The sequence below is a fragment of the Zingiber officinale genome, chromosome 1B, assembly GCF_018446385.1.
Source record: "Zingiber officinale cultivar Zhangliang chromosome 1B, Zo_v1.1, whole genome shotgun sequence".
Classification (NCBI taxonomy): Eukaryota; Viridiplantae; Streptophyta; class Magnoliopsida; order Zingiberales; family Zingiberaceae; genus Zingiber; species Zingiber officinale.
In genome coordinates this window covers 115413371-115557549 of record NC_055986.1, presented here as the reverse complement: position 1 = coordinate 115557549, position 144179 = coordinate 115413371, and the positions used below count along the sequence as shown (strand labels likewise).

Below are 144179 nucleotides of genomic sequence, written 5' to 3'. Positions count from 1 at the left end.
TGCGGATCACTAGCTTAAACTTCCATTTTGGATGACTATAGGAAGTTAATTAAGAGCGTGTGATCTTCCCCATCGGAAGGGACACAATCTTATTAATGGACTTAGTGTCAAGTAATGATATACACTTAGGCACGTCTAATAGTATCCTCCCCATCGGAGTCACTGCTATTATTTGTGTGACCGAAGAAAACCAACTATTGATTTGTCAAATAAATAAGTTGACAAGATAATAAAATTAAAAACCCTTCTTACAAATGTTTGATTTTGTATACGTCCACACTATCGTGGCATACAAAATTCACGGTGTTTGAGGTAATTTTATTTGTTATAAAGATTTATTGACAAGATAATTAATGGGTAAAACCCTCCTCTTACAAATGTTTAAATTTTGTATACGTCTACACTATCGTGGCATGCAAAATTCACGGTGTTTGAGGTGTTGGTGAATTTAAATAATATTGTTTGAGGAATCAATGTTATTTTAAATTCAAAAGTTTTGACCAAATATTTTATCAAAGAAAGATCAACTATTAATTTTATTCGTCATAAAATAAAGTTGACGAGATAATAAAATTAATGGATAAAATCTCTTCTTTGATTTTGTATACGTCCACACTATCGTGGCATACAAAATTCATGGGGATTTTAAGGAATTGATCTTGACCAAATATTTTTGTGATTCTTAGGATTTAAAATGTTTGTCAATTCCCTAGTTGTTATACTATAGAAAAGACTTAGTAGTCCCGATTGTAATAATTGGAAATAGGACTTGGACATTAAGGTAGTCTGACCTTTTAGAACTAAAGAACAATATAGGTGTATTTAATTCATTAGTTGAAACATGTTTAGTGGTGTTATCTACCAGAACCTGGAGTGTAGATACAGATGTCATTAATCATGATCGCAATTCATTACAGGGTTCCAGGAAACCCGACAACTAAATGAAAATAAAAGCACCGTCCACATGGGCACTGCTGTAAAAGTGGCAGCTGTTGCAGTGGGAGATGTTTATCCTTTAATAGGAATAAAATATAGATTATTAGAAATTGTCTTTACGTACTAAGTTTAGAAAGAACCTGATTTCAGTTTCTAAACTATTATAGAATAGATATTGTGTCTATTTTGATAACAAAGCTGTTATCAAGAAAAATAGAGAAGTTATCTATTCTGGTATGTTGGTTGACAATTTATAATCCAATAACTCTCACGATGCAATAAATGGAAATTATAACACATCTTCTAACTTTAAGAGGAAGCAACCTTCAGAAATGAACCAATTATATCTTTGGCATCTAAGGCTAGGTTATATTAACTTGAGTAGGATTCATTGGTAGCTGATGAACTTTTGGGTTCATTGGTAGTGGAAATCTTTCCAACCTGCGAGTCTTACTTGGAAGGAAAAATAACCAAGAAGCTTTTAAGACTAAGGGGTATGGAGCCAAAGATATGTTGGAATTGTTTCATTCTGATTTGTGTGATCCTATGACTATCCAGACAAGAGGTAGTATCGAATATTTCATAGACAACTATTCAAGATACAAATACATTTACTTAATGTGCCGCAAGACTAAGTGCTTTGATTAGTTCAAAGAGTACAAGGCTGATGCGGAGAAACGTCAAAGTAAAAGTATTAAGACACTATGGTGAGATCGTAGTGGCAAGTACCTCTTGGGAGAATTTAGGAGTCACTTATCAAAAGTAGGGATTCAATCCCAACTAACTGCACCTGGTACATCCCTACAGAATGGTGTAGAAAAAGGAAGGTATAGGACTCTTATGGAAATAAGTAGATTGATGATGAGTTATTACCAAATTCATTTTAAGGATATACTCTGGAAATGGAAGTGAATATAGTACCTTCCAAAGTCAGAACTCTCTACTCATATAGAATTGTTGAATAAGCGTAAGCCTATTTTGAAGCATATTCGGATTCGGGTAGTCCAGCACATATGCTGAAGAGAGATAATGATAAGTTGGATAGGAATTCACTTGTTTATGGGTTATCCTAGAGAAATGAAAGTAGGATTATAGTCTTAAAAATCAAAAGGTCATTGTTAGTATCAATGACCGATTTTTAGAAAAGGACTATGTAATAAATCACGTGCCCATAAGTAAATTTGTTCTTAAGGAAATAATAAAGGACATGTCTAACCTAGTACCAACTGTACAAGATGAAATATCACAAGAAACTGCAACACGTATCACAAATGATACACAATTGCAGAAAGTGCCTCATCGTAGTGGGAGTGTTGTTAGGCAACCTAAAAAGATTCATGTTTTGGGAGAGTTTTTGGACTCGATCCTTGGAGGACATGAACCTGATCTCCGGACATATAACGAAGCACTCCAAGATAAAGATGCAGCATCTTGGCAAAGAGTAATGAATAACAGAATTAGAATATATGTATTCTAATAAAATCTGGAAGCTTGTAGAACCACCAAATGGTGTAAAAGCCTTTGGGTATAAAAAGGTCTATAATAGGAAAAGAGGGATAGACAGGAAGGTAGAAACTTTCAAAGCAAGGCTTGATGAAAAAGGAAACTTTTTCATTGGTAGCCATGCTTAAATCTATCTGGATTCTTTTATCTATTTGGCAAGTGGATGTCAAGACAACATTCCTTAATGGAAGTCTTGAAGAAAGCATCCATATAAAGCAACCAGAAGGGTTCATTGCAAAGGGCTAAGAGCATCTTGTGTGCAAGCTCAATCAGTCTATGGACTGAGACAAAGCTTCAAAGGTCTTGGAACATCCGGTTTATCAAAGTTATCCAGACCTATGGATTTATTTAGTAACCGGATAAGTCTTGTGTATACAAAAGGTGTGATGGAAACGTGGTGGTATTTCTTGTACTATACGTAGATTACATTTTTGATAGTTGGAAACAATATCAAGGTGTTATCGGAAGTAAGGGTATGGTTGTCCAAGCAATTCGTTATAAAGGACTTAGGAAAATAAGCACATATTCTTGGGAACAAGGTTCGCAAGAAAAGAATGTTGTGCTTATCTCAAGCTTTATATAACAAGCTCGTTTTAGCATGCAAAACTCCAAGAAAGGTTTTCTACCTTTTTAACATGGAGTAACTTTATCTAAAGAAATGTCTCCTGTAGACATCAAAGGAGATAAAGGACATGAAGGCAGTTCCTTATGCTTCGGCTGTGGGAAGCCTAATGTATGCAATATTGTGTACGAGACTGGATATCTATTTTGCCGTGGGCATAGTTAGTAGATATCAAAGCAACTCTGAACAAGGACATTAATCTGCGGTAAAGCATATATTGAAGTACCTTAGAGGCACTAGAAATTATATGCTAGCTTATAAGACAGATAATTTGTTCCCTGTGGGTTGCATGGATTTTAACATCCAATCGGAAAGGGACAATAGTAAGTCAACCTCGGAGTTTTGTGTTTACTTTAGGAGGTAAAGTCATAACTATGGAAGAGTGATAAGCATAGGTGTTTTTCTGGACTCTACCATAGAAGTTTAGTATATAGCAAGCCTCTGAGGTAGCCATAAAAACTAAATGACTCAATAACCTCAAGATAGACTTAGATATGATTTCTGGTTTGTCTAAAGATTATTACAATTTATTGTAATGATATTGGTGCAGTAACAAACTCGAAGAAACCATAAGTCTATAAGGCAGGTAAACACAATAGAGCGCAAGTATCACCCAATATGAGAAATCGTATAAACGAGGAGAAGTTGTTGCTGCCTAGATTGCATCAGGTGATGACCTATAGATCCTTTCACTAAGGTCCTTAAGGCAAGAGCTTTTGATGGGCATGTTGAAGGGTTAGGAATCAAATGTATGGTAGCAGATATGGCAGCTTAGTCTTTTAGTATAAGTGGGAGATTGTTAGGATGTATACTAAAAGCCTAGCTTTTGGTATAAACATTTATCTAGAAATAAGAATCACATTGGTCAAATGTCTACATTTACGATAAATGTAGTTGTTTAATTAATTTATATTGTAGATAACATGGTGTGTGGTGTCACACACAGAGAATCATGTTATCAGTACCTTATAAATTATAAACAGTAGCTCACGACCAAAATGGAAAGGAACAAATCATTGGAAGGTCGTAGTGTAATTAGGTATTAGTTTATCTTAACTATATAATTACACTAGTACACTTAGAGTGTATTGAGTAGAACCATTAGAGGTCATTTCTTTTATACTGACTTTATAAAGGAACAAAGACCTTAGTTATTATGGAAGTGTGTGCTCTTAATCCTAATATAATAACAAGCACATATATTTGATATTTATTTCTTTAATTTATCAATGGGTGAGATTTAGTTCGATAAATCAATAAGCCCGATAAGTTGGGAAATGAAATCACTTATAGAGTGTGTTGTTGATTATAGAAGGAAATTGTGTCCTAGTAATCTAGGTTGAGTATGTCCCCAAGAGGAGCTCATAAGGATTGTCATGTTAAACCCTGCAGGTGGACTTAGTCCGACATGACGATAAGGTTGAGTGGTACTACTCTTGGAGCTAGATATTAATTAAGTGAGTTGTCAGTAACTTACTTAATTAGTGGACATTCGACATCTTAAACACAGGGAGACTAACACACTCATAATAAGAAGGAGCCCAAAATGTAATTTGGGATTGGTGCGGTAGTTCAATAATAGTTCTCTAGTGGAATGAATTATTATTGATAAAATTAAGTTGTGTGTTCGGGGCGAACACGGGATGCTTAATTTTATCGGGAGACCAAAACCAATTTCTCCTCTCGGTCCCTATCGTAGCCTCTTAATGATAGAGTACTATACCCACCTATACTCACCTTCTTACCCATCCCATAGGGGCCGGCCAAGCTAGCTTGGAGACCAAGCTAGGGCCGGCCAAAGTTTGGTGGCCGGCCCTAGCTTGGGTTCAAGCTTGGTGTGGCCGGCCCAAATTTAAATAAAAGGATTTTTATTTTTTAAATTTTTCTTATGTGGATAACATGATTTAAAAGAGAGTTTAAAAATTTAAATCTTTCCTTTTATAAGATTCTACAAAAGATTAAGAGAACAGCTAAATCTCTTTCCTTATTTGTAGATTAAAAGGTTGATTTTAATTTTGGTAAAAACTTTCCTATTAATCATGTTTATTATTTAAAAGAAAGTTTAAAAATTAAAAAATTCTCTTTTATTAGTTTCTACAAAAGATTAAGAAAAGATTTAATATCTTTCCTTATTTGTAGATTAAAAGAGATTTTAATTTTTAGAGATAACTTTCTTTTTATCCACATGTTAAAAGAAAGATTTTAATTTATAAAATTTCCTTTTTATTAACCAATCATGAAGGGAAAAATTATTGGAGAAATTTTTTATAAATTTCCGGAAGCAAATAAGGAAGTTTTAATTTGTATTTAAAATTTTATTTGCTTGGAAATTTTATGGTGTGGCTGGCCATTGTAAATTGAAAAGAAAAATTATTTTTAATTAAATAAATTTTCCTTTTCAATGGCAAAAGAATTAAGGAAGTTTTTATTAAATTTTCCTTATTTGCCAAGACCAAGGATTATAAAAGAGGAGGTAGAGAAGGCTTCATGGCGAAGATCTCTATTCTATTTTTCCTCTCTTTTCTCTTTGGGTTTGGCCGGCCCCTTCTTTCCTCTCCTCTCCTTTGTGTGGCCGAAACCTTCTCATGGTGGAGATAGCTTTGGTGGCCGGATCTAAGAAGGAGAAGAAGGAGAGAAAAGAAGCCACTTTTCTAGTATCCCTTGGAGCATTGGTGGTGGTTGAATCTCTTCGTCCTTGGAGGTGCTCTTGTTGTGGCCAAACCTTGCAAGGAGGAGAAGAAGGTGCTTTGGTGGTTTCTCATCTCGGAAGATCGTTGCCCACACAACGTCCGAGGTTAGAAGAGGAATACGGTAGAAGACCTAGAGGTTTTTGCTTGCAAAAGAAAAGGTATACTAGTATTTAATTTCCGCATCATACTAGTTTTATTTCTTTGTAAAAATACCAAATACAAGAGGCATGCGATTCTAGTATTTCGAATTTGTTTTCAATATTGTGTTCTTTGTTTTATTTTTTTTCCTTGTGATTTGATTGTTCTTTTCGGTTGACCTAAAGTTATTTAAGGAAATTAAATATTAACTTTCCTTAAAAGGCTTTGTCTAGTCGGTGGTGGTTGTTCCCATATCCAAGAAGGTCATGTGCCTCGCCACGTCAGTACTGGGAGCCAATTTTGGAAACTAATATTTAATGAAATTAATAACCTAGGTGATTTGGATCGAACGTGTTAAGTTCCGCAGGAGATCCGAGTCTAAACCTAAAAGAACAAATAAATTAAACTTAGGATCAAACGTGTTAAGTTCCGCAGGCGATCCGAGTTTAATTTAAAAGAACACATGGTAGCTAGGAAAAGGTTCAGACCTTTGTACAAAATTTTTGTACAGTGGAACCATTAGGTTTTCCGAGTAGCAACCATCACGGGTTACAGTTCCTTCGGCTGGAGGGCATGGCCGGGCGATCAGCATAGGGTGCCCGCTCGGCGAGCCCACGAGGTTGACCCCCCTTGACTCCTGACCCCTACGTGTCGTTGACCCTTTGCCCATGAGGACCCCCCGGCCTTATCACCGGATCACTTGCCTTCCCCTCAAGTCTAGTCGAAGGAGGCGCTAAGTCCGACTGACTGGACTTCCGGTCTGACTGAGTAACGGCGCTCGGACGACCCATGGAATGCTCGTTCGTTCGGCTTACATTCTTCACCATGCCCGTTCGGCGCTGTTAACGGATGGACGGTCAACGCTGATGCCTCCATTGATACCCTCGGATGCGTGCCAAATCCTTCCCATTAAAGCCGAGCACGCGTGCTGTGCGCGGTAATGGTGCTCATTAAATGCGCCCCAGGCGGTAGCGCCACGTGGCGTCTCTGATGTCGTCAGCGTACGACGGCGGCGTTACCTCCGATGGGACAGCCTATGTTTGGAATGGACGGTTAGATGCGGGCATTGATTCGCGTGACCTGCATCTAACGGCTTAGGCCGCTCGGGCCTATCCCTATAAAGTCCCTCCTTCTCCCCCTGCCGCATTTCTACCTTCGCGTGTTTCACAGCTCTCCTTCCTCCGACGACCTTATTTCTCTGCCTCCCGACGATCTCCAGCGCCCTCGCAGCCCACTTTTCCGATCGTCATCGCCCCTGTAAGCTCTGCTCTCCTGTTATTCCGTCATTCCTCCGTGTCTTTCCTTAGTTGTTCCTCCTTCTGCTTTATTTCAAGTATTCGCCGTCTGTTTCCTCGCTTCTTTCCGTCTTTTATTTCTCTTACTCTTCCGACCATGGCGAGCACTTCGCAACCGCCTACCTCCGCCCCTGGTCTTTGGTATATGGCCACGGAGAGCCGGTTTGATGAGGAAGATGCCCTACGCCTCGTTCGTACTTATGAGTTCCCCACTGACCTTGAAATAATATTAACCACTCCTTCCGACCGGCCTAATAACCGGCCGTCCGGCACTGTTTGCTTTCTTTGGGATCAATTTTTGGCTGGCCTGCGGTTTCCTCTACATCGCTTCATCTTGCAAATATGTAATTACTTCCGCTTCCCGCTCGGCCAACTTGTTCTGAACTCCATTAGGCTGCTGTGCGGGGTGGTGATTCTTTTCAAGCTGAACGACATCCCTCTGGACCCCAAAATCTTCCATTACTTCTACTATCCAAAACAATCCGAGTGGGGCACCTTCATTTTCCAAACTAGGATTGGTTTTGTTCTTTTTAGCAATATGCCGAGCTCCAACAAGCACTGGAAGGAATACTTTTTCTATATGCGTTTCCCCGAGCCGCCACCTTTCCGAACCAAGTGGCAGACCACGGTGCCGACCCAACCAGAGCTCGGCAAATACAAGAGCGATCCGGCCTACCTCCATGCAGCTAACCGCCTGGTCGGCCAACGATACAACATTGATAAGCTACTCCTTAAGGGAGTGATATACTTGTTCGGCTTATCTCCCGTTCAGGCTGGCATTCCCTGCAGCATGGGTAAGGATTACTCTTTACCTTTCTCCTTTGCTCTAACTGATTTATTTTTCTTTTCTGCAGCTGAGATCATGTAGCGTGCTAAAGCTACCGAGCGCCTGAAGTTGAGAGCCGCTGAGATTGAGGCGGCTACTGAAAAGGAGGCCGCTGCGCGGGGGCTTGTCCCAACCAGCTCGGGGGCTGAAGGGACACAGTCCGCCCCTGAAGTATCAGCCACTCGGGCCCCCGTACACGAAGCCGTGGGTGACGCTACTTCATCTGCCCCGGTCAGGGTGGAGATTCTTCCTATTGATGACGCTCCACTAAGGACACGGAAGAAGCGTCGGACGGACCCACCGCCGCCATCGGTCCCTTCTGGTGAACAGTTTTCTGAGCGGAGTGGTATTCCTCCCAAGCGGGAAGAAGGGGCTCCGGCATCCGTTGAGGCGCTCTCTTCGGATCGAACACCCTCCCAGTTTGGCTTGCCCGCGGTGCTCCCCGAAGTGGAACCTACTGATTCTCTCCCCCACACCCGCCGTCGCCATAGGCGCTTGGGTGGCCTTTCTACTATTAGGGGGCCTTCCGGCCAGGCCGCTGAGACCCAGGATGATCCGAGCGGCCTTCGGGTGATCAAGACCGTTCTGCGCTTTCCCTGAGAGGAACACCTTTTGACGGTCGATCGGCCCGCGAGCCCCGAGCAACAAATTACCCTAACAGGGCCTCTTGCCAAAGTTTGGGAGGATGCCCGGCTTCGCGTCGCGCTCATGACTCCCAGTCAGTTGGGAGACAGCAATCTACAGCAGGCCACCGGGGTATGTTCTTTCTCCCCTGGTGTTCCTTTTTAATCAATCTTTGACATCCCTTCTTCTGCGCAGACCTGGGTAGAACAGATTGCAATTAGCAATCGCCTGGCTGAGCTGGAAAACGAGCTGAAAAAGCTAAAACTCTCGGGGGAAAGTCAGGGGCAGTCATCCGCCGAGCTAGAGAAAACTAAAAAGCTTTTGGAATTCGAGCGGCAAAAGTCCTCCGAGCTGACGACGGAGGTGACTCGGCTTGAAGCTGTGGTCAAGAAGCGCGACCACGATATAAAGCTTGTGACTAACCGGAAGCTTCAGGCCATCTCAGACCTGGATATTATGAAAGTGGAGAATCGGGGATTAGATCAACGCGTCAAAGACTTAGACGCCCTCTTGTCCACCGAACGGGATGGCCGCTCGGCTGAGCGCACCAAATTTGAGGGGGATCTAAAAGGTCTCCAAGACTCCGTAGAAGCCTCCCGCACTACCTTGAAAGAATATAAGGATGGAGAATCGAGTCGTTTGGCCGCGGCGCGGCAAGCCTTCGTCCGCTCGGATGAGTTCGGCGATAAGTTCGGCAACAAGTTGGCCCTAACGTTCAAGGAAGCCATGAAGGTTGTTGTTGCTCATTTGAAGACGAAGGGCCATATTCCCGCCGAGCTGTCCATTCCCCCTGAAGAACTGGCTGTCTTGATGGGTGCAATCCCGGATGCCCTTTTCAATTTCGAGGATAGTGAGTGAGGAGTCTTTGAAATCTCCTTTAAGTGTCTTTTGCTACTTTTTGTTTGGCCGCCGTTCAGCGTAAACTCTTTATGTAATGAACTTTGTTTTTGTTTACCATTTGTTGATCGACCAATACTCATCCCCTTACCTTCGTTTCAGCCAGAATTTTTTCTCGCAAGCACTTTTTATAGCTCGACCGTTCAGCCTAACACCTCCATATTTCTAAGTTGAGCTTGAGCCGATTGTCCGTAAAATGCCTCTTAATTCGACCGTGTGGCCGTTCGGAACGCGAATAGCGCTCGTTCACGCGTTCTCACCTTTTATTCTCGTTGATCATCTTCCGGCCAGAGGGTTTATAGTCGCCGGTCCGACTCTCGATATTTAACGTCGGAGCTCGATGGTCTTCCGTCCGGGGGGTTTATAGTCGCCGGTCCGACTCTCGATATTTAACGTCGGAGCTCGAAGGTCTTCCGTCCGAGGGGTTTATAGTCACCGGCGCGACTCTCGATATTTAACGTTGGAGCTCGACGGTCTTCCGGCCGGAGGGTTTATAGTCGCCGGCACGACTCTCGATTTTTAACGTCGGAGCTCGACGGTCTTCCGGCCGGAGGGTTTATAGTCGCCGGCACGACTCTCGATTTTTAACGTCGGAGCTCGACGGTCTTCCAGCCGGAGGGTTTATAGTCGCCGGCGCGACTCTCGATATTTAACGTCGGAGCTCGACGGTCTTCCGGCCGGAGGGTTTATAGTCGCCGGCGCGACTCTCGATATTTAACGTCGGAGCTCGACGGTCTTCCGCTCGGAGGGTTTATAGTCGCCGGCGCGACTCTCGATTTTTAACGTCGGAGCTCGACGGTCTTCCGGCGAAGGTTTATAGTCATTGGCGCGACTCGATTTTCTTACGTCGGAGCTCGGCGGTCTTCCGGCCGGAGGTTTATAGTCGCCGGCGACTCTCGATTTTAACGCCGGAGCTCGGCGGTCTTCCGGCGGAGGGTTTATAGTCGCCTGCGACTCTCGATTTTTAACGTCGAGCTCGGCGGTCTTCCGCCGGAGGGTTTATAGTCACCGGCGTGACTCGATATTTAACGTCGGAGCTCGATGGTCTTCCGCCGCGGGTTTATAGTCGCCGTAGCGACTCTCGATATTTAACGCCGGAGCTCGACGGTCTCCGGCCGGAGGGTTTATAGTCGCCGGCGAGACTCTATTTTTAACGTCGGAGCTCGGCGGTCTTCCGTCCGGGATTTATAGTCGCCGATCGACTCTCGATATTTAACGTTGGAGCTCGGCGGTCTTCGTCAAAGGATTTATAGTCGCCGCTCGATATTAACGTTGAGCTCGACGGTCTTCGGTCGGAGGGTTTATAGTCGCCGTAGCGACTCGATTTTAACGTCGGAGCTCGGCGGTCTTCCGCCGGAGGGTTTATAGTCGCCCGACTCTCGATTTTAACGTCGGAGCTCGGCGGTCTTCCCGGAGGGTTTATAGTCGCCGGATCGACTCTCGATTTTTAACGTCGGAGCTCGACGGTCTTCTGGCCGGAAGGTTTATAGTCGCCGGCGCGACTCTCGATTTTTAACGTCGGAGCTCGACGATCTTCCGGCCGGAGGGTTTATAGTCGCCGGCGCGACTCTCGATATTTAACGTCGGAGCTCGACGGTCTTCCGGCCGGCGGGTTTATAGTTGCCGGCGCGACTCTCGATATTTAACGTCGGAGCTCGACGGTCTTCCGGCCGACGGGTTTATAGTTGCCGGCGCGACTCTCGATATTTAACGTCGGAGCTCGACGGTCTTCCGGCCGGAGGGTTTATAGTCGTCGGCGCGACTCTCGATATTTAACGTCGAAGCTCGACGGTCTTCCGGTTCGGCTGATGATGCCCCATACTTGCGCTAATTTTCTGATTTTTTACTCCTGCATTTCAAATATACAGCCGAACGGAAAAGATACAATATACATTACATTGGCGCACCTTTCACCCCGTCCGGTAAGGCTGGAGGTGGTTCGCGCTCCATGGTCGATCCAGTTGTCATCCATCTTCATCCTCCAGATAATAGGCACCCGAGCGGAGCTTTTCGATGACTTTGAAGGGACCTGCCCAAGGAGCCTCCAGCTTGCCAACGTCCCCGACCGGCTTTACTTTTTTCCACACTAGGTCGCCGACCTGGAATGCTCTGGGGATCAAGCGCCGGTTGTAGTTCTGCTTCATTCTCTACCGGTACGCCATCAGCCGGACGGACGCCTTGGCTCGCTCTTCGTCGATCAAGTCCAATTCCAGCTGCCTCTGCTCGGCGTTGTCATCATCATAGTTCTGGATCTGGACGGACTCTATACCGACTTCAACTGGGATAACTACTTCGCCGCCGTACACCAAATGGAATGGCGTGACGCCCGTTCCCTCCTTTGGGGCCGTGCGGATAGCCCATAGGATGCCCGGCAGCTCGTCCACCCAGCTTCCTCCCATATGGTCGAGCCGAGCCCGAAGAATGCAAAGAATCTCTCGGTTGGCTACTTCATCTTGACCATTGCTCTGGGGGTACGCCACGGAAGTAAAATGTTGTTCGATGCCATAACTTTTGCACCATTCTTCGAGCTGCTTCCCGGTGAACTGTCGCCCATTATCGGATATGAGCCGGCGAGGAATGTCGAACCGACAAATTATATGCTGCCAGATAAACCTTTTGACCATCTGCTCGGTGATCTTGGCCAGTGGCTCGGCTTCCACCCATTTGGAAAAGTAGTCGACCGCCACTAGAAGAAACTTCCGCTGACCGGTCGCCATAGGGAACGGACCCACGATATCCATTCCCCACTGATCAAACGGACAGGAGACAGTAGATGCCTTCATCTCCTCCGCCGGTCGGTGGGAGACGTTGTGGTACTTCTGGCTGGAGAGGCACTATGCGACGGTCCGAGCGGCGTCTGCTTGCAGTGTTGGCCAGAAATATCCGGCCAGCAGGATCTTCCTGGCCAGCGATCATCCGCCCGGATGTCCTCCGCACGATCCTTGGTGCACTTCTTGGAGGATGTACTCCGCGTCTTCCGAGCTCACACACTTCAAAAGTGGGCGGGAGAATGCCTTCTTGTAGAGTTGATCTCCAACGAGTGTGAACCGGCCGGCTCTCCCCCTCAATAGATGGGCTTTCTCCCGATTAGAAGGTGTAGCACCCGAGCGGAGAAACTCCATGATGGCTGTCCTCCAATCATTCAGAAATGTGAGGCCTTCCATCCGGTCGATGTGCGCCACCAAGGATACTTGCTCAATTGGCTGCTGGATGATGACCGGTGATATTGAACTTGCGAGCTTGGATAACTCATCTGCCGCCTGGTTCTCCGCTCGGGATATCTTTTGGATAATAACTTCTCTGAAGTGGGTCTTGAGCTTTTTGAAGGCCTCAGCGTAGATCTTAAGCCGAGCGTTGTTAATCTCAAAAGTGCCCGAGAGCTGCTGAGCGGCCAGCTGAGAGTCTGAATGGATTGTTACCCGACTGGCTCCCACATGCCGGGTTGCCTGTAAGCTGGCTATGAGGGCCTCATACTCCGCTTCATTATTGGTGGCTTTGTAGTCTAGCCGAACGGATAGGTGCATCCGTTCTTCTTGGGGAGAAAGTAATAGCACACCAATCCCGCTCCCGAGCCGAGTAGACGATCCATCCACAAATATTTTCAACATAGCTTCGGGCTCGGGATTTTGCACTTCGGTAACAAAATCTGCTAAGGACTGCGCCTTTATCGTCGATCGGGGTTGATACTGAATGTCAAATTCGCTTAATTCCGTTGTCCATTTGATGAGTCATCCGGACGCTTCTGGGTTCAGCAGCACTCTTCCCAATGGGTTATTTGTCCGGACGATGATTGTATGTGCTAGGAAATAAGGACGAAGTCTCCGAGCGGCGAGGACCAAAGCAAAAGCCAGCTTCTCGAGTCCAGTGTAGCGAGATTCAGCGTCTTTTAGAATATGGCTCAAGAAGTACACGGGTTGTTCTTCACCGCTCGTCCTCACTAATGTCGAGCCCACTGCCCGCTCGGTTGAAGATAAATAAATACAGAGCGGCTCGCCTGCAGCTGGCTTAGCTAGCACGGGCAAGGAATTCAGGTAGGTGTTCAGCTCCTCAAACGTCCGGTCGCATTCCTCGTCCCAATGAAACTTAGTAGCTTTGCGCAGGATCTTGAAAAAAGGGAGGCTTTGGTCGGCAGTCTTGGAGATGAATCTTGACAACGCAGTTATCCGATCGGTCAGGCGTTGTACTTCCCTCAGATTTCTCGGAGGCGACATATGTTGCAATGCTTTTACCTTGCTGGGATTTGCCTCTATGCCCCGCTCGGTCACTATATAGCCCAAGAAACGCCCACCTTTTGCTCCGAACAGACATTTCTGAGGATTCAGCTTGACTCCATACTTCCTCAGCGTTCGGAAGGTCTCCTCCATGTCTGCAAAAAGATCAGCCGCTCGGACGGACTTGATGAGAATATCATCCACGTACACTTCTAAATTGTGTCTGATCTGCTCTTTGAATACTTTGTTCATCAAGAGCTGGTAAGTTGCTCCTGCGTTCTTCAATCCGAACGGCATTACATTGTAGCAGTAAGTGCCATCGGCTGTGACGAAACTAACCTTTTCTTGATCTTCTCGGGCGAGCGGCACCTGATGGTAGCCCTGATAGGCGTCTAGCATGCATATTAACTCGCACCCGGCTGTGGAGTCCACCAGTTGATCAATCCGGGGTAGAGGGTAGAAATCCTTTGGGCATGCTTTGTTGAGATCCTTGAAATCAATGCAAACCCTCCACTTGTTGCCCGACTTGGAGACTAGCACTACATTTGCGAGCCAGCTCGGGAACTGAACCTCCCTTATATGGCCGGCCTCCAAGAGCTTCTCAACCTCCGCTCGGATTATGGCGTTCTGTTCGGCGCTGAAGTCCCTCTTCCTTTGCTTCACCGGTAGAGCGTCCGGTCGGACGTGAAGCTCATGCTGTGCTATACTCGGCGAAATTCCCGGCATCTCATGCGTCGACCAAACGAAGACGTCGCAGTTTCTCTGGAGACATTTGATCACCTCCTTTTTCTGGCTTGCCTCCAGATCGGCTGCAACGAACGCGGTAGCCTCCGATCGGGTCGGGTGGATCTGCACCTCCTCTTTTTCTTCATAGACCAAAGAGGGTGGTTTTTCGGTTATGGCGTTCACCTCGATCTGTGGCGTCTTCCGCGCGGAATTAGCTTCCGCTCGGACCATTTCGACGTAGCATCGCCGAGCCGCCAGCTGGTCACCTCGCACTTCTCCAACTTTATCTTCAACCGGAAACTTGATTTTCTGGTAGAAGGTGGAGACGGCCGCTCGGAACTCACTGAGCACCGGTCGCCCCAGGATAACATTGTATGTTGAGGGAGAGTCGACCACGACGAAGTTGGCGGTCTGCATCCTTCTGAGCGGCTCTTCTCCCATTGAAATAGCCAGTCGGACTTGCCCGACCGGTAGAACTTCATTGCCCGTAAACCCGTAGAGGGGGGTTGTCATGGGCAACAACTCGGCTCGATCGATTTGCAGTTGGTAGAAAGCCTTTTTGAATATGATGTTGACCGAACTGCCTGTATCAATGAAAATGTGGTGAATAGTATAATTAGCTATTATCGCTTTGATAATGAGGGCGTCGTCATGTGGCACTTCGACTCCCTCAAGGTCCCTGGGCCCGAAGTTGATTTCGGGCCCACTCGCCCGTTCTTGACTGCAGCCGATCGCATGGATCTGGAGTTGCCTTACACTCGCCTTCCTTGCTCTGTTGGAGTCACCTCCAGTCGGTCCGCCAGCGATGATATTGATTTCGCCTCGGGACGTGTTGCTCCTATTTTCTTCCTCCCGTGCGGACGGCCTAGGCCGCTCCTTAGACATCCGGGGATTGTCCTCGTGCCTCTGAGGATGATGCCGCTCGGGAGACTGTCGTTGTCTCCTGTTGTCGATCGGCTTCAGAGTGTCGCTGTCTCCTGTCGGATGATGGTGATCGACGATGGCTACTCCGAGGAGCGGGGTGGGCGATCAGGGGAAGGCTTCGGCAATCTCGTGTGTTATGCGTGTCGGTTCGGTGGAACGAACAAAACATAGAGGTCCATACCTTCTTCTTTGGTTTGAGCCGCTAGGCAGCTACCTCTTGGACGGCATGGGACCTCGCGTGGTGAGAGCGAATTGCCTCGGCACGCGGTCCTTTGGGCGGTTCCTGGCGAGTGGCAGGCTTCTGCTCGGCAGGGGCTAGCCGCTCAGAAGAAACTTCTTTTCTTCGGGTTGCCTGGGCTTCCTCCACATTAATGTACTCATTGGGCCGGTGCAACATATGATCATAGTCTCGGGGCGGCTTTCGAATAAGTGAACGGAAGAAATCACCATCCACGAGGCCTTGTGTGAATGCATTCATCATTGTTTCTGAGGTGGCTGTTGGAATATCCATGGCCACCTGGTTGAATCGCTGGATATAAGCTCGGAGCGACTCCCTGGGCTCTTGTTTGATGGCGAATAGACTGACACTAGTCTTCTGGTAACGCCGACTGCTTGCGAAATGGTGGAGAAAGGTCGTGCGGAACTCCTTGAAGCTGGTAATGGATCCGTCCGGCAGCCTCCGAAACCACCGTTGTGCCGATCCCGAGAGGGTGGTAAGGAACACCCGGCACTTTACTCCATCTATGTATTGATGTAGGGTAGCTGTGTTGTCTAACTTACCCAGATGGTCGTCCAGGTCAGTGGTTCCGTTGTATTCCCCAATCGCCGGGGGCACATAATGCTTTGGCAGAGGGTCCCGCAGGATGGCCTCTGAAAACTGCCGGTTGATCCGCTCGGGGGAGGCGTCCGTTCGAGGAGCCTTGCCTTTTCTGTTGTCTCGCATGGGCGCCTCATCGGATGAAAATCCTCGATCACGGTTAACTGTTGTAACTTCAAGAGGCTTACGGAATAGGGCCCGATGAAATGGAACCGTGGCAGGCGGTGCTTCCGCTCGGCCACCTGACGCTGACGTCGCTTGTTGCTGTTGGAGTGTATACTGAAAGCCTAAGCTTTGAAAACATTCATTATGAATAAAGAATCACATTTGGTCTAATTATCTACATTTGTTTGTAGTTGTTCATTTAATTTATATTGTAGATAACATAGTATATGGTGTCACATACAGAAGATGATGTTATCAGTACCTTATAAATTATAAACAGTAGCTCACGACCAGAATGGAAAGGAACAAACCATTAGAAGGTCGTAGTGTAATTAGGTATTAGTTTATCTTGACTATATAATTACACTAGTACACTCAGAGTGTATTGAGTAGGACCATTTGAGGTCGTTCCTTTTATACTGACTTTATAAAGGAACAAAGACCTCAGTTATTATGGAAGTGTGTGCTCTTAATCCTAATATAATAACAAGCACATATGTTTGATATTTATTTCTTTAATTTATCAATGGGTGAGATTTAGTTCGATGAATCAATAAACCAGATAAATTGGGAAATGGTATCACTCATAGTGTGTGTTGTTGATTATAGAAGGAAACTGTGCCCTAGTGATACTAGGTTGATAATGTCCTCAAGAGGAGCTCATAAAGATTGTCATGTTAAACCCTGCAGGTGGACTTAGTCCGACATGATAATAAGGTTGAGTGGTACTACTCTTGGACTTAGATATTAATTAAATGAGTTGTCAGTAACTCACTTAATTAGTGGACATTCGATATCTTAAACACAGGGAGACTAACACACTCATAATAAGAAGGAGCCCAAAAATGTAATTTGGGATTGGTGCGGTAGTTCAATGATAGTTCTCTAGTGGAATGAATTATCATTGATAAAGTTAAGTTGTGTGTTCGGGGCGAACATGGGATACTTAATTTTATCGGGAGACCAAAACTAATTCCTCCTCTCGGTCCCTATCGTAGCCTCTTATTTATAGAGTACTATACCCACATATACCCACCTTCTATACCCACCTAAAGGGGGCCGGCCAAGCTAGCTTGGGAACCAAGCTTGGGTTTAAGGTGGCCGGCCCTAGCTTGAACCCAAGCTAGTAGGGCCGGCCATAATTAATTAAAAAGAAAATTTAATTTTAATGTTTATTATTATGTGGAAGATTTAATTTAAAAGAGAATTAAAATTAAAATATCTCTCTTGTAAAAGATTTACAAAAGATTAAAGAAAGAGATTAGATCTCTTTCCTTATTTGTAGATTGGAGAGATGTTTTATTTTCTCTTTAAAATTATTCACATGTTAATAAAATTAAAATTATAGATATTTTCTTTTATTAACCATGAAGAGATTTTAAAGAGAAATTTTATTTTTTAAAATTTCCGGAAACAAATAAGGAAAGTTTTAATTGTTGATTGAAACTTGTCCAATTTGCTTCCTATTGATTTGGGCCATCATTGTTTAATTGGGGAAATATTATTTTATTTTTCTCAATTAAATCATGTCAAGGAAATTAAGGAAAATTTATTGTAATTAAATTTCCTAATTTACCTAGGCCAAGGAATATAAAAGAAGGGGTGAGGGTGCCTTCACAAGATACAACATCTATTATTCCTCTCCCTCTTTTGTTCCTTGGTGTGGCCGGCCATCATCTCCTTCTCTTCCTCTTGTGGTGGCCGAACCTCTCCCTCTCCCTTGGAGTTCTTGTGGTGGCCGGATACTACTCGGAGAAGAAGAAGAAGGAGAGAAAGCTAGCATCTCTTGGAGCTTGGTTAGTATTTTGGTTTTTCTCCTTGGTGAAGCTTTTCTTTTGTGGCCGAACCTTGCTTGGAGGAGAAGAAGGTGGTTGGTGGTTTCTCATCTTGGAAGATCGTTACCCACACACGTCCGAGGTTAGAAGAGGAATACGGTAGAAGATCAAGAGGTTTTTTTCTACAAGGTATAACTAGTAATTTCTATTTCCGCATCATGCTAGTTATTTATGGAAATAATACCAAATACAAGAGGCTTACGTTCTAGAATTTCGAATATGTTTTTCGAAGTTGTGTTCTTTTGTTTCTTTCTTTTCCTTGTGATTTGATTGTTCTCTTTGGTTAACCTAAAGTTATTTTAGGAAATTAAATATTAGCTTTCTATTAAAGGTTTTGTCTAGTCGGTGGTGGTTGCTCCCATATCCAAGAAGGCCATGTGCCTCGCCACGTCAGTACTGGGAACCTTTTATGGAAATTAATATTTAATGGAATTAATAACTTAAGGAGACTTGGGTCGAACGTGTTAAGTTCCGCAGGAGATCCAAGTCAAAACCTAAAAGAACAAATAGATTAAGTTTTGGATCAAACGTGTTAAGTTCCGCAGGCGATCCAAAATTTAATTTAAAAGAACACATGGTAGCTAGGAAAAGGTTCAGACCTTTGTACAAAATTTTTGTACAGTGGAACCTATAGGTTTTCCGAGTAGCAACCAACAGTTGCTCCATCCGCTCGGCTTGCGCCTTCTATTTCTGTTGCTCCACGAGCTTAGCTGCTCTTTCCTCAATGAGAGCGTCGAGCTCCTCCTGGGAGAGCATCACGGTGTGCGGTCGTCCAGCTTCATCCATCTCTTCCGCTCAGATGCAGGTGCGTTCCCACAAACGGCGCCAATTTGATCCTGTCCGAGCACTGAATCAACGGACGTTGGGGATGTGGCGCTCCCTGCTGTCTCCTCGTACGCTCCGGTGATCTTGCAACAAAATCGAGCCGGGTGGGGTTTCCCGACGACATCCCTCCGACGATCAAGTCAGGCAAAGGGGAAACAAGGAGGTGGCTCCGAAGATCCAAGATTGCATACCTCCGGCGAAGTCTGAGGGCTCTTATATAGAGCTATGGTGAGTTTGGCGCACACACATCGAGGCGTACACATGTCCTGCACCATACTTCAGTATGAGCTTGTCAGAAGAGCGTGCCTGACGCCATGCTGCTACAGTCCGAGCACCTCCTTGATGGGACAGAAGAACCTTCCATCGTACGATTCTGCGTATGGCCTGGTCATCGAACATGCCTGTTGTCAGCGATAGAGGTTACTAGGATGACGTCCCTACTGTCCCGTGTCTTTTGGTTTCATCCTCTCGAGCCAAGCGTCCAGCTGCTCGGCAGCTTCTTATCTTCGACCTGTTGTAGATGTTGGTCCGTCCGGGGGAGATTCATGGTCCCCTGCTCGGACGAACACTCTTGTCTTGTTGCCTGACTCCTTGGCCGAGCGGACAGACCGCTCGGCCTTGTACCCTTGCGTTGGGCTCATGGCCGGGTTACAGTTCCTTCGGCTGGAGAGCATGGCCGGGCGATCAGCATAGGGTGCCCGCTCGGCGAGCCCACGGGGTTGACCCCCCTTGACTCCTGACCCCTACATGTCGTTGACCCTTTGCACATGAGGACCCCCCGGCCTTATCACCGGATCAATATATATCGATGTTGTTGTCCATTTAATTTATATTATAGATAACATGGTGTGTGGTGCCACACAGAAGATCATGTTATCGGTTCCTTATAAATTATAAATAGTAGCTCACAACCAAGATGGATAGGGACAAGTCATTGGAACAGTTGTAGTATAATTTGATATTAGTTTGTCTTGACTATAAAAATTACACTAGTATACTATGTGTGTATTATGTAGGACCATTTGGGGTTGTTCGATTTATACTGACTGCATAAAAGAATAGAACCTCTATTATTATGGATGTCTGTACTCTTAATCCCGATATAATAACAAACACATATACTTAGTATTTATTTCTTTAACTTATCAATGAGTGAGATTTATTCGTTAAATCAATAGGCCCGATAAGTTAGAAGATAGTTCTATTTATATGGTGTGTTGTTGATTATAAAAGGAAATTGTGTCCTATTTATTTAGGTTGATGATGTTCCCTTGAGGAGCTCATAAGGATTATCATGTAAACTCTGCAGGTGGACTTAGTCCGACATGATAATAAAGTTGAGTGGTATTACTCTTGGAGTCAGATGTTAATTACGTGAGTTGTCAGTAACTCATTTAATTAATGGGCATACGATATCTTAAACACAGGGAGATTAACGCACTCATGATAAGTAGGAGCCCATATTGTAATATGGGATTGGTGTGGTAGTCCAATAATGACCCTTTAGTGGTATAGGTTATTATTGATGAACTTGAGTTGGGTGTTCGGGTCAAACACAGGAAACTCAAGTCCATCAGGAGGCCAAAACTAATTCCTCCTCTCGGTCCCTGTTGTAGCCTCTATAAAGCCTCGCATTCATCCGTTTTCATTTTTCTTCCTACCCAAGAAAGGGGTCGGCCACATCCTTGCTTGGTGCCCAAGCAAGGGGTCGGCCAAGCCTTGCTTGGTGCCCAAGCAAGGGGTCGACCAAGCCTTGCTTGGTACCCAAGCAAGGGGTCGGCCATAATAAAAGAAAAAAAAAGGAGTTATGAAAGGGAGATTTTTTCTCTCGATAGAATTCTAAAAAAAATCTGTTAATTTTTCTCCTTTTTTATCTAACGTCAAGGATTATAAAAGGAGAGGAGGTTGTGCCACAAAAAAAAAAAAGAAGTGATAAGTTTTTCTCGACAATCAAAACTCTCTCCTTTTCTTTCCTCTAGGGCCGGCGCCCCATCTCCCCTTGGTGGTCGAGGCTTGGAGGAGAAGAAAAAGAAGAGAAGAAGCACCTAGGTGGCTGGCGGTTTGGATGAAAAGAAGAAGGAGGCACCCCTTTTGCTTTGCATTCTTTGGTGGTAGGCGGCTTGGAAAGGAAGAAGAGGTTCGAGTGTTTTGTCTTGGTAGATCGTTGCCCACACGACGTCCAAGAAGAGGAAAGGAATACGGTAAAAGATCAAGAGGTCTTTAGCTATGAAGAAAGGTACAACTAGTTCTTTAATTTTGCTGCGTAATTGGTGTTGTTTTCTTCATGTCGATTTTGGATATCGATTTGAATACCAACACAAGAGGCCAGTGATCTTATGCTTCGATCAAGGTGCGCTTTGATCAATCAAGATCTTGCTTGATTGATCAAACGCATGTCTGATCGAGCATGTGGGTTGCTGGGAAAGGTTCTGTGCTCGTACAAAATTTTTGTACAGGGGATTTACACATAACGGAATTTCCAGCGCCAACACCATACACACTCACACTCATCCTCTCTAGAGTCGTCCTTGAAGCCCTCTTCCTTTGGCCTTCGTCCCTCATATGCACCCGAGCCCGTGGCTCCTCTCCGTGCCATCCTTTATGTTGCCTTGAAGTTTGCTTCCCTCGGCTCCACTCCGTTGCTCCTCGTCCGACGGTCCCTCGGATGTCTTCCACATCATCCTTCACCGACTCAAGGATCCGAGCCCTAGGATGAGCTTCCCAAGCTTAGCTGCACCAAGCTCCTCATGTGTGTTTCACCAAGTCCTGCATGACTCAAACACATATCAAAACAATATGAAAGCCTAACTTAAACTCTTTGACACACACATCAAAACCATGATCATACCGATCAAACTTGGGTCGATTGCACCAATGGTACTATCACAATAATTATAATCTCAAAAATGAACAACTAATAAAAAGAAGAGAAAACAGATTTGACTTGGTTACAACCTAGGTGGTTGTTAATCCAAGGCGGTTGCAAAGCTCTACTAAAAAAATCTCCTTCTCTGTAGGCGGAGAAGCCTCTTACACTCTTTGAAAAGCTTAGAAAAGACTAGGAAATGATTACAGTAGTTGTTCTCAAGTTGTTGTTGATTTCCTAAATCCAGGGGACTTTTTATAGTTCCTGAGAAATCTCATCTAAAGCTTTAAGGTGCCTCTAAAGGGCTTGGAAGGCACCTCCAGCATGGAAAGTGGATAAAGCTTTATCCACTTGCAAACGGCTAGTTTGACTGGCCGAAAGTGCCTTCTATAGCCCTGAAAGGCGTCTTCACACTGTTCATCAAATGCGCCTTCTATAGAAGGCGCGGAGGCGCCTTCAACAGCCTTTGAAGGCACCTCCAGCAGCACTTGCAGCTCCATTTCGTTCCTTTGCTACTGTGATCTGCTAGGTGATTTCGGCCGGAGGCGCCTTCAATAGCCTTTGAAGACACCTCCATCAGCACTTGCAGCTCCATTTCGTTCCTTTGCTACTGTGATCTCCTAGGTGATTTCGGCCACTAGAATAGGGCTCACCCGAACCTAATTTCCGGTCTTTTCCTAGCAAGCTTCCGCTCCGGCTTCTCATCCCTCAAACGTCGCATACGTTCTTCTCGTCCACTAGTGCACTCTTTCGTAGCCCTTTCGTCCCTCGGATGCACCAAGCCCGTCGACTCCCTTTCCGTGTCATCCTTCTCGCTAGATGCGTCTTCCGCTCAACTTCCTGTGCTCGTAAGCTCCTGCACACTTAGACACAGGGATTAAAATAAAATAAAACCCAACCTAACTTGGTTGATTACATCAAAACAACCACGAGATCCAACATCTTTCGAAATTAATTCTACAACAATTTTATCTACAATCACACGGTCTATCAACTTTTTGACTGTGTCAACATGATAGTTAGGCCAACTCCACTATAGAATTCTGGGAAATTGTTCAGGATGGTCTGGATCAATGATGTTGATGTGCTCACACACTCATACCTACAATATGATTATAAAAATAAATAATATTCATAACAAATATCATGAGATAATTATAATCTAACGTACAACTAAAATATTTGGAAATCCCTTGAGCAAGGGGGCCTTGGGCGTTGAATCAGCAACAAGTGGTTTTGGTCTCAATGTAAGCTCTAAGTCAATGGCTTCTAATTGAGGAGCTATGAAACTGCATACCACATTGCACCAGTTAAACTTAGCTAAGTTATCAAAATCATCTACACAGTCAATTAGGAATAACACAGGTATTCTAAGAATACTGCTACTACCACAAAATAGAACAGTTGCAAAAAAAAAATATATAGGATATACAGCTGACAAAACAGCTTGTCATTTGATCTTGACTTCCATATAAGTTTCTTCAAATGTTTGGCAGAACAATCAAACTCTTGGAAAAACTCCATGTACAATTGGCTAAAGGTCTCATTTAAATCAAGACGAACTATCTCTCCATTGTTGGGTAGGCCTAGAATTAATGCAACATCTACCTTGGTAAAATTCAATTTTTTCCATGGAAGATGAAGTTGTGTTCCTCCTGATCCCAATTATCAAACATATTCTGTACCTGAGATTTTACAAAGGAACTAATAAGGAGGTCGAGGATCCACGAAAAGGGTGTCCCTCAAATCATCTATTCTTGTTCTATAGATAGTTGAACAGAAGAAATAAATTTCCTGAAATGGCAAATGGTATTTTTCTAGTTCATTCTTTTAGCTCTTCCTCTGTTGACATAATTTGGATAACTGGGTCGAGTAACACTTCCACTTGTTGACGCTCCTTTTGTAGCTATTCCGAACTTAGCAACCATAAATCAACAATCACACACAAAAAAAACTCTTAGATTTCGTAATAACAGTTGTGCTCTTATTCTAACAATACTCTTAACAATAACACAAACCCTAGGTGAAACCATTATAGATATTACCACTGAATATGCAATGGATCTACGTATAAAACCAATGGTCGGATGCCGGTGATGCTAGAGGCACGTCTCGAATGGAGCTACATACGTTGCCTTCGAGAAGATGACTGTGAACGAGGCAAGAGAGTGGAAGAGTGTGTTGTGATTCAAACGTTAGCCTGATATCCCCTAATACCAGGCCCAACGTCGGAAATTCATTTATTTTAATTGGTTAACTTTTTAGTTATTTATTTTCTATTTAATCTCTATCATTTATTATATATATTAATCTTTTTTATATTATTTTACATTTTATTTATTTATACTATATATTACTTTATATATATATATATATTATTAAAATGTATTATATATTTTATGGATATATTTAATTTTATTATATGATTTATTTTAATCTATATACTATACTTTATTTTCTTTAAATTTATTTTTAATATTAATATATATATTAGTAATTTATTTTACCTATTAGCCCAACGTGGGTCTGATATTCTAGCATATCAGGCTCAACGTGGGCCTGAGATGTTACATTATGTTCGATTACCTCTAGGGATCATTAAATCAGTAATGTATAGTACCGTTGGAGTCCTTGGAATACTAGAAACTCACAAGACTTGAAATGACTACAATCAGAGATGTGTAGGTCCATCAGTGGATTTTGATCAAAACTCACTGATGGTCTTATGATACTTGGATTTCTCTAAAATCACATTCCTTATGAAGGTTTGATCTTGTAGAAGTTATATATGGTGTCAAAACTTAGTTTTAACAAATACAAATGAAGCTCTTGCTCCGTGCCAGTTGGCACGGAACATGTGCACCTATTGGATTTCTTTAAATGAATATCATTAAATTTACAACAACACCAAGCACCACCATTTTTTTTTTGAGTGGCAACTTAGTTAGAGGTTAATGTTATATTACACTATTATTAGCAATTTTCAATCACACGTCGTAGCCTTAAAACTCACTGTTGGACCTAGCCTACTAGAATTTCTATACTTTTTCGCATTCCGTAGTGAGTTTATAGTTTATAGAAGGAAGAGATGGTGTCAAATTTTAGATTTGCGGAGCAAAAACTTGAAAGTGATCGGCTGAACAAAGCGGCCACAGTCCCAACCTATCAGGCCCAACGTGGGCCTGAGATGTTTCGGTGCATTCGATCACCTCTAAAGATCTTTAAATAAGTAATGTATAGCACTGTTAGAGTCCTTAGAATACTAGAAACTCACAAGATTTGAAATGACCACAATCAGAGATGTGTAGGCCCATTAGTGGATTTTGGTCAAAACCCACTGATGGCCCTACGGTACTTGAATTTCTCTAAAATCACCTTCCCTATGAAGGTTTGATCTTGTAGAAGCTATATATGGTGTCAAAACTTAATTTTAACCAATACAAATGAAGTTCTTGCTCTGTGCCAGTTGGCACGGAACATCTGCACCTATTGGATTTCTTTAAATGAACATCATTAAATTTACAACAACACCAAGCACCACCATTTTATTTTCGAGCGACAACTTAGTTAGAGGTTAAATCTATATTACACTACTATTAGCAATTTTCAATCACACGTCGTAGCCTTAAAAACCACTATTGAACCTACCCTACTGGAATTTCTATGCTTTTTCGCAATTCGTAGTGAGTTTATAGTTTATAGAAGGAAGAGATGGTGTCAAGTTTTAGATTTACGGAGCAAAAACTTAGAAGTGATCGGCTAAACAAAGCGGCCAAGGTCCCAACCTATCATCCCAATGTTGAGCTTGATATTCTAGCATATCATGCCCAACGTGGGCCTAATATATTAGCATATCGGTCCACAATGGCTGAGAAGTTTCGTAACGTTCGATCACCTCTAGGTACCTTTAAATCAGTAATGAATAGCACCATTGAAATCCTTAGAATACTAGAAACTCACAAGACTTGAAATGACCGCAATCAGAGATGTGTAAGTCCATCAGTTGGTTTTGGTCAAAACCCACTAATGACCCTACGGTACTTGAATTTCTCTAAAATCACCTTCCCTATGAAGGTTTGAGCTTGTAAAAGCTATATATGGTGTCAAAACTTAGTTTTAACTAATACAAATGAAGCTCTTGCTCCGTGCCAGTTGGCATGAAACATGTGCACCTGAATTGTATTCTATGAATAGCAATCGCTGTCCTATTATATTTTTCAAGCACAACAACACTCATTTTGTATAAGTCATAACTTAGTTAGAGTTGAAAACAAATTTATAAGACTTTAAAATTACCAACCCCAACCTATTGAGTTTAAATGCACAGTTAGACTGTGTTGGATCGAGAAGCGCTAGAGGGGGGGTGAATAGCGCTCGTGGCTATTTTGTTCGATTCGTAAAACTATCGGAGTTAAAACACGCAGCGGAATAAAGAAAAACAAATAGAAAGAACACGAGGATTTACTTCATTCAGAGCCTAGATCGACTCCTAATCGAAGGCCCGCGATCCTTGATCGCTTTCCGTGGGCAACAACTATAAGCTCAATAAGGTTTACAAGTATAACAATTTACAACTTAATTTAAACCAGAAATCTTATACCAACAACAATGGATGAAAAAGCGAAGCTCTGGGTCGTTGGTGTCAAGTTGCAACACTTCCGGGTCGTCGATTTAGCAGCACGCAACAAGAGGATCACTTGGAATGAGTTGATTAGAGTTGCTGGTCGAGACCCCTTTATAAAGGGTGTTCAAGGCGCCTCTAAGTCCTCTGAAGGCGCCTCCATCCCTTCCGAATCGCTCGTGCATATCAGCGCTGAACAGTCGTCGCTTATCGCCTTTAAGGCGCTTTCATCCATCTTCAAGGCGCCTCCAATGGGGCATCCAAGGCGCCTTCGCGCACCACGAAGGCGCCTCCAGTGGGTCTGCGCAGCCACGTCACTTTAGCACCCGAGGCGCCTCCAAGCTCCATGGAGGCGCCTCGGACACTATTCATCTGAGGCTAAATTGTGCTCCTTTGGTCCTGCAAAAAGTGTTAGTCCCAAACACATATCCTGCAAAACAAAGTTAGCACAAAACAATAATATGGATATGATAGAATATGATGACAGTCTCCGGACTGTCCGGGTCTGACTTTGGATTTCCAACCGAAAATCCTAGGTCGACCTGACGCCTACTGTTCTCTTTACGGGGAACGCGTCCTCACCTACTCCACTCAGGAGATTTACCTGTTGCCAGTGCGATCCTCCAAATCGACTGGACTTTTGCTCGGTGCTCGATGCTTCCGAACTTTCTGCTGGACTTTCGCTTCCCGACTGGTCCAGTCTTTCACCTGGTTCGCGACACCAGGACTTTCCACCTAGGGTTACCCCCCCCCCCTCCATAGGACTTTTGCCTGAAGCACTCGACCCACCAAGACTTTCCGCATAGGGTTACCACCCCCTATGACCTAGGGTTACCACCCCCTAGGGTTTTTACCTTACTTAACCACAGTTAGGGCTTTTGCCTAAGTACACTTAGGACTTTCCTGCAATCTCATTCAAATCGTTAGATCACCACACATCTTAACTTTGAATCTTTTGTCATTATCAAAACTTAGGTTCGATCGTCGGATGCTTCCCGCACCAACAATCTTCCCCTTTTTTATTATGGCAACCGAAATTCAAAGTTAAGTAAAACTAATGCATAAGATATATTAAAAGGTTTTAAGTGAGCAAGCTTAAGTATATAAATTCAAATAAAAGCATAACTTAAGCTAACACTTAAACTTTTGTGAAGCTCCCCCTTAATACAGGGCTTCCTTTTTGAATTTTTACTTTTGAATTTCCTACTCTCCCCCTTAATAAAAGAAACACTTTTTTACTTTTGAATTTCCTACTCTCCCCCTTTGCCATATATCAAAAAATAAACAATTGAAAGCAAGTTTTAAGTTTTTAGAAAAAATAGATTTAGTCTTTGAAAGAAGAAATGCTTGTGTAACACTTAGCTTATAATAAAATTTTACTGAAAAATTGTTAGTTAAGGGAGAAAGAGGACTTAAAAAGGAATATTTTTCTCCTAAGTTAAAAAGGCTAATATATGGATGACTTTGAAGGATGACTTTAGCCTCTTTTTAAACTTAGTTGTTTTTTTAAAAAAAAAAAGATACCTTAATTAAATTTAAAAAAACTTAGCTAGATTATAAAGAATTTTTGAAGCCAAATTATGTTTAAAGAAATTTGAAGTCTCATTTTACTTAGCAAAAATCTTTTGAAAGCCATGAGTTAAATTTTGCAAGTAAAGAAATATGCTTTTAATACTTTTAGCTAAGTATAGAATGAATCTAAGAGGTAACTTAGAAAAGTATTTTAGCACTTAGAGTTAAAATTTATAAAGGTGGCTAAGTTTGAGATAGTTTGAAAGTTTTTTTGCAAATATTGAAAATGTAGTTTCAGTTTTAGAAAGGTACTTAGTTTGAAAAAACTTAATTTTGACAATTAGGAGTAAGAATTTATTAAATTTTAGGACGAAGAGGGAGTAACTAAAAATTTAATTTAGGTTATTTTTCCAGTTGGTCCTTAAGTCCAAGCATGAGTCAACTTATCTAACTTGTCTTGATCCGGTATTAGAGGCCTAAATTACAAGCATGCTTAATCTTAATATTTCTATTTCCTTCACCAACTGTCTAACCTTTAGCTACTTGTTGATTGCCTAGAGGGCAGCAGCTTTCACTTGGTTAGTCAAGTTAAGTCATTTAGTCCAGTTAGATTTGACCAAGGCTGGAAGACTTGACTTGATTACTGTTAATAAAGTATTTAACGCCCAGACTCATATTGATGCACAGAAATAAGTATTCTTGAGTCCAAGCTGTACCCTATGCATCTCACACCGTTCTATGTATTTCAAACACAAGCAAGGTATACCTAGGTGTTTGTGAGATGCTCTGGCTTAAATCTAGGGGAGCAGGATTTCTAGGGTGGAGCCTAAACTAAGTCCAATTTTGAAAATTCTAAGAAAAGGGGATTTTGAAATCATTATTTTTCCTAGAATTTTTGAAAAGAACAGAATGATTAAGTGGTTTTGAAATTATACTCACAATTTTGAAAAAGTGACAAATAAGTACTGAATTAACATATAAGTCAGCGAAACATAAGATAACCACTCCAAGATACAACCAAAAGGTGAGTAAGATATCCAGATCCAAAAAAGTGAGTGACATATCCAGATAATCTAAAAAGATGGAGTCAAGCAGGCGGATCATCAGCTGGAGGATCTACTAGAAGCTGCTCGGGTGCCGGCTGAGGCTGTCCCTGTTGGTGTGGGAAGCATCCGACGATCGAACTCGTGTTTTGATAATGGCAAAGAATTCAAAGTTAAGATGTTTGGTAGTCTAACAAGTCTACTTGAGGATGTCAGGAAAGTCCTAGCTGCGGTTAGGCAAAAGGAAAACCCTAGGGGGCGGTGACCCTAGGTCATAGGGGGTGGTAACCCTATGCGGAAAGTCTTGGTAGGTCGATGTCTTCAGGCAAAAGTCCTAGGGGGTGGTAACCCTAGGTGGAAAGTCCTGGTGTCGCGAACCAGGTGAAAGACTGGATTGGCCGGGAAGCGGATGTCCAGCAGAAAGTCCGGAAGCAAAGTCCAATCGATCCGGAGGATCGCACTAGCAACAGAAATCTCCCGAGTGGAGTAGGTGAGGACGCGTTCCCGAGAAGGGAACTAAGACCTAGGGTTTCCGGTCGGAAACCCGGTTAGGCTTGGATAGTCCGGAGACTATCACTCTATTATGCTTTATGTGCTAACTTTGTCTTGCAAGGTATATTTGGGATTAATGTATCTTGCAGGACCAAAGTGCAAAGATTAAACTCGGATGAGCAGTTGGCGCCTCCATGGAGCTTGAGGCGCCTCGGGTGATGGCCACGAAGCAGGGCTGAAGGTGCCTCGGTTGGCTACGGAGGCGCCTTGGAAGGCACCTTGAAGACCCATGAAGGCGCCTTCAAGGTGATAAGGCGCAGAATGGTCAGCGCTCATCTGCACGGTGGACTCGGAGCTATGGAGGCGCCTTGAGAGGCCTTCAAGGCGCCTTGGATGCCCTTTATAAGGGGACTTCGAGCAGCATTGAAGAACAACAACTTCCAAGCGATCCTTGTGCTGCGTGCTGCTCAATCAACGACCCTGAAGTGCTGTTACGAGTCCACGACTACCAGGAGCTTCGAGATTACGATTCTGTCGTCGGTATACTTGTTTTTAATTACTGTACTAATTGTAAATCTTGTACTCCTTTTCGTACTTATAAGTGTTGCCCACCGAAAGCGATCAAGGATCGCGGGCCTTCGAGTAGGAGTCGACCTAGGCTCCGAACGAAGTAAAACTTCTTGTGTCCCTCTGTGATTGCATTCGTTATTTCCGCTGCGTACATTTACTTTGATAGTTTTACGATTCCGATACGATCAAAATAGCCGCGAGCGCTATTCCCCCCCCCCCCCCTCTAGCGCGTCTCGATCCAACAATTGGTATCAGAGCGGGGTCGTCTTGAATCAGTGCAACCACTATTCGAGACAATTTTTTTCGTGGTTTTGTTCGGAGTCGATTAGAATTTAGCCTCATAGCTATATTCTAATTTATTTTTACGAATCGATTTTCTGCTCAAAGCTGGTCAATACCACTTGAGTCTGTTAATTTTTTTCCTTCCTCCCGCACTACTAATCCAAGACTTAGTCTTGGAATAGATCTTGTTGTTTCTGTTCGTTTTATAGATCTAAATGGCCCAACAAGAAGGATTTAGCACCGTTCGTCCCCCATTGTTTTCCGGAGAAGACTTCGGATATTGGAAGGGGCGAATGGAGATTTATCTAAAGATCCAGTTCGACACCTGGATGATCGTCAAAACAGGACTGCAACTACCAACTGATACAGACGGTAAGCCTACATCCTGTGAGAACTGGGAGCCAGCATTTATCAAAAAGGTGGAAGCCAAAGCCACCTGCACCATTCAGTGCGGTCTTACCAAAGAAGAGCTCAACAGAGTCGGTCCATTCTCCTCCGCAAAAGAGCTATGGGAGAAACTGATCGAACTTCACGAAGGCACCTCGGAAACCAAGGTAAGTAAGCGTGATTTGTTACTAAATAAACTATACAATTTGAAAATGCAGGAAGGCGAGACGGCAAGCTCTTTGCACGCCCGAATTCAAGATATCCTGAATTCTCTACATGGAATCGGGCAGAAGGTAGAAAACAGAGATATAATAAGGTATGCCCTTAACTCATTCCCTATGAGTACATTATGGGCATCAATGGTCGATGCCTATAAAGTCTCTAAGGATTTGTCCTCCTTAAAATTAGACGAATTATTTAGTGAATTCGAACTCCATGAGCAAACTAATGCACAGCCATCCGAGAAAGGGATTGTTTTGGTTGCAGGAACGAGTCGAACACGGGAATCAAGAGGACGGCGAAAAGTTGAATCGGAATCAGAAGACGAACCCGATTCAGAAGATTCAGAAGATGAACTGGCCAGCGAATTTGTGAATCTTGTAAAGAAACTCTACAAGAAGAAGAAGGGCTTCAACAAGAAAGATCTGAAGAAGGCAGTTCAATCCAAGGAGGCTCAACAGAACTCAAAGACAAAGTTCGAAGTCACTTGCTACGGGTGCTACCAAAAGGGTCATATAAAAGCCAACTGCCCCAATCAAAAGGAAACCAAGAAGCAAAGAAGAAGGAAAGTCCTAAAGGCAACCTGGGACGAATCCTCTTCGGAGGACGAAGACGACGAACTCGACCAAACGAGTTTACTCGCATTGATGGCCCGGGACCAGATCAGCGAATCCGAGAGCGAGTCAGAAGCCGACTCCAAGCAAAGCCACGGATCCGCATCCGTTTCTGAAGGGCCAGACTCCGCTGTAAGTATTCCTAGGCTTAATAATTTAGTCAATTGTTTACTTCGCAAATTAGCCAAGTCAAATTTAAAAATTAAGTCACTTTTAAAAGAAGTAACCATTCTTAAAGGAGTAACTAACTCAAAATCTTTAACTGAAGATTCAACTCAAGTACAATAACTTGAGAAAGAAAATTCAAATCTGAAAAATCAGTTAAAAGATTTAAAAATCACTTTAGAAAAGTTCTCTCTGGGCTCCAAGAATTTGGATCTAATTCTTGGGACACAAAGAGCCGTCTACAATAGAACTGGGATATGATATAAAAGTAAAAAAGAAATACAAATCTTATTTATTCTTAATAAACAAACAAAGTAGTAAATCAGTCCAAGCATGGGTCCCCAAGTCCAAATTGATAAATCAAATTGGACTTGGCCAATACTGGGTTCCGAAGGATCAAATATACTATCTCGACAGACCATATCGAGGCCGTGATCCAGGGAAAGCTAAAATTAAAATTTTAAAATTAAAAATCAAATTCAAAATTTAAAATTCGAAATTAAATTAAAAATTAAAAATTAAAAATCAAATTCAAAATTTGAAATTAAATTAAAAATTAAAAATTAAAAATCAAATTCGAAATTAAATTAAAAATTTAAAATTAAAAATCAAATTCAAAATTTAAAATTCGAAATTAAATTAAAATTTTAAAATCAAATTCAAAATTCGAAATTAAATTAAAAATCTAAAATTAAAAATCAAATTCAAAATTTAAAATTCGAAATTAAATTCAAAATTAAATTATAAATTCAAAATTCAACAAGTCGAAATTATGAAAATGAAAAGTAGATGGAGGATCCAAACTAGCTGGCACCTCCAACTGAACTACCCGATAGGGTAACTGAACCTAATTTACCCGGAATGGGTAAAACAATAATAGATTACCCGGCAGGGTAATTAAGGTTAGATTAAAACGGGATAAGTTTAACTTGAACCACAGTACTGGTGAAGTTTTTGGATGATAGTACGTTAGGGAAGCTTGGGCATCGCATGTCTAGGAAGATATGGCTTCGACCTGGTGCATTTGGCCAAGTGGAACTGACCGAAGCTACCCTTAAATGGATCCTAACTAGTTAGACCAAGTTTTAGTATTAAGTTCAATGGGTAGGACTATTTGGAAAACCTCGAAGGCATGGTTACTTTAATGAGCTCCTTGTGACTCACCATAGCCTAGAAGTTTATCCAAAGAATGCTTACTTGTTGAACCCAAAGCTAAACTTGAATTTAACACAAAGTTAAACCAGACCCTTGAATTCAACAATAAATCATCTCACATCAATTATAAAATTCCCTGATTGACAACTTAGATCAGGTGAGATGACTAAGAAATAAAATTATTTAAAAAACTTTTCAAAATTAATTTCAAAATTATTTAAAAAATCTTTTCAAAATTAATTTCAAAATTATTTAAAAAATCTTTTCAAAATTAATTTCAAAATTATTTTAAAATATTTTCAAAATTAATTTCAAAATTATTAAAAAATCTTTTCAAAATTAATTTCACAATTATTTAAAAAAAATCTTTTCAAAATCAATTTCAAAATTATTTAAAAAATCTTTTCAAAATTAATTTCACAATTATTTAAAAAAATATTTTCAAAATTATTTAAAAAACTTTTCAAAATCAATTTCAAAATTATTTAAAAAATCTTTTCAAAATCAATTTCAAAATTATTTAAAAAATCCTTTCAAAATTAATTTCAAAATTATTTAAAAAACTTTTCAAAATCAATTTCAAAATTATTTAAAAAACTTTTCAAAATCAATTTCAAAATTATTTTTCAAAATTATTTTTCAAAATTATCTTTTCAAAATCAATTTCAAAATTATTTGAAAAACTTAAAATTCAAAATTATTTGAAAAACTTAAATTTCAAAATTATTTGAAAAACTTAAATTTCAAAATTATTTTAACTTAAATTTCAAAATTATTTTAACTTAAATTTCAAAATGATTTTAAAACTTAATTTAAATTTCTAAAACCATATTGTTTTTATCAAAACTAAACCTTAAAAAATGTGTCGATTAAAAAAAAAAAAAATTGGGACACGTAGCATCCGAAGGCGCCTCCATCTAAGAGGAGGCGCCCTCAAGCAGCGGCGGGAAATTTCCCGCCACTCACTTAAGGCACCTTAAGAAGCCCTTAAGGCGCCTCCAAAGGCGCCCTAAAGGGATCTTAAGGCGCCTTAAAACCTCTCTTTTGTCACGAACAGAAGCATTTTTGCTTCTGTTCGTGTCTCGCCGCAAGCCACCGATCTCTTCGATTTCTTCCCAACCAAGGCGCCGTCTACCTATTTCCTTCCCTTTAAATCCAAGCTATGCCTCCTAGGTACAATCTAAACCCTTCTTTAAGTGCTTAAATCCTATATTTTTTGCTAGTTTTGCAATTTTTCTTGCATAATAGGAAGCGTCGTATTGTGGATACCACACCAGCACTGGCCCCTTCCACAGATCCGAGATTCCCCTCGGAACAGCATAGGATAGATTTCTCTAGGTTTACCTTTGAGTCAATCAAACCTAGATATATTGGTAGGGAGTTTTTGTCACAAAATTGTCAACCCACTATCCAAATGATAACCCATTATCATTTAGATAAACTAGTTGATTGCACCACAACTGTCAATCAAGACCTATGTGCCCAGTTCTATCACAACCTTGAAAAGGTTGATGATAGAACTTACATCACCAGGGTAGGAGGTACAGACATTCAGTTCACTCCATCACTACTTCGCACCAGCCTAGAGATTAGGGAGTCTGAGTGTACATTTTTATGTTATCCGAGTAGGCCCCTACCTTTTGGTGCCCCCTATTCCCACGTTACATTAGACGACATTTACATGCATTTCTATGGGGAGGAGAGACCCTTAGGCCTGACTGAGTTCAGATCCACTCTTCTTCGAGTTCAGGATTATGCTATGTACAGAGTCCTGACAGCCTGTATTCTACCCTTATCAACTTGGGATGTCTCGACGATGCGACCGTCCCACTCGTTTTTCTTGTACGCCCTCACCCAAAGAGTATATAGACATAGCCCTCCATATGTTTCATAATATTATCCTTGCATCTAACACAGTCACATCTGGAGTAATTCATATGCCTTATTGTCATATCCTGACCCAGATATTCTCCAGCTCTAGGATAGACATTACTAGAGGGGTTCTCATCCCACTTACCCTCTATGATGAGGTCGGTCAGCGTAGCCTTAGATTAGCAGGGGCAGAGATCACTGCCGAGGGGATTCTGGCCTGGAAGGGCCGACCACCACCAGCTGCTGCCCATGGTGCTCCAGAGGCCGAGGGCGCACCTGATGCAGATGAGGAGTGGCCAGATTTCCTGGCAGAGGGCTTCTTCGCAGATCCTTCCACCTCTGCCGGACCTTCCTCTTCAGCTGGACCGTCATCTTCAGCACCACTCTCTGTCGAGGATAGACTCACTCGACTTGAGATCCAGTCCACACAGACGCATTGTTTTCTTCGGACTATGCGATCTGAGATAGCTGCTGGATTCGCATCTCTTCGAGGCGAGCTTCGGCGTCAGGGACAGCCTCAGCCACCACCTGAGCAGCACCTAGCCAATCCTCCGGCCGACGATCCACCTGCTTGATTCTATCTATTCACCTGCCTTGACATATTATTGACATCTGGGATCTTTCTCTTACTCAGCTTTTGATGTATATCTTGGATGCTTTAAATTGATTAGACATGTTATTACTCAGTTTTATGTGTTATGAGCATAGGTTTTATTATTTTTTTTTTAATTCTAGGAAAAACAGTTTTCAAAACTCCAATTTTACTAGACTTTCAAAAGTTGGGTTTAGTCTAGGATTTCCCCCTAGATATCATGTTCTCCTAGAATTAAGCCAGAGCATCTCACAAAACACCTAGGTTTACCTTGATTGTGATTGAAAAACATAGAATGGCGTGAGATGCATAGGGTATAGCCTGGACTCAAGAATACTTATATCTGTGCATCAATATGAGTTTGGGCGTTAAATATGTAATAAACATTAATCAAGTTAAGTTCTCCAGCTCTAGTCATGTCTATCTGGACCAAAATAACTTAACTTGACTAACCTAGTGAAAGCTATTGTCCTGTAGATTATCAGCAAGTAACTAAAGGTTAGACAGTTGGTAAGGGATACTCAATTTTCTTCTTAAGGAATGTTTTTGCTCTTTATGGCTCTGATACCTAATAAATCAATCTACTGAACATGTCTTGTGCTTGGACTCAAGGACCAACTGAACTTAAATGAATAACCTTGTCTTAAAACTTTATTGAAACTAAGTTCCAATTGACATTAACTTTCAAACCCTGTTGAACTTAGCTAACCTGTTAACCTTAGTAAAATCATGTACAACCCAATCAAACATTTATTATTACCCATTTTTGATATATGGCAAAGGGGGAGAGTAGCAAAAATGTAAACAAAAAGTTAAGGGGGAGCAAGAGTTAAGGGGGAGCAAAAGTTAAGGGAGAGCATATAAGGCAAATTTGCTTTAGTTATTTTGGACATCTATACTTAGCAGATTTGCCTGTGTTAAAAATGTCTATTCGTTTGTTTACTTAACTTTGAATTTGAGTTGCCATAATCAAAAAGGGGGAGATTGTTGGTGCGGGAAGCATCCGACGATCGAACTCGTGTTTTGATAATGGCAAAGAATTCAAAGTTAAGATGTTTGGTAGTCTAACAAGTCTACTTGAGGATGTCAGGAAAGTCCTAGCTACGGTTAGGCAAAAGGAAAACCCTAGGGGGCGGTGACCCTAGGTCATAGGGGGTGGTAACCCTATGCGGAAAGTCTTGGTAGGTCGATGTCTTCAGGCAAAAGTCCTAGGGGGTGGTAACCCTAGGTGGAAAGTCCTGGTGTCGCGAACCAGGTGAAAGACTGGATTGGCCGGGAAGCGGATGTCCAGCAGAAAGTCCGAAAGCGTCGAGTGCTGAGCAAAAGTCCAGTCGATCTGGAGGATCGCACTAGCAACAGGTAAATCTCCTGAGTGGAGTAGGTGAGGACGCGTTCCCCGTAGAGGGAACAGTAGGCGTCAGGTCGACCTAGGGTTTCCGATCGGAAACCCGAAGTCAGGCTCGGATAGTCCGGAGACTATCACTTCTATTATGCTTTATGTGCTAACTTTGTGCTGCATGATATATTTGGGATTAATGTATCTTGCATGGACCAAAGTGCAAATATTAAACTCGGATGAACAGTGTCCGAGGCGCCTCCATGGAGCCTGGAGGCGCCTCAGGTGCAAAAGCTGACCTGGCCGCGAAGCAGGGCTGAAGGCGCCTCGGTTGGCTACGGAGGCGCCTTGGAAGGCGCCTTGAAGACCCATGAAGGCGCCTTCAAGGTGATAAGGCGCAGAATGGTCAGCGCTCATCTGCACGGTGGACTCGGAGCTATGGAGGCGCCTTGAGAGGCCTTCAAGGCGCCTTGGATGCCCTTTATAAGGGGACTTCGAGCAGCATTGAAGAACAACAACTTCCAAGCGATCCTTGTGCTGCGTGCTGCTCAATCAACGACCCTGAAGTGCTGTTACGAGTCCACGACGACCAGGAGCTTCGAGATTACGATTCTGTCGTCGGTATACTTGTTTTTAATTACTGTACTAATTGTAAATCTTGTACTCCTTTTCGTACTTATAAGTGTTGCCCACCGAAAGCGATCAAGGATCGCGGGCCTTCGAGTAGGAGTCGACCTAGGCTCCAAACGAAGTAAAACTTCTTGTGTCCCTCTGTGATTGCATTCGTTATTTCCGCTGCGTACATTTACTTTGATAGTTTTACGATTCCGATACGATCAAAATAGCCGCGAGCGCTATTCCCCCCCCCCCCTCTAGTGCGTCTCGATCCAACAGTCCCTGACACCGTATCTCGCCTCGGAGAGAGGCGAACCCAGCAGCTATCTCGGATCGCATAGATCGAAGGAAGCGATGGCTATCTAGCACAGCTCGTCGCGTCTGAGAGGACTGGATCTCGAGCCGAGTGAGTCTGTCTTCAACAGAAAGTGGTGCCGAAGATGAAGGTCCGGCTGATGTGGATGGCCCGACAGAGGAAGAAGGATCTGCGAAAAAGTCCTCTGCCAGGAAGTCGGGTCACTCCTCACCCTCACCTAGTACGTCCTCGGCCTCTGGAGCACCAGGAGCAGCACCTAGTGGTGGTCGGCCCTTCCAGGCCAGAATCCCCTCGGCAGTGACCTCTGCACCCGCTAATCTAAGGCTACGTTGACCTAACTCATCATAAATGGTAAGTGGGATGAGTGCCCCTCTAGTAATGTCTATCCTAGAGCCGGAGAATATCTGGGTCAGGATATGGCAGTAGGGCATCTGAATCACTCCAGATGTAACTGTACTAGATGCAAGAATGATGTTATGAAACATATGTAGAGCTATGTCTATATCTAGGCGCTGGCTGAGGGCGTACAAAAAGAACGAGTGGGATGATCGCATCTTCGAGACGTCTCGAGATGAGATGCATGCTGTCAAGACTCTGTACATAACATAGTCCTGAACGCGAAGAAGAGTGGACCTGAACTCGGTCAGGCCAAAGGGTCTCTCCTCCCCAAAAAAATGCATGTAGATGTCATATAAGGTAATGTGGGAATAGGGATCACCGAAAGGTAGCTCCCTACTTAGGTAACACAAAAATGTACACTGGGACTCCCTAAGGTCTAAGCTGGTGCGAAGTAGGGAGGGAGTAAACTGAAGGTCAGTATCACCAACTCTGGTGGAATAGGTGCTATCATCAACCTTTTCAAGGTTGTGATAGAACTGGGAACACAGGTCTTGATTGACTATAGTGGTACAGTCAACCAGTTTATCTAGATGATAGTAGTCTATCATCTGGATTGCGGGTTGACAGAATTGGGATAAAAATTCCCTACCAATATATCTAGATTTAATAGACTCAAAGGTGAACCTAGCGAAATCTATCCTATGTTGTTCCGAGGGGAATCTAGGGTCCGTGGAAGGGGCCCTAGCCGGTGTGGGATCCACAATACGACGCTTCCTATTTTTGACATTATATAAGAAAAATAGCAAAACTAGCATGAAATTTATGTAATAGATGATTGAGAAGAGTTTAGATTATACCTAGGAGGCATTGCTAGGACTAAAGGCGGAAGAGATGGGTTGAAGGCGCCTTGGTTAGGAAAAATCGCACTTGGGTTGTGTTTCGGCAGAAAACGAATAGAAGGAGGAGCTTTTGTTCGTGGCAAAAATGCTGAGTGAAGGCGCCTTAAAGGCTCCTTAAGGCGCCTTTGGAGGTGCCTTAGAGGCTCCTTAAGGCGCCTTAAACAAGTCGGCGGGAAATTTCCCGCCGTTGTTGAGGGCGCCTCCCTTGTGTGGGAGGCGTCTTCGTTCAGGCGCCCCGTATGCCTTTTTTTATTTATTTATTTATTTATTTATTTATAATTGAATTAGGTAAGTTAATTTATTTAGGTTAATTAAATTTTGAATATTTATTTTAAGTTAATTAATTATTTGAAAAATAATTTTAAGTTAATAAATTTGAAAAATAATTTTAAAAGACTTTTTCAGATTAAGTTTTAAAAGATTTTTCAAATAATTTTGAAATTAAGTTTTAAAATATTTTTTTAAATAATTTTGAAATTGATTTTGAAAATAATTTTGAAAAGATTTTTAAATAACTTTGAAATTAAATTTTAAAAGATTTTGAAATTAATTTTGAAAAGATTTTTAAATAATTTTGAAATTAATTTCATTTAAAATTATATTAATTTGAATTAATTATAGTTACGAATTTAATTTGAATTTGAATTTTAAATTCCTTAGTCATCTCACCCGATCTAAATTTTCAATCAGGTACTCCTATAATTGTTGTGAGATGAATTGAGGTTCAATTTAGGAGTTTGGTTTAACTTTGTGTTAAATTCAGGTTTAGCTTTGGGTTCAACAAGTGAGTGTTCTTTGGATAAACTTCTGGGCTATGGTGAGTCACAAGGACATCATTAAAGTAATCATGTCTTCGAGGTTTTCCAAATAGTCCTACCTATTGGACTTAGTACAAAACCTTGGTCTAACTGGTTAGGATCCATAAAGGGTAGCTTCGGTCAGTTCTACTTAGCCAAATGCACCAGGTCGAAGCCATATTTTCCTAGACATGCGATGACTAAGCTTCCCCAACGTACTATCATCCAATACTTCACCAGTACCGTGGGTCAAGTTAAACCTAGCTTCTTTTAGTCTAACCTTAATTACCCTGCCGGGTAGTCTACTCTTGTTTACCCATTTCGGGTAGATTAAGTTCGGTTACCCACTCGGGTAGTTTAGTTGGGGGTGCCAGCTATTCTGGATCCTCCTTCTATTTTTAATTTAATTTTTAATTTAATTTCAAATTTTTAATTTAATTTTTAATTTTAATATAATTTTTAATTTAATTTTTAATTTTTAATTTAATTTAATTTTAATTTAATTTTTAATTTAATTTCGAATTTTTAATTTAATTATGAATTTTAATTTAATTAAGTTTGAAATTATGTTCATTTTATTAATATCGTTTTTCTTTTTGCTCCCCCTAGATCATAGCCTCGATATGGTCTGTCGAGGTAGTGTATTTGATCCTTCGGGACCCAATATTGACCAAGTCCAACTTGATTAATCAATTTAGACTTGGGGACCCATGCTTGGACTGTTTTTCTATTTGCTTTTTGTACAATAGATAAATAAGATTTGTATTTCCTTTTTGGTTTAAATCCTAGACCAGTTCTATTGTAAACGACTCTTTGTGTCCCAAGAATTAGGTCAAGATTCTTGGAACCTAAAGAAAACTGTTCTAGTGTTTTCTCCAGATCCTTGACTTGAGTTTTCAGGCTGGAATTCTCTTCCTCAAGTTTTTGGACTTGAGTTGAGTTTCCAATCTGAACTGGTTCAGTCAGAGATTTGGAGTTAGTCACTTCTTTAAGGACTTCTACTTCCTTTAGAAGTGACTTAACTCTAAGGTTCGACTTAGCTAATTTTCGCAATAAATAATTAATTAAGTTGTTGAGGCGAGGGATACTTACAGGGGGATTAGGCCCTTCGGAAACGGATACGGATCCGTGGCTTCGCTCGGACTCGGCCTCCGACTCGATCTCGCTCTCGGATTCGTCGATCTGGTCCCGGGCCATCAGCGCAAGTAAACTCGTCTGATCTAGTTCGTCGTCGTCGTCTTCTGAGGAAGATTCGTCCCATGTCGCCTTTAAGGCCTTCTTCCTTCTTTGCTTCTTTGCATCCTTTTGATTAGGGCAGTTGGCCTTGATGTGCCCCTTCTGGTTGCACCCGTAGCAGATTACTTCGAACTTTACCTTAGAACTTGGTTGGGCCTCCTTGGATTGGACTGCCTTCTTTAGGTCCTTCTTGTTGAAGCCTTTCTTCTTCTTGTAGAGTCTCTTCACAAGGTTCATGAGCTCGGTTGTTAGTTCTTCATCTTCATCATCTGAGTCGGGTTCTTCTTCTGACTCTGGTTCAATTCTTCGTCGTGATCTCGGTTCGCGCATTCGACTGGTACCTGCAACCAAAGCAACCCCCTTCTCGGTTGGCAGTGCATTAGTCTACTCATGTAATTCAAACTCACAGAATAATTCATCTAATTTTATTGAAGATAAATCCTTGGAAACTTTGTAGGCATCTACCATTGATGCCCACAATGTGCTCCTCGGAAACGAGTTTAGTGCGTATCTTATAACGTCCCGATTCTCTACCTTTTGCCCGATTCCGTGGAGAGAATTGAGGATGTCTTGAATTCTTGCGTGCAGTGAACTTGCCGTCTCACCTTCCTGCATTTTCATATTATATAATTTATTAAGTAAAAGATCTCTTTTACTTACCTTGGTGTCGGAGGTGCCCTCGTGGAGTTCTATCAGTTTCTCCCACAGCTCCTTTGCGGTTGAAAATGGACCGACTCTGTTGAGCTCCTCCTTGGTAAGACCACACCGGAGGGTGCAGGTAGCTTTGGCGTCGGCTTCCACCTTCTTGATTGTGGTCGGTTCCCATTTTTCGCAGGGTGTCGGTTTGTCGTCTTCGTCGGATGGGAGTTGTAGTCCGATCTTGATTATCATCCACGTATCGAATTGCGTCTTCAGGAAGGTTTCCATTCGCCCCTTCCAATATCCGAAGTCTTCTCCGGAGAAAAGTGGGGGGTGAACGGTACTGAAACCTTCTTGTTGGGCCATTTGTAATATGCAACAACAAAAAGTAAAGAATGTTCCAAGACTAGGTCTTGGATTAGCAGTGCGGGAGAAAAAAGGGAAAATGAGCTCGAGTGGTATTGTACCAATCTCGAGCAAAACCGATTCGATAAAACAATTAGAATGTAGCTAGCAAGCTAATTCTAATTTGACTCCGAAAATCCTGAAAATACCACGAAAATTTATTTTGAAATGTGGTTGCACTGATTCAAAACGACCCCGCTCTGATACCAATTATTGGATCGAGAAGCGCTAGAGGGGGGGTGAATAGCGCTCGTGGCTATTTCGTTCGATTCGTAAAACTATCGGAGTTAAAACACGCAGCGGAATAAAGAAAAACAAACAGAAAGAACACGAGGATTTACTTCGTTCGGAGCCTAGATCGACTCCTACTCGAAGACCCACGATCCTTGATCGCTTTCCGTGGGCAACAACTATAAGCTCGATAAGGTTTACAAGTATAACAATTTACAGCTTAATTTAAACCAGAAATCTTATACCAACAACAATGGATGAAAAAGCGAAGCTCCGGGTCGTCGGTGTCAAGTTGCAGCACTTCCGGGTCGTCGATTTAGCAGCACGCAACAAGAGGATCACTTGGAATGAGTTGATTAGAGTTGCTGGTCGAGACCCCTTTATAAAGGGTGTTCAAGGTGCCTCTAAGTCCTCTGAAGGCGCCTCCATCCCTTCCGAATCACTCGTGCAGATCAGGGCTGAATAGTCGTCGCTTATCGCCTTGAAGGCGCCTTCATCCATCTTCAAGGCGCCTCCAATGGGGCATCCAAGGTGCCTTCGCGCACCACGAAGGCGCCTCCAACGGGTCTGGCAACCACGTCACTTTAGCACCCGAGGCGCCTCCAAGCTCCATGGAGGCGCCTCGGACACTGTTCATCCAAGGCTAAATTGTGCTCCTTTGGTCCTGCAAAAGTGTTAGTCCCAAACACATATCCTGCAAAACAAAGTTAGTACAAAACAATAATATGGATATGATAGAATATGATGACAGTCTCCGGACTGTCCGGGTCTGACTTCGGATTTCCAATTGGAAACCCTAGGTCGATCCGACGCCTACTATTCCCTCTACAGGGAACGCGTCCTCACCTACTCCACTCAGGAGATTTACCTGTTGCCAGTGTGATCCTCCAGATCGACTGGACTTTTGCTCGGTGCTCAATGCTTCCGGACTTTCTGTTGGACATCCGCTTCCCGGCTGGTCCAGTCTTTCACCTGGTTCGCGACACCAGGACTTTCCACCTAGGGTTACCCCCTAGGACTTTTTCCTGAAACACTCGACCCACCAAGACTTTCCGCATAGGGTTACCACCCCCTATGACCTAGGGTTACCACCCCCTAGGGTTTTTACCTTGCCTAACCACAGTTAGGGTTTTGCCTAAGTACACTTAGGACTTTCCTGCAATCTCATTCAGATCGTTAGATCACCACACATCTTAACTTTGAATCCTTTGTCATTATCAAAACTTAGGTTCGATCGTCGGATGCTTCCCGCACCAACAGACTGAACCTAGTATATTTCTGAATATTCATAACTGCTAGCGAGTTTTTATTTTACAAAATGGAGATATGGTGTGAAGTATTAATTTTGCCTTCCTAAGATTGGTTTACACTTCTCATATCATAGATATTACTGTATTAAAATATGAATACTACAAACAATGATATAACAGTAACATTTTTTGCACAACTATTTTTCTTATAGCACTATGGATGCACTACATACAAAATATAAGGATCACTCTTCCTACTTACAAAATATTTAAATCAAGCATAATATTCCTGTATACACATATAGGTAAGTCAAGAACCAAGGGCTAGCGACATTCTACAAGTTCTTCGATTATGACCCAATTGTTTGCACCAACTACATTTGATTTTTACCTTCCCATTATATTTTGAATCGATCCATGTCTTCTTTCGCCTACCCAACTGCATAAGACTACGGGGGCATAGAACTATAATGTTGTTTATGCCCCTAAGCCAAAATTCCTTACTTCAACATGGGTAAATACGATCCATGTATGTTGCATTCCAATTCTGTGAATGAAAAAAAATGCTCACAATATGGGAGTGTATCCATGTTCCAGTGAATGATAATAGCAATAGCATGTGAGCAAGGCAGTCTTAAAATTTGAAACTCCTTGCAGTTACAATATTTTCTTTCCAAATCAACAATGAATGAAGCACCCCTTGTCTCTACTTCCATTTCAGGTTGAGAGTAGGGGTGGACTTTATATCGTCTAGCTTTCTCACTCGAATCGATTTCTTTGGTAGCATGAGGTGTCAAAGCAACATACCATTTAGGGACTTCCTTCCTATAGTTAAAAAACCATTGAGTTACCTTTCTTCTGGTATTATCAATTAACTTGTTTATGGGAAGTTCACGTGTATGCTTGAATAAAGTATTTAAACTCTCTGCACAATTGGTGGTTAGCATTGTGTACCTTCTCCCACTAAAGTGTGTATTAGCCCATCTTTTAGAGCCAATGTTCTAAAGCCACTTATGGGCATCTGGATGTTTTTCAAGCATGGACTCTATTATGAGATCATATTGGAGTGTTGTGTTTGCATGTGCTGCTACCCAAAGCAAGCCTAACGCTGACTTGCTGCCAGTATCTGTTACTATATTACATGACATGTGATGGCAACAAAAAATATGATGGGTGGTTGGGTAGACTTTCCTAACTACTGATATAATGCATCAATATCTATCTGATACTATGCTCATTAACTGTGCATCAACAGCAAAGAATCTCTTCGTACGATCCAAAAATCACTCCCAGGCAGACCCACATTCAACTTCAGCGATTCCAAAGGCTACTTGGAGGACATTGTCATTAGCATCAATCGTTGTAGCCATCAACAACACATCCAGATACTTCCCTCTTAGATGTGTGACATCAATTCCGATCAATTTATGAAGATAAGACTTGAATACTCTTCAACAAGCTTCAAACCCCCAAAAACAGTGCTGAAACTTATTATCATCATTCCTTTGTAGTGCCACATAGGTTTCCGAGTCCCTGACTCTTAACTCACGTAGATATAGTAGAAGATTTCTATAAGCTTGGTCATAATCTCTAATGACCTTTTTCATCGCTTTCTCCCGAGCTATGTATGTTTTTCTATATGATATGGTTACTCCAAACCTTGCTTTTATATATGATATAATCATACTTGGTTTATACTGTTCATTTACAATAAATTGCTCTTCAAAAAAACACGCTACAAAGGAGGAAGAGCATGTTTGATGATCAGCACTTTCCTTGATGATGTCACATTAGTGTTCATTTACATATTTCATAACAGTGAACTCTACATCCCCGGGTAACTACTCTCCATGTACATGGTTTATTGAAGCAAACGACTTTTACTTTATTTTTTCGGGTGTCAACTGGATTATATCTCATATGTTTAACCATAGCATATTTCACAAGTGCATTCTTGAACTCTTGTCGAGACGGAAAAATTTGTCCAACACAAAATTCATGCTCATCTGTTGCCTCTTCAATTGGCCTTTGGGGCAATCGAGGATTTAGAATATATGGATCATCAGCTATTGGGAACTCCTCCTCTAAGTCACTGTACTACTCTGGAGGAGTTTCATATTGTTCAATCTGTATTTCATCAGTTAAGAATTCTTGTACATTTGTATTACATTATAATTCCTCTCCAATTCGGGTATAATGTCCTTCCTCCTCACTCCAAGTAGGCTCAACACCATGGCGACGGATACCTCCTTCCAGATACACCCATCGACAGATGGCCTGGATATAGAGACCCCCTCTAGCAGCTAGCTAGAGGGATACACTGACGGCAACTGGAGCAGGACGCTAAGGGGATGCTAGACACTTGTAGGAGTGCACAGATGCCATGGATGGAGATTACAGATGGTACCATAGTCTATGTGTGAGATGAGGAGAGCAGCATGGTGACACCATAGCAGATGGAGTCATGCAATAGAGCGTGAGAACTGCATGTGGATTACCTTATGAGATGAGGGTGATGTACGTGAGGAGAGACCACAGCGGGTGAAGTCATGTAGTAGAGCATGAGAACTGTATGCGAGAGAGTATGTACGGGATGAGAGTGATGTACAGGTGCATAGACCCACCTTAGAAAGGTCTATCTAGTTCGCAGCAAACGGCTAGCGGTAAAAACATACCAAATCCATTTATAGCTGAGGCTTTGCCAAAAAGTCCAAGAGGTCTATCTAGTCCGCAGCAAACGGCTCGCGGTAAGGACAGTATCAAATCCGTTTATGGTTGAGGTTTTGCCAAAAGCCCAAGAAGGTGCATAGGTCCACCATAAAAACCTATCAAGCCCGCAGCAAACGGCTCGCGATAAAGGCGTGCCAAATCCGTTGATAGCTGGTCACTTGCTAAAAGTGATTTCATGGGGCCTTGACCCATGATGCAGGAGGAGATGGATTGAGATGGATTGGAGTCACTGGAGACTCGCAGACACATGGGAGACTTGAGAGACATGGACACATGCTTCTAGTGGACACAGGACATTAACGATGTGGACACACGAGCAGCTGGACAGAGATAGCAGGCAGTGTTGGATGATACCTCAACTTCAGTATCTGGTACTAAGGTCGAGCTTGTAGCTAGCATGTGTAGAGGAGACAGGGATAGATGGTACACGAGTGAGCACATGTACATGACCATGGTTCCCCTTACAGATCTAATACTTCGTCAGATATGACATAAGGGGTTCTAGGATCACCTTTGTATGTTTGTGCATTTTGATGATATTTATTTATCTTTTCATAAAAAAAAATAGGCTCAAAGTAATCACCAAGTGTTGTACAAGGATTCAGAACCTCATCTTCTGGAATACTTGCTTCTTCATTTAGATCAAATGTCAAATTACTGATTATATTTCTATTTGTGTTCTGCACACCACTATACTTAGAAGATGATGGAATATTTGTTCTGGATAATTCGCCTATATTAAGTATTAGAGTATATTATATTATAGATTTTATTGAATATTTATTCCCCAAACATCGAATGAAACCATAAACATGATTTTTGTCATCACCCTTTGCTACCAAACTACAATTTTTTTTTACATGACAACCCTATTTTACAGTAGAAAATTTATACACACATCGCTAAATCTTTAACTGTCTTCTTTTACTAATTTTCCTCTTACTACAAATTTATTCTTCAACGATGCAATTCTTAACCACTGTTGTCATATGAACCCTTCTCTTGAAACTCTTGTGATAATATCCCTAAACCCTAAATAGTCTTTTGCAATGTCGCTAAACAACACGAGAAGATATAACAAGCAGAAGAGGTTCTGATCGTTTCGTGTTTATAAGATCAAGAAGAGGGATGGAGGGAGAGAGGGGGTGAGAAGACGTGCATTCAAATAATAAAATAATTTTCAATTAAAAATGTGACTTCGATATTTGAAAAATGATGATTGACCAGAGGAGATTGACGGAAGAGGTAAAAAAGAAGTTTATTTTTTATTTTACGTCATTCGATATAAATAAAATTGTCATACGCCTATGTCATTTGATAAATTGTCAAAAATAATTTTAAAAAAATACATCGTATCGTATGTAGTTTTTATTTATTTATTTATTTATATCTTTTGGTTGAATGTATAAAGATAAATTTTATTGTATAAAAAATTAAATTAAAATGCAGTTTGCCTGCTGCAACCACGTCTCCTCCCTAATCGCCAGCGCCCCAATCCAATCCCCCACCGCCGGTGCCACTCCAAGTAGCAGTTCCTCCTGGAGGCTCCTCTCGCCTCCTTTATCGGTGTTTTGCCCATGCTGCCGGCCAGTGACCAAGAGGCGTCTCCTCTTGGGAGCTTCGACCGTGGCACTTCCCCTTCTTCCTACCTCCCCCGCCGGCGCCAGATGCCCTTCCGATCCAGACGTGAGTGGTCAAATCTTTAATACCACCGTCCACAGATTTTTGTAATCGGTGCCCTCTTTTGTTTCAGGTCGCTTTAAAGAGGGTTCATCCACCGAGGCCGGATTGGTACGAGGAGTTCTACGCTAAGGCGATGGATCAAAGCATGCAAAGCTATGAATCTGAGGTATCACTTGAAACGCAATTGTGTAGTAGCAGAGTTCAATTAGCGTAGTTAGCTACCAAACTTACATTTTCGTGTGCTACAATAATGTCATCGAGTGTTTACTAAAGCAGGGTTATTGATCTTGAAGTATTTGTTGGATGTTGATGTATGGATAAATTTGGAAGGGAGCATATAACGCTGGAAATCAATTTTAAGTTAGCTAAAGCAACAATGGAGTTATTTCAGTTAACTTACCCAAAGATTAGCTTTGAGCCGATGAATTGGATAATAAGCAATTCTAAGTGGGGCTCAATGTTGTGTATTCGCGAGCTTCTAGCTAATCATTTTGTTGCCTTTCTTGCTTGCGTCAAAAGGTTGCAGTATACAAGAAGAAGCTTTTTACTCAGTTGTCAGGAGAAGTTTGCAAAGTGTTAGAGCTTGGTGTCGGCACTGGTCCTAACTTCCGGTATTATGCTGGTGCTGCTGGTCGTTATATTGTTGGAGTAGATCCAAATAAACAGATGGAGAAATATGCAAGAGCATCAGCAGAAGCTGTTGGACTGCAATCAACAAGGTTCAGCTTTGTGAAAGGGGTATGACACTCTCTTGTTTGTTTTGGATATTTGAATAGCTATCTAATGACCCCAAAGGTTACTTATTGAGCTTTGCATTACTACAAGTATAAGAATTAAGAATTGGACGGAATTATGCTGCTAGTTCGTTAAAGTTTTTCATTCTGTTTCTGCTTACGATATCATGTTGTATGTCTCTACTCCTAGACTTTATTTAGTTTAAGGGTGTAATTCTTCATGAAAATTATGGGTCACTTTCCTATGGCTGAAGGATTGACTGAAGAAAAAGCGCCTGGGGAAATATTTCCCCAAATAAATTTAAGCATAAATTTATATTTTCAAATAACTTTTTAAATGTTGTTTAGCATTTATTTATTTTTAAAAATAAAACTTTCCTTCCTTTCTTTCTCTCCGAGGAATCGCACATTAGAAAATATCTTTTTCTATTCATTTCCTCAGATTTCCTTTTCCTAGTTCATTCCTTTCCAAGCCTTATCCCTTCCTGTTGGAATTGGCCCAAAGTCTTTTCTATTTTGTAGGTTGGGGAAGCCTTAAATGTGGAGGACAACACTATGGATGCTGTGATTGGTACTCTGGTATTATGTTCTGTTAGTGACGTTGCATTGACACTGAGAGGTATTTACTTACACACGCTAATCATTAATTTCTTCATTAACCGTACTTGAATGAAATAAGGTTGATTCTGCAGTTCTGCGATAGCTCTGTGCTTCATGTATTGTAACCCTGGAATTAGTCCTTTGACATGCTGGTTAAAGTTGCTTTCAACTCACTCCAATGGTTAACAGATTGAAATACTAGGGTATTGTTGACCAGCAAAGGGTTTTGAAGAAAATTCCCATTTTAAGGACTGGTCTTGCATATTGTTTGTGTTTAGCAATCTGCAAGAACCCTAGGTGAATCATGGAATCAGCTTCTTAATTGCATGATCAAGTTCACAAGAGGTTGTTCCATGATTGTTTCTTCTGCAAGAGGTAGATGATAAATTTCCATAAAACATTTGGATACTATTGACCAGAGGTCTATTTCAATGACGGTTCCGTAGGTGAATCATGGAATCAGAATCAACATGAAATGATCAAGTACACGAGAGTTTGTTTTTCCGTGATTGTTTCTTCTACAGAATGTAGATAATGAAGCGGCTGGCTCGATGGTTGCTAATATTTTTCTGAATCTCTTTCTCGTCACGATTGTGTTAAATTCGATGGCACTTTTTGTTTTCTACCTATGGTACATAATTTCGAAATCCAGTTAGTAGACTGGTAACAAATATCATGATATTTGCAAAAGGTTTATAGTTTCATCGTTGGAGCTTGTTTAATGTTTTTGGCTTGAGTACTTCTCTACTTGCTAGTAAGGCTGCATCATATGATAAACACTATAAAAAAACAACTCTATGCAGAAGTCAGAAGAGTATTGAAACCTGGTGGTCTTTACTTGTTCATTGAGCATGTTGCTGCACGAGGTACTTGTTCTTCAGATAGCTTCTAATTGTTTTTCTGTAATAAGTATGATCTTCATCATTGAACCGTGTTTGCCCCAACTGTCAACTATTTGGTGCTTATGCTTCTATTGAGCTTATTGCAAGAATTTATTGTCAATACCTAATTAAATGATATTTTATTATATTAACTAATATTTTCTTTGATATCCTCTACTTATTTCTTCCATTGTGTGGTTTCACGCAGATGACTCTTTTCTTTGCTCTGTGCCAAACATTCTTGAGCCTTAGATTATATTTGGCTCCAAACATCATTTCTTAAGCTTTCCGAATATTTTATGTTTGTGTTGTTTCGTACAGATGGTTCTTTTCTTCACTTGTATTTAGCTTAAAACATAAAGAAGATTGAAGTAATTCTTGAGCTTTTCAAACGCAATTGAAGCACCCGCAAAAGTAACTGCTGTTTTTTTGCAGATGGTTCCTTTCTTCGCTTTGCGCAAAATGTTCTTGATCCACTGCAACAGATTGTGGCCGATGGATGCCACTTGACAAGAGAAACAGGGAAGAGCATATCTGAAGCTGGCTTTTCGAGTGTTAACCTCCAAACTTGTTTCCTCTCATCTGTCTCCATCATAAGCCCACATGTATATGGTATAGCATGTAAATGAAGTAATTCTTCATTGGTGACGTTTGATCCAAGTATCTTTCCTTGAAATAATGGCACATTAATAGTCCCAAAACAAGTATCCACTTCAACTTAAAGGAACCGTTATCCCAGAAAATGGTATTTTAAAATTTCTTGACCTACAAAAACTAGAGAGTATCAAGAAGGTATCCGAAGAAAGTAAAAAAAAACCTCTGATACCTCATCCTTCACACATGTAATCTGGAGCTGGATATAGGATTGTAAATGAATCAAATGTTCGTGAATAAATTTGATGTTCGGTTTGATAAGAACTTGTTTATGTTCGTTCAATATACATAAGATTAATTAAACAAACAGGCATGAATAGCTCGTTAAGTTAAATAAACAAGCTTGAACACATATGTGTTCAGCTTGTTAACGTTCGTGAACAATATTTATGAACAACGTTTGTGAACAATGTTCACAAACTATATTTATTAATAAAAAAATTTTCAATATGTTAAATAAATAATAAAATAAAATAATAAAATAAATAAATTTAAATTATCAAATTCAATAATCAATCAAACAACTAAAAATTTTAAACAATCAAACAAGCTTGAATTGAGAGTTTGATAACATCAAAACGAATCAAGCTCGAACCAAGCTCAAGTCAAGTTCGAACCAAGCTCAGGTCAACCTTGAATTAAGAGCTTGATAACATCTAAATGAACCAAGCTCAAGCTCAAGCTCATAAAAAATAAACTAATCCAAGTTTGAACATTCATTTCAAAAGCTTGGTTCATTTTAAACTCGGCTCGACTTGGTTATCTTATCAAACAAGTTTGAACACCTCAAAGCTCGGCTCGACTTGACTTGTTTACAGCTCTAGCTGGATATGTGTGAATAGACTGTTTAGGCCTCCTCGCTCTGATTTGTCCTTGTCTCGTCTTGTGAACTGACTCGACCGCCTGTTGAAACTCAGGCCACTCGATGCTCTTATTCAGAAACAATTGCCCTAACAAACTCATGCTCGGTCGTATGGTCTTCAAGTTTTTGTACGTCCGAAAACCCAACTAAATCCATCAAGAAATCTCAGTCAGTATCCCTCAAGACAAATGATTGCCAAACACTAAATGGTTACGACAAGAAAATTTACTACTGCATTGTGCATGTTGCCAGGGGATGCAGAGATGAAGATGACAAGATGTCCGCGTGCATGCTAATGAAGTAGTCGACAGCAGCTAGAAGAGATGTCTTGCCATCCGCCTTCGCTAGCTCGTCTTGTGAAGCAAGGCTCTTCTTGTCTTCCATCAGCGGGAATAACTTGTGCAAGCTAGAAATCCTATCCTCGCCACCAAACACCTAAAGCACAAGTTTTAATATTAAGATGATGCCTTTCATCTGCGGCAAAATGAACTTGAGGGAGAGAACATAATTTCAGACCTTATGGGAGGCGAGATATAGCCGAGTGCTACTGTCAAACCCCAAGGCTGCTAGTAGTAGCCCTATTTCTTCAGGTGTTAATGGGCATCTACCCTGGCCTCGCAACTCCTCGTTGTTAAATTGTGAATTTAACACCCTCCCTTGCCATATCACTTGCCTATATTTGGCCAAGGCGAGTCTCTCAGCTTTACCACCACCAAAATCACAGGCAGAGTGTGCAGTCATGTCCTGTATATCTTTGTTGATTATGACTTGTAATCATCAAGTCCAAGTTAGGAATTATCAAACAGTAGAAATGTATTAGGCTATACCTTATCGAACCGAAGATGTAATACTGCAAATTTTCCTGACCTCGCTTCATTCTCCTCTGGTATCTCTTTTAGATACTCATTGGCCTTGTCATGGATTGGACTCTAATAAGGTTGTTTCTCCAAGACTTACCTAGTATCTTGCCAAACAAGATTAACTTCAAGGTATGGAATAATAATAAGGGTAGCATTCAAAATTTTAGCAACAGCAACTGCATCACAGATCTATAAAACAACCATGACGTTGAATTGGAAGTTCTTGGTTACATATGTAGAAAAAAAAATAAAAAACAAAAACTATGAATCTTGCTTACTCAGTTACTCCCATTCTTTGTTGGTTCAGCCCACCATCAAGAAAAACCTGAATAAATCCATTTGACGTGATAGAGAGTGCTAGAGAGTATAAAATTAAAATGTCAGCCAACAAAACCACCAAGATAAATCAATACACGGAAAAAGGAGACTTCTAAGTTGACTACACAGTCTCACTGTTGTAGAGCACTTACAGGAGGTACTCGAAGATTCAATACAAGGTTTCCATCCTTGTGGTGCTAAGGGAGCCCAAAGCTCAGACTTTTTGTCAGTTGACTTGAAAAAATGGAAACGATGAAGATGAACATTGAAAAAAGTTTTATATATATTGATCCCGTCCGAAAGTTGAGCCGGACAGAAGTTGGCCGCGTTGTTCTCGCTGTTGACGGAAAGTCGCGAGGACGCCTGATTGACCTAGCACCTATCGGAAAGGTTCCCACGGGTGAGTGACGAGGGGTGATGACGGATACGATGAGGCGAGGGTCTTCTGCGCATACTCAAACAAGCACCCAGGTCGTTAGAGACCAAGAACTAGGGGAAAAGTCCCTGGGTCAGGCCCTCCGACGCTCAAGTCAGGTACTTTTTCCTCGGAAATACAGTGAAACGAAAGGACGAATGTGAAAAGATGAGTGAGCGTACCTACGTAAGGAAAAAGTCTCCCTTTTTATATGGCAATGGGTACTTCTGGAGTCTGACGAGTGTTAGGGAATGACGGGTGTCAGGATTTGTCTGGCGGTGAACGACACATGGCATCTTCCTATAGGTCTAAGGAGGAATCGGTGGACAATGAGCCCTAGGCCGTTAGCATATTCCCTGACATGCGGTGATTATTCTCTGACAGATTGTTACGATTTCCAGGCTTGATTGTCGTATAGTGTGAGCTCGCCCCGGTCCGTTAACCCTAGACTAGGTCCTCGTACCTGCAAATCTTGACCTGTGGGCCCAGACCTGCATTCCCTGGTGCATTCCCTAGCTTGTATTTGTTGCCCTGTAAATCCAGATCTATATGTCTAGCCCTGCATTTTTCATTCGGTCAATCCCGGTAAATCCAGGCCTGTGCATATCGCTCTGCCAATCTAGGCCTTTGCTTGTCATTCCTTAAGTCTCGTCCCGTATGCACGACCCTGCTCTGTATTTTATCTTGTAAATCCTGAATTGTATGTCCTGGCCCACATATCCTGTTCTACATGTCTTATCCTGTGAGTCCTGACCTGTATCCTGTAAGTTCTGACCTGTAAGCCTTAGTCCGTCTGTCCTGACATGTACGCCTTGATCCGTGTCTCCTGTTCTGCCTGTCTCATCCTGTGAGTCCTGACCTGTATGCCTTGATCCATGTCTCCTGTTCTGCCTGTCTTATCCTGTGAGTTCTGACCTGTATCCCATAAGTCCTGACATGTATCCCGTAAGTCATGACCTGTACCCTTTAGTCCTCCTGTCTTGACATGTACGCCTTGTCCTGACCTGTACGCCGTAGTCCTCCTGTCCTGACCTATACACCTTGATTCGTATCTCCTGTTCTGCCTGTCTTATCCTGTAAGTCCTTACCTGTATCCTGTAAGTCCTGACCTGTACATCTTAGTCCTCCTGTCCTGACTTGTACGCTTTGATCTGTGTCTCCTGTTCTGCCTGTCTTATCCTGTGAGTCTTGACCTGTATCCCGTAAGTCCTGACCTGTACGCCTTAGCCCTCATGTCCTGACCTGTACACCCTACCTTCTGAGTTCCTTCTAGTCATGTAAGCCCAACCCCTGAACGCCACTTATGCCTGACCCGGACTGCCTTGTGATCTGGACTTTTGACCACTACGTAGGTTGGATTTTGACCGTCACGTAGGCTGGACTTTTGACCATCACGTAGATTTGACCTCTGACCGCCACGTGGGCTTGACTTCTGACTGCCTCATAGGCTTGACTTCTGACCGTCATATGGGTTTGACTTCCGACCATGTCAACTATCCGACTCCTCTATCATGTACCATATCATATATGATGATTAGTGTGTATATTTACTTGTTTGTGTTGGAAGGCACCATTTAGAAGAGACAGATGACGAAGTTGTGGAGCATTCCACTCCTGCAAGAGAGGATCCTCTCAACTCATTTAGCAATTAAAATGATAATAATGCCCAATTTATATAACATCAACATTACAACGATGTATGGTGCCACTGAAGAAGCAAAAACACGTGGATGTACACAGTGACAACTAGGTGTTATCAACAAACTGAAACTTCATGCATTTTCAAAAGAATCAAGTATTTGAACAGTCATGAGTACCTTGCAAATTTCTGAATAACAAACTCACTCTCATCGCTCTAATACACTTTTCTTAGCATGGAGTACTTAAGCTAAAGATTGACCAATAAATAAATTTAGTCTAGCAAATTCTTCAGCTAAAGATTGGACCATGGTTTACAGTGCATACACTATGCATTCAAAATTCCATAATTTGATAGATTTTAACAGCAATTTAGTATAAAATGACGTCCATCCCGTTGATTCCGGCTCCATCTAAAATGAAATTCTCCATGAATCTAATGGTCATCGAGTGCTTTGAAAAAATTGGGTAACCAATCCATTCATGATAAACTCGAAGCGCAAGAATTCGGTAGGCCAGTCAAAGACATGGATCATATTGAGTCATCAACAATCCCACGTTACCATAGTTTTCGTAATTAGAAAAACCAAAAAAATGGCAACTTTCGACGCGAAATTTCACCAAATCTAAAAATCGGGAGCCATTTCATACGAATTAAAGTCGAAGAGAAGAGAACTCACGGAGAAGATGGAAGGAAAGGCGCGACCAAGCGGACTGAAGAGTGCGGGGAAGAAGGCCGGGACGATGAGCGCCAGCGAACCCGCCAGCAGTCCACTCCTCTGTAGTGGCCGGTAACGGTAGCGCCACCACCGCAGCAGCATTAGCACCTGAGATCGCAGATTGTGAAGGAAGAGTCCTGGAGAGCGGACGATGCTGGGGTTCGCTGGATCCAGTTGCGGGGCGACCGGTTAAGGAAATCATATGATGAGGTACGCGTCCGTTTACTGCTAATGGAACGAGTGCGTTCGGGTAGAAATGTACATTCTCCGGTCACGATCTTGCCGGGGAGGGTTTACGACGGCCATCGCCGGAGAGCACCGTTGGAGTTTGACGGACGGCAGCGGTGTTGAGCCTCGAATCTTAGAAGAGAAGAGAAGACTGAGGAGACACCGCGTCGATCGAGATCTTGCGGATCAAACTGTTCAAATCCGATCCGGTATGCCCCTACCCCTCAGCCAACGAGCAGTAGACAACGGGCAGTTCAATGGAAGTTGGGCTCGGAAGTTCAATTTCTCTTCCATTACCACGATTTGTAATCAAAAACTTATTTTACATCGATTAATAAATCATAAAACAGACACAAATGTCATAATATTAATAAACATATGCTATTCTATTAATTTTGATGGCATAAAACCTATTCAAAGCGAAAATAATTATATTAGATGTTTATTCACCATCTTATATCACGTCAAATCTTGCTCATTTCTTTAATATACAGAAATATATATATTACACTGTATCATTTTTTTTTTTCTTTTTCTTTTTCTTTTTCGCGAAGGCATACTTTAATGGGCTCAAAACCTGTTTGTTATTCAATGGGTTAAGGACTGGTGGTGGTGTCGTTAATGGGCTTCATATCCAGTTTCTTGATGATCTCGTTGGCGATAATCTCGTTGGCTTGATCAGTCGGATGGTACTCGTCCCAGAACACGTACTCGCTTCGATCTCTGCACAGGGTCGACAAGGGCGTGCAAGTCAATGTCGGTCGGATCCGGCCCAGCGTACAACACGGTGCGTGCGAGTTGTTAAACCCTGCATCGATCAAAAACCGTTACCGTCCTAATGCTTAAACATTTACATATAGAAAGAGAGAACTTCATGAACCGGAGGGTCACAAGAACCGTATAAGTAGGGTCGATCGATCAGGCTCTGGAAGGCATCGTAGGCGTCCCCAAACTTAAAGGTGGCATTAGGGAGACTGTTGGACAAATCGTCCAAGAGATTGGCAGACGCTTTGTTGAAATTTTGTGCGAGCTTATTGGTCGACTCTTGACAACTTCCGGTGGATGTCATGAACCGTTGTAAAGGGATGCAACCCATCGGCCCGAGCCCAAAGAAGGTCAGTTGTCGAGCACCCAACGAATGCAAAAGCTATAGATGATAAGACATTCAATACAAACCAAACTACTATTGGAGTTAAGTCTAGTTTCAGAACTAAATATAAGGGAGGAGTAGTAGTTGCCTTGAGTTGAGCCTCAAGTGTAGTCATGAGATAGTCGATGAAGGTGTTGTCGTTGTAATTCCGCGAGTCTGCGTAGAGCGGAATGAAGTAGTTGTTGATGAAGTCGTTGCTTCCCAGCGCCACCACATAGCGCGATCGGTTGAAGAAATGATCGGCCGCCTCGGTACCGATCTTTCGCCTTATCAACTCCTGAGTCCCTTGAAATAGCTCGATCTGCTTGTAGAGCGAAAACCTTTGTATCTACATGCATCACTATGTGATCAAGGTCATTGTAGATATAGCACTAGTCTGAATTGAATGAACCAATAAATATTCGGCTTACAAAATGTGATGATGTCTCATTCAAGATTCCACCACCTCCTGATGCATAATTCACGCCGCTGGTCAGTATCGTGTCCTCATCCAACGATGGGTCGAGGAAGGCCGGAGGTCGAGGAAGTCCCAGCTTATCACCTAAAGTTTGTAGAAATCCAAATAGTACGGAGTAGTGTTGATTCTACGATTAGACGAAGAGATCCATACCGATGATATCGGCGACCGTTCTTCCATTGGTGAACCGTCCGTTTGGCATTCCACTTCCCAAGTCGATTCCATACCATGGCAAGGCTGCCCGGGCCAAGCTCTTGGTGAGGTACTCATTGTTGCCCACATCTGACAAGGAGTCTCCGAAGATGAACTGCACGACCGCGCAGGAGCATTGTCGATTTGCGACTCCGAAAACAAGCACCAAAACAATGGCGAAATTGGACAAGTTGAATTTCCTTCCCTCCATGCCGTTGGATCAGTATCGACGATACTAGTCCAATTTAAAGAGGAAGGGAGAAGTGAGTTAAAGAGTGGGTTCATTGTGGTTGAGAATTAGAAACCTTTTGATGTCAATAAGATAAAACATTAGTGGATCTACTTCCAACTACCACTTACGAGTTAGCAATTTAGGGTTGATTTTGATGGTTAGGTTGTTGGGGAGTTGGGCTAATTTCTCATCCCATCTAGTGTTGTCGTAGTTTAGATTTTTTTTTTTTCCTTTAATAAAAATGTGAATTTTGACTTCTTTAATTTGATCTAATTAGAAAAGGGAATGTATAATTAAGGTCACTCACTATCTAGCATCTCATTTTTTTTATTAATATCCAACTTTCTTATCTTTGCAAGTTTATTTTTTTCAGATTTAGATTTAGTAAACAAGTTTATTTATTTGATCCCACATTAATTAATTCATTATATATCTAACTTTATCTTTTAAGTAAAAAATTCACCTTTGTCTTTCAATTTTTTTTTTTTTTTTTGCATCATAACAAAAATCACCTGACCTGTCCCTTTAGTCGAAGGGTTCATGTCTCATTTAAAAGCCTTTTGTTTGTGACACAAAGCTAGCTAGATCTCATGCAACCCTCTACATGGAACTCAATCATCGATCGATAACGATGATGTTGAGTACGACACGGAGAATCTCAAGACTAACGATAGCGCGAAGGTCCCCTCCGGCCCTATAGGCACACCATAGTAGATACTCGTGGAGCTCTTCTTGTAGTGTAGGACCATATATATTATATATGCATGTAACATGAGAGGCATATGTATAGCACCACCACTACTCCCAACTATCCTTCCCCACCATGCACAAAGGGGAATATTAATGATTTGATACTCCACGATTGCACTTCTCCATCCATTTGCACTCCCTCCATTCAATGAGGAAGAGAGAGAGAGAGGAAGAAAGAAAGAAAGACTCGCTGTCTCTGAACATATGCTAAGATGGAACCTGTCTCGTTTCCTCATCCATCGAAAATCATCCTCTTTTTGACTTACTCAATGGACACAAATTAAGAGATATGTAATAAGAATTTTTTTCTCCAAATAAAGATTTTCTCTTGGACTAAAAAAAAGGATTTATTAATTTGTATTACCTTTGATATATAGCTAGGCACCCGTTAAAATGCCATTGAGAGGATCGGACTCCTTCGATGTGCTATATGAGATATATATATTCCTCTAGCAATAGTCTTTTGCTATGAATGAATAATTCTTCTTCTTTTTATTAATTTTTTTTTTTGATTTCTTTAAAAGAAAATACACACACACACAAAGAAGAGGTACCTATCAATAATATCTCCTAGTGGTGGTATAAGTATTTGTTAAGGTGGGAGAAGGCACACAAAAAAACAGTGTTGGCGCAAGGGAAAGATGCTCCAATAATGTAGCTTTTAAAAAGAAAAATGGCAGATCCAAAGTAACATGCATTGTCCCTTGTTTAGGGTTTAACTCCCTTGTTATTCATTTTCTTTTTCACCATGATCATGAAATTATAACTAATGAAATTAAAGCGAGATCGATTGATCGAGTACATGACGATCAAGCAATGAGTCATCTAATTGAAGAAATGAAGAGCGTGATTGTAATATCGTTAAAAGTCGTAACACTATTCTTAGCCAAAGAATTCATTGAAATGATTGAATTGAAAAGGACCGGGGAATATTTGTCTAAAATCTTTGTGTAATTAATTAGTTTATTAGTTATTGCTATGAACTGTGCAAAGGTCTTCTTCTTCTTCGTTGAGATGACCAATTAGTTGACTCCTGATACAAGATCTGAGAAATTCAAATTTTCGAATGATTTCGTCGAAGACTCAAGGGGACAACCATGAACGTTACAAGGTCTATTTAACTTTGCTCCGAAGGTCTAGGGTTTGTGTAATACATCAGACCATCTACATTTCTCCCTAGGACATTTAGAAAGGATATTTTTCGAAATAATCTCAATCTCAAATTTATCCCCTATTGGATGAGGATATTATGATTTCTCTCTCTTTTGTTTTTTTATTTAATTATAAAATTTGAGATGTTTGAGAGTAAGATATTTAATAGGTGATATCTATAAATATTTGATTTGTTGTGGTATATTTGATTATGAGATTTGATATATTTAAGGAGTGAAATATTTAATTAATAATGTAGATATGAAGACTACAAATATTTGGAAGAAATATTCGGTCTTATTGTTAATGATGCAGTGATGAGGAGGGTCCCCACCCCACAGAAGATAGTTGTCACAGTGGAGGTCAAAGTCAAGACGGTCAACTGTCCTCGGCCGATCGGGCGAAGCATGCCCTGACCGAGGGAGAAGGCCCCGATCCCACGTTCAACACGAGGGAGGAGTCAAACGACCGACGCTCAATAGAGACGATGTGTAGAAGCCGAACCGAGAAGCTTCCTCGCTCGACGAGGCAGCAGGGCTAGCATTGGCAGAGTTTAACTTCAGTCGAGCGACGACCTTAAACTCTTGTCTCCATCAACAGTCGAGTGGCAACCTTAAACTATTGTCTCCATCGACGGTCGAGCAGCGACCTTAAACTCGAGTCATCATCAACGGTCGAGCGATGACCTTAAACCCTAGTCTCCGTCAACAGTCGAAGTGGCAACCTTAAACTCGGGACCACCTCAACAATCGAGTGGCGGCCTTAAACCCTTGGCTCAGTGAGAGGGCAAGCGTCGATGAATAGCCGACCGTGAACCCGGGCTATTCAAAAGCTTGAAATCTGCAAAGTATAGTGATCGTTCGACACTATTATTCGAAATGCTCTTAGGGTCGATAGGAAGTTCGCAGAATTATAATGGAACTTCGAATACAAAAGGGATCGGTCGGCTGGACGGACTAATCATGGACGATCGGAGTGACGAGGCCACGAGTTCTTGCAATGCTCAAAAGATGAGTTGAAAAAACATACAAGGAGATAAAGCTTGTCCGAACGGACAAGCATTCATTAAAACTTCAAAATATTTACAAGAGCTCTCAACCTCACTCAAGGTAATCCAGGACGTCATCAGGCAAGGACGCGGTAAGCTTGCCCTGACTTATGATGTTACTGGTCAGAGCTACCGATAGGTAACCTCCCTATCTGAGCTGGTCGATCGTCCTGTCAATGGCCAGATCAAAAAGGCGTAAAGCCTGATCGATGACCTTCTCGTTGAAAGCATCCCAGCGGATGTAATTCTTCTTAATTCATAGCCTCAAAGCGGTTGGGCTCGGCATCCTGATAAGTCGTCAAGGCCGCTCGGGAGACCTCTAGCTCATCCTTGGCGGCGGCTAGCTCATTGTTTTTGGCCGCGAGTTGGCCTCGAAGAGCAGCTTCTTCGGCCGATAGACTCTTCCGCTCGACGATCAGAAAGTCCTTAGCTTCCTTGAGTTTCTGGGCAGGAGTCCAGGCCTCCTTATTCTTCAATTTGAGGTCTTCGATGGCCTGATTCTTCATCGCATTGGCCAACTCGATCTTATTGTCGTAGGTGGCGACCTGCTTATTGAGTCGAGCCATTAGAGTGGCCTGCCCTGAACTCTTGTCCTGTTCGACCTCAGCAGCTTGGTGCTCTTCTCTAGAGCGGCCCACAATTTCGCCACCTCGGCATTCGTCTACTCTTGAGCGGCGGAGGATTGGCCGCTCGACGCCTTTATCTTCTTCACTTCCTCTTCCAAAAACGCAAGCCTTTGGCACATGAACAGGCTCTCCACCCAGTACTGCAAACAACAAAGCAAATATAAGTACTGATCGGAAATAAACTATGAAAATGCAAAACTTACCCCAGTAGACATCTGGGTGTGGCTGTCCGCGAGTGCCTCGGAGGCATCATCGCTGCACGGGCTCGGGCATCAGTTCATATTTGGGTGAGCGACCCTTTGATGATGATTTGATGCTCGAGAGCTCGAGACTCGGCACTAGATTCGCGTCACTCCTCGGTCGGCAAATGCAGCATCACCGTTATATGGTGATGGCTGCTTGAGGCTAATTGTGCAGAGGTTGCTCGCTCGGACGGTCGTGACGAAGACGCCGGACGGATGCCCGACTTCTTGGCATTCAATTTTGGTGGCAGGAGGAAGGCCACTGGCGACGCACAAACTGTTCCCTGTGGCAAACCAGACGGGGAGGGAGTCTAATCTGAAGACTCAAGAGCGGCGGACTCTTGGACAGAAGCGGGGGTCGACGTCTCGACCCGTTCAGTAGACTGCACCACCGAAGTGGCGGAGCGAGATGAAGGCTCCGCTCGGCGCCTCTTGCCCCTGATCAGTGGCTCGGCTGAGGAAGTTGAACTCGAAGCCCCCTCAACTTGAACGACTGGATTCCGTTCGGAAGGAGGTTGCGAGCCACCGATCGCTCCACGACTTGCCAAGACGAGAGCCGCTTCGCTCTCGTCTTGCGACTCTTCTTGATAGCCGATCGGCTGCAGGCCTCATCTCTCCAATTCTTCCACGGCAGCCACATTGATCGCGACATCTGCAAGCTTCGCCTTGCCGGCCAAATGTGTGCGTAGCATGACTTCAGCTGCAAAGAGGAAGAAAAATCAGTTAGAATCAATGGAAGGAGTAAAGAGGTCGCATACCTAGGCTGAACGGAAGCCAGGTGCGGATCGGATTGAAGCCGAAGATATAGAGGACACCCTCCAGCAGCAGCTTGTGGATGTCATACTTTTGACCGGCCAACATCGAAGCTGCGCTGAGGTAATCTGGTCGGCTCTTGTACTTCTTTAATGGAGGCTGAGTCGCCACGTCGAGCTGCTAGAAGGTTGGGAAGTCCGACCGCAGGTGAAAGCGTACAAAAAAGAAGTACTTCTTCCAGTGTTTGTTGGAGGTCGACATTTTATCAAAAAAAATCAAGCCACTCAGGTTTGGAAAAGAAAAGTCCCTGACTCGGACGACTTGGAATAATAAAAGTAATGAAAGAGCCAAGGAGTAAGAGAAATGCCGTGCAGGCGAAAAAGAACCACCACCCCACACAACGACCGAAAGGAGTTCGACACTAGTTGATAAAGGGAGACTTAGAAATATTTACACACGGTGGAAAAAAGGGGTGGATACAAAACCGCAGATCGGCGTTAAAATGGTCCCTAAAGAAGTAAATACAGCTAGGTGGCAGAGAATTTAGCCGATCGAAAGGAGAAGGAAGAACAACTTCGTATTCGGGAGGAAGCTCAAAAGTGGCTTTCAAACTTTCAGCATCGCCGACATCAAATCGGGACTCGGTAGAGGTGTACCAGAGCCCAAGGATATCGACGAGAGGCTGTAAGGAACTCGTCATCGTAAAAATAAGGGATGAGAAGGGAAAGAAGGCTACTGGAATGTCGCCAGAACACTAAGAGACGCCGAAAAACTCGAAGACGAGGAGATACAGAGGCCGGAAGACAAGAAAGCAAGGGGCGATGGGAAGGAAGTTTACTAGAAAGAGGTCCCCGGAGGAGCAGTAGGGGAGGAATGTCGCCGGAGCACGGAGGAGTTAGCACCGAAGAGCATGAAGATGAAGATGCAAAGGAAGAAGCGGCGACGCGCACGGGATTATAAACTCTAGGGTCGGCTGACCGAAGCCGTCCGATATAGGTCGCAGAAACTCAGTCCGAGATCTGACCGTTGAATTTGAACCGCCAAACGTCACATCACCAATGGATATCCGCTTGTCACATCAGGCGTGCGGCGGTAGTAGGCATGACACGTGGCGCCTTACCACGGGGGTGACATTTAATGATGGCATGGGGGCGCGCTTAGCCTTAATGCAAAGAGATTTGCACGATTTTCCAAAAATCTGGGTGACGTAAGCTAGGATCGTGCTCGCCCGAGACAACCCAAGAGAAGATTTCACAAGTATAGATGTTCCTTGTGTCGATTGAATTGAAGGAGCATACCTATGGCCGAACGACAAGCTTCAACAGGCTGACTGGCAGTGAGCGGTCGCATCCCGATCAGAAACCAAGTAGTGTCGATGGCCGATCGGATGGAGAATTGCTCAGATAATTGTCCAATTAACCAGACTTGTAGTCTCCTTTGACTAGACTTGAGGGAGAGATATGTGATGTGGTGATGAGGAGGGGCTCCACCTCGTAGAAGATAGCTGCCACGTAGAGCCGTCAATTTGGGTTGGGTCCATCGGGTTGATTCGCCCCGTCAAACAATTTAAGTAGGTTGGGTTGGAATTTTATCACTATCATACATAAATAATTATTAGATCACTACTATGATAACATTCTTCAAATCAGATATCAAAAAAATTCTCTTTAACTAGTGATGCAAGTCTAGGTAGACCCAATGGTCACCCTATCTTAACCTTGTACATTGGCCAACACCCTCCACCCCAGCAAGGCCCTGCCAAGCCTCGACCTCTTCTACTCAAAGTGGTCTATAGACAACTAAGAATCTTTGTCGAACAGGTTCTCTTTAACCTCAACCTCTGACATCGATCCTAATGAGGTTGGCTACCTAAAAAGCAATATCGGACTAACGACTAGATAACATTAGAAGTATAGTGATACAGTACATAATAGTAGGGTCTGATAAGGCCAGAAAGTCAGAAGTCAAGGGGACGTGACAGTCAGAAGTCAAAGGGACATAACAGTCAACAGTCAGGAGGACTTGGCAGTCAGCAGTTATGGAAAGAAGAAGTGGGACCGCTTGACCTCATCAACTGCATGATTCCTAGTCGGGTGCTTACACATCAGGATCCCAGATCTGAGACATGATGTGCAACCAGGTACCTGCTCCGACTGGTCGAGTTTTCTCAGCTCAGTCTAGACCTGGTGCTCTCAGTAAGCCAACTCCTGGTCGACTCTTTAGCAATCCTAACGGCAAGATGGGGCTCTCGCCACAACTCGTCCTTCTCATCAGGACTCGAGCCCAGTGTTATACCTGACCGATCATCCCGAGCTGGCCCTAGTCAAACTCGGGCGGGACAGAAGGAACTAGGCGACAACAAGGTCAGAGAATTGTAACCGTCTGTCAGAGAATAACTACTGTATGTCAGGGCATATTCTAATATCTGCGGTCATCTGCGAATGGAACTTTCTTCCAGTCCATGAGAGGGTGTCACGCGCCCTCCATCACCCGACAGGTTCTGACACTCGACATTCTCTGACATCAGTCAGACTCTAGAGGTACACACGGTCATATAAAAAGAGAGGTCCTCTCCCTTGAGCAAGGACGCTCTCTCGCACATTGACACTTATCTTCTACAGTTCTTTTTTCCTTCGTACACTATTTTTCTGGGGGAAAAGTACCTGACTTGAGCGTCGAATGGCCTGCGCCGGGGGCTTTTTCCTTGGTGTCTGGTCTCTAACGTTTCGTGTACTTGTCTGAGTGTGCGCAGAGCTTAAGTACCACCAGCTCAGTTACCGTCGTCCGTCAATGCCACGTGAGGGTCCGTTCTCTTGGGCACGTACGATAAGGGTGTTCTAGTCGCCGCTCCGTCAACACTAATAACAGCTCATCTGACCTTCGTCTGACTCAAATTCCGGACAGGATCATATAGTCCAACAATTGTCATCCTTAGTCCAACGTCCCGTTAGTGTAGCTACCCGCCTAGGGTTAGCGTGACAGTATATATGGACTTTTCACTTCCGCGACTATATAGGGCTCCACAAAGGTATGATTTTTTTTCTTAGCAAAAACAAATCTTCATTGTTTCTTATTTCCTTTCGCTTCTCACGGATGTACAAGAGCTTCTCACCTTAGTCGGTCGCTGACTTGACCGTCAAACTGCGATTAGCAAGACATCGAGAGCGGACCTATCGAAGAACCGCTACCACCGCAGTTTCGGAGGAAGAAAGAAAGGAGGATCTCGAGTGAATGAAGAAGGATACATCTACTAGATTTTATATTACATCAAAACAATTAATTCTTAAAAAAAAAAAACCTACACTTTCTATCCATCCCACAAGCATGCGCATATCATTATAATTAGAGTTTGTGGATGATACTTTAGCCAAAGCTACTCCGATCCTACAATTATAGGATATAAAAGGTAGTCAAGTTCAAAGAACTTTGGAAGACCCAAAAAAAAAAGTAATAGATATATACATGTGACAAAAGTAACACAAGGTGGCCATATTTCTTTGGCTGCCCATTCCAAACCTAAACTTTAATTCATTGATCACAATTAACTACTAATTAATCACATTTGATCACTAATTGAGTGGGGAGGTCGGCAAGCAAGGCATTCAGATATGGGCACGCATATATTAAGTGGGAGGCCAAAAGGGCAAAGTGCCCGGATCAAGAGAAAGGTGACATATATGATTTTAATTTATTTTATTTATAAAATTCCTGTTTTTTTTTTTTTTAAATATTATTAATTAATGATATATTCGTCCATTGTTATTTGTTATTCTATAAATACCAGCCATGAAGGGGAGAGGAAGATCACACCAACAAGGGGCCTTGAGGAGCTTGAAATAAAGCTGCAAGTGGCCATGGCTTCCCACAACCCTAATGAGATCCATGACATCTCTGTGGTCACCTCTCAAACCCCCATCAGTACTCCTCCCCACAAACACCTTCTCCCTCCCTTCCTTGCAAGAAAGGTGCCTTAATTATAGTTCATCATTTTGTTAATTTGTTTTCGTTCATGGATCAAGTAAACTCAACGTCGGTCAATTGTTTTCAGGTGGTTTCTGAGATGATTGCCACTTTCTTACTGGTGTTTGTCACCTGTGGCGCTGCTGCCCTCAGCGGCAGCAACCCACGCTTGGTCTCCCAGCTCGGGGCCTCGGTCGCCGGCGGACTAATCGTAACCGTCATGATCTACGCCGTCGGACACATCTCCGGCGCTCACATGAACCCTGCCGTCACCTTGGCCTTCGCCGTCTCCAGGCATTTCCCATGGATACAAGTATGCTCATCATCACTTAATATATTTATACTTTTTTTCCTATAATTATTTAAATAAAAAACACATGGAGTAAAGTGAATTATTAGTAAATTCTATATCCAACCGCCATTTAATTCAATGAAGGCTAATTGTTCCATATATATGTAAATAATTCATGGTTCGATTAATAGAATTTTTATTCAATAATATCTACTTCTAATTGTGCTATCCAAACATAGAAATTTTAATAAATCTTTCATGATCATTTAACTAGTACATTTGGATCCAAGCCAAAACTAATCTAAATTCCCCGTTACGTTGTGTAGGTTCCCTTCTACATGGTCGCTCAAATCTCCGGTGCGACGATTGCATCCTTCGTCCTCCGAGAGTTGTTGCACCCGATCACGAATTTGGGGACGACAACGCCAAGCGATACGGCATCAAAGGCCTTGGTTATGGAAATTGTTGTGACCTTTTGTATGATGTTTGTGACTTCGGCGGTAGCAACCGATACCAAAGCTGTGAGCCCTTATCGTATAATTTTCTTTATTTATAATTACTATTTTTTTTGATAATTTCCCACTAATCGATGGTTTTGCATTCATCCATTTGCAGATTGGAGAGTTGGCCGGTTTAGCCGTCGGTTCTTCAGTGTGCATAACATCCATTTTAGCTGGGTAATTAAAATCAACATATTAATTAATTAATTCAATTTAATTTAATTGTAGGCTTCTGATTTATTTGGTTAGCAACATTTTATAAATTTAATTTTTTCCAAACACAACAAAAAAGAGAGAGATTAGTTATTAATTAACTAACCAAGGTTGATTAGAGGCCACGAGGGTTCTTAAGGTGGAGTCGAGTTGTGCAGGCCGGTCTCAGGCGGTTCGATGAACCCAGCACGGACGCTCGGACCAGCAGTGGCGAGCAGGAAGTACGACTCGATTTGGGTTTACATAATTGGACCGGTCTTGGGTACCTTAATGGGCTCTATGACCTATAACTTCATAAGGCTGAATGAGAAGCCCAGCTCGGCCCAAATCGACGGCAGCAGCTCGCACAAACACAGACTGCCCTCCTTGAAGCTTCGCAGGCTGCAGAGCCAGGAAATGGCCAACAATAATTACTGCGATAATATTTAATCATTTTGAAGGAAGGGAGGAAGATTTTTACTACAACTAAATATATTTTGTACTTCCCCAACGTTGTAAGCCACGCAGCAATGTAACCTCATCTTATTATTTTCCGATGGAAAAATAAATATTTTTCCCTCTATTTATAAACAACCTTAATATTTTAGTGTTTGAGTAGATTGGAAGTGTTCTTGTTTGCCTCGGACTTTGGCTTCCATTGAAAACGTAGTGAAGTAAGTACGCTGTTGGGAGGCAGTGCACACTGTGAATTTAATGGATTAAATGCATAGCATGAGTTCTAATTTCATTTTTAAAATTTGATAATTAAATAAAATTATCATTGTGTGACTGACCTTCGCATCTAGCTAGATTTGCATTAACAATTGATATTCCACTAGTGGAGCAAGTACTATTTTTAATTAATTATATTAAGCATACTAGTGGAATTAACTGGCCAAATATATATAATTAACAGTAGTGAGCACTGCCTCATTAACCAAATTGCATTGGAATCATAGTTTGCGAGAAACGAGAAGAAGCTTAAGGTCTAAGGGTTTGACCCAATTTTTAACTTGAACCGCACGGTTGGGCCGGGTTGATTTGGGGGGGTGCGACCCAAGGTCAGGGAAGAAGAGACAAAGTGGGTTCAAACCGAGATGGCTCATGTTGGGAAATGTCAAATTAGGGTTCAAAGAATATAGGAGATGAATTGTTGACTTAAACTCTCCTCCCATCAATTAAGTTCATGGTTCTCAATTGGTTGGGTTTTGAGGGAACATGGTTAGCAAATCTTGGTCATGGGAATTGGTCAAGCATCTCATTTTTTAAAATAAATAAATAATGAAGTACTACTATATATAAGGAAGTGCTTAATTAATGAGGGGGAAATTTTTATCATTAATTTAAACTTTATTTTATTTTTTTTACAAAATTACCTTACTTCAATTGTTTCTCAAGTAACATATATTCACTCCTACCAATGTGGCTTTGTCTCAAATTTTGCCCCGTGTTGAAATATAATGAGGAAGAAATAGAGAGAAAAAAATTCCAATCATGGTTAGTATCATTGCAAATGGAAAACCTTTAATTAAACTCAATTGTTTTATTTAATGGGACCTTGCTTTTGGAAGAATCCATTATAGATATCAAAACATATGCTTAAAGACACCTTTACGAAGCACTTGTTTTAACCTTTCACTTTATATCTTTGTCTTGAAGACATCTACCATTATTTAAAAAAAAAAAAACCATAAACAAGTAAAGAATTAATAATATATCACAGTCCATGGTATGCATAATATATATATTCAGTTTTTCTCTTTTTTATTCAAACTTCATATTTTCCTAAGATGAAAACAAAAAAATTAATTAGTAACTAAATAAGAGTTAGGAGTTGTCTAACCCTAAAGGTTATAATTTAATCATTTTAAACCACTGAAGAAAAGGGTATAAATCAGAAGAATTTGTAGACTCTTGGGATTGAATATGAGAATATATGAAGCTTCTATTCTATTATATTCTATTGGATAAAGTGTCAAACTCTTCTCGCACCATGCAGTATATTTAATGACTCACCTCGATCCCATCATTCTCTTCAACCTTCACCTTCACTTTTATATACAATTCATGCCCTGATGCAGTATGAACTGCACGACCTAAGTCACATATATAATAATTATAATTACTAGTCTTTTTGGAGATGCCACTTGATTATATATATCAAACAATTTGACTGTTCTAATCTGGCATGCAGCTCCCCTCGACACTAGTGTTATATATTTTGTTTATAAGAAGGGGTGTTGAAGCCCTGAGAGGGAACCCTAATCCAAGAAGCGCGTGTAGGTCGCCCTATTACTTGTTAATCTGTGTCTGAAGAAGCAAGTTATAAGGCGAAGAGCACTCTAGCTAGGTTTAGGGTTTTGATATAGTTCAGTTGATCATATTGCATGACGGTGGCGATGGATGAGAGAAGAAGTAGTGCTGCTGTGGATGAGGTGGAGACGAAGGGGTCGTCGTCGGACGAGGTGATTCTGCCGGGGTTTAGGTTCCACCCAACCGACGAGGAGCTCGTGAGCTTCTACTTGAAGAGGAAGGTGCAGCAGAAGCCTCTCTCCATCGAGCTCATCAGGCAGCTCGACATCTACAAGTATGATCCATGGGATCTTCCAAGTAAGAAGTTTTTCTCTTTTTTTTTTTTTTTTTTCAAAAGAATTAAGTTAACAAATTAATTTTTGTCTTTAATTAATTAATTAAATCCTGCAGAGCTTGCAACAACCGGAGAGAAAGAATGGTACTTCTACTGCCCGAGAGATAGAAAGTACAGGAACAGCACAAGGCCAAACAGAGTGACCGGGGCTGGATTTTGGAAGGCCACAGGCACAGATAGACCCATCTACTCCTCTGACCAAAACAAGTGCATCGGCCTCAAGAAGTCCCTCGTCTTCTACAGAGGTCGGGCCGCCAAAGGCGTCAAGACTGACTGGATGATGCATGAGTTCAGACTCCCAGCTACTTCCTCTCTAGTCTCTCTTCATCACCATCACTCGGCCACCTCCCTCTTCAAGGTCTCTTGTACCTCTCTCGATCATAAGAACCATATCCTCCCAAATGTAAGCAATTTAATTTAATAACTAATTAATTAATTGTTTTTAATTAATAGGAGTAGGTGAAAATGACAATTAATTAAGCTTAATTTAAATTTGCAGGATTCATGGGCCATCTGTAGGATCTTCAAGAAGACCAACTCGGTGGCGCAGAGAGCTGTCTCCCACTCCAACTGGGTCTCCTCTGAAACAATGACGACGACTCCGCCGGACTTCCACCGCCTCCTACCCCTTCCAAACTCCACCCACGGCCATCACCACGCTGTCGTCCCCTTCGTCTCCGACCACATCATGACCCAGCCTCCAACACCCTCACACTTGATCAGTTGCACCAACGTCCACAATGCCATGATCAATCCTCATCACCTCCCTCCGTTAGACAACTCGCCCAGCTTCAAGCCATGCCCCAGCAGTACAAGCTTCTCCTTCTTCTCTCCGCTCATCGACAACATGCAGGTCAACGTGCAGCCTCCGGTTGCTGCTGCTGCTGCTGCTAAATGCACGGCCATGGATGTGACCTCGATGCTGCTCGACTTGGGCAACAGCGTAGACTTTGGGCTGCAGAACAACAATAGTGATCAGTATCATCTGCAGCCATTGGAGGCTTCCAGTAGCGGGCTCAGCTTCGCCTTGCCTCCAATGTTTAACAGCGAGGAGTGGAAGCCATTAAGCTTGCCTTGCAGTAACAATAACAACAGAAGCAGTAATGGCTCTTCAGCTTATATTTAGTTAACCTCGTGAGTCTTTGCAGCTAATTAAGTATGTTGTCTTGGGAGAGATCATGAGGGTGGTTTAGGTGTATTATTGTCCTGTATATTTTTGAAGAAGAGTAGCTTTAGTGGTGATTGTTCACCTCAAGGCTGGCTAACTAATCTTGTGTGTTAATTGCTATTCGATGCAGCTTTTATGGCCTCAACAAGCCTTGGGTTGAAACTTAGGCCCAACACAAAGATCATTGTTCCTTTTTTTTTTTAATAATTAGACCTTAATTTTAATTTTATTTTTAATTTGATCCGAATTATCATGACTGAATAAGTCAAAATTGACTAATTTAGCGTATTCCTAATTTGCTCCATCCACGTGGAAATTGCCCATTTCATGGTCGGGCCGAAAAACACATTAATTGGGCCACCACCGCTGCTCGAACAATTAAAGCGGTATATGATTGAGGAAAATTTTCAGCTTGCCTTCTAAACATTACACATTCTTTAAAATGCCCTTGGGGATTTAAATTGCCGACGTACTTCCAAATACCAAACTTAATAGAGGGTAAGATTAAAAAATTTGAAAAATATTTTAATAATTTTAAAACTATTGTGGATAATTTAAAAGAATTATTCAACATTTTCAGTCGAAATGAACGTTGGCCCCCAATCATACTGCACAGGTTGCTGATGTGACACGTGGGATACGTCTCGCTCTTACGTGGACACCGAGATCGTAGATTGCTGTCCGATCTCTCTCCATCACGGCCGTCCACGATCGCACTTGTCTTGATTGCCGACGTACTCGTAGAATTGCCAAAGAGAACTGCGTGGGTTGGAGGACACGTGGCTAGGTTGCCGAGTTCCTAAACCTACCGGTTCGACGACGCCGTCCAGGTGTGCATATTGGCGTGCCGTAAACGTAGCAGCGATCGCGCGCTTCTGCCTTCTTCGTTCCTTTTTTAAGTCGCTTGCCATTTGTTTCGGCGTCGCTCAAAACCCTAGGAATAGAGAAGGAACGCAAATTACGACGGCGGCGATCTCCATGGCTGGGGGAGCCATGGTCGAAGAGGAGGAGCAAGTGAAAGGAGCGGCACCGGCCGACAGGGAGGTGAAGAGCCCTTCGATGCCGTTGGTCCATAGCCAGGTGCGGCGGATACGGGAGGAGGATCTCCGGATCGGAGCCGTTGCCGGCGAGAGGTTGAGTGAGAGGGTCATGCGGTTCCACCTCGCCCTCCACCACTCGTCCGTCTCCGCAGATGCGGCCCTGTGTTTTCGTGCCGCGGCTCTTCCGGCCTCCCCGCTTCGCAACAGCAGGACGGCCCTCGGATCGGCTTGATTTGGTTCGATTTCTTGCTATTCTGTTATGATTTTTGTTCATCGTTGCGCTCCTACTTTAGATTAGTCTTCGGCTCTTATTTTCCCCTTTGTAAATTGTTCGTATGCCATTGGTTTTACCAACTACAATATTATTATCGACTCGCGCTTTCTCGTCTCAAATCCATGGAAATCTGAGTTGATCGCAGCTTTCCTACTTTAGATTCGCCTATTTTCTCCTTATCAATTGTTCAGGGAGTTTTTTTGGGGGAACTTTTTTTTTTGCCATCGATTTTTTGTTCCCTTCTAATCTTTACAGGAGTTCACCAGTCATTCAAAATTACTGCTGTTTTGTACTCGGATTCAATGCTATAAGTTTAGTTGTGTTTTTCTAGATTTCTATCCTCTAAGTTAGCATCTCCTTTAAACTTGCAGGCACTTTTGTCCGGCGCCAGGAAATTGGACAAATTTTGGAAATAATAGTGTTTCTTCTTCTCTTTTTTTCCCCTCCCTTGTGTCATCAATCATGTTCTTGTACAGTGCCTCCGTAGGATTTTGACATCATATTAATGATAATCCCCTATGGATTTGAAATCATATCGTCTACTTTCTCAGTGCATATGGCGTGCCGCTGCTAATTCTCTACTTTTATATTCGTTTGCTGTGTGCTTGCGATGTGCACTTGATCTGCAAGTTACAAAAGTCGCAACCGTCAACTCAACTGATTCTGCAACCACCGAATGAAAAGCGTTCCAATGGCTTTACAGTGGGGCCACTCCGTGGGGCCCACGTCCTCCTCTTGTACTCATGCGACGCTGACGTTTCGTCCTCATGAACAAATCTCTATCGTTGATTTTCTCCCTTATCTTTAGTGTTTAGACAAGGAAACAGTCTCTTTCTCAAACCTGCTGCTGATTCGAAGAAACTGGCAACCCAAACACATGCAAGGTTCCTCTCCTTCCTTACTCGAATGCTATTATCGTTTTCTGCTTCATTACGATCATAAATGCGTGTCTTGTATAATAAGTTTTAAATTTAACAGGAGTCGGCATTCTTGCTGGTCAAAAGACGAGATAAGGCAGAATGCTTAAGGCCAAGTGATACAGATTGTGGAGTGTGGCATTTAGCAACACTGTCAAGGACAGAAAACACGTTCGTGGTTGAGCTCCAGGTCAGATAAGCAATATAATATCACAATATATTTAAGTAGAACCTTGTAGTTACATGCATTACTAATTTTTTTACGCAGATGTCGGTTGGTTGTCTCCGGAGATAACAACTCGAGCCAGACCATGTGAAAGAAAATAACAAGAAAATGAAATTACTGCTGCTTGCTACTTCCTAACTCAAATTCTCATAACTGAGGTACGTGCGTACACTATCTATATTCATCTACGTAGCCATAGATGTAGACTTGCATATAATATTTATATATATGTAACTGACTGAGGTATCGTGAATCAGGAACGGAGCAGGCTCCGGATGATCTCAGCCTCGGCGCTGTTGGTGTCGACGGTCTCCATGAGCGCGGAGAGTCGGTCGCTGAGGTCGTCCACCTCCCTGTTCAGGCTCCGGATGTAGTTGCAGGTCTCCTTGAGTAACTTGGCTGCCGACGCCTGCACAAGAGCACAACTCAAGGTTAGTCGTCAACGCGGTGTTTTTTTTTTTTTTGGTTTGTTAGATCTTTAGTCTGTAAATTGACGTTTAGGTGTTCGTTCTTTTGCTTACCCGGCCGGCGCCTCGTCGGCGGGTCTCCGGGAGGAGAGATTGAAGCTTGGAGATGAGCTCATTAATCTCCTCCTCTGAGACTACTCTGTTTCTCCTGCTCGACATCTTTAGTCTACTCTAGTAGTACAACGAGTAAGCGACACCGAGAGAAGGAAGAAGGGAAAGTGGTGGTGTGGGTGGCGAGATGGAGAGAGACCAAAGGGTGGGATAGAGGGAGGACTTTATAGGGGATGGAACGGAATGAGCTGAGCAAGACGACGTGGAGACGAGCAAGGGAAGATGGAAAGTGTAGGCCCCGATGTCCCCTCCCTCTCCCTCACCTGGCACCACCTCCCAACCCAGCTTCTTAGCCAGAGCACCCCCACAAGCAGCTTATGTGGTAAGTGGATAGAGATCTGTCCAACTTCAGAGTTGACTGGGACGTAAATTTTTACATCCCGTATAATTTATCCCTTCATCCATAATCTTCTGAGTTTTCATGATTTACTGCATTTAATTTATCCCTTCATGCCACGATGATTTACTACATTTAATCCCAGGACCGACTGAAGAGCTGTCCCCACACAACTCCCTTCTCGTCACGTGTCGCCCCACAGCAACCCATCCTTGTCTCTTTCTACTTCTCTGGAGTCCAAGTTTAACACTGACACTCGTTTTAAAAATCGCCTAACACTCGTCCCAAAAGATGCCTTGTCCTTTGTCTTATGATTCTGAGACTTGCTAATGTCCATCTAACACCGACTCTTAAGGTCCTTAAACTTAGAATAACTCGGACAGGATTTGGCATCATTAGGGTGGTAAATGAGTTGAGCTGAGTCGAACTTCAAGGTGTTTTAATTTGTTTGATAAGATAATCGAGTTGAGTTTAAAATGAATCAAGTTTTTGAAATAATTGTTCAAATTTAACTTAGTTTATTTTGTACGAGCTTGAGTTTGTTTAAAGTTTACTTAAACTTAATTCGTTTAGATGTTATCGAGCACTCAATTCAAGTTTGACTTGAGCTTGATTCGTTTTATGTTATCAAACTCTCAATTTAAACTTGTTTGATTGTTTAAAATTTTTTAGTTGTTTGATTGATTATTGAACTTGATAATTTAAACTAATTTAGTTATTTTATTTTATTATTTATTTAACATATTGAAAAGAGTTTTATTAATGAATATAGTTTATAGACATTGTTCACAAATATTAATGAGCTAAACACATATGTGTTTAAGCTTATTTGTTTAGTTTAACTAACTGTTCAAGTTTGTTTGTTTAATTAATTTTGTATATATTAAACAAACATAAAGAAGTTTTTATCAAATCGAACATCAAACTTGTTCATAAACGTTTGATTTATTTATAGTTCTCAGCATCATTTACCAAATGTATGCAAATCTTGCTAATTTCCGTGCTACGGTGATAGCGACTTGGTCGACGGTTCGTGGGCCATTGGCCCATTAAGGATATCATGTGATCCGGTTCCCTAAAAAACAGGGCTGTTCTTTCATCACTTGTCTTATCCATCCAATACAAGTTTAGGCAAAATATCATTTGCAGCATTTTTTTTTAAGTTCAGGTAAATTCTCAAAAGTCACCTTTACCCGTTCAAAGTTCCCCTATTTTGTGCTCAAAATTACTTGATAGCCAGAACACTAACCTAAAAGCAGACCTCAACCTGACACTATCAGGAATCTCAAATTTTTGCAATTCAGATCACATAATCTAACACTCTCAAGAGTTCACATGTACATGCTTGTAGAACTTGATAAGTTGAAGGCCACCAAGTAATTTTTTTTTGCTCAAAATTATATGATGATTTACACAAAGGTAAGATAAGTATTTCTGGCCTCCTTTCCCTTTTATGAATTTAAAGAGGCTGGTGCCTGAAATGGTAATAGTCAAAAATAGTTGCGTGCAATGGGAAGTTTACCTTCAAATTTAGAATTGAAATTATATTTAATCGTTATATATATATATATATATATATAACGCTGCTACAGTAGTCACTACTAGCTCCTCTCGCCGGCCGAACACATCACCCAACAAATCCACATGATGAGCTTTAAGTAGCCTATGACATATGAAGTCTCTGGACAGCAGACGCACTGAGAGTGTCGTCTGAGCTTGGTCATGCGTTTAGTGTGTGGGGTCGATTTGTGTCGTCTAATTTATTATTGGGTATGCACAATGACATATTCTGAAATTCCACTTGTTTGTTATTTTTCTCATTTTTTGTGATAAAAAGACATTCAGTAGCTAGCTACGTTGAGATGAATTAATTGATGGACGTGATGGAACTGAATGGGGGAGGACAGGGTTGCATGGGACGCGTCCCGAACACGTGAGCATGTCTGACGGGGGAGCCGCCTACCCGTGTGGAGTACTTTTCGCATTCGGTTCCATGCCCCCGCGGGAGTGACGAAGGGGTAAATTTCTGTGCTCGAGGAGCGTGGGTGAGGAAGCAGAAAAGGTGGGGTTTAATTGTGTGAATGATGCGTCATGTAACTGCCATGGTCGGTGGTTTCGATTGGGTAAGTCACTTATTGGGTAATCGGGTAGGTAGTATTAGTCGGATAGTTTTAACGAGATCGATCTTATGATCATCTGATTAATTTTTTTTAGAGAGGCAAGCACAGTCGAAGGTGATTGATTATTTATAAAAAATGAAACTTTGAACTAAAAATTTGGAATGATTAATCTTGTCATCTGACCCTTTTTTTTAAATTTTTTGAAAAAATACCCTTGCCGCGCATCTTCAAACAGTAATATGGGCAGAAAACTCAGGTGCTTATCGTATCTGAGGATTTTCTGTGAAATGTGAAGAGTATTTTGTGTGCATTATGTGCATTTATTTATTTTTATACATACATTTGTTCTTTATAGCAAGTGTATTCTTCAGTTTTTTTTTTGTGTGTGTGTATAATGTGTATTGTTTTTTTCATGGAGTTTCATATGATTCCACAAGTATTTTGTCAACGATAGGTAGATGTTCTTGAACATAGGCTCCCCAAATGTTTTGTCCTTGATATGTATTATACGTTTTTTTCACGTCAAACTTTAGTACTCTTTAAATTAACAAACTTTAATCAAAGTTTCTTATAAATTTTATTAATCATTTTCATGCTGAAATTTTCAGCTATCAATATCTGAAAAAGCTATTAAATCCCTTTTTCATATATGCAATGAGAATGCAGTGGATTTAACAAGTACAATGGTATGCAGTGTTTCAGTTTCCTTTTCAGATCACTGAGATACATGTATTAACTGGTCGATGCTTGTTTCCTCAGCCAATTAAAGTTGATGTCAGAAACCCGAACAGAAGAGGAAAATCAAGCATCACTTGAAGGCCTTTACCAATGACCATCATCTTCAAATCCTGTTTCATCTGAAAAGCTCTTGAAAAAAAAGAGACAGGGAAAAAAAAGGTAGAAAACCTTTGGGGAGGAAGAGGAAAGAGAAAAGACTTAGATCTAGCTAATACTTTAATAGTGGACTGATCAGTAAGAAAGGAGCAGAAAGTGTCAAATAACTTTTGACCACACCATTAGACCTGGAAAATAGAGTTCGCGACTTGCACACACAATTTAAAATCACTGTATTGCAAAATCTTTCTCAACGGACCACTGCAAGATCTGATGGTCCACTTGCTGTCCAGAACTGATAGTGCTATACTGCTTCATCAAACTTGGGAGAAATTGTTGCTGTGTTGCTTAGATAACTGAGCCCTAACCTTCACGTCATCTTTTATAATGTTCAACTGAGTTCGATGCCTGAGAATTGTCGAATATGAAACTTGAAGGTCTACTGTATTGCTTATAGTTTGGTCTAGCTAGGTGAAATAATGATGGTTTGTGTCCAATTGGTTTGATCGATTAACTTGATTGTCTAATGCCAGTCATTTTGATCCAAAAAGTAGTATGCATTATACTCAAGTGCTCCTTTAATTGTGTCAGTATTGAGAAATGACAAGGCTGTGAATTGACAAACGAAGAAGAGGAAAATCAACAAAGGAGGGAACCCCTAGATTGATTAGTGATACGGTAAATAAGGTGGGCTCCGAGTCAGGGTTGAAGTTAAGAAGGCCGATTAATTTAGCAGTCAAAGTCAAAAAGGAGTCAACATTTGGGATTAGCAGAGTCATTTGGTTCGACTAAGTAGTCTAGTTGATTCGACCACTGGGTCGATTGGACGCCGAGTCAATAGAGTCGACGAAATCTCGAGCTGTATCAATGACATTTAGAGATGATTCATGTGCCTCTGCCAAGTGCTCTGGCTGATCGGACCAAAGGTTCGATCGGACATGCTGGACACTTGGCCCAACCAGATCAGACTCTTTACACAAGTGTGAAGGCTAAGCATCGACCGAGTCCTTAAGAGTAACACTCATCCTTTATTCCACCCGATTGTGCCCGCAAACAAGAGTCGATCGGACTACAAAGGAGAATCGGTCTGCCGACCAACCTATCCAATAAGCATATAGGTGGCTCACATACTCAATAACTTAATATTCCTTCTTGGCATTTTGTGTAATGATTGTTAGAGAATCAATGAAATATTCCCTGTGCAGTTTATGTGAGGTGCTTCTACACTACGAAACCCAGAAATGATGGGTCAATTTTTGAAAAGTTGTCAAAATGACAGGACTTGCCCATTTTTGGTAATGCCTCGAGATTTGTGTAGAGAGTAAAATTAACACTATAACGAGGGTCTCCATCTATAAGCACACGTACGTTACATTATGCGACGTAACCTAAGGCACCTAGATTCCATTATTCTCCACTACTATTCATTGCATTTTCTCTCGGACGCCTGTTTGACTTGAGCATCAAATTGTCTACGTCGGGGACCTTTCCCTGGCCTGGTTGCTGACCTTCTTTTCCTCTAATTTTTGTTTTTGACACGCAGGATCACACAACATCTTCTATTTCTAGCACAGAGTCTTTTCACAATCAATTTCAGAGCCACGTGCCCATTGTTTTATCTTCCCCGATTTCAGACATGATCAAATTTGGTGTCGTCTGCGGAAATTTTAACTTGAATCTGAAACGCGGAGATGAAAGAGACTGAACGACTTACTACAGTTACTTTATTGTAAGAAGACTTGGAGTTGTTAATAGACGTTCAAGCGTAGAGATTGGTACAATAATAACAAGCAACAGTCGGGTGTCCATTGTCAAATGACTTGGATGCATCAATGACTGACCCTCATAACAAGCGAAGGACCCAAGTGGAAGGGTCGACTGGGTTCCCCCCGCTCCTCCTCCTCTAGTGGAAACTATTTGCAATCTTATCGAGCTTGAGGGCATGCTTGTATGACATAAATATATGCATCTTGTCGAGTATTCGTGCTCAATGAAAATGCAATCAAACTCCACTCAAAATGCCCATATATTCTAGACTCTCGTGTCGTTTGGTCGAATTATAAGTGAATTTGCTCTCATATCTAAGTTCCAGACTTGCGTGTCATTCGACTAAATTATAATCGAGCTTGCTCTTGCGCTTATGTCCCAGACTCTAGCATCATTCGGCCGAGTTATAAGCGAGCTTGCTCTTGCGCCTAAGTTCCAAACTCTCGTGTTGTTCGACCGAGTTATAAGTGAGCTTATTCTCGCACCTTAGTTCTAGACTCTCATACCGTTCAGTCGAATTATAAGTGAGTTTGCTCTTATGTCTAAGTCTCAAACTCTCGGACCATTCGACCGAGTTATAAGCGAACTTGCTCTTACACCTAAGTCCTAAATTTCACGTCATTCGGCCGAGTTATAAGCAAACTTGCTCTCACGCCTAAGTCCTAGATTCTCGAGCCTTAGTGTCGAGCTATGAGTGCGGTTTCCCCGAGTCCATGATTTTCCATCTATGTGTTTGAAGTTTTTCACATAGTCGAAGTGCTGCCGCCATAAATTGACAGCAATTCAAGTACTATTTACCAGAATGTAAGTAAGTGAAGTGACAATACTCTAAGGAAAAAAAAACATAACATAAGACTAAGGAAAAAAGCTTTAAAGGCAATCAGAGGATGAGAAAAATATATATAGTTAAAGCAACATAAGTTTTTAAGTTGTTACAATCATAGGGGGATGAAAACTCCATCGGGGGGAGTCGGGAAATGCGTCATTTGGAATGCCCTCCAAGATCTTCTGATGTCGAATGAAGTTCCTAGGAATCTTGACGGATAAGTAGCCCCTTCTCTAAGCTGCTTTACAACTATCTCTGTGCCGTAACTTAATATCTTGGAAGTCTGATTGACCAACATCATGTTGAAGTCCTTGGAGTGTTGATACTCTACTCTGAAGGCCTCAAGCCGATTGGACTCCCCGACCTTATAGTTTGTCAGCTCAATCTTGGAAGTTTCCAGCTCAGCCTTTAAGGCCTCTAGCTCAGCGTTCTTTGAATCTAGGGCTTATTGTTTCTCTTCAAATTGGAGGTCCTTGACTGACAGTTCAGACATCTTGCCGACTAGTCCGGAGGTGAAAGTGGCCTCCTCCAGCTTCCTAGCGAGGGCCCGAGCTTCAGTATTTTGAGATCCAAATTGGATATAGCTCAGAGCTTCCAAGTGTTCTCCGATCGGAGGTGAGCCTTAGAAGAGTACAGTTGCTTTTTGAGCCTCTCAATCTGGACCACTTGGTTGTGCCCCTTGTCTCTCTCCTCTATAAGAGCCAGCTTGGCTCTTAACAGCAGTTCACCCTTTAGTTGGGCCACTTCACCTTTGAGTCGTTCAACAGAACTTTGAGAAGTACCAGCTCCTCTTGTTGAACCCTGTAGGGTCTGGTGCTCATGGCTCTACTTTGCCTTTTTTTTGCATCTAGACAATCCAGCGACCCAGAATTAGAAAAGCAAGGAGGAATTAAAGAAAGACACATGAGAAAAATGAATGTATAACATAGAAGAAAGTTTTCCCCTGTGGCATCCTGGGAGAATTGATTGGCTAGCTCCTCTGGAGAGCACTCATCCTATTGGATTCGCCCTTGCCTAACTTCTAGTTGAAACTTCCCTATCAAGTATCTGATCAACCTTAACCTACTTGACTTTTCTTCACATCAAATTGGTCAAACCTAGACCAAGCTTCCCAAATAGGACAATTGCACCTACAATCTCCATATATTGTCAAACATCAAAACTCAAACATCAAGACTTGAGCCAATTTAAGCTTGGTCAACCTAGTCAACCTTAACCTAGAAAAATTGTAACAACAATCTTCCCCTTTTTGATTCTTGACAATACGTTTAAATTAGACTAATCTCATAGCCTCAACTTGTTCTTTATGCCAAAGCATGAGGGTTTCCTTCATCCTCCCCCTTAACATAAGAGTTTCACAATCTCCCCTTGTGAATATGGAGAATTTCTTAACTTAAACCCTACATTCTCCTCCTTTTGCACATATCAAAAACTCTCCCCCTGAATAGTTATCTACACGTTGTTCAATAACCTTATTCGTTGTTCACAACACCACAATGAAGGTCTCATACCTTTCATTGTGTCCAATGCTCACCCTTGAACATTAATCCATCATTCAATGCTTATTCCAAAGCATTTACACTCAAATAATAAAGATATCTAATCTTCCATTATTTTCTAATACTCAAACTTGAGCATTCATCATAATGAAGGTTTCCAACCTCCCATGGGTTCATAAATATAATTACATGTCTTTAAGGAGCAGCTCCTCCTCAAAACATGCTCTAAGTTTCTATTATTGTACCAATAATGACTTGGAAATCCTAAAACTTTAGGAAACCCGTAATTTGAAGTTTTAAGGTCTAAAATTCAATAATGAGACTAAATCTCATCCTAAATTTCAACTTACTCTCCTTTAACTGATCCAATCTTGTTTTCATACTTAAATGATCATAAATAAATTTCTTAGGGTTTAGGATGGTTAGTATGACTAAATATGACTTAATGGACTAAAGAAGCATTCTTAATCGATTGGTGTCAGCTATCATATGATTATACCCTCTTAATCAATTAAAGTTGAGATTTAATCGATTACCAAGGTTTAATCGATTAGACATCTTAATCGATCGCATTGATCAATTCCGCGACATTCTATGTCACGAAAATAGCCTTAATCGATCACCTGAACGATTCCACGACATTCTGTGTCACGGAAAGTGGCCGTAATCGATTCATGCCTGTGAATCGATTGCCCGATCGATTTAGATTTCTGACCTTTCTGATTTTGATTTCAGGCCAATTTCATAATTCCATAAATAATTCTACGAAATTTCAAAAATCATGAAAATTCATGTCGATATTTTTTTGTGCTATACTCTATCAAGTAAAAATAGTTTTGTACGAAAATATATCCCTTTTTCAAAGATTGATACAAAATTGAAAATTTTTGAAAACTTTTGAAAACTTCAATGTTTCTTTCAAGTTTATGTTTAACTTTCCAATGGTGATTACTATCAACAAATAGTCTTCACAAAGATTTTCTAAAATCATTTTGAAATGATTTTCCAAACCAAAATTTCCAATCACACTCTTTGGGCTAAATGCACATGACTTGTACATTTGCTTTCCTTATGATTGGATAACACGTAACTATATGTTTTGATGAACCTAAACATCAAAAGAATGCACTAAATCAACATCTTGAGTTTTGTTCATTCTCCTAACATCTCACATGTATCTAATGTGTACTAAAACACATACAAGTCAAGTTCTAATCTTTTTGAGGTGTAAACTTTGGTTTTGCCCTAATCTAAAGGATCATGCATATCTATCTAGGTATTGCAGAATTTAATCATCCACATAGGATGTCATTTGTTGATTAATGTCATTGTCCTTAATTACAAGGAATTTAAATAATACATGATGAACTATGACATACATCAAAATAAGTATTTTTTAAAAGAAAAATTACTGTATCTATATGATGTATGACATGACATGGTATTTTCTTTTTAATTTTCATAACAAAAATAAATATAAAATATGATGTCATGACATATGATGAACAAACAATCATAGCAATTTAGCATAAATAATATTTCTAGATTATCTATATAGGTATCTCTAAATATGTACTAAATGAAAATTAATCCTAGATTGCCCTCATCTCCCTAAGAAAATATCAAAATCCCAACTTGACATTTCTTTTACTTTTCCTATTTGTGTCAATTTTAATTAAGTCTAATTTATTAAATTTTACCACATTTTACTCTTCTAAAGAGTAAGTATTTAATCAGTCTCATTTTCAAGGAGTACAACTACTTTAAAAATGTCCTCCAAGTGTCAACTTCTTCAATGTTGGGTTAACTACCCTTTCAATTGGAGTTGACACTCTCTAGACCCATCTAGGGTGTAGAGAGTACACTCCTAGGAACCCAAAATCGATTGGTGCTCCTTGGGTGTTTTAGGTACTCAATAGGAATAACTTCCTTAGTTACCTTTCTAATGACCTTCCTAGGCTTCTTAGAAGCCTTGGTCATACTTGACTCCTCTAGGTCAACTATAGAGATAACTTCCCTTGTGACCTTCTTAGTAACTTTTTTAGGCTTCTTAGAAGCCTTAATCACGTTGGTCTTCTCAACGTTAATTCTAGGGATGACCTCCCTTGTAATCTTGGCTTGAACATTTGACCTAGGTTTAGTTCCATAACTATATGGAACCCTATCATACGAAGCCACATTATTCTTGGCTTTAGGTTTATAACCCAAAGCTCTATGATTATTGAATGACTCTTGCCTATCTAAACCTAGGTTATACTCATTTTGCCCCTTGAAGATATTTTCCATTCTTTTTAGGGTATTTTCTAATTTATCAAGCATTGACCTCAAGACGTGATTTTCCTTCCATAAATCCATAGATTTGGAATTTTCTTGATTCCCATGAGTATTTTTATTTTTAGGCATATATCTAAAATTCATAGAGCTCTTGCCTAATTTGTTATCTACCTTCCTAACATTAGGTGAGGTAGTCTTTGCATGATATGCTATATTATTTTTCTTTAACTTTATCATGCTTCATATTTTCATGATCAATTGCATTAAAGTGATATAAACTAGACCTAGCATGCATTTTATCATGATTTAGAGAAATTGGTTCAATAAAAGATACCTTGAGTTTGCTCTTAAAGGCTCCTTCTTGATTTGAACTTCCTCCTTTGTTCTTCTTGGTCGGATTCCTCCCCTTAAGACATTGACTCTGATAATGCCCTTTTTGATTGCAAGAAAAGTACACAATGTACTCCTTGCCTTTGCGTACCATGGGGCGACTTCCTTAGGCTTCTCCTTGCCCTTGGGTGCCATTTGACCCTTCTTCTTGGCCAATTTGGGACACTTACTCTTGTAGTGCCCTTTTTTCTTACACTCAAAACAAATGATATGACCTTTATTATTAACAAATAAACTTATTATACCTTTGTTTGTAGGGATGATATTTGATCTTCCATTTGATTTTTCTTAATTTTTGGAGATGACACCATCTTTTTCTTCATTTGATTCGGAGGTGGAAGTCTCTTCTTACTCTGGTGTCAATGAATGATGTTCCTTCTCAATTCTAGAAGTGGAGGCCTCTTCATCTTCATCCTCATGCAAATGAAACAAGGAGTACATTTCTTTTCCTTTGTCTTCATGCTCTCTTGACTATGGATCTTCTTTACTTTCTTCCGATGTTGAGCACCTCTCAACCTCGGAGTCTTCTTGTTCTTCTTCCTTTTGATCCAATGAATCTTCCTCTTTGGATTCATCTTGATTTGGTACAGTAGAGGGATCTTCATGAATCTTTGCCAATTTACTCCAAAGTTCCTTGGCATCTTTATAGTCTCCTATCTTGCTCAAGATATTTCTTGGCAATAGATTGGCCAATAATTTGGTCACTTTGTCATTGACCTCGCTTCTCTTGACTTGTTCCTCGCTCCATTTTCTCTTCTTGATGAGCTTGCCTTTATCATTTGTTGGAGCTTGAAAGTCTTTCATTAAATCAAACCATTGCTCTATTTCCATCATTAAGAAGTTTTCGATTCTTGATTTCCAAGAATCGAAGCTCGTGGATGTGAATGGTGGAGACATCCTTATGTCATATCTGAGTCCATCTTGGAAATCCATTTGAAGTTGAACTTTTGAAATCTTTGACTTGTTGACTTTAATACTTCAACTTCTTCAACCTCTAGCTTGTTGCCCTTCCAGTGATAAGTCCGGTGAAGAATAACCTGGCTTTGATACTAGTTGTTGGGACACTTTGAAGCTAGAGGAGGGGGGTGAATAACTTCTCGCGCATTGTTAATGATGATATGCAGCGAATAAACTTGATGCAAGGCTCCCCAATGCTAACAAGATGGATTTACTTAGTATCCACCTTAAACGAGTTGACTAATCCAAGGATTCGACCCTTTCTCACACATCCACTATCAAATGCACTTATTCTCGGAAACAATCTGGAGGTGGAGAAGTCTCATACAAGCTCTCTATATAGAAATACAAGAAGAAGAACAAAAAAAGTTAATACAATAATAAATCTTATAAGATTTACAACATGAAACCTTAGCTTGCTTCTTCTTGTTTGGGAACGCCTCTTGACCTTGGAAGTGTAGCAGCACTTGTCTCCAAGAAGCCTCAAGAACCAGCGGTATGTCTACGTGAGCTCCGTGAAGAAGATCGGAGAGGAGTTCAGTTGAACAGAACACGCAAAACCTTTTATCAGGCGTACAATGGCTAGTTTTCAATCTTAAGCGATTACTCTAATCGCTTAAGGGTTTTTAATCGATTAGCCGAGTCGATTAAGAGCCTTTATGTTCATGCGAGAACATACCGTAAGCAATTAAGCTTCCCTACTTAATCGCTTACTGCAGCTTCTGTTTCACATAGAGGACTTCTTAAGCGATTTCCCTAATCGATTAAGATGCGCCTAATCAATTAGCCTAATCGATTAGGCACCTCTCTGTGCACTCGCAAAGATGAGCTTAAGCAATTATCCTAATCGCTTAAGCTATGGTAATCGATTAGCTCAATCGATTACCAAACCCTAACTTCTAAACAAAGTCTAGGGTTCCCTTACCCAACATCCGGTCAACCATAACCTGTTGAGACTTCCCATTGCCTAGCATCTAGTCAACCTTGACCTGCTAGGACTTCTTCACCAAATGTCCAGTCAATCGTTTGACCCTCTTGTACTTTTCTCCTTGTGCCAAGTATCCGGTCAATCCTTTAACCTACTTAGATTTCCAATCACCAAGTGTCGATCAACCTTGACCCACTTGGACTACCATCTCGTGCCAAGTGTATGGATGGCCCACTTTGACTTACCAATTACCAGGAGTCCAGTCAATCATTGACCCACCTGGATTTCCACATGTCTGGCTTCACTCACCAGTACTTTCTCGTTGCCTAGCTTCACTCACTAGGACTTTCATCTAGCTTCACTCACCAGGATTTTCCTTCTGCATAGCTTCACTCACTAGAGTTTTTCACCTGGCTTCACTCACCAGGATTTTCCTTCTGCATAGCTTCACTCACTAGAGTTTTTTGTTGGTGCAACCTTAGGTCAAGGTTGACCTGGTTGACCCGACTCGAGGTGACTTGACTCGAGTTGTATTTTGATGTTTGACTTGGGAAGATTGTCGGTGCAACCTTAGGTCAAGGTTGACCTAGTTGAGTTGCATGTTGATGTTTGACACTCGTGAGAGAGTTCTATTCTTGATGTGAGACAAGAATAGATGGTTGGGAGATTATTGGTGCAACCCTAGGTCAAGGTTGATCTGGTTGACCTGAAAAGTCCAAGCAGGGAGCTTGACACGAGAGAAAGTCCCGGTGAGTGAAGCCAGGCAGTGGGAAAGTCCTAACAGGGATGTTAGGCAGTTGGAAAGTCCTGGTGAGTGAAGCCAGGCAGTGAGAAAGTCCTCTGAGTGATGACAGGTGAAAGTCCTAGTGAGCCAGGCGGTGAGAAAGTCCTAACTGGGATGTTAGGCGGTTGGAAAGTCCTGGTGAGTGTGGGAAAGTCCTAGCGAGTGAATAGGCGATGGAAAGTCCCTAGTGAGTGAAGCTAAGTAGAAGGAAATCCTGGCGATGTTAGCGTGAAAACCCTAGTGAGTGAAGCTAGGTGAAAGTCCCGTGAGTGAACCCAAGGAAAATCCGGATGGATCGGGGATGATCGGACTTCGGTGTTGGAAAGTCCAAGTAGGTCAAGGAATGATCGGATACTTGGCACGAAGAGGAAAATCCAGATGGATCGGGGATGATCGGACATCCGGTGTGGAAAAGTCTAAGTGGGTCAAAGGATTGGGACATACGGGCGAAGTGCTAGCAGTCGAGGGAGTGGCCGGATGCTGGCGTGATGTACCAACAGTCGAGTTGGCGGATGTTGGTGTGGAAGCCTTAGGTTTAGGGTCGAGAAGTTTGATCGGGCCGCATCGATCCAATGATGGCTCATCCGATCGGTGCGGTGACCGTCGGATGCTCGATGGTTATCGATCGGTGCAGACCGCCGTAGATCGATGGCAAACTAGAAGAAGCCGATCGGTCACGGACCGATCGAAGGTTCTGATCGATGCGTGGACCGATCAGATGTTTCTGATCGGTCCATGGACCGATCGACGATCAGGGACGGAACAGACCCACAGAAAGCTACCGTGATGTTACTGATCGGTCCGTAGACCGATCAGTGAGCAGCTAGTTTCTTCACTGTTTCTTCTTCGCGGTATAAGGAGACGAGGCATCTTCTGTAGTTTCTCTTTCTTTTCCTCCTTAGAACTTACTTCTGCTGCTGAAGTTTCAGCTTCGACTGAGCTTTGTTGAGCTCACTCGAAGCCCCGCGTGAGCTTCTCCGACCGAGTTGCTTGTTGGCGTCCGTGAAGTTGTTGCTTCCAGGACTTCAGTCGACGACAAGAAGGCAAGCTTGTATTGTTACATTCATTGTATTTACTTCTTGTATTCCTTGTATTCTATCTTGCTGTTGCGAGTTATTGTGGCGAGGTTTCTCCACCCACAAGGAGTATCTATTAGCCGGGTCTCCGGGGACTCATCCACCGACGGATTGACTGGACTCGTCCACCTTACGGACACGCCGAGGAGTAGGAGCCCTAATCTCCGAACCTCGTTACATCCTTGTGTTAATGTTTGATTTTCTTCTCTTTCGTTTCTTTGTATTTTCCGCTGCGCTAACACGTTTTGTAGAAAGAAACGACGATTTGGGGTCGGCTATTCACACCCCCCTCTCTAGCCGAGTACGAACGATCCTAACATTTTTCACATGGCTTCACTCACCAGGATTTTCCAACTACCTAGCTTCACTCTCTAGGATTTCTCATCTGCCTAGATTCACTCACTAAGATTTTTAACACCAAGTGTTCGGTCAACACTAATCCACTTGGATTTTCTTCTTCTGCCAACCTTCTCGTTGGACTTACCCTTACTTAACTTCCAATTAGGACTTCTCTATCAAGTATCCGGTCAATCTTTACCTATTTGACTCTTCTTCACATCAAAGTAGTCAAACCTAGATCAATCTTTCCAAATAGGACAATTGCACCTGCAATCTCCATATATTGTCAAACATCAAAACTCAAACATCAAGACTCATGCTTGAGCCACTTCAAACTTGGTTAACCTGGTTAACCTTGACCAAGGGAAATTGCATCAACACTTTCGACTAGACTTGAATAGGAGGCTTGTGATATGACAAATAAGATAGGGCTCTTGGTTGGGGTCAAAGTCAAAAAAAGGTCAGTTGACGTGGCGATCAAAGTCATGAAGGGGTCAACACTCGGTGTTAGCTAGGTCATTTGGTTTGGTTGAGTTGTCTAGCTGATTAAACCATTGAACCAATCAAACCCCGAGTCTCTCAGAGTCGACGAAACCTTGAGCTATATCAGTGACATTCAGAGATGATTCAGGTGTCTTCGCCAAGTACTTTGGCCGATCGAACCAGAGGTTCGATTGGACATGCTGGACATATGGCTTGACCGGATCAGACTCTTTGCACAAGTGTGAAGGCCGAGTGCAAGCCAAGTCCTTAAGAGTGACATCCATCCTTTATCCTACCCGATCGCGCCTACAAACAAGAGCTGATCGGATTACAAAGGGGACTCAGTCGACCATCCATCCTATCCATTAAGCATATAGGTGGCTTACATACTCAACAACTTAATATTCCTTCTTGGTATTTTATGAAATGACTGTCAGAAAATCAACAGAATATTTCCTGTGCATTTTGTGTGAGGAAGCTTCTACACTGTGAAACATAGAAATGGTGGGCCTATTTTTGAAAAGTTATCAAAATGACAGAAGGGTTGGTCCTTTTTTACAATGCCTCGAGATTCATGCAGAGAGTAAAATTAACACTATAAAAGAAGTCTCCATCTACAGGCGCACATATGTTGCATTACGCGACGTAACCTAAGGCACCCAGATTCTATTGTTCTTCACTACTGTTCATTGCATTTCCCCTCAGACACATGTTTGACTTGAGTGTTGGAGTGCTTACGTTGGGACCTCCTTGGCCCGATTGTCGATGTTCTTTTCCTCTACTTTTTTGTTTTTGACATGCAGAATCACACGACGTTTTCTATTTCTAGCGTAGAGTGTTCCCACAATCAATATTGGAGCCACATGTCCATTGTTTTATTTTCTCCGATTTCAAATAGGATCACTTAGCATTGTCATTTCAATGACAAGTATCTCAGTAGTGGCAATAATGTCGGGCATAGACAGGATAAGACACTCATAAAGTGACAACGTGGGTGTGTATTATTGTGTCTTGTTTAGTAAATTAAAGTAATAATTCATAAAATATAAAATAAGTTTTTGTTGGATCGTGATAGATGAGAGGGGGAAAGGGGGGAGGTAAATCTCGCTCGTTTAAAATCTTTTCTTTAGGTAAAAATAGATTAAAGTAAATATTAGCGGACAATAAAGAACACTTTTGTTTTTACTTAATTTACAGTCTCATGACTACTACTCCAAGGCTCGCGACCCTTTACCGCACTCGTTGGGCAATCTACTAATAATAGTTCTTTCAGAGGAAGTAAATTCGTACAAGTATGAATACAATGAATATGTAAGTATGAAAAGAATTTACCAACAATACAAGTATGAAGATTTAGCAAAGTTGTTGGAAAGCTTTTCAGAGTAGATGTATTGTCACTTGCACGAACAGTAGTAGCACAACAAAGACAGAATGAATTGGAGTGAAAAAGTTATTCTGGCTCATTGCTCAAGATGTACTTTTATAAGTAGCATTTGGTCGATCGAAAAAGTGTTCGATGGACTGATCCTTTCGGTCGACAGATCTCACACAACCTTTCTTCTTTGCCAAGATATGATTTTCATGTCATTAATGCATTTATTGTTCGGTCGACTGAATACACTAGCAAAGTAATGAACATCTTTGGGAATCATCGGTCTAGTCCCATACTGTTGATAATTTACAATCATAATCTTGATAATTGCTCTGGCCTGAGCAGATGTCTTGATTACTAAAGTCTCTCCACTAGCTACATTAACCATACTTCTGTCCATATGAAGCAGTCCCTCATAGAAGTACATAATCAGTAGTTGATCGCTAATATGATGCTAAGGGCAACTAGCAAAAAGTTCTTTAAATCTATCCCAATATTCTTGTAACGGTTCTCCTGTGAATTGATGGACTCCACAAATACTCCTCTGAATAGCTGCGATCCTAGAAGCAAGAAAGAACCTTGCTAGAAATAATTTCTTTATCTCAAACCAATTGGTAATAGAATTGGGTGGGAGATAATGTAATCAATCTTTTGCTGAATCTACCAGTGAAAATGGAAATACTCGAAGGCTAACATCATCTCCCGATAAGCCAAGTGGGTTCCATGTAGAACATACAATATCCAATTCTTATATATGTCTATTGGGATCCTCACCAGAAAGTCCATGAAACTTTGATAATAAATGAACGATTTTCCATAACTCGAAGTCTGCCTCCAAATCAGAATATTGAATGTAGAATGAATCATCTGACAAATCTGATACCCAAAGTTCTCCAAGAGTCTTTTCAATGTTGTTCTCCATATTGCTTATCAAATCTAAGGTGCTAAACATACTGAAACTCTAAAACTGCTAACAATATACAAGAGATTTTCTGATCTTACCTAAGATACTAACATAAACAAGATCAAAAGGCACAGAAAATATACAAGATAGCACACATGCATACAAGATATAAAATAATTAAGTCCTAATAATATTTTTAAAATTTTTGCAACCACCAAAGAAATAGAAATAAGAGAAAATAAAATCATAGATAATGAAATATAAAATATTAAAAAACTGAAATGGTGGTCTAAATAATGAAATGTGACCAAAATAGGTCTTTATTCATGATGTAGCTATAATTATTCTCCCCTCGCCCTTTTCCTTCAACTTGCAAAGTTCAAGAGCAAAAAGGGAGATACTGACAATTACATCAAAAGAAAAATAAAATAACAAAGTATAAAAGTAAGAACAAGAAGAAAATAATAACAAAACTTATGCATAGTATAAAAACAAACGAACATCACTTAGTTCCCCGACAATGACACCAAAATTTAGTTATGAAACGTCCATCACTCGCTCAGATCAAATTAATTAATTTTTACTCAACCGAACCCCTTAACCTACACTAAGGTAGCATAGTAGAGGATCAAGTCGTCTCTCTCACAGAACTAATGATAAGACGTTTGTTTTTAGATAAAATTCGAACCAAGGGGTTTGCTTTGGGATTTTCTAAACCTAAGGTAATAATTGAAATTCTATTTAACTAGCAATTGTAAACCTATAGCGCATTGTCACTCTACACTATGAATAACATCGTAAACATAAATAACATGCGTGAAATGAAACTAAAATTCTATCTAACTATCGAAGACTATCCTTGTATCATATTATCACACTACGACACAAGAATCATCATCAATAGGCATCATACAAAAATAAATGGAATTGCAAGAAATATAACTAAATTATGCAAGTGAACTAAATAAACCTAAACAACAATTAACAAACCTAGTTATGCATAAAAGCTAAATTTGTATCACATTGTCACCCTATGATTCAAGGCCAACAATCATGCATTAACGAAATTAAACAAAGTACAATAACAACAATCAAACATGAATAAGGAAATAACATAATCAAAGTAAAATAGCAACAATAAAAAATGCATAAAGAAATAACACAATCAAACAAACAAGAAAATCAACTAAGGTAAACAAACCCTCTTCCACAATCAACTCCAAGTCGACTACCCTTCACTGTCACATGAAGGACCCGAATCTGGAACCATCAGATTGTTGGTCCCTTGTGGCCGATAAGATTGGGTAAATTGCCCTGTACAAATAAACAACAAATACCTTTCTTAACTCGATTGGGCTTCAAAACAATTACACACTTTAAACAAAATAAAAAGCAATAAAACAAGTATGAGATAATCAATTTACTTGGTTGGTAATAAGATGATTACTACTCCAAGGAAAATGGATTTACTATGAAGATCTCCTTCTCAAACAAAGCATCGAAGGTGGAGAAGCCTCGTATATGAAAATAACGCTTAGAAATGAAAAGCAGAAAGAGAATTGAAGTATAAAGTGTTATTATAAAGGGAGAAGACCAGAGTTGTATTTATAGCCCATTGGTCGAAATTGACTGTTGCTGATGTGGCACGGTCTGGGCGTCTGGAAGGGCTTCGGGCACCTGGGTGTGGATAAAAGTTTATCCGCATCGCAATGGCTACACAATGGCCAAAAGATAAAATCTTATCTGGTCCGAGAGCCTGGAATAACTCTGGGCGCTCGGACCGCCTTTGAGCAGGGGTGCCTCGGCTGGACTAAATTCGTCTAGGCGCCTGGACTAGAAAGTCAACTCTATATTGACTTTTTATCAGGGTCTTCTGCTCCAGCTCCATTTGCTTGGGCGATTTCGGCCATCCAGAATAAGGCTCACCTGAACCCATTTTTTGGTTTTCTCAAGCAACCTTCTACTCTGACTTCTCGTCCATCGGAAATACCGTGTGCTTCCTTCTCGTCTGTAGGCGTACTCTTCTGCAGTGCCTCATTCCTCGGATGCACCGAGCCCACCAACTCTCTCCTGTACCATCCTTCTCGTTAGCTGCGTCTTTTACTCGACTTCCTATGCTCCTAAGTTTTTGCATACTTAGGCACAAGGATCAAACCATAATAAGACCTAATTTTACTTGGTTGATCACATCAAATTTACCACAAGATACTTATACAGATCCAATGGACAACAACGAAGTTTGTTGACCACTGATCACAAATAGTGAAGTTTTCGACTGGAATTGGAATGGAATTGCTCACCAAAATGGAGGAGTCTTCTGCTTTCGCAACGTCGTCCACGGAATGAGGGCTCCACAGCACATACTGTTAGATGTTCTTGAGTGAGTTCTACCGAAAACTTGAATGCTTTAGCCAAAATTGGTACATGCACTGAGATTGAGGAGTCTTCTACTTCTGCAATGCTATCCACAAAAGAAGGGCTCCATAGCAACACAGTGATGGATTCAGAAAGGCTTCTACTGGAGATGATGAAGATGGCTAGTTTCCTCCTTGGAATCTTCTACTTTTGCAACACCGTCCACAAAAGAACCTTCATTGAGGAAGGGATGGAAAAGGGGTGCCTTGCCGGGGAAGAACCACTCCGCTGTCAAGAAGCCCTAATTAGGAGCCGCCGCCTTTTGTCGAGAATCAGGAAATGAGAGGGACTCACCACGCCGACGTAGAACCGCTCTGCTGAAAAGTGAGCCCTAGTAGAGGTCGTCGTTCACAGGAGTCGCCGACTTTGTCATCTACCGTCGGCTTGAGCAGATCGGAGAAGAGGAGCTTGGGGGCTTTGGGCATACGAGAGAAGAAAGATGCACACAGTGATGAGAAGAAAATCCGAGCCCTGGCCGAAATCCCTCTTCTATTCCTCTCTTGAACCAGCCGATTCACTTGAACTGGTCCAATTGAAATGAACCATGAGGAATTAGGGGTTTTTGTTTATCATGTGGGCTTTGGATTTGGACTATTGAAATTAGGCTTCGGTGAGGGTTTAGATTTGGGCTCCTTCTCCTCCAAACCTGTGGCAAGCAAACCCAACAATCACTGGTACCAAATCAGTGTTCTTCTCCTCAATTGTTTTCTCCGTCAATTCCTCCCAAATATAATATAATAAAATAATATCTAAAATACTCATAAATGTACAAAAATTAAAATGGAGATTAACAAAGATCCAAACTTATGAAATACACTAAAATTATATAATTGGACACATAAAAGGATATACACTAAAATTATATAATTGGACACATAAAAGGATAGAATCACCAAGTTATAATAATAAAATAAAATCCCTAAATGTTGATTATCAACCTCCTGAATACCAAAAGTGTCATGCGCGATCTGAACTCCATGCCATATCAGCTTGGTTCAGTCGATTGAACTTTTTGTTCGATCGATCGATCCCTTTAGTTTCTGTAAAACAGAGTTAGTCCAAGCATGCATAGAGGAAATATCTAGAAAAAAAATCCTTATTTTGAAATGTTTAACTTTAGCTTTTAGTTGTTTATCAAAAGATATCAGCTTATTTGACTAAAGTTAATTAAGTTGAGTGTTTAGATTTCAGTTAGGTTTGACTAACAAGATCACCCAACTTGATCAATGTATATTTTAAAACCTAGATTTATATCAATACAATGATACAAGCATCTGAAATCTAGGCTAAAGCTTAAGCATCTCACCCCATTCTATATTTCAGAATACACAAACAAGGGATCCTAGTGTGTTTGTGAGATACTAGTTTCTTAACACTATCAGATCATGCATTCTACAGTAAGACCAAGACTAGTTCCATATTGTTATTTTTGAAATCCTATGGGTATAAAAGAAAAGGAAGCTTTTGAAAACTATTAGTTAAAAAAATAAAAATAAATTCATATTCTATAAAGCAAATGAGCATATAGAGGGATAAAACATTAGTACCAAATACATAATGATAACTAAAATATGTCAACATAACATCATATGTAATATCAGATATAATAGTCCAAAATTATGCTAATTAAATCATGCATCAGATGGAGGAGGCGAAGGATCGCGCACACTATGAAAATAGTCAAACATCCTATTCGACTGTGCCTCTAAAGCATCAACTCGATCAGTTATGTCTTGACGGAAATCTGTAAGCTACCCTTGAAAGCAAGTATATTGATCCTGAATCATGATCTGAAGAGAATCAAAATGACCAAATATATCATCTTGAAACTTGCTGAAAGGATCACTAGTATGTGAAGAAGCTGCAAATGATATCCCCTGATTTACATCAAAGTATGGGGTCAGGGAGAACTCCTGGGCCATTAGTAGAACATAGGGCATCTCAACAACTATAGGTACATCCTCAATATCGTCCTCCTCTCCAATGGGCCAAACGTAACATGGATGAGGGCGCTTGTATACCAAACCTTATGAACTAGCCTTGATCCAAGCTAGGGACAATTGTCAGATACCTACTAGGTCAAAGTCAGATAACTCTATCAACTCTCCTTGACCAACACTTATCCCTAAAAATGCTATGAAAATAGTCAGAATATGACAATGAATCATGTAAACCTTATTTAATGTACTATACCTTGAATAGTAAATAATAGACTTGAAGACCCAATAACCAAAGTATACATTTAATTTATGCTTCAATGCATACATCAGAAAAAGATGAATTATATTGGACGTAAGCCTTCTTGATATCTAGAGGAAAGGGGATGAATACATGAAATAACCATTTTGTAAAGAGCATTATCTTGTGGATTAAGAGGAACTGATGACATCTTCTTCGGGTGTACACCCTGGAAGAACTTAACATACATAATATCAAGGGTTAGATGTGAAATGGATCTGGTAAAATATCAGGATAAGATGGATAGGGAAAGATCCGATTACATGAGGGTCGTATACTTAAGAACCTAAGGAATATGTCAACATTAAATAACATATCTCTTGATGCAACTTTAGTTTTAAAATGAGGAGCATCAATTTCACACAGATTATGATAAAATTCAACGCAAAGTTGAAATTGTTTGTATGTTTATAGTGTAGGATCGATGTGTGCTAGAGAGGAAAGGGGGGGGGGGGTGAATAATACTCGTGACTTTTTCACTCGTTTCGAAAAATACAGAATAACGTAGTGGAATAAAGAACAAGTAAAACAGAGCTAACACCTTTGGTTTTACTTGGTTCGGAGCCTGTGACGACATATATTTCAAGGCCCACGATCGTTGATCACTTACGTTGGGCAATCCACTATCAATTCATAAATTCTTTACAAAGAAGAGTACAGAAGATTAAGTATTAACAACATGATTTACCGACAATAAAGAATAGCAGTAGATCGTCGATTGTCGGAGCAGCGTAGAAGAGAGCAGCAGTTGTTCTTTCTTGATCTTAGAATATATGTTGTCGAAGCAACTGGTCGATCCCTCCTTTTATAGCCAACCTAGACATGATCTAAATCCACTGATCTCGGGATCAGGTTTGACTCATCGCTGATCGATTGACCGATCCCACCATTCGATCGATCGATCCTGCCTGAATCGGTCCATCTTCCCGTCCAGATTTAGCTTTATGAGTCTTTGTTCGATCGACTGATCCCTCCGTTCAGTCGACTGATCCCGTCGGCTTATTTGGTCTGATTTAATCAATCCGGCCTGATCTCGATCACCGTATATCCACTGTTTGATCGACTGAACCCCAAGTTTAGTCGACTGATCCTTCGATCAAACCCGATCAGCTGGCTGGAAATCTACTCTGCTTGCTTGGAGGTTTGGTCGACCGATCCCTGGTTTGGTTGACCAATCAAGGTCGAAACTTAAACCTGCAAAATGTTAGTTTCCCTGCAAAACAGAGTTAGACAAATAACAAATAATAGCAAAAAAATATATAACATTTGACAGCGTTCGGACTGTCCAGTTCTAACTTTCGAATTTCTTCCAAAAACCCTAGGTTGAATCGACGTCTACTGTTCTCTCTTTAGGGAATGCATCATCATCTACTCCTCTTAGGAGAGTTACCTTTTGCTAGACCGGCTCTCCAGACCAACTGAGCTTTTGCTCAGCGTTCGAGACTTTAGTTCTTCATGCTGAACGTCTGCTCCACAACCCGTCCAGACTTTTACTTGGTCTGCGACCACAAGGATTTTTACTTCTTCGACTCTAGGATTTTGCCCAAAGAGCTCAACCCACTAAGACTTCACCTTGCCTAATCGCAGTTAGGACTTTCCACTGTTGGTTGCTACTCGGAAAGCCTATAGGTTCCACTGTACAAAAATTTTGTACAAAGATCTGAACCTTTTCCTAGCTACCATATGTTCTTTTAAATTAAATTTTGGATCTCCTGCGGAACTTAACACGTTTGATCCAAAACTTAATCTATTTGTTCTTTTAGGTTTTGACTTGGATCTCCTGCGGAACTTAACACGTTCGACCCAAGTCTCCTTAAGTTATTAATTCCATTAAATATTAATTTCCATAAAAGGTTCCCAGTACTGACGTGGCGAGGCACATGACCTTCTTGGATATGGGAGCAACCACCACCGACTAGACAAAACCTTTAATAGAAAGCTAATATTTAATTTCCTAAAATAACTTTAGGTTAACCAAAGAGAACAATCAAATCACAAGGAAAAGAAAGAAACAAAAGAACACAACTTGGAAAAAACATATTGAAATACTAGAACGTAAGCCTCTTGTATTTGGTATTATTTCCATAAATAACTAGCATGATGCGGAAATAGAAATTACTAGTTATACCTTGTAGAAAAACCTCTTGATCTTCTACCGTATTCCTCTTCTAACCTCGGACGTTGTGTGGGCAACGATCTTCCAAGATGAGAAACCACCAACCACCTTCTTCTCCTCCAAGCAAGGTTCGGCCACAAAAGAAAAGCTTCACCAAGGAGAAAAACCAAAATACTAACCAAGCTCCAAGAGATGCTAGCTTTCTCTCCTTCTTCTTCTTCTTCTCCGAGTAGTATCCGGCCACCACAAGAACTCCAAGGGAGAGGGAGAGGTTCGGCCACCACAAGAGAAAGAGAAGGAGATGATGGCCGGCCACACCAAGGAACAAAAGAGGGAGAGGAATAATAGATGTTGTGTCTTGTGAAGGCACCCTCACCCCTTCTTTTATATTCCTTGGCCTAGGTAAATTAGGAAATTTAATTACAATAAATTTTCCTTAATTTCCTTGACATGATTTAATTTAGAAAAATAAAATAATATTTCTCCAATTAAACAATGATGGCCGGCCAAATCAATAGGAAGCAAATTGGACAAGTTTCAATCAACAATTAAAACTTTCCTTATTTGTTTCCGGAAATTTTAAAAAATAAAATTTCTCTTTAAAATCTCTTCATGGTTAATAAAAGGAAATATCTATAATTTTAATTTTATTAACATGTGAATAATTTTAAAGAGAAAATAAAACATTTCTCCAATCTACAAATAAGGAAAGAGATATAATCTCTTTTTTTAATCTTTTGTAAATCTTTTACAAGAGAGATATTTTAATTTTAATTCTCTTTTAAATTAAATCTTCCACATAATAATAAACATTAAAATTAAATTTTCTTTTTAATTAATTATGGCCGGCCCTACTAGCTTGGGTTCAAGCTAGGGCCGGCCACCTTAAACCCAAGCTTAGGCCGGCCCTAGCTTGGTTCCCAAGCTAGCTTGGCCGGCCCCCTTTAGGTGGGTATAGAAGGTGGGTATATGTGGGTATAGTACTCTATAAATAAGAGGCTACGATAGGGACCGAGAGGAGGAATTGGTTTTGGTCTCCCGATAAAATTAAGCATCCCGTGTTCGCCCCGAACACACAACTTAATTTTATCAATGATAATTCATTCCACTAGAGAACTATCATTGAACTACCGCACCAATCCCAAATTACATTTTTGGGCTCCTTCTTATTATGAGTGTGTTAGTCTCCCTGTGTTTAAGATATCGAATGTCCACTAATTAAGTGAGTTACTGACAACTCATTTAATTAATGTCTAAGTCCAAGAGTAGTACCACTCAACCTTATCGTCATGTCGGACTAAGTCCACCTGCAGGGTTTAACATGACAATCCTTATGAGCTCCTCTTGGGGACATTATCAACCTAGTATCTCTAGGACACAGTTTCCTTCTATAATCAACAACACACACTATAAGTGATATCATTTCCCAATTTATCGGGCTTATTGATTCATCGAACTAAATCTCACCCATTGATAAATTAAAGAAATAAATATCAAATATATGTGCTTGTTATTATATTAGGATTAAGAGCACACACTTCCATAATAACCGAGGTCTTTGTTTTTTATAAAGTCAGTATAAAAGAAACGACCTCAAATGGTTCTACTCAATACACTCTGAGTGTACTAGTGTAATTATATAGTCAAGATAAACTAATACCTAATTACACTACGACCTTCCAATGGTTTGTTCCTTTCCATCATGGTCGTGAGCTACTGTTTATAATTTATAAGGTACTGATAACATGATCTTCTGTGTGTGACACCACACACCATGTCATCTACAATATAAATTAATTGAACAACTACATTTATCATAAATGTAGACATTTGACCAATGTGATTCTTATTTTTAGATAAATGTTTATACCAAAAGCTAGGCTTTTAGTATACACTCCAACAATCTCCACTTATACTAAAAGACTAAGCTGCTATATCTGCTGCCATACATCTGATTCCTAACCCTTCAACATGCCCATCAAAAGCTCTTGCCTTAAGGACCTCAGTGGAAGGATCACCTGATGCAATCTAGGCGGCAACAACTTCTCCTCGTTTATACGATTTCTCGTATTGGGTGGTACTTGCGCTCTATTGTGTTTACTTGCCTTATAGACTTATGGTTTCTTCGAGTTTGCTACTGCACCAACATTATTACAATAAATTGTAATAATTTTTGGACAAACCAGAAATCATATCTAAGTCTATCTTGAGGTTATTGAGTCATACAGATTTTAATGGCTACCTCAGAGGCTTGCCATATACTAAGCTTCTATGGTGGAGTCCAGAAAAACACCTATGCTTATCACTCTTCCATAGTTATGACTTTACCTCCTAAAATAAACACAAAACCCTGAGGTTGACTTATTATTGTCCCTATCCGATTGGAGGTCAAAATCCATACAACCCATAGGAACCAAATTAACTGCCTTGTAAGCTAGCATATAATCTTTAGTGCCTCTAAGGTACTTTAATATATGCTTTACTGCAGTCCAATGTCCTTGTCTAGGGTTACTTTGATATCTGCTAACTATGCTCTTAGCAAAACAGATTTCTGATCTCGTGCATAGCATACATTAGGTTGTCTAACTGCCGAAGCATAAAGAACTGCCTACATGTCCTCAATCTCCTTTAATGTCATCGGAGACATCTCTTTAGATAAAGACACTCCATGCTTAAAAGGTAAGAAACCTTTTGAGGAGTTTTGCATGCTTAAAACGAGCAAGGATTTTTCCGATGTATCAAGCTTGGAATAAATATATTTTTTCTTGTGATCCCTTATTACTTTGATCTTAAAAATATATACATTCTCCCAAGTCCTTTATATCGAATTATTTGGACAACCATACCCCTACTTCTGACAACATTTTGATATTGTTTCCAACTACCAAAAATGTTATCTACGTATAGTACAAGAAATACCACCACGTTTCCATCACATCTTTTGTATACACAAAACTTTATCCGTTTACTCAATAAATCCATAGGTGTGGATTACTTTGATAAACTGGATGTTCCAAGACCTTGAAGCTTTGTATCAGTCCATAGACTGATTGAGCTTGCACACAAGATGCTCTTAGCACTTTGCAATGAACCCTTCTGGTTGTTTTATATGGATGCTTTCTTCAAGACTTCCATTAAGAAATGCTGTCTTGACATCCACTTGCCAAATAGATAAAAGAATTCGGATAGACTTAAGCATGACTACCAGTGAAAAAGGTTTCCTTTTTCATCAAGCCTTGCTTTGAAGGTTTCTACCTTCCTGTCTATCCCTCTTTTTCTATTATAGACCTTTTACACCCAAAGGCTTTTACACCACTTGGTGGTTCTACAAGCTTCCAGATTTTATTAGAATACATATATTCTAATTCTATTATTCATTACTCTTTGCCAAGATGCTTCATATTTATCTTGGAGTGCTTCGTCATATGTCAGATTCATGTCCTTCAGGGATCGAGTTCAAAAACTCTCCCAAAACATGAATCTTTTAAGGTTGCTTAACAACCCTCCAACTACGACAAGACATTTTCTGCAATTGTGTATCATTTGTGATACGTGTTGCAGTTTTCTTGTGGTATCTCATCTTGTACAGTTGGTACTAGATTAGACATGTCTTTTATTATTTTCTTAAGAACAAATTTACTTATGAGCACGTGGTTCATTATATAGTCCTTTTCTAAAAATCAGTCATTGATGTTATCAATGACCTTCTGATTTTTAAGACTATAAACCTACTTTTGTTTATCTAGGATAACTTACAAACAAGTGAACTCCTATCCAACTTATCATTATCTCTCTTTAACATATATGTTGGATTACCTGAATCCGAATATGCTTCAAAATAGGCTTACGCCTATTCAGCAATTCTATATGAGTAGAGAGTTATGACTTGAAAGGCACTATGTTCACTTTCATTTTCAGAGTTTATCCTTAAAACAAATTTGGTAAATTTCTGAATAACTCATCATCTATCTAATTATTCCATAAGAGTTCTTTACCTTCTTTCTACTACACCATTCTGTTGGGGTGTACCAGATGCAGTTAGTTGGGATCGACATCTAACTCCTAAAATCTCTCAAGAGGTACTTGCCACTACGATCTTCCATAGTGACTTTTTACTTTATTTCTCCACATCAACCTTGTACTCTTTGAACTAATCAAAGTACTTAGTCTTGGTACATTAAGTAAATTTATTTGTATCTTGAATAGTTGTCTATAAATTAGACAAAATATTCAATACTACCTCTTGTCTGGATAGTCATAGGATCACACAAATCAGAATGAACCGATTTCAACATATCTTTGACTCTATACCCCTTGGACTTAAAAGCTTCTTGGTTATTTTTCTTCCAAGTAAGACTCGCACGTTGGAAAGATTTCCACTACCAATGAACCCAAAAGTTCATCAGCTACCAATGAATCCTACTCAAGTATAACCTAGCTTTATATGCCAAAGATATAATTGGTTCATTTCCGAAGGTTGCTTTCTCTTAAAATTAGAAGATGTGTTACTAATTTCCATTTGTTGCATCGTGGGAGTTATTGGATTATAAATTGTCAACCATCATACCAGAATAGATAACTTTCCTATTTTTCTTGATAACAACTTTGTTATCAAAATAGACACAATATCTATAATAGTTTAGAAACTGAAATCAGGTTCTTTCTAAACTTGGTACGTAAAGACAATTACTTAAAATCCATATTTTATTCTTATCAAAGGATAAACATCTCCCACTGCAACAGCTACCACTTTTACAGTAGTGCCCATGTGGACGGTGATTTACCTTTCATTTGGTTGTCGGGTTTCCTAGAACCCTGCAATGAATTGCAGACATGATTAATGACATCTTGTATCTACACTCCAGGTTCTAGTAGATAATACCACTGGACATGTTTCAACTAATGAATTAAATACATCTAAATTGTTCTTAGTTCTAAGAAGACAGTCTACCTTAATGTCCAAGTCCTATTTCCAATCATTACAATTGGGACTAATAAGTTTTTTTTTCTATAGTATGACTACTAGGGATTGACAAACATCCTAAGAATCACAAAAATATTTGGTCAAGATCAACTCCTTAAAATCTCCATGAATTTTGTGTATACAAAATCGAAGAGGAGATTTTATTCATTAATTTTATTATCTCGTCAACTTTACTTTATGACGAATAAAATTAATAGTTGATCTGTCTTTGATCAAATATTTGGTCAAAACTCTTTGAATTTAAAATAAAATATTGATTCCTCAAACAATATTATTTAAATTCACCAACACCTCAAACACCGTGAATTTTGCATGCCACGTTAGTGTGGACGTATACAAATTCAACATTTGTAAAAGGAGGGTTTTACCCATTAACTATCTTGTCAACGTATCTTTATGACAAATAAAATTATCTCAAACACCGTTAATTTTGTATGCCACGTTAGTGTGGACGTATACAAAATCAATCATTTGTAAGAGGGGTTTTAACCCTTTAATTTTATTATCTTGTCAACCTAGTTTTATGACAAATTAATAGTTGGTTTCATTTGGTCACACAAATAATAGTAGTGACTCCGATGGGGAGGATACTATTAGATGTGTCTAAGTGTATACCATTACTTGACACTAAGTCCATTAATAAGATTATGCCCCTTCCGTTGGGGAAGATCACACGCTCTTAATTAACTTCCTATAGTCATCCAAAAATGGAAGTCTGTTCTAGTGATCCACAAACAAGCTCATCCGTTATGGAGGAAGGCACTCAGAGCCAACGCGCAAGCTTGTTTGCATCACTTACAAACCAGTAATGGAGACCATGGGATTTATTTAAAAATCCCTCTCCCACTTAGTTATTTATAAACGAGGAATTTTAACTATACTAGCCTACTAGTCATGTATACTAACATGCACACACAGCACAATATAAAAGCAATAAATAGAAAATCTAATTTTCAACTATTATGGCTTTTATCTCTAGTTGTCCTCCGTGTGTTGTCATCCCAAGCTGCTGCCATATTTGGCCACCGCCACCGGGTCTAGCTGTCGCATCCATCTTGCTACTAGTTCCACTGCGCCTCTGGTCCTTAGAAGGTTCCACGCTTTGCAAGATTCGATCCGCGACATAAATAGAATTTTACATTTTTGATCCTATATTCCATAAAAGGAATGTACATGTATCTAGATCAAAAATAAAATCCTAATAAAACTAAATACAACTCCTGCTGTATTTTAATACAATCATGCACACACATATAAATTGCCCTTGACATGTCCAAGGGTCCAATCACACACATAATTAACTAAAAGCCATAATAGTTGGATCCTGCATCCACAAAGTTAGCACATCCTACTATTATCCTGCCTAAATTATGTATGACATGTGCATAATTAAACTAAATACCAAATACACAGAGGCAAAACCCTAGCTCTGATACCAATTGTTGGTTGCTACTCGGAAAGCCTATAGGTTCCACTATACAAAAATTTTGTACAAAGATCTGAACCTTTTCCTAGCTACCATGTGTTCTTTTAAATTAAATTTTGGATCTCCTGCGGAACTTAACACGTTTGATCCAAAACTTAATCTATTTGTTCTTTTAGGTTTTGACTTGGATCTCCTGCGGAACTTAACACGTTCGACCCAAGTCTCCTTAAGTTATTAATTCCATTAAATATTAATTTCCATAAAAGGTTCCCAGTACTGACGTGGCGAGGCACATGGCCTTCTTGGATATGGGAGCAACCACCACCGACTAGACAAAACCTTTAATAGAAAGCTAATATTTAATTTCCTAAAATAACTTTAGGTTAACCAAAGAGAACAATCAAATCACAAGGAAAAGAAAGAAACAAAAGAACACAACTTCGAAAAAAAACATATTCAAAATACTAGAACGTAAGCCTCTTGTATTTGGTATTATTTCCATAAATAACTAGCATAATGCGAAAATAGAAATTACTAGTTATACCTTGTAGAAAAAACCTCTTGATCTTCTACTGTATTCCTCTTCTAACCTCGGACGTTGTGTGGGCAACGATCTTCCAAGATGAGAAACCACCAACCACCTTCTTCTCCTCCAAGCAAGGTTCGGCCACAAAAGAAAAGCTTCACCAAGGAGAAAAATCAAAATACTAACCAAGCTCCAAGAGATGCTAGCTTTCTCTCCTTCTTCTTCTTCTTCTCCGAGTAGTATCCGGCCACCACAAGAACTCCAAGGGAGAGGGAGAGGTTCGGCCACCACAAGAGGAAGAGAAGGAGATGATGGCCGGCCACACCAAGGAACAAAAGAGGGAGAGGAATAATAGATGTTGTGTCTTGTGAAGGCACCCTCACCCCTTCTTTTATATTCCTTGTCCTAGGTAAATTAGGAAATTTAATTACAATAAATTTTCCTTAATTTCCTTGACATGATTTAATTTAGAAAAATAAAATAATATTTCTCCAATTAAACAATGATGGCCGGCCAAATCAATAGGAAGCAAATTGGACAAGTTTCAATCAACAATTAAAACTTTCCTTATTTGTTTCCGGAAATTTTAAAAAATAAAATTTCTCTTTAAAATCTCTTCATGGTTAATAAAAGGAAATATCTATAATTTTAATTTTATTAACATGTGAATAATTTTAAAGAGAAAATAAAACATTTCTCCAATCTACAAATAAGGAAAGAGATATAATCTCTTTTTTTAATCTTTTGTAAATCTTTTACAAGAGAGATATTTTAATTTTAATTCTCTTTTAAATTAAATCTTCCACATAATAATAAACATTAAAATTAAATTTTATTTTTAATTAATTATGGCCGGCCCTACTAGCTTGGGTTCAAGCTAGGGCCGGCCACCTTAAACCCAAGCTTGCTTGATCCCAAGCTAGCTTGGCCGGCCCTTTAGTGGGTATGAAGGTGGGTATATGTGGGTATAGTACTCTATAAATAAGAGGCTACGATAGGGACCGAGAGGAGAAATTGGTTTTGGTCTCCCGATAAAATTAAGCATCCCGTGTTCGCCCCGAACACACAACTTAATTTTATCAATGATAATTCATTCCACTAGAGAACTATCATTGAACTACCGCACCAATCCCAAATTACATTTTTGGGCTCCTTCTTATTATGAGTGTGTTAGTCTCCCTGTGTTTAAGATATCGAATGTCCACTAATTAAGTGAGTTACTGACAACTCATTTAATTAATGTCTAAGTCCAAGAGTAGTACCACTCAATCTTATCGTCATGTCGGACTAAGTCCACCTGCAGGGTTTAACATGACAATTCTTATGAGCTCCTCTTGGGGACATTATCAACCTAGTATCTCTAGGACACAGTTTCCTTCTATAATCAACAACACACACTATAAGTGATATCATTTCCCAATTTATCGGGCTTATTGATTCATCGAACTAAATCTCACCCATTGATAAATTAAAGAAATAAATATCAAATATATGTGCTTGTTATTATATTAGGATTAAGAGCACACACTTCCATAATAACCGAGGTCTTTGTTTTTTATAAAGTCAGTATAAAAGAAACGACCTCAAATGGTTCTACTCAATACACTCTGAGTGTACTAGTGTAATTATATAGTCAAGATAAACTAATACCTAATTACACTACGACCTTCCAATGGTTTGTTCCTTTCCATCATGGTCGTGAGCTACTATTTATAATTTATAAGGTACTGATAACATGATCTTCTGTGTGTGACACCACACACCATGTCATCTACAATATAAATTAATTGAACAACTACATTTATCATAAATGTAGACATTTGACCAATGTGATTCTTATTTCTAGATAAATGTTTATACCAAAAGCTAGGCTTTTAGTATACACTCCAACATCCACAACCTAGGGTTACCACCCCCTATGACATAGGGTTGCCTCCCCTAGGATTTTCCATAACCTAGGGTTACCACTACCTAGGACTTAGGGTTACCACCCCCTAGGACCTAGGGTGACCTCCCCCTAGGGTTTTCCACCTGCCTAGTATCCACTAGGACTTTTGCCTAAGAACACTTAGGACTTTCTTACAAGTTCAATCACACTTGTTAGACAACAAGTAACCTTAGCTTTGGACCCTTGTCCATTATCAAAGCATAGGTTCAATCGTCTGGTGTTCACTGCACTAATATATAGTAGACTAATATTGTATGATTTATATTGCCTCTGGACAATAGGTCTGATAAAAAAGAAGATTAAGACATTTGGTTCCCACAACTAGAATTTTTTTTGTTGCTAAAGGATTGGTGTAAGTGTTCTGTAGAGAACTTATGATCCTGGCTAGGGTTCAAGGAGCTAACCTCCTTTTGAGCCGTTTTACATAACTTTTCACTACGATATAGATAAAATGCTATAAATAAACTAATTTAAATGAAAGATGGGGTTCTGAGATTGTTACCGAGGTATGCCTGTAATTTGGAAATACTTCGAAGGCTCAGAATTGAGATTGATGACGGATTAGAGAGAGGAGGCTGAGTTTGGATGCCTCAAGCCTATGCCCCGGTAACATTTTTATAAAGTTTTATCAGTCAAATGATAAAATGGTTCGGTCAACCGATCCATTTAATTCGTAGATTTTCAACCAATGAGAGAGAAGAGTTAGGTGTTCGGTCGACTGATTAAGATATTCAGTCGACTAATAAATTAATATTTGTCGTCATCTATTCTGTAGCTACCAGGTCTAATTTTAATTTTTTTAATCGATCGAATAATATGTTTGGTCGACTAATTACTAAAACATGATAAATGCTCCGTGTGCTTTGGTTTTGGTGTTCAGTCGACCAAACGGGTAATTCGGTCAACTGATAAAAATCAAAACTTTTAAATTTCAACTCTTAATTTTGCTTGCCATTTTTAAATTATCAGATAAGATAAACTTATGTATTTTTAGTAATGGTTAAGATTTTATATTAGAGTTAAAATCAGTTAACATTGAATTAATTATGTGGATCAGCTAATTAATTAGTTTGCGTTTAAGTTCTATTTTAAGTTAATTTTAATTTTCATTTATTAAGTTTAATTTTAATTTAAGATTTTTTAAAAAATTTAATTTATTTTAATTTTTAATTTTATTTTAATTTATTTTAAATTTAAATTTAATTTTTAAGTTAATTTTAATTTAATTGAATAGTTTTAATTTTATCTTTAAGTTAATTTTTATTTTAATTTAAATAGTTTAAATTTTATCTTTAAGTTAATTTTTATTTTAATTAGTTTTGATTTTAGTTTATTTTTAATTTTTATTTTTATTTTAGTTAGTTTTAAGTTAATTTTAATTTTAGTTAGTTTAAAGTCAATTTTAATTTTAATTTAGTTAGTTTTAATTTTATCTTTAAGTTAATTTTTATTTTCATTTAAATAGTTTAAATTTTAGCTTTAAGTTGATTTAATTTTAATTTTAATTATAATTAGTTTAGATTTTAGTTTATTTTTAATTTTTAATTTTATTTTAGTTAGTTTTAGGTTAATTTTGATTTTTAATTTTAGTTAGTTTTAAGTTAATGTTAATGTTAATTTTAATTTTAATTTATTAAGTTTAATTTTAATTTAATATATATTTTATTTTAATTTATGTTTAATTTGTTTTAATTTTAATTAGTTTTCAATTTTAGTTAGTTTTAAGTTAATTTTCATTTTATTTGAGATAATTTTAATTGTTGTTCATTTCAGACTCAATTTTGGGTTATCAAGCAAGCTTCTTAAGAGTAAGTTTTCAGTTAGTGATTAGGCATATGACTTTCTTGAGTATCAACGATGAACCACTTTTTGAATACTTCCAAATATAGTCTTGTTCAAAGAACTTAATACTAGGTCTTGGTCCAATTAGTTCAGACTAAATAGGGATAGTTTCAGTTAGTTTCACTAGGCTGATTGTACTAGATTGAACACATATGATTCTCCTATACATGCTTTATGTTGGATTGTGACACACGTGAGAGGGGGGGGGGGGTGAATCATGTGATTTTCAAAAACTCTTCTTTTCGATTTTAAAAATACGAGTACGCAGCGGAAACTAAGAAGTTCGAAGATAAGAAAATACGAGAAGAACACAAGTGGTTTTTACTTGGTTCGGAGCCTTCGATGACTCCTACTCCAAGGCCCAGGTCACGCGGATCTATTGATGGGCAATCCACTAAAAATCTCTTCCGGTACCCCTGGAAGAGAGAATCGAGTACAAGACAAGTTAGAACAAGTGCAACACCCTGCATTTATCCTTTTATAGTAATTAAGTACAAAATTTTTTTTACCAACACTTCAATAATAGAAATGACAGTGCTTTGTGTTGATGTCTATCTGCCGAGCGTGATCGAAACTCCTTGGAGTAGTCGTCGGGCTCAGCAGCTTTGCAATAGAGTCTCAGCAGGAACTAGGAGCAGTTGGAGGCTCAAATGTGTGCACAGTAGCTCGTATGTAGTTGATGTGTAAGTGTCTACTCGAGACTGCCTTATAAAAGACTTGGAGAGCACCTACCATAAGCATGGAATGCGCCTCCAATAAGGCAAATCCTATCCCGAGCGAACCAACACTTATCTGCAACCGATTCCAAAAATCATCTTGCGGAGGGCGCCTTCCAAAGCCATGGAAGGTGCCTTCTATGAACAGTACCGAGGCGCCTTCCATAGCCATGGAAGGCGGCTTCGGGTACTGTTCACCCTAAGGCAAGCTTGCTTTCATGCTTGCCCTACACAAAATGAGTTAGTCCAAATGCCCTACAAGACAAGTGTTAACACAAATATAAATAGTAGTAATTAGTTCCTGTCCTCCCTGGACCAGGAACTAGTCAAAGTCTCAGTTTAGGGATCCCAAATGGACTTAAACTGGACTGACGCCTACTGTCCCTCAATTGGGACGCGTCCTCACAGAGTCACTCTCTTCCAGTGACTTACTTTTACATACCTTTTGCCAGACATCCGGTCAGCCCATCAACTACTCTAGACTTCATGCTAACTATCCGGTCAACCCATCAACCTAACTGGACTTCGTGTCAGCTATCCGGTCAGCCTGTCGACCTAGCTGGACTCCGTGCCAACTATCCGGTCGACTCGTCGATCTAGCTGGGCTTTGTGCCAGCTATTCGGTCAGCTCGTCGACCTAGCTGGACTTCGTGCCAGCTATCCGCTCGACCCGTCGACCTAGCTGGACTTCGTACCAATTATCCGATCGACCCGTTGACCTAGCTAAATTTCTCATGCACACTCAGTCAGATTGTTAGATCACAATGAACCTAACTTAATTTATTTTATCATTCATCAAAATCTGATTTAGATCATTAGTGCTAATCGCACCAACACTTTCAAGTTAACTTCCCTGACCTTCTATCATCCCAATGTCTTCTAGAACTATGTTAACATTTTTCCTAATATTATTTGTCCTAAATACCTAGATGGGTATGTTAAGTTATTGATGTGACAACTAATTTGCCGCCTCCCCCCTGAAATATTGATTTTATATTTTAAGTAATAAATATTATTTTTTGATACATAGTATTGGTTTGATCATACTTACTTTGCTAGAGAAGCTTTCAAAACCCATGCTCAAATTAGATTTCTAACATTTTGATTTAATAAAGATATATAAGGTTTGTTGTTTGAGTTAACTTCATATCCAAGTCTAGATTTATTATACATGACTCATTGAGATTCAAACATCATATTCAAATAATTAGAGCCCAAGTTGAACTTTTTGAATGTTTTCTTGAGTCCGGCTACTTGACCTTTCAAGTTGGAGTCTTTTTCCTCAAGTTTTGCAACTTGAGTTGAAGTTCACTCTTCAACATGATCAGTTGAGGGATTCAAGTGAACTTGCTTCTTAATATGGTTGACTTCCTTAAGTAACAAATCATTCTGAGCCTTGAATTTAGTTAATTTCTTAAATAACCATTAATAATTTAGTGCATTTTAAATTCTAAAAATAAGGTTACCTTTTTTGACCATTCAGAAACGGATACGGATTTGTAGTTTTTTTAAGACTCAGTGTCAGATTCGTAGTCGAATCTGTACTCAGATTCTGACTCGGACTCAGATTCAGATTCTTCATTCTTTGCCATAAGTGCAACACTACAATAAATTTAACTTTCTGCAGCGCGCAATTATGCTATCTGTAGCGCACATCATACACTACACAACTACTAGCTGTTAAAAGTCATAAGATATCAACAACGCGCGCCACACGCTGGGGTTAAAAGCATTTGTAGTGCGCACTGTATGATGTAGTTAAGAGCATTCACAACGCCCACCTCACGCTATGGTTAAGAACATTCACAGTGTGTGGTGCATGCTACAATTAACAGCATTCACAGTACGCACTACACGCTGCAGTTAACAACATTCGCAGCGCGTGGTGCACGTTGCAGTTAAAATACTATATAATTATCACTAATATTTATTTTAAATATATAATTCAAATTTAAAATTTAGATATTATAACAATTCATCCATCACTAAAAATAGAAATAAAAATTACAAAATACAATTAAAATATATACATAATTTTTATTCATCTAATTATCATTTTACAAAGCTCGCAAATTTCTCTAAATCTACTAAAAAATAATGAATCACTAACAATCAAAGATTACACTATCAATAGTGTTCCAACACCGCTTCAATCTGATATGCATCCAATAGTATTTCACTAGCCACTAATGTTCGTGTCATTCTTAAGACTTCCATCTTAGTCTTCATCTTCTCAAAACCCTAATATCCACTTCAAAATAATAGATTATTGGAATTTCTGGCCAAGATATAAAGAAAAATACTATTCAACAAGGCCTAGTGAAGAGAATAAATAAACAAAAAATAGAATGAAGAGAATAGAAGATACTCAACCTCGATATTTAATATTTAACTCCCAAAGGAAATAATGAATTTGATAGATAAAAAAATCTATTGATTTCAATTAAAAGAAGACTAATGCATTTCACTTCAACTCCATGAGGTAAGTAGATGATTAAAAGTGCTACTATTGCACAGGAAAAACAACATATAACAACTAGGGTAAACATATAAAAGTTTTCAAGTTTTGTAACTTGCCTGTTATCTCACACAGGAAAAACATATAACAACTAGAGCACCCAGAATTTGTCATGTTTGAAAGGACCTTGATGGGAGACAAAGGACCACCTTCTTCACTCAACCGTAAAGCATGTTGCTCAAGTTCACACATGAGGCTCCATTCTGTCATACAACCTAAGAAACTAATGAACGAGTAAAACTGAAGATATTATGAAATTATGCAATTCTCATTCACAAGAATAAGTAAAAAATTTAAAAATGTACAGGTCCAAGAATGCCCTTTTCGAAGTAGCTAGGTAGACCATAAGAGGTTTTGTGGAAGTTAGACATAGCAAAACAGCATTGGCATAACAACTGCAAATTTGAGCCAAAAGAAGTTAGATAAAGATTATGAAAAAAAAAAATCAATAATTCATTAAGGTGAGGTACATCTAGAATAGATTAAGTCATTACAACATGCTTCAAGTTAAAAATTAGTAATTCTTTCCATGACATCTGTCTTTAGAGATTAAATACACAAATAAGAAATCTTAATGGGACAGAAGCTATTACTTTTCCATACTGTTAATATATGCCACAAATAGTTTATCATCTCATATTATCAAGTCATGTTAAGCCCCCTATTAAAGGACATTAATCAATTTGTATTATTCTTGCATTTAAAAGAGAAAAAGGACTCCACAGAATAAATATTATAAGGTGCATGCTAGAAATCCAAGTTAGTAAATCCCAATTGTGAATGGTCGTTCAAGTTATCAACAAATAAAAAATAATCTAATCAAAATATAGAATCCCTGTTAAAGTTAGTAATATTTGCAAATAAAAAAAACTCCAAAATTAATGTCCAGATATCATAATAGAGGTCAAGTCAGTCAGTGAGAAACTGATTTCTGTTAAAGTCGATTGGCTGATGACTTTATACCAAAAGCTCAAAGTGTCAGCAAAGTGATCCAGAAAGAATCTACTCCAAAAAAAAAATCATCTTGTAAAAGTTAAATGGCTAATCACTTTGACCAAACTTATTTTTCTATATTGCTACAATATAGTATAATTTGGAAATCATAGGCATTTTCTATCCCCCCAAAAAAAATCAACTTAACAGTCCAGGAAAAGCTCCATAATGAAACATCACTATTGCATGTATGAAAATAGGAATGCTAAACAGATTTGCAACTGAACATTAATATCAAAGCCTTAGTGTATAAGAAAATTATATTGAAAAAAGCACACTGCAACAATTTTGTTGCTGCAGCATGGCTCTCCTTCGTATAATAAAAAGAGACCATGTTATATTCTCCAAGACTAAAAACTCTTGGATAGCTCAAACATAACTAGATTTGACTCCAAAACATATGGGCAAGTATAAGATAAGGAATAATTGGGTAAACCAACAAGAAAACATTAAATACATTAGTACCATTGAAATGTTGCTACATGAGTACTGGAGATTTTTTTTGTTTTGTTTTTTAGACTAAAATAAAAATAACATATATTTTATATCATAAATTAATAGGGACCGCCCATAATAAAATAGAAAAGGTACATTCAAGCAATCCATCATCTGACACCCTAAACAAAACTATGTTAATAGACTAGAAACAAATTTAAATATTCAATTATTTCATTTTTCAGTTTAAGATTATCCTCCTCAAGTTTTGCAACTTGAGTTGAGATTTCAGCTTAAATTAGTTCATTTGTTGAACTTAATTTTAATTGTTCATTAAGTTTGTTATTTTCTTTTATTAGTTCATTTATGCAATTTTCAAAGTTAGTTAATTTCTTGTTTAAGCATGTAATAATTTTGAAAAATCTTTTGCTTAAATGAAAATATACCTCATCGGAACCTTCGAAAACGAGTACAGACTTGTGGCTTGATTCATGTTTAAACCTGTCTTCCGATTCATTCTCCGATTCTATTTCGTAAGCCATCAATGCGAGGTAGTGCTTCAGTTCTCCGCCATCTGATTCATCTTCGGACGATTCATCCCACGTTGCTTTAAGGGCCTTCTTCTTCTTCAGATTCGGGCAGTCAGTCCTATAGTGCCCCTTCTTGTTACACCTAAAGCAGGTCACATTCTTATTGTTAGAGTTGGTGGTGGAGTTAATCTTCTGCAGATCCTTTTTACTGAAATTCTTCTTTCTCCTGGTGAACATCTTTCTTACCAAGTTCACCAGGTATTCTTCATCCTCTGAGTCTTGGTCAGACTCAACTTCTGATTTTGATTTGTTCTTATGTTTAGCTTCTTTTGAGGGTCCTGCAAGAAGAGCAACACCTTTCTCCACCTGCTTTGAGTTAGTTTGTTCATGGAGTTCAAGTTGACAAAATAATTCATCTAGTTTTAATTTAGATAGGTTCTTCGAAATTTTGTAGGCTTCCATGATGGATACCCACAGTGCATTTCGAGGAAACGTGTTTAGGGCATACCTTATCATATCGCGGTTCTCCATCTGGTGGCCGATGGTGTGAAGTCTGTTGAGGATGTCTTTTATCCTTGCATGTAGTTGACTCACAGATTCTCCATCCTGCATTTTTATGTTAAATAATTTATTTAAATAAAGATCCCTTTTGTTACCTTAGCATCGTTGGTTCCCTCGTGCAATTCGATAAGTTTATCCCATAACTCCTTTGTATTTTCGTGTGGGCTGATGTGGTTTAGTTCTTCCTTCATTAGCCTGCACTGGAGTGTGTTGAGAGCCTTGAAGTCAATCTGAGCTTTCTTCTTCATTTCTGGATTCCTTTGTTCTAGGTCCATTGGAATTCTGGCGGTGTCGACGGGAGCCTTGTAGCCTCTAGTGATGCTGAACCATTGGTCGAAGTCGGTCTTCAAGTATACCTCCATCCACTTCTTCTAGTATGGGAAGTCATCACCGTTAAATAGGGGAGGATGAACAGTGTTGTACCCTTCAAGTTGTGTCATTTGAGTGCTGAAAAGATAAACTAAAGGAGGTACCAAGACTTGGTCTTGGATTAGCAGAGTTTAAGATATAAATATAAAAATACAGAAAAATTTGAGAGGTGTTGCACCAATCTCAAATTAAAACCGAACGGAAAAAATTATCTGAAAGGTTTTACTAATTCAAATAGAATGCAAAGAAATCTGAAAGTGATTCCCTCGGCTTGATTGGTGGTTGCACCAAATCAGAGCACAACCTGCTCTGATACCACTTGTTGGATCGATCGCATGTGAAAGGGGGTTGAATCACGTGGTTTTGAAAAACTCGCTTTGTCAGTTTTTAAATTACGAGTACGCAACGGAAAAGAATAAGAAAACAGACAAACACTGGAGAACACAAGCTGTTTTACTTGGTTCAAAATTTTCGACGACTCCTACTCCAAGGCCCAGGTCCCACGGACCTATCGATAGGTAATCCACTAAAAAACTCTTCCAGTACCTCTGAAAGAGGGAATCAAGTACAAGAATAGGGACAGTGTAACAACTTATACTTCCCTTTTTAAAGAAGTAATCAAGTACACAAATGAAATGTTACCGACACTTTTAGAAGTAGAAGTAGGAGCACTCGTGTGTTGGTGTCTGTCTACCAGCTGCAATCGGAAGTTCTCAGAGCAGTTGTCGGGTGCAGCATCTTCACAGCAGAGTCATAGCAAAAGCCTAGGGCAATTGGAAGCTCAAGAGGATGCATGGTAGCTCGTATCTCTGTCTTGTTCCAATGCCTTCTCGAGACAGCCTTACAAAATACATGGAAGGCATCTCCGATGAGGCAAATTCAATCCCGAATAGCCCGACATTTATCCACGACTTTGGCCAAAATTTATCATTCCATCCTTGTTTTCAACACGAAAACACCCTTTTTATGTATACAAATGTATTTTAAGGGTTTGGAATGGTTACCTAGACTAAAATAGGTTCAAAGTGCTGAAATCAGGCTTTCCCAGCCAAAATTAGCAACTTGGATCGATTGGAGTTGGGTTCCAATCGATTGAACCTTTCTGAATCGATCCACCGATCGATTCGGACTCCTGATCGATCGGTTGATCGATCCAGAGCTATTCTGTGAGATGATTGCCCGAATCGATCCATGGATCGATTCAGCACTCAATCGATCCATGGATCGATCGAGACTCGATAGTTGCTGAAATTCCATTTGGTCAGAAACCCCTAGAAAATTCTACAAAAATCCAAAAATAATGAAATTTCGTGTAGACATTGTTTAGGGCATATATTATCAAGGAAAAATAGTTTTCTATGAAGATACATCATATTTTCAAAGATTGACACAAACTTGAAAACTTGCAAAAACTTTAGTGTTTTCTTCAAGTTTGTGTCTAACTATTCAATGGTGATTACTATCAAAAGATAGCCTTCACCAAGGTTTTCCAAAATCATTTTGAAAACTTTTTCAAAACCAATATCCCACCATATTCCTTGGGCTTAATGCACATGACTTGTACATTAGCTTTCCCAATGATGGGAAAACACATATCTATGTGTTTTGATGAAACTAAAACTCAAAAGAATGCACTAAATCAACATCTTGAGTTTTGTTCATCATCCTAACATCTCACTTGTATCTAATGTGCACTAAAACACATACAAGTCATCTTATAGGTCTTTGTGAGATGTAGAGATTGGTTTTGCCCTATTCTAGAGATCATGCATATCTATCTAGGCATTTTAGATATATACTAGACATCCACCAAGGATGTCACTTGTTAATAATTGTTGTTAAATGCCTTTTGTCCTTAATTACAAGGAATTAAACTAATGCATGATAATGTTATGGCATACATCAAAATAAAATAACTTTCAAAAGAAATATTCCTATAACTACATGATGTATGCATGACATGACATGGTATTTTTGTATTTTTCATGATACGTCATGAATGCAAAAGTAGACATGATGTCATGGCATATGATGGGCAAACAATCATGGCAAGATTTAGCATAAATAAAATATACCTAGATTAGCTATCTAAGTATCCTTAAAACCTTAGCTAAACTTACAACTTAAACCTAGATTGCCCTTAAGTGCGTCAAGAAAACGCCAAAACCTAAATTGGCATTTCTAATTCCCTTGATTAATTTATGCCAATTGAAATTAAGCATATTCCTCAAATGTTGGCATATTTCATTTTTCCACAAGAGTAGCACTTTAAAGTTAAGGCCCGGATTGCCTTAAATTTCCTAAGAACATACCAAAATCCCAACTTGGTAGCTCTTATGAATTTCCCAATATGTGCCTTTTAAGATTAAAATCAACTTTTCACCACTAGGCACATTTTACTCTTTCAAGGAGTAAATAATAGTTCCATTTCATTTTCAAAGGTTAACAAAACCTTGAAAATGCTCCTTGAGTGTCAATTTCCTCAAAGTTGGGTTAACTACCCTTCTAATTGGAGTTGACACTCTCTAACCCATTTATGGGGTAGAGAAGATGCTCCTAGGAACCCAACACCTATTGGTGCTCCTTGGATGCTCTAGGTACTCACTAGGGATAACTTCCCTAGATACCTTCCTAGTGACCTTGTTGGGCTTCTTAGAAGCCTTGGTCACATTTTCTAGGTCAACCCTAGGGATAGCCTCCTTGTGACCTTGTTAGTGACTTTCTTAGACTTCTTAGAAGTCTTAGTCACTTTGGTTGCAAAAATACTCTTAGGGATGACTTCCCTAGTATTCTTGACTTGACCACTAAACCTAGGGTTTGTTCCATAACTATATGGAACCCTATGATAACTAGGCACATCCTTCTTAGCCTTTGGTTTGTATCCCAAACCTCTATGGCTATTTGATGGCTTTGACTTTCCTAGCCCTAGGTTTTGCTCATTTTGCCCTTTTAGGATATTTTCCATCCTTTTTAGGGTCTTTTCCATTTTATCAAGTCTTGATCTCAAGACTTGATTTTCTATCATTAAATCCTTAGAATTTGGTTTTTCATTAAGTCCATGAGCATTTTTGTTTCTAGGCTTGTATCTAAAATCCTTGGAGTTATTGCCTAGACTTTTACCTACATTCCTAACCCTAGGAGTGATAGTCTTAGCATGTAGGGCCACATGCTTTTCCTTAAAGCCCTCATGCTTTCTATTCTTATGGTAAATTGCATTAAAATGATAAAAGTTAGACCTATCATACTTTTTACCATAATGTAAAGGAGTAGGCTCAATAAATGTTACCTTCTTCTTTACCTTAGAGGCTCCCCCTTGACTAGTGCCTCCTTGAGCCTTGACCCTTTTCTTCCCCTTGGGGCATTGACTACGATAATGCCCCTTTTGATTGCAAGAGAAGCATATAATATGCTCCTTGCTCTTCTTTGTGTTGGGGATGGTCTCCTTGGGCTTCACCTTGCCCTTTTGTGCCCCTTGGCCCTTCTTCTTGGCTAATTTAGGGCACTTGCTCTTGTAGTGCCCATGTTCCCTACATTCAAAGCATATAATATGATTTTTATTATTAATTGAAATATTTATACCTTTGCTTGTAGGAGTGGCATCTTTTTCTTTGGATCCGGAGGTAGAAGCTTCCTCTTGATCGGACCTTGATTCTCCTCCATTTGATTTTTCTTGACTTGTGGAGGTAGAAGCTTCTTCCTCCTCTTCGTCTCTTGACCCGGATGTAGAAGCTTCTCCTTCTTCTTGATCCGGCGTCACCAAGGATTGCTCCCCCTCAATCCTAGAGGTGGAGGCTTCATCATCTTGAATATGAAACAAGGAGTATGCTCTCTCCTTGTTCCCTTCGTTGCATTCCCTTGAGGATGAAGCTTCTTGGATTTCCTCTTCTTCGGAGGTTGAGCATTTTTCAACCTCGGAATCCTCCTCTTGGTCTTGCTCCAAAGAGTCACCCTCTCTGGATTCTTCTTGATCTTGTACAGTGGAGGGGATCTCTTCATGAAGCTTGGCCAATTTGCTTCAAAGCTCCTTGGCATCTTCGAATTCTCCAACTTGAGCCAAGATGTGGCTAGGCAATAAGTTGACCAAAAGCTTGGTCACTCTGTCATTTGCCTCGCCCCTTCGAATTTGCTCCGAGCTCCATCTGCTTTTCTTTAGAAGCTTGCCCTTGGAGTTTGTTGGAGCTTCGAAGCCTTCCATTAGAGCAAACCATTGCTCTATCTCCATCATAAGAAAGGTTTCGATTCTTGATTTCCAAGAATCGAAGCTTGTGGATGTGTATGGTGGAGCCACCCTTGTGTCAAATCCAAGTCCATCTTGGAATTGCATCTTGAAGTTGAGCTTGATAAAATCTTGAACTTGAAGAATTTGCTCCAACTTCTTCACCCTCTAGCTTTTCTTGATATGCTTGACCCTTCCGGCGATGATTCCGGTGAAGAGCGGCCTTGCTCTGATACCACTTGTTAGGACCAAAAGTAGCTAGAGGGGGGGGTGAATAGCTCGTCGCGTTCGCTCGATGCGCTTCGTTGCTTGGCGTTGCTTGTTTCTTCTTGGATGTGCAGCGGAAAATACAGAAACAAACACAAAACGCTAACACTAGGATTTTACTTGGTATCCACCTCACAAGAGGTGACTAATCCAAGGATCCACACCAACGCACACACCCTCCACTATGAATAACACTCCTTTATGGTAACTACCAAAGGCGGAGAAGCCCTACAACACTCTCAATACAAGAAGAAGAAAGGGAAATACAAGTTAAGCAAAAGCTTACAAGATGTGCAGTAAAAACCCTAACCCTAACTTCTTCCTCTTGTAATAGATCCGCCTCTTGACTTGGAAAGCCTCCAAGAACCTTCAAGAACTAGCGATCACGTGCTTGTAGAGAGCTGTGGAGGAGCTGGAATGAATCTGAGAAGAGCTCGTGAAGAGATCATGAAGACGCTGGCTTTAACCAGCGCCAGCGGTCGGATCCCGATCGATTCGAATGTTCGAATCGATCGGAGGCTGGATCGATCCAAGGATCGATCCAGCGCTTATTCGATCGATCCACGGATCGATCCAGCGCTTATCGCGCGAGATCGATCATCGCCCGATCACCGTCGCGACCTGGATCGATCCACGGATCGATCCGAGCTTCTGATTGGGAAGAATCGGATCGATCCACCGATCGATCCACGGCTGAATCGATCCACGGATCGATCCAAGACTTGGTTTTTGCCCAAAACCAAGTCCCAACCTCCCTAACCAACATCCGGTCAACCTTGACCTTACATCATGCCTCGCATCCGGTCACCCTTGACCGGCAGGACTCCCACCAAGTGTCGGTCAATCCCTTTGACCCACTTGGACTTTTACTCGTGCCAAGTATCCGGTCACTCCATTGACCTACTTGGACTTCCACCAGATGTCTGGTCAACCTTGACCCATCTGGACTTCCTTCCTTGCCAAGTATCCAGTCAATCCTTTGACCTACTTGGACTTCCCAACACCAGATGTCCGATCATTCTTGATCCATCTGGATTTCCTTCCTTGCCTGGCTTCACTCACCAGGACTTTCACCTAGCTTCACTCACTAGGGTTTTCCATCTGCCTAGCTTCACTCACTAGGACTTTCACCTAGCTTCACTCACTAGGGTTTTCCATCTGCCTAGCTTCACTCACTAGGACTTTCACCTAGCTTCACTCACTAGGGTTTTCCACCTGCCTAACATGCCAGTTAGGACTTCCCAGTCAAGTATCCGGTCAACCTTGACCTACTTGACTCTTCTTCGATCAATATCTTATTGTCAAACATCTAAACCCAAACCAAGACTCAGCTTGGTTAACCAGGTCAACCTTGACCTGAGGGATGTTGCACCAACACGATTCTATTTCGTAAGCCATCAATGCGAGGTAGTGCTTCAGTTCTCCGCCATCTGATTCATCTTCGGACGATTCATCCCACGTTGCTTTAAGGGCCTTCTTCTTCTTCAGATTCGGGCAGTCAGTCCTATAGTGCCCCTTCTTGTTACACCTAAAGCAGGTCACATTCTTATTGTTAGAGTTGGTGGTGGAGTTAATCTTCTGCAGATCCTTTTTACTGAAATTCTTCTTTCTCCTGGTGAACATCTTTCTTACCAAGTTCACCAGGTATTCTTCATCCTCTGAGTCTTGGTCAGACTCAACTTCTGATTTTGATTTGTTCTTATGTTTAGCTTCTTTTGAGGGTCCTGCAAGAAGAGCAACACCTTTCTCCACCTGCTTTGAGTTAGTTTGTTCATGGAGTTCAAGTTGACAAAATAATTCATCTAGTTTTAATTTAGATAGGTTCTTCGAAATTTTGTAGGCTTCCATGATGGATACCCACAGTGCATTTCGAGGAAACGTGTTTAGGGCATACCTTATCATATCGCGGTTCTCCATCTGGTGGCCGATGGTGTGAAGTCTGTTGAGGATGTCTTTTATCCTTGCATGTAGTTGACTCACAGATTCTCCATCCTGCATTTTTATGTTAAATAATTTATTTAAATAAAGATCCCTTTTGTTACCTTAGCATCGTTGGTTCCCTCGTGCAATTCGATAAGTTTATCCCATAACTCCTTTGTATTTTCGTGTGGGCTGATGTGGTTTAGTTCTTCCTTCATTAGCCTGCACTGGAGTGTGTTGAGAGCCTTGAAGTCAATCTGAGCTTTCTTCTTCATTTCTGGATTCCTTTGTTCTAGGTCCATTGGAATTCTGGCGGTGTCGACGGGAGCCTTGTAGCCTCTAGTGATGCTGAACCATTGGTCGAAGTCGGTCTTCAAGTATACCTCCATCCACTTCTTCTAGTATGGGAAGTCATCACCGTTAAATAGGGGAGGATGAACAGTGTTGTACCCTTCAAGTTGTGTCATTTGAGTGCTGAAAAGATAAACTAAAGGAGGTACCAAGACTTGGTCTTGGATTAGCAGAGTTTAAGATATAAATATAAAAATACAGAAAAATTTGAGAGGTGTTGCACCAATCTCAAATTAAAACCGAACGGAAAAAATTATCTGAAAGGTTTTACTAATTCAAATAGAATGCAAAGAAATCTAAAAGTGATTCCCTCGGCTTGATTGGTGGTTGCACCAAATCAGAGCACAACCTGCTCTGATACCACTTGTTGGATCGATCGCATGTGAAAGGGGGTTGAATCACATGGTTTTGAAAAACTCGCTTTGTCAGTTTTTAAATTACGAGTACGCAACGGAAAAGAATAAGAAAACAGACAAACACTGGAGAACACAAGCTGTTTTACTTGGTTCAAAATTTTCGACGACTCCTACTCCAAGGCCCAGGTCCCACGGACCTATCGATAGGTAATCCACTAAAAAACTCTTCCAGTACCTCTGAAAGAGGGAATCAAGTACAAGAATAGGGACAGTGTAACAACTTATACTTCCCTTTTTAAAGAAGTAATCAAGTACACAAATGAAATGTTACCGACACTTTTAGAAGTAGAAGTAGGAGCACTCGTGTGTTGGTGTCTGTCTACCAGCTGCAATCGGAAGTTCTCAGAGCAGTTGTCGGGTGCAGCATCTTCACAGCAGAGTCATAGCAAAAGCCTAGGGCAATTGGAAGCTCAAGAGGATGCATGGTAGCTCGTATCTCTGTCTTGTTCCAATGCCTTCTCGAGACAGCCTTACAAAATACATGGAAGGCATCTCCGATGAGGCAAATTCAATCCCGAATAGCCCGACATTTATCCACGACTTTGGGCAAAATTTATCTTGAGGAATGCGCCTTCCATAGCCATGGAAGGCGCCTTCTATGAACAATATAAAGACCCCTTCACTTCTTGAGGGCACCTTCGGCACTGTTCATCCGAAGATAATTTTTCTCCTTTTGTCCTGCCAAACAATGTTAGTCCAAATAACCTGCAACATAAGTATTAAGACAAACAATAATTAATAATAAAAGCTAGTAACAAAAGCTTAGGGATCTCAAATGGATCTAAATAGGATCGACACCTACTATCCCTTCAACCAGGACGCATCCTCACTTGGTCACTCTTCTCCAGTGACTTACCTTAACTTACCAGTTTGTCAGACATTCGGTCAGTCCGTCGACCTATCTGGACTTCGTATCAACTATCCAATCAGTCCGTCGACCTAGCTGAATTTCTTACAAGATATTCGATCAGTCCATCAACCTATCTAGACTTTGTACTAGCTATCTGGTCGGCCCATTGGCCTAGTTGGATTTCCTACCAGATATCTGGTCAGCCCGTCGACCTATCTGGACTTCTCCTACATACTTAATCAAGTGGTTAGATCATACCAACATCTAACTTAACTTGCTTGTCATTCATCAAAACTTGAGTTAGACCGTTAGTGCAAACTGCACCAACAGGAATGACCAGAATGATGTGATTGAAATTCTGACCAAGTTGGCATGCCCCTAAGGGGGAGGGTATGATAAGATGTCTTCCATGTTAACCAAATCGTCAAAAGGTCTCTAGTCAACACTATCTATAGATAGCGACCGGATTTTCCCGGTCCCTGGTACCCCAATGCTCGACGTGGATCCCACGAATATATAAGAAAATAGGATCATAATAAAATGAATAAAGAGTGAGTACGATGGCGTACCCTAACCCAAGGGCGCCCTCTAGTAGACCGATGAACTAGTCACAACACTTGGCTGTAGGAGCAGGCGGAGATGGTGAGCTGTCTCAGGTTAGCTTCCTTCTATATAAAAAATATAATGACGGATAGAAATGTCACATGTAAAAAGGGGAGTGGTAGCCTCCCTGTACCTTGACACACTGGGGCGGTACTTTATTTAACCTGAAGGATTGGACTGGATGGAGAACTGGGGCGATGCGGAGCTAGGGGTAGTACAAGGCCAGAAGTCACATGGAGCCAAGGAGCTAGAATGTATCGACGGCTCGAAGGTCGGAACCACATCGACTCGTAGGCTAGACACCACCTCGGCTCACATGCCGAATACCATATCGGCTTGAAGGCCGAAGCAGATAAACAGTACGGAGCTTGAACAAGCGACACAACCGAAACAAAATAGGTGGTATAGCACCGGAACATAATGGGGATGGCAGGCAGGCCTTGAAACTCAGACAGTAGCTGCCTAGAGGGCGACAGCTGTGGAGGCGACAACAACACCCACTGGAGGCAACAGCAGCAGCAGCCACTGGAAGCGGAGGCGGCGACGGCAGCCGCTGGAGGCGGCTCTAAGGATGGCAGCAATGGTCATGAGGTGGTGAGGGTGTCAATGGTTGTGAGGACTGTTACGCTTCTGCAAGTGCATGGATATGTCATCAGTAATAAAAGATTATCGATCCCACAAGAACTGGTTATAAGCACTAGTGATTGTTCACGTAGAATTAGCTAAACTACCGTTGGTTGTAAGTTAAATATTTCTTAGGAAGAAAGGAAATGGGGAAGTAGATGTGAGAACTAACAAAAGAGAGAAAGGTTAACTTGGCTTGGGAAGAGTTCTAGGAGTTCGGTTTCGTTGTGGTTGAACCTGATGTATCATGTTCTATCTTTTCCTCATTGTCAATCAACGTGCATTCGCCAGAAGTTAAAGCTACTATCCTTAAGCACTAAACAGAGAAGATCCCTGTGAAATCCTGTTACGATTAATCCCTGTCACTAGGGCGCCTCGGTAAATCACAAGAATACAAATCTAATCGGTATCATTAGGGATAGAGATAGGGGTTTGGTTTGGTTTGGTCTCTTACTTCCTTGTGGAGAATTTATCTCTCCTTTCAAGGGAGTATCCTAGATGTCCGTGAACGGGTTACCCCTGTCACTAGGACCCCTCGGGTATACGATCTAAGATCCTCTCTTTACGAAATTAGCAATTTCTACACCATCAACTAATATGACAAGGCAACAAGTCTCATGCATATCAAATAGAAACAAAGCAAGCGAAATCATCCAACGAGTAAAGGCATAAGCATGAGTCTTACATCAAACCCTATCCACAACTACTCCCTGATCCTAGAACAAAGGATCTACTCCATAGTCACAGGAGAAAAACCCGAAGACATAATATAATTAAGCATACAATCCCCAAACGAGAAAAGAGAAAGAGAAGAGATGCTTATCCAATAACGTCGAGTAATCTTCGGATCCAACCCTTTGCTTCTGGAGTTGATGCGGTGATGAAGGTGATCTCAGATCGTCGAACGGAAGTCCAGGATAGTGTGGAACGATACCAAGGTAAATCTCTTCTGACGACTCGCCTCCCCCCCCCCCTCGAAGAGAAGAGTTAAAAGCCTTTATATAGGCTAGGGCACGGGCGCCGCACGGCCTGTGCCACAGCCGTGCGAGATCCGTACGGCCAAGCTCTTCTTCTCTTCAGGTTAAGTGGAATGACCGTGCCACACCTGCACGACCGTGTCTTGCTTTGGCTCGGGCTGCAATTCACGGTCGTGTGGTTTTTGGCTACTAGTTGTGAGGCATGATCGTGTGAGGTTCACACGACCGTGTGGTTCTTAGCTGCTAGTTGTGAGGCACAGCTGTGCAGGGTTGCACGGTTGTGCTCTATTCTCAGTCTGGAATGGCCACATGGCCGTGCAGGATTACACGGTCGTGCTCTGCTTTGCCCCGGTACATCGACAATCGTTGTTTTCGCTCCAAAAGTTATCCCTGTCAACATAAAACCAAACAAAGAGCAGATCTCCGACAAAATAGAAATAAATACTAAATAAACAATAAGAGAGATAATCGTACAAAGAATATATACAAATAAAGCAAGTGAATGTGTGTTAAAACATGCATAAACAATCATAATATCTACGCACATCACACCCCCAGACTTGAACATTTGCTTGTCCTCAAGCAAAACACTGCAATCTATGTTTATGAGTTCTTATAGTGTATCATAATCCCTAGTATACTCGTGTAACGACCCGCCTTCTACTACTAGACTGTAAGGCTGATCGCTACAGTTATGCTGTGCTAACTATTCCAAGACCATTACTAAATCTAGATGTGGAAGCTGTACTAATTGAAATTTTTGCTAAACTATCATCATTTCTTGGTTCTACATGTGCTAAGGTAGGTAAACCAACTATTCATGACTTGTTTTACCTTTTCCATGGTCAAGGAACTGAACTTAGACATTTTCCCGCTGATAACAGACCTCCCGATCGATCCATTGATCGATTGGAACGTCGGATCGATCCAGTGATCGATCCAGTGATCGATCCAGCATGCTACTGTGCTCGGGGCAATAATTTGGATCGATCGGCTGATCGATCCAGGCTGGTCAATCGATCCAGTGATCGATCCCAGAGCTCTCTGTTCGCGACAGAAATTATTGGATCGATCGGCTGATCGATCCAGAAGCCTACTATTCGCGGTACGAACTCCCCAATCGATCCTTCGATCGATCAGAAACCCTCATATCGATCAGCTGATCGATTCGAGTTTCTGATTTCGTGCCAAAGGTCTGATTTCAGCACTTGGGCGTGCCGAAATTTCACATATGAGTTATACACTACATGAGGAACATTCTAATGACATAAAACTAGTATTCTAACATAATTACTAACAACTTAAACCAATCTTCCATGAGTTAAACATTCTAATGTTTAAAAGTGCATAAAAACACGAAAGTTAAAACTAATGAACTGTATAATGCTATAGTAGGTGCTACATCCCTAGAGGATCTTTTGATTCCAGTTCCGGCCACACACACCATCCTTTGCATTGTCCTCCAGCTCCCTCTTTCCTTTACCTTTATCTGCAGTATAAGGAAAAATAGTATCTGTAAGCTTAAAGCTTAGTAAGAAACCATCTACCTCACTAAATCATGCATACGATGCAAATATGCTTTTAAATCATGCTGTTTGAAAAACATACTGAATATGCAAGCATGGCATGGCATGGTATCATACAAAGCATGGCATAACATAAGCTGAACATAAAATAAAATTGATCATAACATGTCTAAAACTGTATATGAAGCTATCATACTTAGCAACTGAAATAAGCTGAGTAGATACAAAAGTGAGCTGAGCTGAAGCTGAGCTAATACTGAATTCCATTATGTTTCAAAACTGATTTGGAAAACTATTATATATATATAGTAGATAAAAATACTAAACATGCTGCTGTAGGGCCCTGACAACTGTACTTGCTGTGCGCGCATCCCTAACTAGACCCGGGATTGCAAGTTCCGAATCTAGTAGGGTTTACTAGGTTAGCTAAACCTAGGGACGACTATGGGAGTCCAGCCCAGTGGATATCTAATCCAGTACAGTGCCGCTGCTGAAAGTAAAATACTGAAATGCTAATTAGCTGAATCTAGGTTATCTGAACCTAGAACTAGGTTGTCTGAACCTAGAGGCGACTGTGGGAGCCCACCCATTGGACTGTAGTCCTACATAAGTTGAAATAAAACTAATTTGCTGTTTTAAATGCTTCTAGTGCATTTAATAAGTTAATTAAACTGTCTATTACTGAGCTAGACCTTTAATCGAGCACCTAGGATGTTCTAACTCTTCTCCCTATTAGGGTGACCACCTCTAGGCACCCGACAACGTCTAACCTCCTATCTGAAGAGGGAAAATGTGCCCGGCCCATCTAGAGGTGCTCATCTAAATCCCTAATCTTCGAAGAGAGTTAAATACACCCTAGATATCGATAAAAATCTGCATACATCATAACTAAAGCATAAAAATTCAAACGGAAGCTATTATACTGCAGGTGAGGGGTCTCTTACCTCGTATGCTAGATTCCTTACAAATCTAATCGCTAAAAATTCTGGTGGAGACGACTTCTCGACGATTCGCTCGCGTCCACGTGCTCTACTCGCGGAGGGGAACGCCCTTGTGCCCGAGATGTCACCGGAAGGCACTCCTATGGCCCTAGGGATGAAACCCTAGGCTTGCTTGGGTGTTGGCGCCGAGAGAAGGAAAGAGGAGAGGGGGTCGGCGTGAGTTAGGGTGAGGAGAGGAAGGTTGCCGAAACAATATAAAATAACCCAAACCAACTTAAGTTTTTAATTTATATTAAGTGGGTAACTAGGCCCAACTCAAATATAAATATAAATGTTTCCCTTCTCTTTCAGCACGGCCCTGCTGGGTTCAACTGGTTACTAGTATTATCCCCAAGCCATAGGTCTCGGGTTCAATCCCCGCTTAGGCCGTTTTCATTTTCTAATTATTTTTGCCACTTCCGCTACTCGGAAAATTCCAGAAAAATATCTAAAAATTCCAGAAAAATCATAGAATAATTCTAATGCAAGTTTGAGAATTTTTGGGCGTTACAATCCCCCATACCTTATAAAAAGTTCGTCCTCGAACTTAGAACAATTCTGGGTACTTCTGTGTCATGCTGGCTTCTGTCTCTCAAGTTGCCTCTTCTGCTGTGTGACTGTGCCAAATGACTTTGACTAATGGTACTTCCTTGTTCCGTAATTTCTTAACTGCTCGGTCTATTATCTGAATAGGCCGACTATCATAGCTGAGGTCTTCGCGGATCTGTACCGACTAGGGCTCAATCACCTGGGTGGCATCTGGGGTATGTTTTTTCAGCATAGAGACATGAAATACGTTGTGGACAGCTGACATTTCCTGGGGTAGCTCTAGCTCATATGCTACCTTGCCCACTCTTCTGCTAATAAAATATGGTCCCACATATCTGGGACTTAGCTTGCCCTTCTTCCCGAAACGCATTATTCCCTTCATGGGAGCCACTCTGAGGAACACTGAATCCCCAACTAAAAACTCTAAGGGCCTGCGCCGTGTATCAGCATAGCTCTTCTTCTGCTGTCTAGCTGCTGTGGTATCTGCGACTAGATCCGTCTGAAGCTCTAGTTCCTTCATTCACCACTCTCATACCAGGAGATTGGAGATCTACACCTCCGCCCATAGAGAGCCTCGTGGGTGCCATGCCGATAGTGGCACGATATTGTTGTATGCAAATTCGCTAAACTATATTTGCACCAACTTCCCTTATAGTCTAGGGCTGCAGCCGGAGCATATCTTGAGTACACGGTTTACTCTCTCCGTCGACCATCCGTCTCGAGGATGGAACGCATCGAACTTTAACTTAGTGCCCAACGCCGATCGTACACACTCCGAAGTGTGATGTGAATCTGCTTCTCTCTGAAATGATGGTTCGTGGGACTCCATGTAGTCGGCGATCTCCTAGAGATACAACCGAGCTAGCTTCTCCATGGAGTAGGATATCTTGATAGCTAAGAAGTGGGTGATTTAGTCAACTCTGTCGACTATTACCCGGATGGCGTCAAAACCATTCGTGGTTCGGGGGTCCCACTATGAAATCCATCGAGATATCCTCCCACTTCCATTCCGAATCAGATAGGCGAACTCCTCACAGTCGTGATGTTCGCCTTGACCCTCGGACGGTGGCGGATGCTAACATATCTGGCGATGTCTCGCTCATCCCGGCCACCAAAACTGGTTCTTGGTCTTGATACATTTTAGTGGAACTGGATGCATCGCATAGGAGTCTTGTGAGCCTCATCTAAAATCCGTCTCCGTAGCTCCTCCCGATCCGGAACCATAGTCTGTCGCCAAAATACAACACCCCGCTATCGGACACTCTGAATTCTCTGATTCTACTAGTCCTTGCTTGATTTTCTGAATTTCGTGGTCCCGAGCTGACTGAATATCACCAAGCAAGGTAAACTCTAAGGTCATAGTAGAGAGCTGTCCAACGATGAGTTCGAGACCGAAATCTACGATTTCCCTCCAGAGGGGCGGTGACATGGCTGTAAGAGATAATAAGGTAGCACTAGATTTTCTGCTAAGTCGTCGGCTACCTTATTGGCTTTCCTCGATGGTAGAGGATGTCTACATCGTAGTCTTTGACCAGCTCAAGCCATCTGCGTTGTCGCATGTTCGATCCTTCCGAGTGAAGAAGTACTTCAGACTCCGATGATGTATACACTCTGCATGAGCTCCATATAAGTAATGTCTCCAAATTTTGAGAGCGAACACTATCGCTGCAAGCTCAAGGTCATGAGTAGGGTAATTCTTCTCATAATCCTTGAGTTGTCCGGAGGCATAGGCGATCACCTTGCCGCTTTGCATCAATATCCTCCTAGTCCCAACTTAGAGGCATCACTATAGATGTCAAAGCCGCTGGTGTCGTCTGGTAAAGCCAAAATGGGAGCACTTGGTCAATCTCCTTTTAGCTCATTGCTCACAGTCCCAATCGAAATTTCTGTTCTTCCCGGTAAGAGTCATCGGTGGGGAGGTTATCTGGAGAAGTCTTCTACAAACTTTCAGAATAACCTAATCCTAGAAAGCTTGATGTCACCGCATTCCTTGGTCTTTTCCGATTACTATCGCTTCTATTTTGTCGGGTCTACCATGACACCATCCTTTGAGATGATGTGACCCGGAAGGACACTGATCTAACCAAAATTCACATTTCGTGAACTTGGCGTATATCTGGTTCTGCTGAAGTGTCTGCAATGCTTGTTTCAGGCGTGTTCTTCCTGAGTTCCTGAGTAGATAAGGATGTCATTGATAAACACAATAACAAACTTATCTAAATACTCCCTGAATACTCTGTTCATGAGATCCATGAATGTAGCTGGAGCATTGGTCACGCCAAAGGGCATGACTACAAACTCGTAATGTCCGTATCTGGTCCTAAATGCTCTCTTCGGTATATCACCCTCCTTGACTCTGACTTGGTGATATCCTGATCTGAGGTCAATCTTAGAGAACACTGCTGCTCCCTTTAACTGGTCGAACAGGTCATCTATTCTGGGAAGAGGATATCTGTTCTTGATCGTGACCTGATTCAGTGCTCTGTAGTCTATGCATAGCCGCATGCTTCCATCCTTCTTCTTCACGAACAATACAGGCGCTCCCCATGGTGAGTGACTAGGGTGTACGAAGCCCTTGTCAAGCAGCTCCTGTAGTTGCTCCTGAAGTTTCTTCAGTTCTGCTGGAGCCATGCGATATGGCGCTTTGGAAATAGGATTGGTGCCGGGGAAGAGCTCTATCTCAAATTCAATCTCCCTGACTGGTGCTAGGCTTGGTAACTCCTCAGGAAAGACTGCTGGGTAGTCACATACAACTCGGACCCCTGCTAGCTGTTGGTCCTTGTCCTGACTGGTATTGACTACATGTGCTAGGTACCCCGTACAACCCGAATCCATCAACTTCTGTGCCTTCATAGCTGAGAGAAATTTTCTGACTTTTCTCTTTGGTTCTACGATATACTCGAACTATGCTTCTGCTTCGGGTTGGAATACGACTTTCTGTTTACGGCACTCTATGGAAGCACCGTATCTGATCAGGAAGTCCATTCCAAGGATGACGTCGTAGTCGATCATTGCGGCAGGATCGATCACAAAGAGTTCCCCTATGCGCTATAATGACCAAGCCGCTCGAGCAGTGCGTGGATGCCATGATCTCTCCTCAAGGTAGTGCCGTCAAAAACCGACCACCGAGTACTTGAGGGTATTTCTTTTCGGAGAACACCCGGCTATATATGAATGGGTTGCCCCGATCAAATAGAAACGAGTAGCACTATCTTGAAAAATGCTAATCGACCTGTGACCACTTGCCGAGGCATTGGCTCGTCCTCTCGGTGAGTGAGTAGATCCTCGCATTCGCCATAGCCGGAGGGGCTTCTAATCGCCCGGCCGATAAGTGGACCTTCTGGCGCTGCATCCGATATAGCCGAGTGGTGGCTGCATCTTGCATCTGCGTGGTCGAGGAAGACCGGTCTTGTTCGGCCACTGCTTGGCCATATGCCCTTCTTGTCCACATTCAAAGCATCCTCGGGTGCCCTTGCGACAAACCCTGGATGGAATTTCCCACAAGTAGCACACTTTGGATAAGCGGGTCGCTTGCTAGATGGTCCTCCTTTTTGGTCACTCCCTGATTTGCGCTTGCTGTTGGAGTTCCCTTTCCAGTTAGAGCTGTGGCCTTGCTGTTTCTGAGTGTGAGAGTTTCCTTGGCCTTTGGACTCTGAGGAGACTTGTTTCTGCTGCTTTATATTGTTCTGGTAATGCTCTGTGGTCAAGGCACTGCTCACTAACTCCTCTGTGGTCTGTGGCCTATATATGCCACCAGCCACGTTCACGGCTATCTCTGGCCTCAGCATCTTGAGCATTAACCGGATTCGTTCCTTCTCTGTGCTGACTAGCTTTGGGCATAGACGAGCCAACCTGTTGAATTTCTTCACGGCTTCCTCAACTGAAAGGTTGCCCTGACGAAATTCAGTGAACTCGTCGTAGTGGCGGTTTGTGACCCGTATGTGAAAGAACTCCTCGAAGAACTCCTTCTCAAAGTCAGCCCATAACATCTGGTTTACTGGGCGCTTCGTTCTGATTCTTTCCCACCACATGCGTGCGTCTCCTGTCAGGCAGAAGGAGGCACACTTCACCTTCTCGTGTTCTGGCCAGTCCAGAAGCTCCATCGTACTCTCCAGTGTTTTGAACCAGGCTTGTGCATCCCATGGTTCACTAGTGCCTGAGAAGTTCTCTGGCTTGACTCGCTGCCACTGGATCAGATAGGCTTCCTTTCTTGGCTCAGCTGCTGGGACTGTTGGTGCTGGTATTGGTGCTTTGGCTTTGGTGCTGTAGGTTGGTGGTGGAACCTCTAAGACTTGGAGTCGTCAGATTCGGTTCCGGGTGACTGTGGGTTCTGCTGATTAGCTTTTAAGGTGGCTATTTCCTGTTCTTTGTTCACTAGGCTGCTAAATAATGAGCCACCAATCTTGTAGGTCCGGAGGAGGCACCGACCGCCGCTCTTCTTTGGGCTCGATGGCTAGTGCCCTTCTAGCTGGGCGTCCTCGTGCCATTTCTAAAGACATAGAGAACATAACATAACTACGGTAATCACAGTTATATAACTACTGATATCACGTTTAAAACCATCACATACTAACAAGCAGTAGGCATATAAACATGAACTGTAATAACAAAACAAGGAACATAAATTAAGTAGAGGTATTCTTACTTGGAAGCTGTAGGTACAATGCTGATGTGTGTGTAGGAAGTATGGAACACTGCTCTGATACCACTCTGTAACGACCCGCCTTCTACTACTAGACTGTAAGGCTGATCGCTACAGTTATGCTGTGCTAACTATTCCAAGACCATTACTAAATCTAGATGCGGAAGCTGTACTAATTGAAATTTTTGCTAAACTATCATCATTTCTTGGTTCTACATGTGCTAAGGTAGGTAAACTAACTATTCATGACTTGTTTTACCTTTTCCATGGTCAAGGAACTGAACTTAGACATTTTCCCGCTGATAACAGACCTCCCGATCGATCCATTGATCGATTGGAACGTCGGATCGATCCAGTGATCGATCCAACCGGCTACTGCACGCGGAGCATGGGTTGAATCGATCCAGTGATCGATCCAGCACGCTACTGTGCTCGGGGCAATAATTTGGATCGATCGGCTGATCGATCCAGGCTGGTCAATCGATCCAGTGATCGATCCCAGAGCTCTCTGTTCGCGACAGAAATTACTGGATCGATCGGCTGATCGATCCAGAAGCCTACTGTTCGCGGTACGAACTCCCCAATCGATCCTTCGATCGATCAGAAACCCTCAAATCGATCAGCTGATCGATTCGAGTTTCTGATTTCGTGCCAAAGGTCTGATTTCAGCACTTGGGCGTGCCGAAATTTCACATATGAGTTATACACTACATGAGGAACATTCTAATGACATAAAACTAGTATTCTAACATAATTACTAACAACTTAAACCAATCTTCCATGAGTTAAACATTCTAATGTTTAAAAGTGCATAAAAACACGAAAGTTAAAACTAATGAACTGTATAATGCTATAGTAGGTACTACATCCCTAGAGGATCTTTTGATTCCAGTTCCGGCCACACACACCATCCTTTGCATTGTCCTCCAGCTCCCTCTGCTAGTCCATCTTTCCTTTACCTTTATCTGCAGTATAAGGAAAAATAGTATCTGTAAGCTTAAAGCTTAGTAAGAAACCATCTACCTCACTAAATCATGCATACGATGCAAATATGCTTTTAAATCATGCTGTTTGAAAAACATACTGAATATGCAAGCATGGCATGGCATGGTATCATACAAAGCATGGCATAACATAAGCTGAGCATAAAATAAAATTGATCATAACATGTCTATAACTGTATATGAAGTTATCATATTTAACAACTGAAATAAGCTGAGCTGATACAAAGGTGAGCTAAGCTGAAGCTGAGCTAATACTGAATTCCATTATGTTTCAAAACTGATTTGGAAAACTATTATATATATATAGTAGATAAAAATACTAAACATGCTGCTGTAGGGCCCTGGCAACTGTACTTGCTGTGCGCGCATCCCTAACTAGACCTGGGATTGCAAGTTCCGAATCTAGTAGGGTTTACTAGGTTAGCTAAACCTAGGGACGACTATGGGAGTCCAGCCCAGTGGATATCTAATCCAGTACAGTGCCGCTGCTGAAAGTAAAATACTGAAATGCTAATTAGCTGAATCTAGGTTATCTGAACCTAGAACTAGGTTGTCTGAACCTAGAGGCGACTGTGGGAGCCCACCCATTGGACTGTAGTCCTACATAAGTTGAAATAAAACTAATTTGCTGTTTTAAATGCTTCTAGTGCATTTAATAAGTTAATTAAACTGTCTATTACTGAGCTAGACCTTTAATCGAGCACCTAGGATGTTCTAACTCTTCTCCCTATTAGGGTGACCACCTCTAGGCACCCGACAACGTCTAACCTCCTATCTGAAGAGGGAAAATGTGCCCGGCCCATCTAGAGGTGCTCATCTAAATCCCTAATCTTCGAAGAGAGTTAAATACACCCTAGATATCGATAAAAATCTGCATACATCATAACTAAAGCATAAAAATTCAAACGGAAGCTATTATACTGCAGGTGAGGGGTCTCTTACCTCGTATGCTAAATTTCTTACAAATCTAATCGCTAAAAATTCCGGTGGAGACGACTTCTCGACGATTCGCTCGCGTCCACGTGCTCTGCTCGCGGAGGGGAACGTCCTTGTGCCCGAGATATCACCGGAAGGCACTCCTATGGCCCTAGGGATGAAACCCTAGGCTTGCTTGGGTGTTGGCGCCGAGAGAAGGAAGGAGGAGAGGGGGTCGGCGTGAGTTAGGGTGAGGAGAGGAAGGTTGCCGAAACAATATAAAATAACCCAAACCAACTTAAGTTTTTAATTTATATTAAGTGGGTAACTAGGCCCAACTCAAATATAAATATAAATGTTTCCCTTCTCTTTCAGCACGGCCCTGCTGGGTTCAACTGGTTACTAGTATTATCCCCAAGCCATAGGTCTCGGGTTCAATTCCCGCTTAGGCCGTTTTCGTTTTCTAATTATTTTTGCCACTTCCGCTACTCGAAAAATTCCAGAAAAATATCTAAAAATTCCAGAAAAATCATAGAATAATTCTAATGCAAGTTTGAGAATTTTCGGGCATTACAACTCGCCTAACTCTATCAACTAGTTTCATTGATAAGCATGATTGTGGAGTAACCTAAGTATGGCCTAAGCATAAGTTCTTTGTGCTCGGTGTAATAAGTAACTCAAACTCTTCAAGTTTTAATTTTCTATCCTAGTCAAGTTGTCATACAATTAAGTTCCTAATGTTCCCGGTGATAGACACTTACCTACCACACACTTGGTTCGTTTTCCTTAAATTATATAGGGTCTCAAAGGATACTACTCGGAATCAAGAGAAACATAACATTTATTTCCCCAGTAACCTAACTCGATCTCAAAGGGGTAAATTATTAGTTTCCACTCATGACAACTATTTTTTATCACTTATTCAACTCTCTTTTTTAAATTTTTTTTTGGTGCTATAGAGGTGTAGCACAATCACAAATGCCAAATGCATATGTTGGGATTTAGATTTTTCCAAATGAGCTTCCATGATCCGAGGTCATCCAGTAACCAAAATGTAACTAAGGAATTCCCATAGGAACAAAAGTACTAAGCAAATTGGATGAATCATAACTATTTCAAAATATTGAATAGTGGAATTCCCATAGGAACAAAAGTACTAAGCAAATTGGATGAATCATAACTATTTCAAAATATTTCTACTATTCAAGCTTAAGTACTTAAGTGAAGTGAAAGTAAGATCCTTAAGGTTAGGCCAAGACTTATACTAAACTCCGTACAATACTTAGCTTATTTCATGCTACTAAAGATAGAGAAAGTAGGTACACCAAGCATACTAACACTATCTCTACAACACATAAACTAAGAAATTACACGTGCTAGTCATTTTGCTATTGGAAAAGTCAACAGAGGAAGTAAAAGGTTTGATGTTCTCAAATATGCCTCAAAACTTCAAAATAAAAAATGATGAAAAACTACAAGTAGGAAAAGGAAGTGCAAATGAGATGCATATGAAATTAAAAGAAATAAAAATGCAATGCAAGTAAAATGCAATGCAAGTAGATAAAGCAAACTAAATAAATTTGCAGAAAGAAAAGAAAATGGCTCGACTCAACTCAGGTCGTGCAAACACAACACCCCCCAGACTTAGACTTTTCATCGTCCCGATGAAATCAATACGGTGGTGGGGGAGGGGATAAGGGGGTCCCTGATGTGTGCTGGAGGGAAATCTAGGCATACCAGGGAGATGACCAATATGTCGATGTTATTGGTAAAGAGCATCTACTTGTTGTCTAGAAATATCCATATAATCCATGAAATTCCTCATTCTTTCCTGTTCAACCTCATAATCTTGAACGAATCATGTCACCTGACTATGAAAATCTCTAGTAAACTGAAAATGGTCTTATACCTTCCTAAATTGATCGTCAGACAACTTGAAATGACCCTCCAACAATTATTGTTGGGTATTGTGCTTCTCATGAAGCGAGTCTAATGAGGCACGGAAATAAAAAAAAAATAAATCTAGAAGGTCCCGTACCATAGGCAAAAGAGTGCCTAGCAGGTTCCGGATGTCCGGAAGGTTGCGGGAATCCTGATGACGAGGGCTCTTGGTGGTATTCGGTATCTCCTACAAGGAGGGGAACAAACTTGGATACTGAATCAACGATCACCCAGTTTGCTATTTGGGTGATTAAACCGCCAAATACTATCATCCCCCAAGATGCTTTACCTGCTCTCAACAAATTTTGTAGGAAATGAAATCCAGAATCAAAGTCTACTTTATTTAGCATCGCCCAAAGAGAATAAAGTTCCACTTTCCTAGCCACCCCATCACTCTCACCTCAACCAAAGATTATTTTGCTCATTACACGATGAAGGTATCTAAAGGTAGGGTTTTGCATGCGGGATGCCTTAGCTCTAGAGGACTCATAGGGGTTCTTTGATCCAGTGATTGAAGTCCAAAATTCATTCCAGTTAATATTGCTATCAAATCCACGGGCACCACCAGTAGGTAAACCAAAACAAGTATTAAAATAACTAAACGTCCACCGAATTTTCTTGTTCATCAACCTAAAAGTTATGACCCCTATGTAGTCATCCTCAGAAGAAAATTTAACATCAATTGAGATAAAAAAAATTCAAGGACTAGGCGGGGAAAAGTTGGTAAACGTGTGTACATAATGCCATTCCAATCTAATGAGCTAATCATCCAATCCACGTCATCCATAATTCCTAACATATCCATGGTAGTGAGATCCATATGCCTAGTGCACACAATTTTTCTAGCGACCAGAATATCATATCTAGCTTTATGTTCATGATTTCTAAAAATAATATTAAATTTGTTTTCGTTACCTTCGTTGCGTGCCACCCTTTTCCCTTTGCCTTTGGAAGAAGAAGCCTTTCCTTTGCCTTTGTCTCCTCCTGGCGCATCTCCTTTTCCAGATCCACCACTTCCTCGTCGGAGTCTCTTCAAGATTTGAGACATGATCTGTGGGTGGAGATGGATTTTGAGGTTGGAGGAGGGGAAAGAAAAAGAATAGGGAAATTGTTCCTCTCTTTCCGGATTTGGGACTTGAAGAAATCCTGGATCTAGATGTAGATCTTGGTAAAGATGAGTTTTAGGTGGAGGAATTGGAGGTTGATGAGGTGTAGTGGGGAGGAAAAAGCTTTTGGGAGAGAAGGAGATGGGAATTAGGGCTTTTTAGTGAAGTTGGCAGTGCACACGGGTAAGGCATGACTGTGTCTTAAAGACACGACCTGTTAGCTTGGGTCGCCGCACGACCGTGCCGGTTGGCACGACCCCTTCTTTACTCTTCTCGGCCGAAATCGCACGGTCGTGCCAGATTTGTACGGTCCATGCCCTCTTCCCCTCTGGTGACTTCGCGCGGTCGTGCCAGTTGGCACGATCATGTATTATTCTTTCTCTGCACAGGCCACACGGTCGTGCAGGGTTGCACGGTCAGTGGCATTTCTTCCTCTGTTAGCTTCACACGGTCGTGTGGGGTCACACGACCGACTCTCTTACGCGCATAGTGTCTCGCCCTTCACCTTTTTGACTCCTCTGACGCCCCCACTCCCATGAAACAATCACGGCCAGCTCGTGGAGGTTATGCACATCCTGCAAACAAAGATCCGACAAATAAAAAAAATACTTCACTGAACTAACTAAAAAAATAGAACAGCAAATTGATTACGAATTAAAACAAAAACCCTTGGGTTGTCTCCCAAGAAGCGCTTGTTTTAAGTCTTTAGCTCGACCCCATATCAATTAGTGTGGGCTAAACCCATGGAAGTATGACTCTCCTCCTAGGGTTAATGCTCCAGTTTGCTCCTTCAGTTTTGCTCGTGCAAGACAGATGTACTTCTCCTTTCTTGTTGGAGGCGACCTCTCTTGGAAACTACATTCCTCAACTTTGTGTTATTCATCTTGCTAAAATTTCCCTGAGAAGAGGAGATGCAGTTAGGAGAATCAGATAAATCAAATTCTAACCTTTTTTTTACTGATCTCCAAGGATAACTTGTGATTTTTCACATCAATGAGGACTCCAGCGGTGGTGAGGAACGGTCTTCCAAGGATAATTGGGATCTTGGGATCCTCCTCCATATCCAGGACAATAAAATCTATGGGAATGATGCATCCGCCTACCTCTACTGGCACGTCTTCCACTATTCCCATTAGGTATCTACTTGAATGGTCAGCCAATTGTAGTGCCATAGTAGTAAGTTTGATGTTCTGGAGTCCTAGCTTCTTACATAACGAGTATGGAAGTAGGCTGACACTTGCTCCCAAGTCACAGAAAGCCTTCTGTATAAGCTCAGAGCCAATTTTACACGGTATAGAAAAACTTCTTGGATCCTGGAGCTTTGGGGGAATATCTGCCATGAGTAGAGCACTGCACTTCTCTGTCAATGCTACAGTTTCGAAGTCGCCCTTCTGTCTTGTTAGAGTGTATACTGAAAGCCTAAGCTTTTGTAGACATTTATTTTGAATAAAGAATCACATTTGGTCAAATTATCTACATTTATTTGTAGTTGTTCAATTAATTTATATTGTAGATAACATAGTATGTGATGTCACATACAGAACATAATGTTATCAGTACCTTATAAATTATAAACAGTAGCTCACGACCAAGATGGAAAGGAACAAACCATTGGAAAGTCGTAGTGTAATTAGGTATTAGTTTATCTTAACTATATAATTACACTAGTACACTTAGAGTGTATTGAGTAGGACCATCAGAGGTCGTTTCTTTTATACTGACTTTATAAAGGAACAAAGACCTCAGTTATTATGGAAGTGTGTGCTCTTAATCCTAATATAATAACAAGCACATATATTTGATATTTATTTCTTTAATTTATCAATGGGTGAGATTTAGTTTGATAAATCAATAAGCTCGATAAGTTGGGAAATGATATCACTTATAGTGTGTGTTGTTGATTATAGAAGGAAACTGTGTTCTAGTGATCTAGGTTGATAATGTCTCCAAGAGGAGCTCATAAGGATTGTCATGTTAAACCCTGCAGGTGGACTTAGTCCGACATGATAATAAGGTTGAGTGGTACTACTCTTGGACTAAGATATTAATTAAATGAGTTGTCAATAACTCACTTAATTAGTGGACATTCGACATCTTAAACACAGGGAGACTAACACACTCATAATAAGAAGGAGCCCAAAAATGTAATTTGGGATTGGTGCGGTAGTTCAATAATAGTTCTCTAGTGGAATGAATTATTATTGATAAAATTAAATTGTGTGTTCGGGGCGAACACGAGATGCTTAATTTTATCGGGAGACCAAAACCAATTCCTCCTCTCAGTCCCTATCGTAGCCTCTTATTTATAGAGTACTATATCCACCTATACCCACCTTCATACCTATGTTATAGGGGCCGGCTAAGCTAGCTTGGGGATCAAGCTAGGACCGGCCAAGCCTTGGTCCATGGGTGGTCGACCCTAGCTTGAACCCAAGTCTAGGTGGCCGACCATTAAAAATACAAAAGAAATTTTAATTTTAAATTTTTTCTTATGTGGAATACATGATTTAAAAGAGAGTTTAAAAATTAAAATATTTCCTTTTATAAGATTCTACAAAAGATTAAGAGAATAGTCAAATCTCTTTCCTTATTTGTAGATTAAAAGGTTGATTTTAATTTTGGTAAAAACTTTCCTTATTTATAAATCATCCACATGTTGAAAAGATAAATTTTAAAATTATAGAAATTTACTTTTATAGCATCAATCATGAAGGGATTATTAAAGAGAAATTTTATTTTAAAAATTTCTCCGGAAGCAAATTAGGAAGTTTTATTTTTTCTAGCGAAAAATTTTCCTTGTTTGCTTATTTGATGTGGCCGGCCATATACACTAAGAAAAGGATTTTAATTTTAATTAATTAAAATTTTCCTTTTCAATGGAAATAGAATTAAGGAAGTTTGTATTAAATTTTCCTTATTTGCCAAGGCTAAAGGATTATAAAAGAGGGGGTTTGGGTGCCTTTGTGGTAACAACCTCTATTCTATTTTCTCCCTCTTTTCTTCCTTGGTGTGGCCGGCCTCTTCAAGGTTTCTCCTCTCCTTGGTGTGGCCGAACCTCTCATCTTCCTTAGAGATCAAGTGGTGGCCGAATTTTAGCTTGGAGAAGAAGGAGAGAAAGCTTACATCCCTTGGAGCTTGGTTGGTGGAAAAAGATCTTCATCCTTTGGAAGCTTTGTGCTTGGCCGAAACTTGAAGGAAGGAGAAGAAGGTGCTAGGTGGTCCTCGTCTCGGAAGATCGTTGCCCACACAACGTCCGAGATTAGAAGAGGAATGTGGTAGAAGATCAAGAGGTCATTATTCACAAAGAAAGGTATAACTAATAATTGTTTTCCGCATCATGTTAGTTTTGTTTCTTTGTAAAAATACCAAATACAAGAGGCATGTGATTCTAGTTTTTCGAATTAGTTTTCGAAGTTGTGTTCTTTTGTTTTTTCTTTTCCTTGTGATTTGATTGTTCTTAGTGGTTAACCTAGGGTTACTATGGGAAGATTAAATATTTAATTTCCTTAAAAGGCTTTGTCTAGTCGGTGGTGGTTGCTCCCATATCCAAGAAGGCCATGTGTCTCGCCATGCAGTACTGGAAGTCGATTTTGGAAATAGATATTTAATTGTTTTCGTGACCTAGGTGATTTGGATAGAACGTGTTAAGTTCCGCAGGAGATCCAAGTCTAAACCTAAAAGAACAAATAAATTAAACTTAGGATCAAACGTGTTAAGTTCCGCAAGCGATCCAAGTTTAATTTAAAAGAACACATGGTAGCTAGGAAAAGGTTCAGACCTTTGTACAAAATTTTTGTACAGTGGAACCGTTAGGTTTTCTGAGTAGCAACCAACATGTCTTCTATTAGATAGAATACCTTTTAAAAATTTGGTGAACTTCGACATTTGGTGCAGTGCATCTATCAGAGGTACTTCAATGCAGATTTCTTTAATCTTCTTAAGGAATCGGTGGAACTCTTCATCCTTTTAGGATGTAATTAGTTTCTGGGGGAAAGGAATTGTCTGACTTTGTGGGGGAAGTGGAAGAGTCCCTTCAACCTTCTTGGTGATCTCCTCCTTGTCTTTGTTCTGGACCAAATTAGGCATGAGAGGAGAGGGCTGTTCCTCTGAATTAATTCCTTTTTGAGCAGATATTTGGGGATCTCCCAAAGTCCGTTCGCTCCTCAGCTCAATGCGGTTGCAATGTTTCACCGGGTTCATGTCGGGCTTTCCCGGAATGCTCCTGGTGCTCTTGAAAAGGACTAGGCTATCTGGGTGATTTGGCTATCTAGGTGATTTGGCTATCTTGCATCTTTTGATGCTTTTCAGAATTCTCCAATCTTTGATTCAATTGCTTGATTTCATTCTTCATCTCTTTTTGCTCCAAGAGAGCTTCTTCAAACATCTTTTCGTTTCTGGACAGTTGTGAAGGTTGATGTTGTTGATAAGTCTGTTGTCCAGGTGGGTAGCTTTGTTGCCCAGGTTGGTAACTTTGTTTTGCTGGTCCTTGATCTTGATTGCCCCGGTAAGAAAAATTTAGGTGGTTCCTCCACCCAGGGTTGTATGTGTTGGAGTAGGGATTATTTTGCTTTTGGTTATAACTGACAATCGCATCACATTACTCAAGTTGGTTCATTTGTGCTTGTATTGGTCCTAGGGGGCAAGTATCTTGAGCAAACTTTCACAAATTTCACAAACACACACTATTGCACTGGCTGTGTTGTTCCCTATGGTCTCAAGCTTCTTGGTCAGAGCATCCAACTTTGCAGACATGAGCATGACTGTATCTACGTCGAATTTTCCTGATGTCTTTATTGGATTCCCAGAGAAAGAACTTCCAGACCTTTCAGTTGCCCACTGATGGTGGTTCCGTGCCACATTTTCTATGATCTCTTCAACTTCATCAAGGCACTTGTTCATTAACGCCCCTCCTGCTGCAGAATCGAGGGGCATCTTCGTGTGGTACTTGATTCCATTATAGAACGTGTGTAGCACCAACCATTTCTTGAGGCCGTGATGGAGGTACTATCTTAGCATACTCTTGAATCTGTCTCATGCTTCGAATAGTGATTCTGAGTCTATCTGTTTGAAGCTTACAATTAAATTCCTCATGTGTACAGTTTTACTCGGGAGGTAAAATTTGTCTAAAAATTTCTGCTCACACAGATCCCTAGATGTTATGTTGTTTGCTGGTAGAGAATTAAGCCACTGCTTGGCTCTGTCTTTCAGGAAAAATCCAAAAAGAAGTAACCTTACTATTTCTGGAGGGACCTCATTTACTTTCATAGTACTGCAGATCTGATAGAAAAGCTCCAAGTGATGATTTGGATCGTCGTGCATGTTGGTTGCTACTCGGAAAACCTAACGGTTCCACTGTACAAAAATTTTGTACAAAGGTCTGAACCTTTTCCTAGCTACCATGTGTTCTTTTAAATTAAACATGGATCGCCTGCGGAACTTAACACGTTTGATCCTAAGTTTAATTTATTTGTTCTTTTAGGTTTATACTTGGATCTCCTGCGGAACTTAACACGTTCGATCCAAATCACCTAGGTCATGAAGACAATTAAATATCTATTTCCAAAATCGACTTCCAGTACTGCATGGCGAAGCACATGACCTTCTTGGATATGGGAGCAACCACCACCGACTAGACAAAGCCTTTTAAGGAAATTAAATATTTAACCTTCCCACAGTAACCCTAGGTTAACCGCTAAGAACAATCAAATCACAAGGAAAAGAAAAAACAAAAGAACACAACTTCGAAAACTAATTCGAAAAACTAGAATCGCATGCCTCTTGTATTTGGTATTTTTACACAGAAACAAAAACTAACATGATGCGAAAAATAATTATTAGTTATACCTTTCTTTGTGAATAATGACCTCTTGATCTTCTACCATATTCCTCTTCTAATCTCGGACATTGTGTGGGCAACGATCTTCCGAGACGAGAACCACCTAGCACCTTCTTCTCCTTCCTTCAAGTTTCGGCCAAGCACAAAACCTCTAAAGGATGAAGAACTTATTCCACCAACCAAGCTCCAAGGGATGCAAGCTTCCTCTTCTTCTTCTCCAAGCTAGGATCCGGCCACCACTTGATCTCCAAGAGGAAGAGGAGGTTCGGCCACAAAGATGGAGAGAAGAGAAAAAGGGAGAGGCCGGCCACACCAAGGAAGAAAAGAGGGAGAAAATAGAATAGAGGTTGTGTCTCTTGAAGGCACCCAAACCCCCTCTTTTATAATCCTTAGCTTTGGCAAATAAGGAAATTTAGTTACAATAAAATTTCCTTAACTTTCCTTGACATGAACTAATTAGGAAGAATTAAATAAAATTCCCTAATAGCCCATGTCATGGTCGACCACATCATGGAAGAGCAAATAAGGCAATTTTCAATCAACTAATTAAAGTTCCTTATTTGTTTCCGGAAATTTTAAAAAATAAAATTTCTCTTTAAAATCCCTTCATGGTTGATAAAAAGAAATTTCTATAATTTTATTTTTTCAACATGTAGATAATTTACAAAGAAGAAAAATAAAATATCCTTTTAATCTACAAATAAGGAAAGAGATTTAATCTCTTTTCTTAATCTTTTGTAGAAA

At 40.8% G+C, this 144179-nt stretch overlaps 6 protein-coding genes, 2 long non-coding RNA genes and 1 pseudogene across 14 annotated transcripts; 4 read left to right on the top strand and 5 right to left on the bottom strand.

Annotated features, from left to right (window-relative positions):
* Window positions 1-47658: 47658 nt before the first annotated feature.
* LOC121974666 (methyltransferase-like protein 7A) lies at window positions 47659-50763 on the top strand. 2 transcript variants are annotated; one of them, XM_042525823.1, is made up of 6 exons: window positions 47659-47903; window positions 47971-48066; window positions 48420-48638; window positions 49157-49253; window positions 50038-50100; window positions 50551-50763. In XM_042525823.1, exons 1-6 carry the CDS (start codon window positions 47661-47663, stop codon window positions 50742-50744), a joined length of 912 nt encoding a protein of 303 aa, XP_042381757.1. In that variant the 5' UTR covers window positions 47659-47660; the 3' UTR covers window positions 50745-50763. The 2 variants fall into 2 exon arrangements, with proteins under 2 accessions (XP_042381757.1, XP_042381765.1); XM_042525831.1 differs by lacking the exon at window positions 50038-50100.
* A 792-nt stretch (window positions 50764-51555) lies between these two features.
* On the bottom strand, window positions 51556-56078 carry LOC122041140 (annotated as a pseudogene).
* Window positions 56079-56171: 93 nt separating this feature from the next.
* LOC121974656 (GDSL esterase/lipase At1g74460-like) lies at window positions 56172-57850 on the bottom strand. The gene is made up of 5 exons (XM_042525814.1): window positions 57570-57850; window positions 57370-57500; window positions 57048-57287; window positions 56707-56956; window positions 56172-56617 (listed from the first exon to the last, which is right to left on the bottom strand). Exons 1-5 carry the CDS (start codon window positions 57817-57819, stop codon window positions 56406-56408), a joined length of 1083 nt encoding a protein of 360 aa, XP_042381748.1. The 5' UTR covers window positions 57820-57850; the 3' UTR covers window positions 56172-56405.
* An 8365-nt stretch (window positions 57851-66215) lies between these two features.
* LOC121988943 (aquaporin NIP2-1-like) lies at window positions 66216-67967 on the top strand. The gene is made up of 5 exons (XM_042542718.1): window positions 66216-66376; window positions 66460-66684; window positions 66990-67184; window positions 67279-67340; window positions 67535-67967. Exons 1-5 carry the CDS (start codon window positions 66266-66268, stop codon window positions 67803-67805), a joined length of 864 nt encoding a protein of 287 aa, XP_042398652.1. The 5' UTR covers window positions 66216-66265; the 3' UTR covers window positions 67806-67967.
* A 1459-nt stretch (window positions 67968-69426) lies between these two features.
* On the top strand, window positions 69427-71128 carry LOC122041131 (putative NAC domain-containing protein 94). The gene is made up of 3 exons (XM_042600732.1): window positions 69427-69965; window positions 70059-70334; window positions 70473-71128. Exons 1-3 carry the CDS (start codon window positions 69743-69745, stop codon window positions 71126-71128), a joined length of 1155 nt encoding a protein of 384 aa, XP_042456666.1. The 5' UTR covers window positions 69427-69742.
* A 1732-nt stretch (window positions 71129-72860) lies between these two features.
* Window positions 72861-79728, top strand: LOC121974644. Of its 3 annotated transcripts, XR_006110069.1 has the most exons (6): window positions 72861-73368; window positions 73463-73591; window positions 73670-73785; window positions 73885-74058; window positions 77271-77348; window positions 77422-79728. It is a non-coding gene; the product is annotated as an uncharacterized LOC121974644 (long non-coding RNA). The 3 variants fall into 3 exon arrangements; XR_006110068.1 differs by lacking the exon at window positions 77271-77348 and having other exon boundaries at window positions 77422-78040; XR_006110070.1 differs by lacking the exons at window positions 77271-77348; window positions 77422-79728 and adding an exon at window positions 74129-74248.
* LOC121974621 (transcription factor ILI5-like) lies at window positions 73596-74402 on the bottom strand. Its single transcript, XM_042525770.1, has 2 exons — window positions 74149-74402; window positions 73596-74036 (listed from the first exon to the last, which is right to left on the bottom strand). Exons 1-2 carry the CDS (start codon window positions 74251-74253, stop codon window positions 73881-73883), a joined length of 261 nt encoding a protein of 86 aa, XP_042381704.1. The 5' UTR covers window positions 74254-74402; the 3' UTR covers window positions 73596-73880.
* On the bottom strand, window positions 78764-94038 carry LOC121974630. 4 transcript variants are annotated; one of them, XR_006110067.1, is made up of 3 exons: window positions 93805-94038; window positions 93396-93738; window positions 78764-80936 (listed from the first exon to the last, which is right to left on the bottom strand). It is a non-coding gene; the product is annotated as an uncharacterized LOC121974630 (long non-coding RNA). The 4 variants fall into 4 exon arrangements; XR_006110065.1 differs by lacking the exon at window positions 78764-80936 and adding an exon at window positions 92130-92409 and having other exon boundaries at window positions 92520-93738; XR_006110064.1 differs by lacking the exon at window positions 78764-80936 and adding an exon at window positions 92130-92409.
* A 44022-nt stretch (window positions 94039-138060) lies between these two features.
* On the bottom strand, window positions 138061-141799 carry LOC122041128. Its single transcript, XM_042600726.1, has 3 exons — window positions 141607-141799; window positions 138547-139010; window positions 138061-138174 (listed from the first exon to the last, which is right to left on the bottom strand). The coding sequence occupies exons 1-3, from the start codon at window positions 141797-141799 to the stop codon at window positions 138061-138063; spliced, it is 771 nt and encodes a 256-aa protein (XP_042456660.1).
* Window positions 141800-144179: the final 2380 nt, after the last annotated feature.

Bases quoted from the DNA above. Each gene is read 5' to 3' on its own strand.
- LOC122041128 (XM_042600726.1), bottom strand. From the start codon at position 141,799: ATGAACCCGGTGAAACATTGCAACCGCATTGAGCTGAGGAGCGAACGG. The intron at 139,011-141,606 runs GTCAGACAATTC...TTAGGCTTTCAG, and splicing joins TCTTCCACTTCCCCCACAAA to TATACACTCTAACAAGACAG. The intron at 138,175-138,546 runs GTTAGAATTTGA...CTTTGTTTGCAG, and splicing joins TGGAGATCAGTAAAAAAAAG to GATGTGCATAACCTCCACGA.
- LOC121988943 (XM_042542718.1), top strand. From the start codon at position 66,266: ATGGCTTCCCACAACCCTAATGAGATCCATGACATCTCTGTGGTCACC. The intron at 66,377-66,459 runs GTGCCTTAATTA...AATTGTTTTCAG, and splicing joins CTCCCTTCCTTGCAAGAAAG to GTGGTTTCTGAGATGATTGC. The intron at 66,685-66,989 runs GTATGCTCATCA...TACGTTGTGTAG, and splicing joins GGCATTTCCCATGGATACAA to GTTCCCTTCTACATGGTCGC.
- LOC121974656 (XM_042525814.1), bottom strand. From the start codon at position 57,819: ATGGAGGGAAGGAAATTCAACTTGTCCAATTTCGCCATTGTTTTGGTG. The intron at 57,501-57,569 runs GTATGGATCTCT...TACAAACTTTAG, and splicing joins AACGGTCGCCGATATCATCG to GTGATAAGCTGGGACTTCCT. The intron at 57,288-57,369 runs GTAAGCCGAATA...TGATGCATGTAG, and splicing joins ATGAGACATCATCACATTTT to ATACAAAGGTTTTCGCTCTA.
- LOC122041131 (XM_042600732.1), top strand. From the start codon at position 69,743: ATGACGGTGGCGATGGATGAGAGAAGAAGTAGTGCTGCTGTGGATGAG. The intron at 69,966-70,058 runs GTAAGAAGTTTT...TAAATCCTGCAG, and splicing joins TGATCCATGGGATCTTCCAA to AGCTTGCAACAACCGGAGAG. The intron at 70,335-70,472 runs ATCACTCGGCCA...GGTGAAAATGAC, and splicing joins TCTAGTCTCTCTTCATCACC to AATTAATTAAGCTTAATTTA.
- LOC121974666 (XM_042525823.1), top strand. From the start codon at position 47,661: ATGCAGTTTGCCTGCTGCAACCACGTCTCCTCCCTAATCGCCAGCGCC. The intron at 48,639-49,156 runs GTATGACACTCT...TCTATTTTGTAG, and splicing joins GGTTCAGCTTTGTGAAAGGG to GTTGGGGAAGCCTTAAATGT. The intron at 49,254-50,037 runs GTATTTACTTAC...AACTCTATGCAG, and splicing joins CGTTGCATTGACACTGAGAG to AAGTCAGAAGAGTATTGAAA.
- LOC121974621 (XM_042525770.1), bottom strand. From the start codon at position 74,253: ATGTCGAGCAGGAGAAACAGAGTAGTCTCAGAGGAGGAGATTAATGAG. The intron at 74,037-74,148 runs GTAAGCAAAAGA...GCTCTTGTGCAG, and splicing joins GCCGACGAGGCGCCGGCCGG to GCGTCGGCAGCCAAGTTACT.